Genomic DNA, 144,179 nt, shown 5'->3' with positions numbered 1-144,179 from the left:
TTTTTTATATCATTGATTACTTTATTATAGTCAGTTTACAATGTGTCAATTTCTGGTGTACAGCATGTTTCAGTCATACACATACATACATATATTCATTTTCATATTCTTTTTCATTATAGGTTACTAAAAGATATTGAATATAGTTCCCTGTGCTATACAGAAGAAACTTACTGCTTATTTGTTATATATATATCACAATTAGTATTGGAGCAAATTTCAAACTCCCAATTTATCCCTTCACATCCGTTTTTCCCCCAGTAACCGTAAGTTTGTTTTCTATGTCTGTGATTCTGTGAGAAACAGAATTTTAAAGATACCACACTTTCAAATCAAGCTCTTCTTGCTTTTTAGTTTTTACTTTATTTTATTTCACACTTACCATTCTATAACTCAATAACCTAATTCTAACAATTAATAATTAGACATGAGAATTATGGTGCCCATGTGAAGAATTATGGCAATGAAAAATATCTTTGAGTTGTTTAAAAAAATGGAAGGAAGAAATGAAGAAAGGAAGAAAGAGAGAGAGAAAGAAAAATGGGAATTTTTCTAGGCATAAGGGGAAGGAATGTTTTCTGGTCGTTATATCATATTTTGCATAAAGACCATATCAGATGGCCAAATAACATAATAAATAATGCTTCATTAGCAAATAACAAGTCATAAATAATACTTACCTAAAACTATAATTACTTACTTTTTCTCCCAAAAGAATTGTAATCCTACAGCCATTTTATCAGAGTACACTGTTTCTTAGAAAGTGCTGGAGATACACTGACAAACCCCAGTTCTTTAAGATCCTCTCTTTGCAGCTTCCATTGAAAAGCATCGTCTTTCCATTAATCCAGCATTCCTTCAGAAAGCAAGGCTGCCACAAAATTGATTAGGCAAGCATTTTCTTTAGTCACACTGCAGTCGATAAAATCAAGTTGCCCTAATTGGATTTAGGTTTTCAAAAGACCATAGGAAAACGTATACAAACCATTTCTTAAAGTGGTCTTCTGTGTATTATCAATGCCACTCCCTATGTGCTAAATGTTATATTTTCAATATTAAAGAGTGGCTTTCCACTGACACTGTCCCCAGTTTCTCACCTGAGATGTCTGTCTGTAGTCCTTGTAGAGTAAATACTCTAAAAAGTGATGAGTAATATGCCCATTCCTGTGTTTCAAGCCTAACTTCTTAGTATGTGGCAATAAAAAATGGGTTATAAGTTCACTGACTCACACACTTTTTATTTCTTCAGATTTCTGAATACTTGTTGTCTTCCACAAGAGAGAAATTGAAAATTAAAACTAAATGAATTGAAAGACTATGTTCTCTATTATTGTATGCCTCACAATTGTTTCATACATTTCATTCATTGTTTGTATCACATTGTTTTTCACATGTAAAATGACATATTTACTAATTTCTACAGAATATTTTGCTAACAATAGTTGCATTTTAATGTAGTATTTCTTTTTGAAAAGCTTGTAATTAGAACAAAGTCCTTTTATTAAAATAAATTAAATATATTTTATATAGCCATAGACTGTTGGCATATTTTCCTAAAATTTTCCCTTAAAAAGGGAACATTAACACAATTTAAAATAATTAGTGAGTCTCCCCTCTGGATTTAGTAAATTTATTTTTTTAAATTGTAGTATTAATGACAGAGCATGTGTTCTATAATTTTTATAGAAAAGATTAAGAATAATATGTTGTCACAGAAGTAAAGAAGCTATGAGTGCTGAAGACATTTCATTTTCCTACAAAATTATAAATTCTAAATGAAGGAATTTCATCTGTTAACATACAATGAAACTGTACATGTTCACTCAGCAGTTTTCAAGTGGCAAACATGGGAATAAAAATCTATATAAAAGTATTTTGTAATATCGAGTAAATACAAAACTTTAGGAAAGATTAAAGAGCCTGAAAAGCTTGAAAGTCCATCTTACATGATTTCAGTATTTTGTAAGTAAACCCCTAGAGTAAGAGTAAGGAATTGACCCGCCCTGGTAGAAAGAAATCAGTGTACTCAATTTTCCCCACTTATAACTCTCATGCGCACCTTCCAAGAACATACACCATTTTCATTATTTTTTTTCCATAATTCTGACCTTACATGGCAATGACAGTATCCACCTGCTTACACTGAAGTATAAATTTTAGGCTTCTGCTTTTACTGAATTGAGAAAAAAGCTTTATTCTTTCATTTCTATTGAGGTAACTGAGACTAGTCAGTGTGTAGCTGAAACAATCTCCCAAGGGCTTTTCCTGGAGACAATTACTGGTTGGACATTGTTACAGCAGAGATACTTATACATATCCCCATTTTGTTGCCTACAGTATTGAAAGGATGTATTCTCAAAGATGGTATTTAATCAAAGTAATAACATTTCCTGCTTCATCAAGGGCATGCTCAGGTAAATTGACAGTTTATTTTTTTATTTATCTTACAGTAAAGAGAAATGTGGCAGTAATGAATACAGTGACTTCTAGTCATTGGCATAAATTGCTTCATGGTTGTTATGTTAGCCATCTGTAGCCAGAAAATACGTTAAGGTTTTCCTAAGTGTAATAAAGGTATTACCTGGATTCTCATATCTGCTTCTGATTCCATAATTTAGGAATCCAAAATACTGTTTCTTTCAACTAAATAAAATGTTATGGAATTATAAAAATTTTAGGTGCTGCAGAATATACAAATATGATGGCTCAAATGACAGTAGTGTGTTTGTGTATAGTTTATATTTAAAATTTTGAATATTCACCTTTTAAGAATGTAACAATAACTGTAACAGATTGTATATCTTTGGTTGAGATATTCCTTTAAATAACATTGTTTCAAAAAACCCTATTAGAGACCTTATAGAAAGTTAAGTGATTTAACAGTATAACATCCTTGGAAATTAAACAATATGCACTTTACATAATTTATTAAGAAATATTTCAGTAGTCTATAACTTGCTTATTGGTTCTAATTTATTAGATTCTCTATTCTGATACTCTAAAACTAACTCAGATTATGAAGATATTAATGTATTCCCAAGGAATACTTTAAGTAATTTTATTATAAATTAGATGATTTCATATAAAAGATGATAGATTTAATTTCAAATAAAAGTCACCTTAAATCTCACAAATTCTAGATTTTAAATTTCACAAACACATACATTTTAAAAAATGCATAGAAGTATCTGTTTAACCAAGTGTTTCAGTTATCTGTCTCCCTGAGGCTCATAGGTGGACATCAAGATTTAACAATGGATCAACATCAGTTGCTCCAGATGGACTCCTTGGGGATAAGCCTAAACTTCACATATGGTCTTAATTCAGACAGAGGAGGCTTAGGAGTTACAATACATAAGAGACTCTTGGGTTAGAATAAGATAGAAGTGTTCTTAAGTAGTTCAAAGAATTGTAACCAGATGCATATTCGACATATAAATGATTTTGCTTCCAAGTTTAATTTTACCTGCAATTGTAATTGATTCTACAAGTTTTCCCAATCTCCCACTGATGTACTTGCCATCTGGAGATGCCACATATAGTGACATGTTAGCTCTGTGCATAATAAGCAAGTGGAAAATGTGCAGAACTTAGTCTTCTCATTTATTATATACATGTTATTTTCAAATCTAAGAAAGAAATGATCCTCAGTAAAATCTAGTGTTAACAGTACGTAATATTACTTAACAGTAATTTTGTAAACTGCTAATAGTATTTATGAAGCTTAATTGCAATGAATATTTTCCCTAAGCTTAACACTAATACTCTATAATAAATTTTGAGAATATGATATAAAGTATATATTTCTTAAAGTTTTCATTTTTTGAACAATACATTTGTTACACATGTACTTGTATTTATGTATTCTTGACATAAACATAAGGTTAAAATAAGCAGCATATTTAAACTTTAAAGAGGATTTTCAAGGGAAAACAATCACTGTTAGATAAATTACAAGATATTTATTAATAAACCATCCCTGTAGATCATCAGCTTTATCTGTAAGTCTGACAATTTACTACAAATATTAAATTTTAAGTGGGGCGGGATAGCTGTATTTTCAAAAGGCTCCCTTGTTAAAGATTTCTACATTGTAAGAGGTTACTAGAGACTAGTGTTAGAATTCTTTATGAATACTTAATGATCCATGAGGCTGTTAAATTTCATGTATGAAACTGTCATATTCAAAGCACCTATCTTCTGTAGATTAGATATCAGTTTAGATCATTTTTATGAAAATCACTTCCAGGGTAAAGCTCAACAACATTTTTTAAATGCTTTACATGAATTTCCACTAATATAATACATATGAGTTGAAGACCATGTGATGTACATTAATGACGGAATGAAAACTTCTTTGACCTTTCCATTTTCAGTCTGTTTGTTGAAAATGATTGATATTCATTTTAGTCCATCTTGTGTCATTTCATGGAACAACTAAGGTTAACTGATTCAATGCAGTCACTTGTACTTCAAGGGAAATGCTAAATCAAAATGGACACATCATGGTGTAATGAATGGCATGTTTTTGGAGTTTCTAGTAATATTAGCGCTATAACAACAATATACCTTACTATGGCATCTATATGGAAATACATTTAAAACTTTGTCTCAGTAATATAGTCTGGTTTTCTGTTTCTAGTAACCCTGGTTGAATATGAAACGGGAAATGAGTCATATATACTGGACTAGAATAAAAATTATTTTTTGTGTTTTTGCTTATTTGCATACTTTGGAGTTTTTCAATATACTCTCAAACTTTTGCAACCATCACTGCTATTTAATTTTAAAATATTTTCATCACCCCAAAATGAAACTGTACATTAGCAGTCATGCTCCACACTTTCTTTGTCCCAGCCCCTGGCAACCACAGATCTAATTTCTGTCTCTATGGATCTGCCTAATCTCGACATTTCATATAAACACAATTACATCATGCATGGCCTTTGGAGTCTGTTTTTTTTTTTCACTCAGCATACTATTTTCAAGATTCATCCATGCTGTAGCATGCAATAGCATTTAATTATTTTTTGGCATGTTATATTCTATTGTATAGAAATACCGCATTTGTTTGTCCATTCATCAATTGATGGACATTTGGGTTGTTGCCACTTTTTAGTAATTATAATTATGCATAATTCCTCCATGAAGTTTATGTACGAGATTTTGTGTGGACAAATATTTTCATGATCCTATAAATGGAACTGATGGATCCTGTAATAACTCTGCCTTACTTTTTAAGAACCTGACAAACTGTTTTCCAAAGTGGCTATATTAGCTTCCTAGTAATGCTGTAACAAATTACCAAGCACACAGTGACTTTAAATAACAAAATTTATTATTTTATAGTTCTGGATGATGGAAGTCTAAAATCAAGATGTTAGAAGGGACATGTTCCCTTTGAAGTTTATATGGCTGTATCTTGCTTTGCCTTCCTCAGCTTCTGGTGGCTCCCTGCAGATTTTGGCTGTAGCAGCAGAACTCAGTCCTGCCTCCTTTTTCACAAGTCCTTCTTCCCTCTCTGTATCTTTTCTTTTCTCTCTTCTTCTTATAAGGACATCAGTTATCAGATTTAAGGCCCACTTTATCCCATGATGATTTCATATCAAAATCTTTAACTAATTATTACTGCAAACACCGTATTTCAAAATAAGGTAATAATATGATGCTTTGGATGGACATGAATTTTTGAGGGGCACCATTCAACTCACTATACTGGCTGAACAATTTTACATTCCTACCAGCAAGGTCTGAGAGTTTTAATGTCTCTATACTATTATGAACACTTATTTTTTAAAAAAAAATTTATTGAGTTATAGTCATTTTATAATGTCACATTTTCTTTTGCTGTGAGCCACCACAAGATCCTGCATGTATTTCCCTGTGCTACACAGTACAATCTTGTTTATCTGTTCTACATTTTGAAATCCCAGCCTGTCCCTTCCCACCCTCCATCCCCCTGGCAACCACAAGTTTGTATTCTATGTCTATGTGTCTGTTTCTGTTTTGTATTTCTGTTTTGTATTTCTGTTTTTTTTTTTTTTAGATTCCACATTTGAGCGATCGCATATGGTTATGAACACTTATTATTGTCTGAATTTTTTATTATAACCATCCTAGTGAGTGTGAAGTGGAATTTCATTGTGGTTTTTATTTACATTGCCCTGATGTCTAATAATATTATACATCTTTTCATGTGCTTATTGTGTGTTCTCTTCTTACTTTGGGGAGTGTTTTATAGATATCTGGTAGATCTAGTTGGCTTATAGTACTGTTCAGTTGTTTTATTTCTTTTGTCATTATCTGTGTAGTTTTTATATCTGTACTGAAAATGGAGTATTGAGTCTCCAAAAATTTTTATTGAATTGTCTAGTTCTTACTTCAATTCCGGGTTTCTTCATGTATTCTGATTTTCTCTTTTTAGGTATGTGTGTGTGTGTGTGTGTGTGTGTGTGTGTGTGTATATATATATATATATATATATATATATATATATATATATATATATATATATATATATATACATATATAATTGTTATCTGTTCCCAAAGGATTGATGTTTTATAATTATAAAATATCCCTCTTGTTCTTTAATAATAAGTTTTGTCTTAATTGTCTGATATTAGTGTGGCCTATACAGCTTTCTTTTGGTTACTGTTTTCATGACATATACTTTCTCTGTTACTTTAAACTGATTTGTAGCAATCTTATTTGGATTAATACTGATTTAATTTCAGTGGTATATAAAAACTGCTCCTCCATAGCTTAATGACTCTTCACTCCTTTGTGCTATTATTGTCATAAAAATTGTATCTTTATATATTTCAATCATCAAAACAGCTTTATAATTTCATGACAGCTTTATGTAGTGCCTTTTACATCATACAGGAAGTAAAAAGAACTACAAACAAAATGATGTTTATCTTGCTTTTATGTTTTCCTGCAAAAAGTTACATTTACTGGTGCTCTTTATTTTTTCATGTGAATTTCATTAACTGTCTAGAGTCTTTTCATTTATACCTGAAGAATTTCCTTTTATTTTTGTGAATGTCTTTATCTCTCCATTTTTGAAGGATAGTTATGTTGGATATAGAATTTTTGGTTAAGAGAGTTTTCTTGTTTTTGTTTTTCCTTTTCCTTTTTTTTTTTTTTTTTTTTAATTTTTCCCCCTAGCACTCTGAATATGTCATTCCATATTGGCTTGCATGGTTTCTGGTGAGAAACTAGCTGGTAAATTTTTTGAGGATTCTTTTTACACGATGAAACACACTTTCTAGTTACTGTTTGGATTCTTTCTTTGTATTTGGCATTCAATAGTGTGTTTATAATGTTTCTATGTCTGAATTTAGAGATTATCCTATTTGAAATTCATTTCAGGTTCTTGGATGTATAGATTTAGATTTATCATGAAATTTGGGAAGTTTTAGCCATTATTCTTCAAATATTATTTTTGACTCTTTCTCCCACTCTTCTCTTTCTGATACTTCCATTTTATGTATTTCGGTGTGTTTGATAATATCCACAGCTTCTAGGAGTCTCTGTTCATTTGCTTCATTTTTTTCTTTCTGTCCTTCACACTAGGCAATCTAAACTGATCTATCTTCAAGTTTGCTGACTATTTCTTATCCAAGCTCAAAAATACTATTGAGGCCTCAAGTGATGGTTTATAAAATTTTGGTTTTCTATTCCATGATTTGTATTAGGTCCTTTTTAATAATATCTCTATCTTTGCTGTTATATTCTACTTAGTGAGTTCTATCTTCTATTGTTTTCATACATTCTTTTAGTTATTTAGATATGACTTTCTGATGTCATACTTAAATAATTTAATGTTTTTGTCTATTGAACAAATAAGTCTCTGCTTGGACATTTTTTATTGATTTTTTAAAATTTTATGTATGCACCATACCGTCCAGCTTCTTAGCACATTTCATTACTTCCTGTTGAAATCTGGACATTTTAAGTAACATGCAAACTCTTGAAACCATTCTTTTAACTCTTCCCCAGGAATTGTTGTTGTTGCTGTTGTTGTTGTTGTTTTTAAGTGATTTACTTTTATTATTCTGTAAAGTGTGTTTTCTTTGTTATGTGCAATCTCTGAGTTTCTGCTCATTTAGCTTAATAGTCAGTTAATGATTGAAGAGATTTCCTTGATTCCTGGAACCAATAAGTTTCCTCGCTTTTGCTGAGGTGTTCTTTCTGTGGTGAAGTGTGCTGTCAATTAACAGATAGAAATGTAGTTACAATTCTGTCTTAGCATTCACTTCCTGTTTGTGTAGATCCTCAAAGTGAAACAAAGCTGAGAGTTTAGAGCCCTCAAGTTCTTTCCTGAACATACAAATAGCCCTTCCCATGTGCATGGATTTCCTCATCCCCAGGAATATGCCTTCTTTTCAAAGTCCTCTATGGACAGCTTGCTTACCAGCTTTAGTTTTGAAGTTTTTTTTGTTAAGTTTGTTGTTTGCCCCAACTGTTATCACCACCTCAGAAAGTTCTGTATTAAACAATTTCTGTAGATTGTTTTTGACAAGCACCATAGAGAATAGACTGTTCACACTGGAGGAGCTCTAATGTAGATGAAACAAAGACTACCCTCGTGAGCGGAGTTTAAGAGCTAGGAAATTGTCAGAAAGAAGTAACAACAATTCTCAGGGAGTGGGGCTTTGGGGAGATTCAATTCATTTCTGCTCCTTTCAGTGGCTGTTAGCCTGCTGGTTTTCACCAGGCTACAAATTAGGATATTTTCAAGGTTACTGTGGAACTGATGAAAGGAAGATGGGAACAGGTCTCATTAAATGCCACAAAACTCACTTTTCTTAGAGCTATTTTTCTTCAAAAAATGCTCCCTGTAATTTTGCAAGCCATGGATTAATTTTCAGATTTCTGAAAAGGTTTTAACAATTTTTGTTATTTTTTATAGCTTCTACAGGGGGGAGAATTTCTGGACCTCATACTCCATTATTCCTTCTGATATTCCCATAAATGTATTTATTATTTCCTCCATATCAGCATTATCAAGAAATTTTGTGTTGCTTAATATCAAGTCTGCAATTTAACTTAGCTTCATCAATAATATAGATTGAGAGACAGTTAAGAATCCTTCCCCCAAAACATGATGTAACAAAATGTAGATTGTGGTAAAACAGTTATTTATCATCTTGATATGCAAATAATTTGGGGAAGTCAAGAAAATTGTCTTATTGAGTCACAATTTTGACCACTAGAAGTCTGTAAAGTTGTGATATCCTGAGATAATTATGGAAGCATTTAATTACAAATATTGGGATAATGATTGGTAGAAACTTGCACACAGTGTTACATGGCAAAAACCAACCAAATAAGCCAAATCAAACTAAAACTGGGACATGCAGTATCAGAACCTCAATAGCAGTGGGTGGGTGGTAGTATAGTAGAAAAGTTGAGAATCAGGATCCCTTTGTAAAAGTAACAAACCAAGGAAAAGGGAAAGAAAAGATAGAAAAATCTATCACCCGAGCCATATTTAGTGACCAAGGATAGGACTTGACGGAATTAGAGACAGTTTTTTTTTAATAAGATATATATTTATTGACATATAGTCAGTTCACAATATTGTGTCAATTTCTGGTTTAGAGCATAATGCTTCAGTCATACATGAACATACATATGTTCATTACCATACTCTTTTCCACCAATTCCATTCAATACTATAAAATATTGAATATAGTTCCTCATGCTATGCAGTAGAAACTTGTTGTTTATCTATTTTATATATATTACTTAGTATCTGAAAATCTCAAATTCCCAATTTATCACTTCCCACCTCCTTCCCCATTGTAACCATAAGTTTGTTTTCTATGTCTATGAGTCTGTTTCTGTTTTATAAATGAATTTGTTTGTTTGTTTGTTTTAGATTCCACATATAAATGATATCATATGGTATTTTTCTTTCTCTTTCTGGCTTATTTCACTTAGAATGACAAACTACTGTTTCATCCATGTTGATGCAAATGGTATTATTTTATTATTTTTATGGCTGAGTAGCATTCCATGGTATAAATAAACCACAGCTTCTTTATCCAATCATCTGTTGATGAACATTTATGTTGTTTCTATGTCTTGGCTATTGTAAACAGAGCTATTGAGACAGTTTTGTTAACCAATAATTGTAGAATTAGTTTACCCTTATTCAGCTATCTTATGTATTTTTACCTAAGCTTGATGTTAACCAAAATTCTTGAGCTATATGTCCTTTAAAAAGCCTTTGTTCAGCAGCTGACATCAATATGTTTATATGTTTTACCTTGATCACTTTAAATTTAGGCTAAACTTTGCAGAGGTAAGTGAAACAGGTTAACTCATAGTGGTCCATCAGCATAGCACAGAGGAAACAGTATACTCCTCCATCTAATGACAATATTAGGAGCAGATTACATGCACTGAGCATTATTATATGGCAGGCTATACATTAAATGCTTATCTAAGTAAATAATCATAGCAAACTAGTGGGGAAGTTTCTATTATTTTTGTTATTTTACAGAAATAGAAATTAGGATTTAGAGATATTAAATAACTTTAAGACTTGTAATAAGTGGAACTAGCATTCAAAATTCACTTCTGCCTGATCCAGACCCCAAACTATTATTCACTAATACTTATGGCTTCTAAAATCAACAACTACAAAGTACGTATTTAAATCTGAATTTAATATATTTTTATGTTCCCTCTCTCTCTCTCTTTTAACTTGTCCTAGCTAAGGATTTATCAATTTTATTGGTCTTAAAAAAAAATCAACTTAGCTCATTTTCTTTTTTCTATTCTCTATTTTGTTTATTTCTGATCTTATCTTTATTATTTCTGTCTTTATGCTAATTTGGTTCAGTTTGTTCTTCTTTTTCCAATTCTAAGAGGTGTAAAGCTAGACTGTTGATCTGAGATTTTTCTAATTTTCTAATGTAGGTGTTTATCAATATAAACTTTTCTCTTAGCACTGCTTTTGTTGCATCCCATAAATTCTGGTATGTTGTGTTTTCATTTTCACTTGTCTCAAGATTTTCTCTAACTTCTCTTATGATTTCTTCTTTGGCCCATTGTTTGCTCTTTGATCTATAGCATTGTTCAAGTCCTCTGTTTATTGTTCTTCTCTCTGGTTGCTTATCCATTATTGAAAGTTAGGTATTGGTATCCCCTATTATTATTCTGTTACTGTCTGTTTCTCCTATCAATTCTGATATTTGTTTCATATATTTGTGTGTTCTGTTGTTATGTCCATGTGTTTTATAATTATTTTATCGTCCTGGAGACTTGACCTTTTTATCACTATATAATGTTCCTCTTTGTCTCTTGGGACAGGTTTTGATTGACAGCCTATTTTGTCTGATTTAAGTATGGCCATCCATGCTCTCCTTTGAGTGCCATCTTCACAGACTAGCTTTTTCTATCTTTTTCACTGTCAGACTTTGTATTTCCTTATGTCTAAAGTTAGGCTTTTGTAGACAGCAAGTGGTTGGATCTGATTCTTTGTTTGTGTGTTTGTTTTTAATCCATTCAACTGCTCTGTGTCTTTTGTTTGGGGAGCTTAATGCATTAATCAAAAAAATTACTGATAGGTAAGAGATTACTTTTGCCATTTTGTTAATTAACTTCCATTTTGTAGTTATGTCATTCCTTTTTCCTCTTCATGTTGCTTTATTTTGTGTTTCATGATTGTTTTTGTAGTGACATGTTTTGATTCCTTGATCACTTTCCTTTGTATGTCTTCCACAAGCATTTTCATTGTCATTACCATGGGAATTACATGAAACAAGAAATTTTAATTTCAAGCATCATATAGAATTAAAACTTAATATATAATCCTAAGTGTACAAAGTATAGATATGTGTATTACATGTATTTCAAGATTGCAAATTTATACATATACCATTTTATTTAGAAGCCTTTCCTCACTATAAGAAAACCAACATTGTTTGGTGTTGAAGTCTTAGATTTTGGACCAAATTCATACAAACCAAATTTAAGTGTTAATTTCATGCTTTACTAGCTGTTGCACTGGACGTTGATTTAAATATTCTGAGCCTGTTTTTTTTCCTGAAAAATTAGTGAGAATCTCTTCTTTAAAAGAGGATTCTAAAGATCATGGAATAATATATTTCATGGTGAAGAACAATGAAAAAATACATTGGTGATTGTATTTTCTATTTTATTATGGATATATATGTCCTAGATACTATATGTGAAGATCAAGGTGATTTTAATTCATAATGTACATATTTATAGATAAATTACAATAAATTTATATTTAAAAAGGCATTTAAAAAGTTCTTATTGAATGATCACCCTTCAGAAAATAGTTATGCAGGAAAATAAAATTAGAGATATCTACTTATTCTTACATAATCAATTGAACCATTAAAATTTAAATTTATAATTATTGTGTATATATACCACAGAACTTTTCAAATGTTTGTGACACATAGTGATTTTAATATTTATTAGTTTAGTGCAATGATTAAGTAAACATCAGGAAGTTATATAAATTTAAAATCAGCTAAAACTGATCACAGAGATAACACAGTAGACAAAAATACAGACAGAATTCAACATATATTTTTTAGTAAATTCATGTATGTATGTATGTACATATAAATTAATATAGCCATTGTATTACATGTATAAGAAAATCCTGAGTAAAATAAAACATGATTTCCTCCATTCATTCTTGGAAGCTCTTATACTGAGAAAAAATTAGGCATCTTGCTAATCTCCTAGGCCACATAAATGAAGATAGTTATATTATTTTTGGTATCACTTATGTTCTATATTTTTCATATTATATGAATTATTCATACATTAAAAAACATAATGAAAATTTTATTGATATAATAAAAATGTTTCTAGATTAACCAAATAGAAACATATTTTTCAGAATAGTGAATTACAAAATATACATTTTTATTTTAAGCACTTTTAACAGCAGGCATAAAAGTTCGGTAAAAATTTCCTTAATATTATATTACTGGTTATGTTTTTTTATTGTTCAAGAGAGTTATATAGTTTTTGCTATAGAACATAGGATTATTAAACCTATATCTAAGTCCTATAAGGTCTTTTCTACATTATTATATTCTCTGGTGATTGGCTAGAAATGAAGACAAAGTTAATAAATTATATTAAGCAACTTTATTGGTTTTATCATTGTCTTGATATAGTTATGTCACTTTCTTAAAAATTGTCAGGTTAAAAACAATCATATACTTGTTCAGAAATACAATACAAGTGGAACAGCAAAATATTAAGTGCATATTTACCAAATTCCATTAGTTAAAAATAGCATTGCCTTGATTATTGAACTATATAATCACATTTCTATATCTACATCTCTATTTCTATGTATCCATAAATACATCTATATCTATATAGGTGTCTCAGTCTGAACAAAGCAAGGGATAAAATCAGTAATCCAGAATACTGTGAATGAAACATGAAAAGTACTCATAAGAAAGAAAATACATATACGAATTGATAGGCAAACATTTAAAACTAGCAGATGATTATAGGATAATGGATAACATTTCTCTCACCCTATTTTTTATCCATAAAACCACAGTTTTCATGGATGCCAATGAAGTGTCAGCTGACCTCCATATTTTCATACTTACCATCCCCCAAAGTTCTTCCTCATAAGTTAAAAAAATTATAAAGTTCAAGGTTTAATTTTGTGAGAGAAGTAACATTACACTTGGACTATTATCCCTATTAGTTTTATATCTTATAAAAAAGCCTTTTTAAACTATGAATGAAATTGTTCCTCTAAGGATAAGACTGGAGGAAAGAATTTTCCAGAATGAATAGAGTTTTTCTTTGAAAATTTATGCCCAAAGACTATATTTCTCATTCTTAAAACTGTATTTAAAGGTACGATATGATGAAGACTTAGTAATTGGATTGGAGATGGAAGTTACATATATTACTTCCAAGCCTGCTTCATAAAAATCTTTGGTGCCATCCTCCATACTTGATTTCCCCATTTTCTAGCTGGTTGTAGGCACTCAGTGTTACTTTAAAAATTATGTGTTGCAATGCTGGAGAATTTATCAGCCTGGGTTCCTTACAGACTGACTGAAATAGAGTACCCCTTCTCCTCAACTGAGTGCTTTGTGTTGGGCTACAGGTGAGTTGAAAGAAAACACTTATTATGTTAAAATACTCATGTCTTGAGTTTACTCAAGTACAATAGTAGTGTCATTGAACTAACATAGAACTTAATGCATGTTTGATATTTTAACAGTTTTAAGAATAAAGAATATTAGCAGAGTTATATACAGTAGTCAGATTAGCTGGCTTCAATGCCTAACTCTGCCAATTACTAGTTCTGTAACCCAATACAAATTATGTATCAGCTTCTCATTTATAAAATAGCAATAACAATAATAATATCACAAGCCTGAAAGTAAAATCTTCACAGAAACTTGGTACTAGCAAAGAAAGATGTCACTTGCTATTTCTCTTCTGAGCTTCATAACCATATTTTAAATTCTGGGTAGACATATCTGGAGATGTAATTTTTGTCTAGTATGTCTCCCTATTGCTCAATTTCTTTGCCTGGAAAACTTTATAAAATATCCAGCTCCATCTTACTTTTTCTGTGCCTCTTCTCACTCCTGTAGCTAGAGGTAGCAGGAGGAGCTCCTGGTTGTAAGGAACATAGAATTATTCAAGTTATCCCAGCAGATGAGTAAGAATTGCAGAATAATTGTGTCTGTGCTGGTTTCCATTTTCTCCTAGAATCTAGAAATAACAGAAAATATTTCACTCATCTTTATACTCCCCCAGTGGAATATTATATGGCCCAAAACAAGTTCTTAATGAAGGATCAATTAATCAGTTGATATATTATTTAAACATACTTTTTTATGGCATACTTATTTTAGTTTGGTAAGATTGTTAATATCTCCTAGAGGCTGATCTAAATCCTCAAAAAAAAAAAAAAAAAAAGAAGAAATTCAATCTCTGAAATCGTTAAGCCTGACAAATTTTTTAATTTGGTCACATACAAACTTTATTGTTTGTTAATTTTTTCTTCTTTTTAAATTTTGAATTTGTAATGAGATTTTTTAATTCTTAAAGGTAGAAAACATGTTACGTGGCACTCTTTGCCTCTAGGTCCAGCATAACACTTACATTGACTTTTCAATTATAGAAAATAAAAAGAAAAGAGGGAGAGAAAAAAAAAGAAAACTGTTGGTGTAAAAGCAAAAGATAGAAAAATGCCAATGTACTGCTTACTTTGATGACCTTGACGTTACTGCAAAATGATACCCCAAATGTTTCTGAATTCATTGGTTGTTGCAGAGACTGTAAAGCATTTGAATAAATATATATCAAAAATATACTATTTATGCATACATATAGAGTTATATTTTGTTGTATGTGGTCAAATATGATTATATAAGGATCTCACTTCAGAAGCTATTTCAATGTAGTTATGAAAAGCTCTTATTTTAAAAGATAGCATGATATATGTATCAATATCTATTTTATTTACTTCTTCTTGCTTCCCTATTGGTGTGACCCCAGAAATAAAATAATTTTTATGGAAGAAATAAATTGATTAGAAAATAAGAAATTAAGACAAGAATTTAGCAAAATGTGGCTGAGCCAGGATTCAAACTCAGGCTTGCTTCATCAGTGTTCATGATATTTCTTCTGTCCAGTCTACTGCTTCATATAAAGAGAAAAATATTTGTGTCAACTTATAAAACAGAGTAAATATTCTCTGTGTGATCCTCTGAAACCAATTTCAATTGTAAGCTCAATATGCTACATCTCTATCCAGTCTGATAACTTTATTTTATATGAATAAAGTAGTATTTCTTATTTTCCAGACTCTAAAATTGCTTTTATAAAATCAGTTTCAAGGATACTGGAATTATTAAAAAAACACAAGATCATTTACATAAATAATTTATTGTTGTACCTGGCCTGTAATTAGCACTCAATAAATGCAAACTATTACTATGGTAGTTTTCATCTTTAATATTATTTTTATCATTGCAGCTATCATGACTATCATTTCTTATTTTTAGATTTAATAGTCAATAATTTAAAGAACAAACAAAAATATTCCAAACACAAAGAATGGTTTATTTTGTTCCTTTTGACACACTACCAACTACATGTTAAGAAGCTTTTGCCTTACAGAGGTACATGGTGCCACATTTGACCTGCCTGCTTCTTAAATATGTTTTCAACCATTTACTAGTGAATAGATTAAAAATTAAATATTGACCATATAGTTTTAAACATTTCTTTTCCTGATAAATAAGGTTGTTTTACATTTGGATTTGGAATTATTTTGCTATAATTCAAATTTTGAAACTATTTTAAAAAGGAAAAAAGCATTGAAGCCAACATGATTCACTCATAATACATTTTGATCCAGGAAACAGAAACAAAGATTATTTTTTTAATTTGAATTCTGACATTAAAGGTAGTGAGTGCTTTTATTTGTGATTTCATACGGTTTCACTGAAAGATAAAAAATGAGTACTACTCCATCATTTTGGCAGACACTTTAATGCCAGCCATTTAACTATCTTTCTGAAATGGAATGCTGCCTGACCTTTACTCCTTCCACCAAAAAGAAATTGTAAAAGCCCAACAAAAATGCAATTTTCTGGCTTTACAATAGGTGAGGAGAGAGAAGAAAAGACTAAGAGTAGAATCTGAAAATACAGTAGGAAAAAGTAGTATGAGGTGGAAGGTGTTTTTAGCTATATCTGAGAGAAAAATATATTTATGATTGATAACACATCTTGTGGTCCAAGCTCAGGGTTTCAGATTTTATATAGCAAGTAACAGTGCTTAAAAGAAAAGTAGAACTAGATGCTGAAAATCCTCATTTTATCAAAGGTATCCACATAATAAAGCAATTAATCAATTATCCCAGGTCAGTTCAGTGCCATCTTTTATTAATTAAATGATTTGGTATTTAGAAAATCTTTTCACTTTGGAGGTCATGTGTCAAGTTATAATAGATTATTTTAGATTCTAATTTATTAAAACAATGATAGAGTGCTGCTGCTTCAAAATGCTACTAAATGTCACCATGAATCCTATATCATCACCTATGAAAATTTAAAGCTGTGACTGGGTAAACCATGACCTATTATAGACAATTTGAGTTATTATTAAAACAAAAACTTTTTTTTTTTTGTCACTGTGATTTACTTTACTCATTATACACCGATTTTTCAATTTAAACCAGGACACTTGAGGGAAAGTATCTTTGTTCTTGAGAAAAAATATGCTGCAATTTAAATCATTACATTTTTTATTAGGTCAAAGTTACTTAACTACCAATAAGGTAATTCTTCTCTAAAAGTATATCAGTCATTCCTGGGAAATAAGAATAAAACAGGATTAGTGTGTTAATTTCCAAATAAACAAAAGATCAAATCAGATAGTTTTTAAATTGGGCAAACAATTTCCTTATATATAGTCTGGGTTTATTTTTGAAATCCATACTATGGCTGTAACAGCTGAAAGTGGACTTTTAAGTTCTTAATATGTCTTTCAATTTGTATAAATGATGTTAGTAGTTTAAGCATGTTTAACTGTATCTTCACATTCTTAGAGAAAGGTGAGCAATTCTTTTATAAAATTGAAGAGTTGGAGAGGAGAGAGTTCAAAACTGAATAACAATGCGGCTTTCATTTATGATTCAAATTTGTTCTAAATATCTTGAAGTATAATTCCTTAAGTTTTCTCAGTTTACTTCACAATAGCCCAAGTAAAAGAGTTGCCAGCCATTGCCAACATCTCACAGGATGGGAAGTCTGAAACAAAGTTCAGTCATGATTAGTTTGGCTTTAAAAAATAAATTAGACTTCCTTTAATAGATTTGCTTTTACTGGACAAATGACCCTACTGATAACAATAGTAAACTCGAAAAAAAAAAAAAAAAAGAAAGAAAGAAAGAAAATTGAAGGCACTTAATAAGCAGGTCAAAAGCAAGCAGAAAGGTTAGTAAATGTAACCCTTCCAAGAAAGGAACACATTGGATAAGATCCATACTTATATGACTGTTTCCATGAGATCCCTGCTAAGTTCAAAATGGGGAACAATAAATAGATTTCAAGTGGAGAGTCAGGGTTGTATCGGTCTGAGAAGTCAGAGGATAGAGACTGAAGTCACCAGAGTTACTGGAAATTAAAATAGAACTGCCAGAAAGGAAGCCACAGTAAAAAGAAGGACCAAAATCTTATAAAACTCCCCTTCATCATTCTCTCATCACTGATCCGGAAATGCAAGGGCCCAGGGAGGAATCAACCAAAAGATTGTAAGAGCAGATGTCCAAGTAGCTGTCCACCATAAAGACATGACACTTGGAAGTTAGTGCTCCATCAAATCAGAAGACTTGGTAACTCAGGCTTTTTACAGAAACATTGAAAAAGTCACAATTTGGAAGTAAGGAACCACATGGTACAACCACCATAAACAAAAATGAATCTAAGCTTACACAAGACAAAGCTGAAATACCAATGAACTACCTTCCAGAATAAACAGGAGTTGCAGCCAAGATGGGGGAGTACAGAGAATCAGCTCACCTTCTCCCACAAATACACCAAGAATTACATCTGCAAGCTCATTGAATAGTGCAGAATACCTACTGGACTCTGGCCATGTCTTTCACTTCAAAATACAGGATGACTCTCACAAAATCCAGTAAGAGAAAAAAGAAAAAACATAGAAAAAACTCAGTGCAGGACCAGTCTTCAGGGAGGGAGTGGAATAGGAAGAAAGTCACCCTCATGCTAGGATATCCCGTCTCTAGTAGGTAGGTCAGCAGGGACAGAAATGGAGCTTCCAAGGCTTGGAGGAGAAAGTGGAAGCCTCTTGGTAGACAGAACTAAAGGAAATGGAGGATCCCTGCAATCTCCAGCCCTAGATATGAGCTGGCAGGGATAAGCCAGGACTAGCTACTGAAGATCAGTAGGAGCCCAGGCAGAGGGCTAGGGCCATTGCAGAGAGGCAGCCTCAGAGGACTGGAGGGTGGTGTGAACTCTGGCTGGGGTTATGTACAGAACAGAACAGCCTGTGGCCCCCATAAAAAAAGCACCACTGCTGTTGTGAGAGTGGGAGGAAAACACAATGCAGCCACACTTTCTCCACATGGCAACATTTTTGTTGTGGTCTTGGAAAAGGGAGATAGGGCTTGGTCATAGCCATCACTGCTGCATGGAGACAGGGCTGAAAGCTGAATCCATTCCTAGTAGCCCTGCAACCTCATAGGCGGGACTGAAATTTGTTTACAGCCTCAAGCAGGGAGAGTGGATTTGATCTCTCTAGACCCATTGTGGACCCACATCTCTGGGACAAACAGGTTGAGAGTGGAGTTCTGGCTCATGGTGGGGGTTGCGGTACAAGTATGGATATTTACAATAGGACAGCATACTTTACCATACAGGGAGGCAGGGCTGAGGGCTGCACTGACCCTGTGATGCATGAAAGATTCAGGTGTGTGACTGCACACTAGCTATAGTGGTTCAAAGGGCTTAACATTGGCAGATCTTCACTGGTGGATCCTGGGACACAGATCCTGGGAGACACCAGAGCAGGTGGGGAACATTTGCACAGCTAAGGTGGGGACAAGAGCGGTGTCAACAAAGAGTACCTTGTAAGCCCACATAACAAGTGACAGACAACGACACAGATGGCACTTCCCAGTGGATATCTCCTGATGAACCTTCTTCCCAGCAGAAGAGCTCCAACACTCCCTACTACACATGACAGGTCAGAAAATGGTCTAGAATCCTCTATTCCAGCAACAGGGGAGCAGACCTGGCCCCTGTCAAGGCTGTGACAACCACAGAACAAAAAAAGGAGGCCCCACTCAACAACAACAATCATGGCAGTCGCTGATCACCACAACATCAACTACACCCCCAATCAAAGGGATAGCAACAAACACACACAAAAGAAAGATGTGGCAACCATCCATACTAAGAATAGCCCTGTCAGCAAATCTATTAGAAGCACACAGTCTACATAGAAATGCTCCCACTTTAAATACACACACACACACACACCAAAAAAACAACCCTTCAGGACCACAGTAGAAAACTAATACTCCTAAATCCATAGAGACAGAGAAATATAAGAAAAGTGAAGAATCAGAGGAACTACTCCCAATTAAAAGAAAAAGAGAAGTTCCCCATAAGAACAAACAATGTGATAGACCTTGACAGTCTACTAGATCACAACTTAAAAAAGGGGGTGATAAAATCAATGAAGTAAATAAGAGACAGTATGAATAGAGACAGAGAATACTATGAAAAGAAAATAGAAACTATAAAAAGGAACCAATTAAAACAGAAAATGTAATGGCTGAGATAAGAGCCAAGCTAAAGGCAGTCAAAAGCAGACTAGATAATGCAGAGGGATGAATAAGTGACTTAGAAGACAGGATAAAAGAAGTCATCCAACCAGAAATGCAGACAGAAAAGCAAGTAAAAACCAGTGAAAGTAATAAAGGGACCTAAGGGATAATATAGAGTGTGCCAGCTAATTTCTCTACGCAAACACTGCTGGCCAGAAGGAAGTGGCAAAATATGTTCAAAGTCTTGAATGAGAAAAAGCTGCAACCTAGGATATACTAACTGGTATGACTGTCTTTTAGAGGAAAATGAAAGATAAAGAATTTCACAGTAAAGTAAAAGCTAAAAGAATACAGTAATACTAAACCTATCCTAAAAGAAATATTGAAATGTCTACTATATTAGAAAATAAATAGATATTGAAAAGAGAAAAACATGATTGGGAGTACAATAACTACAAAGAATTCCAAGAAAATAAACATGAAGATGCAAAACAAAAAAACAAAAACAAAAAACAAAAAAGGACATTAAAATAATGAAATATGGGAGAAGGGAGAAAGAAAATATAGATTTGTTTCTGTCTCTGTTTTTCTTTTTTCTTTTTTTCATTCCTTTTAGAATGTGTTTGAGTCTACATGACTATTAGTCTAAAGCAAAGAGACAGAGTAAAGGGTTAACATAATTGAAAAACAAGGTAACCACAAATTAAAAGCATACAGTGGAGTCAATAACAAACAAAAACCCCAAAAAACAAAACAAAACCCAAGCTAATACAAAAGGAAATTATCAAACAACAAAAAGGAAAGGAAAGGAATGAAGGAGATATACCAAATCAACTGGAAACCAAAGTTCAAAATATTAATAAACACACTTCTGTCAATAATTACTATAAATGTCAAGGAATAAATGCTCCAATCAAAAGACATAAAGTGGCACATTTGGATACAAAAGCTAAAGCCTATCATATGCTGCTTATCAGAGACCCACTTTAGAGTGAAGGACACACACAAATTGAAAATGAGAGGATGGAAAAAGATATTTCATGCAAACGGGAATGACAAGAAAGTGGGAGTACCAATAGTGATTCAGATAAAATAGACTTTAAAACACTGGCCATAAAGACAGTTAAAGATGGACACTACCCAATGATCAAAAGAGCAATACAAGATGAAGATATTACACTCATTAATGTATATGCCCCAATAAAGGAGCACCTAAATACATAAAACAAATACTAACAGACATAAAAGGAGAAATTGATGGGAATACAATACTAGTATGAGACTTTAGCAGCCCACTAACATAATTGGACAGGTCTTCCAGACAGAAAATCAATAAGGCAATGAAGATACTAAATGACACAATCAAACAGTTGGACTTGATTGATATTTTTAGGACATTATATCTCCAAAAAACAGAATATAAATTCTTTTCAAGTACTCATGTGACATTCTCTAGTATAGATGACATACTTGGGCACAAAAAAACCTCAACAAGTTTAAGAGGATTGGAATTATTCCAAGCATCCTCTCTGAAACAATGACATGAAACTAGAAATCAACCACAGAAAAATAGATGAGAAAAAAAGGGCAGCATGGAGACTAAACAACATGCTACTAAAAAGCTAAAGGTCCAACAATAAAATCAAAGACGTTAAAAAAATACAAAACAATTGACAATAAAAACACAAACACACAAAATCTATGAAATCCAGCAAAGCAGTCCTAAAAGGGAAGTTCATAGTGATAAAGGCCTTCCTCAGAAACAAACAAACAAACAAAAACAAATATACCACCTAAAAGAATTAGAAAAAAGAAGAGTAAAGAAAATCTAAAGTTGAAAGAAGGAAAGAAATAATAAAGATCAGGGAGGAAACAAATAAGATAGAGATTAAAAACAATAGAAAAAAAATCAATGAAACAAAGAACTAGGTTTTGAAAGAGTAAACAAAACAGACAAACCTCTAGCTAGGCTCACCAAGAAGAAAAGAGAGAGTACACAAATAAACAAGATAAGAAATGAAAATGGAGAGATCACAACCAACATGACAGAAATATAAAAACTCATAAGAGAATAGTATGAACAATTATACAGCAATAAATTGGACAACTTATCTAGAAACATACAGTCCACTAAAACTGAATCAAGAAGAAATAGATCATTTGAATAGACTTATCATTAAAAGTGAAATAGAATTAGCAATAAAAAAAAAAAAAAACTCCCTGCAAACTATAGTCCAGGAACAGATGGTTTCCCTGAGGAATTCTATCAAATATACAAAGAAGAGCTCATAACAATCTTCTGAAAGATTGAAGAGGAGGGAAGACTCCCAAACCCATTCTATGAAGCCACCATCACCCTGATACCAAAACCAAAGACACTACCAAAAAAGAAAATTACAGGCCAATATCACTGATGAATATAGATGAAAAAATCCTCAACAAAATATTAGCAAGCAGAATCCAACAGTGCAAAAAAAAAAAAATCATACAACATGATCAAGTTGGATTAATTTCAGGGACACAAGGATGGTTCAACATATGCAAATCAATCAATGTGATAGACCACATCAACAAGAGAAATGACAAAAATCACATGATCATATCAATAGGTGCAGAAACACATTTGTTAAAATTCAACACCTATTAATGATAAAAACTCTGACCACAGTGGGTATAGAAGGGACCTATCTCAACATAAAATATATTTATGACATACCTACATCCAACATAATACTCATGTTGAAAAGCTGAAAGCCTTCCCCATAAAATTTGTAACAAGACAGGGCTATCCACTCTCACTACTCCTATTCAATATAGCATTGGAAGTCCTAGCCATAACAATTAGACAAGAAGAAGAAACCAAAGTGATTCCAAATTGGAAAAGAAGAGGTAAAATTTTCATTATATGTGGATGACATGATACTATATATAGAAATCCCTGAAGTCTCCACACAAAAGTAACTAGAGCTAATAAAATAATTCAGTAAGGTAGCATAACAAAAGATTAACATACAGAAATCACTTGAATCTTTACACTAACAATGAAACATCAGAAACAGAAAGTAAAGTTACAATCCATTTTCAAGTTGCATCCAAAAAAAAAAAAATACTTAGGAATAAATCTGACCAAGGAAGTGAAAGACCTATATGAGAACTACAAAACATTGACTAAGGAAATTAAAGATGACTTAAAGCAATGGAAAGATATCCCAAATTCTCTTACTGGTAGAATTAATATTGTTAAAATGGCCATTCTACCTAAAGCAATCTACAGATTTAATGCAATTGCTATCATATTACCCAGGACATTTTTAACAGAACTAGAATGAAGAATACCAAAATTTATATGGAATCACGAAAGATCCAGAATTGCCAGAGCAATACTGAAGAAAAAGAATGAAGTTGGAAGATTAATCCTCCCAGACTTCAGACAATACTACAGACCTATAGTAATCAAAACAACATGATATTGATACAAAAACAGACATATGGATCAGTGGAACAGAATAGAGAACACAGAAATAAACTCACAAACTTTTGGTCAATTAATCTTTGATAAAGGAAACAAGGACATATAATGGAGTAAAGACAGTCTTTTCAGCAAATGATGGAAAAACTGGACAGCTGCATGTAAATCAATGATGTTAGAATACTCCCTCACACCATACACAAAAATAAACTCAAAACGGCTTAAAGACTTAAACATAAGACGGGACATTATAAACCTCTTAGAAGAACACATAGGCAAAACATTATCTAACATAAATCTCAGCAATGTTCTCTTAGGATAGTCTATCCAGGCAATAGAAATAAAAGCAAAAATAAACAGGTGGGATCTAATAAAGCTTATAACCGTTTGCATAGCAAAGGATAGCATAAGCAAAACCAAAAGACCTATGGAAAGGGAGAAAATATTTGCAAAAGATGAGACTTACAAGGCCTCAATTTCCAGGATATATAAACAACTCATATAACTTAAAAAGAAAAAAAAAATCCAAAAATGGACAAAAGACTTAATCAAGCCATTCTCCAATGAAGACATTCAAATGGCCGATAGGCACATGAAAAATTGCTTAATACTGCTAATTATCATAGAAATTCAAATCAAAACTTCAGTGAGGTATCACTTCACACCAGTCAGAATGACCATCATTAAAAAGTCCACAAACAATAAATGCTGGAGAGGGTGTGGAGAAAAGGGAGCCCTCCTACACTGTTGCTGGGTATGCAGTTTGGTGCAGCTGACATGGAAAACAGCATGGAGATTCCTCAAAGGACTAAAAATAGAGTTAGCCTATGATCCAGCACTCCCACTTCTGGGCATATATCCGGAGGGAACCTTACTTCAGAAAGAGACATATACCCTAATATTCATAGCAGCACTATTTACAATAGCCAAGACATGGTAACAACCTAATGTCCATTGACAGATGACTGGATAAGGAAGCTATGGTATACTTATACAATGGAATACAACTCATCCATAAAAAGATAATAAAATAATGCCATTTGAAGCAACATAAAGGGACCTGGAGATTGTCATTACAAGTGAAGTAAGCCAGAAAGAGAAAGAAAAATACCATATGATATCACTTATATGCAGAATCTAAAAAAGAAGAAAAAAGTGAACTTATTTGCAAAACAAAAACAGACTCACAGACATTGGAAACAAATTTATGGTTACCAGGGAGCAAGAGAGTGGGATGGGATAAGTTGGGAGTTAGAGATCTGCAGACACTAACCAATATATATAACATAGATAAACAAGTTTATATTGTTCTATAGCACAGGGATCTATATTCAATATCTATAGTAACTTACAGTGAAAAAGAATATGAAAATGAATATATGTATGTTCATGTATGATGGAAGCATTATGCTGTGCACCAGAAATTGATACAACATTGTAAACTGACTATACTGCAATTATATACATATATACTAATATATATATAAAAATATATATATATATAGAGAGAGAGAGAGAGAGAGAGAGAGAGAGAGAGAACAAACAGAACACTTTGCAGAAGATAACAAAACCCAGGATTCCTATGAATTATCTATTCATAAATGTCAATGGAAAATAACTGTAGAATAAGTCAATAAAAATAGAACCAAAGACAATCCAAATGTTGAAATTTTCAGAAAATGTTTTCTAATAGTTTGAATAGATATTTTTAAATCTATAGAAGGGTATTAAATGGGAAATTCATAAACTGAAAAAATAGAATTGCAGGAAAATCCTCAAAACTGAAAAACTATAAAAAATATTGATTCACTCACTGAGTAGACTGAAAACAACAGAAGAGAGGATCAGTGAATTTGAGCAGGTCAACAGAAGTCATCCAAACTGAAGTGCAAAAAAAGAGAAAAGAACTATTAATGCATTATATAAGTCAATCTCAGAAACATTATTCTGAACAAAATAAGCAAGATAAAAAAGAATAAAATTACCTCAGTGTTCCAGTTATTTGAATTTCTAGAACTAACCAATGATGTGCTGGAAATGAGAAGAGCGATTGCCTTTGTTGGCAGAAGTTGACTAAAAAGTGGCATGAGGAAAATTTCTGGAGTAACAGAAATGTATATCTTTGTGTATGTACAATAGTGTAGTCACTTGTCAAACTCATAACAATACACTTAAATTTTGTGTCCTTTATTGTATGAAATCATTTCACAACTGAATTTAAAAATGAATTATTGAAGAGATAATACTAGATTTCAAGATATCTTGATTCTCAATATATTTCTATTAAATGAACTGCTTTCTGGAAAATAAATGTGGCCAGAAGTATTGCACAGTGATGTTGAACCACTGATCTGGAAGAGAGAAGAAAAGCTTAAAGTTTCAATTTCTATCATTAATATACTTTAGATGAAACACTTGGCACTTCTCAACTTCAGTCTCCTAATCTGTAAAGGATTTATGTATTTTTGTTGTAAACTCTATATATATTCTAATCATTTCATCTGATTATAGCATTTGTAATAAACTATTAATATTTTCCATCATTTGATTGACACATAGGAAAAACTGAGAGATGAAATGTTGGTCCCCAAATTAACTCAATGTGCTTCATGCCACTGGTGGAAAATTTGAAGAGTCAATATCACTAAACTCATGTTAGTCCATCTAGGAGATATAAATGGACATTCAGATAATCTTCTAACCACTGAAGTCTTTATTATTCTGTAACATTTTAGACTAAGGTATAGATAGATTTGATGTGTCTATAGAAAGTAAATTAAATATGTATAGAAGTTAGAATTGACTAACATCTTATATAGAAAATCATTATTCTAATAATATGGATGAAATCTTCCAGAGTGATGACAGAATCAAATTCATAAAGTTGTACAATCATCCTTATTATTCCTGGATTCTGTATTTTCAACTTTGCCTGCTTGGTAATTTCTTTTTTTTTTTTTTTTTTTTTTTTGGCTCCAAAATCAATACTCAAGAGCTTTTGTGGTCATGCAGGGACACGTGCAGAGCAATAAAAATTGTGAGTCCCTATACTGGCATATTCCCAGCTCAAGTCTAACAAGGTGCTAGTAGACCTTCAGCTTTCATACAGAGATGATCAGAGGATGGAGTGACAGAGGGGAGTGCAATGGAGTGCAAGAAGCTCTGGCTCTGGGGTCCAGTTGGATAGGGTTTGAATCCTAACTAACTTTGGCTCCAGTTAATGGAATGGCTTCAGGCAAGTCACTTCTGTACTTAATTTTCTCTTTTGTAAAATAAAGAAAATAGAATATACCAGGATGAGTTGATTCCAGGATTTAAGATTATAGATTATAACCTAATAGGAATATATATTTTCCCCCAGGAGCAACAGTTTAGTATTTGCTCATTCAGTATTAGCAGTGATTTTATAGGATATAGTGGCTGTAAATAACAAAAACCCACTGTATTTTAAAAATTCAGTCCATTATTGTCACTCTAGTTTTGAAATGTAGATTTTTCTAATGCTCAATACATGTAAATCTACATAATCATGTGTATGGTAAGACCACTGAAGATGGCTGTTCTCTTGTTCTCTGTATATCCCCTGTTGGACCAGTGCCAACAAGTGCCTGCTTCAACTACACCTTACTCACCTGACTCACCTTCCTACATACTTGCCACAAGCCCACAAGTTAGAATGATTGTTCTAACTTGAAATCAGAACATCTCCTCTATAATTGCTTATCAAAGGGGTGGTGAGGGATGTGCCCCTCTGCTGGTTCCCTCGTAACCTGTGAGCTGACCTGAAGTCAATCCCCACATAACTGGTTACAGACCCCTTCCCGTGGAGTAAAAATGGCCACCATGTCTGGCCCACTATCTGCCACACACATTGGGGTGTTGCTCCAGGACCTTGTTTCAGACATAAAAGATGTCCCTAATCATTAAACTATTGATGTCTCTGTTGCTGACTCTGGGCTCTTTTTTAAATTTTTTAAGCTGGGCAAATACAAGCTTTATAAGCCTCTGGGATGCAGCCAAACAATATGTCTACTTGAGATCCCAAATTTATCGAAAATAAAATTTTCATGTTCTTTCACTTATTTTGCATAAAATAAAACACAGCATGACACAGTAGATACTTAATGAATGTAATTTGTAGGCTATAACAGATATGAAGAAGAGTGTGAATTACCGTGAAAGCACTGAAATAAGTAAAAATGTAATAATATGTGAAAAATAGGCTTCACTTGGGATGATGCATCAGGCATACAAACTGGCCTTCAGATGTTGGTGTAATTGTTCCCAAAGCTACCAAGTATTTGAGTGTACACACTTCCACTTCCTGGAACACAAGTTTACTTTCAGCTAAAAGACTAATATCTATAATCACACCACAAAAAAATAAAATCATTCATTCCATTTAGCTCTCCCTAGGGGACTTTTAATATTGCTTTTACAGGTAGCAGAGTTCATCCTCTACCAAAAATATAGACAGCCATAATTTATCCCAACCAACTTCGTAAAAAGGTTTCCATGGATGCCAAAATTTATTTCTATGAATTTTTTTCAATCATACAAAAACTAAGGCTAGAGAATTAGAACTTTAGGAAGAAAACTTAGAAGGTAATTACAAATTTCAGTTGTATCCCTTTTCTTACATTCTATCCATGGATGAGTAAAGTAAGACACTTTAGAAAGTCCTTGGATTTTCTGCTTCCTCTTACATCTGAAACTTTGATTTGGGTCATGATCTTGAAATTTTATCTCAATACACTTCTCATTTAGTTATTGTCCAATTTTCAGATATTTACAGCTCAAAATTCCAACATACAGAAAGTTCTTGAGAAAATGATAAATTCAAAATGCCTTTCTTCAGTGATTCCAAGTGGTTATAATTCACTGTGTAAAATCTATAATGCTGTTAATCCATATCCTTCAATTATTAGTTTATATAACTACCATAATTTCCAACTACTCATCGTTCACTTCCATTTAGTTCTTCTTTTACTTAAGCCCATATTCACTTACCTTCTGACCCCTGTCTCTTTTTATTTGGATACACTCAGTATCTTTATAATATGGCTATCTCTGTGCTAATATGGGTTCAGATAGATAAGCAATGCAAGCCATTGCCTAGACTTGTGGTGTGCTAGCCTGTGATTCTTTGTGTCAGTTAGTCTAGTGATAGTCATCGAAAGTTTTCTAATTGCCAATTCTATGTTGCTGAAGATAAGGAGATGAGAACAAAAGCTTGTTCTCTGAGTTTACAATTTAGTGGACACCTTCATTAATCAACGAGTTATATCAGTATATGGTGAGAACATTTTCTTATGAGGTGAAGTTGAAGTTATTCCTCTGAGGAAGTAAAGATTGGTGTGAGAGCTGAAGAAAGAGTAGGAATTAACTAGGTAAGAAGGGATTTTAAAAACTTCCTCATAGATGTAGCAACATATATAAATGCCCTGGGGTTGAGGAGATAATTTGAGATTAGTTTAGGCTAGAGAGTTGGGCCAAATCCCATTATTCAGAGAATTTTTCTCCATGTCAAGAATTTATTATGTTTCTCTCAAGTAAAATGGAATGTTAATAAAACATTTTTAGCAGTTTCATATTAGATATATTGAAACTGCTTTGAAATATTTTTATATCTGAGAAAATAAGGCCAAACATACTTTAAAAAGTAGTCTATCCATAAAGGAATTAAAACTTTTATTTCATTTTTAAAATCTACCATGCCAAACACTTTTACTTATCCTTTACTTGCATAAGGCTTAGAGATTGTTAAGAGGAATAGGGCTTTGCTAGTACTTTCCAGACCCTTTTGTGAAGGGATACAGCAGTACATTGTAATTTCTGGTGACTTACTGCCAGGGGATTTGCTTTTCCTAATGTGTGGGGAAAAGAAACAAATTATTGCATCTGAGTAGCTAACAGGCTCAGAATTCTTTATGAAAGTGAAAATGATGCTCCTTATAGTATAAAAGGATCTTGTGGATGCCTAAGTGGGTAAAAGAGAGTACATTAACTTAAAAATGTTTTTATCTGAAAAAGATCTAATGGATTAAAGGGCGATGTGTACATTTTATTTTCTTTAAACCATTTTATTTCAGTTATTATTTATGACTAAACAAATTCTCATTCACAACTGAGCTTGACTTCCAGCAGTGAGGATGTTGCCAATGAAATAATGTCAACACAAGTACTATAGGTAAGAGTAGGATATATACTAAATTGGGGTTGAGGTCAAGATTGCCGCATAAGAGAGAAGAAGAAACCTGATTCCATGTTGGATCTATTTCTTTATCTCTAATCTCTGTGCTCTGTTGCCTGAGCTGAGCCATGCTGACTCTGCATCTTTGTAAAAGAATCTTGCCTATAGCTTGAAGTATACATGGTAACCCATTCTTTAGGCTCTGCTTTCCAGACTTGACTTTTAAAAGTATAAAACTTTTCACTCCTATAGAGATAAAAAACTGCAGAACAGAAAATAACACTTATCTTGGAGGTTTACAGGAACATCTTGACTAGACTTAAATGGACAGCTTCAAGAAAAAAGGATTATCACCTCCTATGCGGGGTCTGGCTGGCACCAAGAAGTTTGCAACAACCAGTCACATCCTGCCCCCTGTTAGTATAAAAGAAGTCTGAATTCTAACTTGGGTAGGATGTTTCTTTGGGACACTAGTCCACCATCCTATCTACTGACTTTCCAAATAAAGTCCCTATTCATTGTCCCAAGACATCATATCTCAATTTACTAGCCTGCTGTGCAGTGAGAACTAAAGGCTTGAACTCAAAGACAGTAGTGTGGAACTTGAGGAAATGGAATTGGGCTAAATTAAATAAGTTAAAAAAAGATAAAAGTATCTAAAACAAGCTTAACCATAAAAATGATGGGAAAAATCTAAGCAAAGGAAAAAAGCAAGAAAAAGCTCAAAAGAAAAAAAGCATGTACATGGTTCCTGGTGGAAAATTAAAAATAGAAATACTGTATGATCCAGTGATTCCACTCCTGGGTCTCTATCTGAAAAACAAACAACCCCCCATTAACTTGAAAAGATCCATGCACCCCAATGTTCATAGCAACATTTACAATTTGCAATTGCCAAGGTATGGAAGCAGCTTGTGTCCATCAATAGATGAATGGATAAAGAAAATGTGGCATATATATATACAATAAAATATTACTCATAAAAAAGAATAAAAATTTTCCACTTGTAACAACATGGATGAACTTGGAGGGTATTACGCTTAGTGAAGTAAGTCAGACAAAGACAAATACTGTTCGTTTTCACTTATGTGTGGCATCTAAAAAATAAAATGAATAAACATAATAAACAGAAACAGACTCATAGATATAGAGAACAAATTATCAGTTATCAGTCAGGAGATGAGGAGGGGGAGAGCCAGGAAAGGGAAAGGGGACATACACACTACTATGCATAAAATAAATAAGATACAAGGATGTTATGTACAGCACAGGGAATACAATCAGTATTTTATAATCCCTTTAAATTTAGTATAGTCTATAAAATATTAAATCACTATGTTGTACACCTGAAACCAATATAGCCTTGTAAACAAACTATACTTCAATACAAAAGTAAAAGAAAAAGGAAAGAAAAAAAAACTTCAAACACTATAACTCCCTTGACCCTTCTCATTTAAAGCAAAAACAAACTAAAAAACAAACTCTAGTGAGATATAATTTGTCTACAATGGAATGCATATTTTAAGGGCAGAATTATACCTATGTAACTCCCACCACAAACAAGATAAAGAACATTTCCATCAACTCAAAACAATTCTTCATGCCCTATTCCAGTGAGCCTTCATCATACTCCAGACCCAGTCAACATCTGATTTTCTTTCTATTATTATAAATTAGACATTTTATGTTCAAAATGTTATACAATTGAATAATACAGTTTATACTCTTTTAAATTAGACTTCTTGCATTCAGCATGCTTCTGAAATTCAGACACATTGTGTGTATCAGTAACTTATAACTTTTTTTACTGTTTAATACTTTCTAATTATGTGAATACAGCACAATTTGTCTATCCATCTACCGACTGACAGATATTTAGGTTCTTTTTAGTTCAGGGCTACTGTGAATAAAACTACTATAAATATTTGTATACAAATATTTTTATGGACATTTTCATTTTTTGGTGTGTGGGGAGGGTCATAAAACAAAATTTGAATGGCTGAACCCTTTCCTTACATCCGCTTACTTTTGTAAAACTCTAATCTTGGTTATGTTTTTAAAATAAAATTTGACCACATCATTCAAATTCTGTAATTTACAAAATGACTTCATTTTTCACTTAAAATAAAATCAAGCCTTTCCTTCACTTTTTAAATTCTTACACGTTTTGATTCCAACTACGTGTTCAATTTCAGCCCCATCACTATGCCCTCTGTGCATTATGATTCAATGTCATTGCCCCTTTTTATGTTCCTCTAATAAAAGTTATTTCTCATTCATGTCTTTGTGCCAAATGGTCCACTTCCAGGAAAGCTCTGCTATCCTATTGTTGCATGACTGGCATCTTTTTCTTTTTTTTTTCTTTTTTCTATCAAATCTCACTTTAAGTACCATCTCAGCAAAGGGACTTCCCTCTCTTACAGTTTAATTCCTTTTATTGTACTTTTTATGTTCTGATATATTTGTTGTTTGTTTGACTGTGTATTGGTTTACAGCATGTTTTACCTACTAGAATTAAAGCTCCATGAAATAAAATATTATATGAATTGTTTATTGTACCATCTTTAGTGCTCATAATATCCCCTGGTCTATAGTTTCTCTTCAATAAATTATTAAGAGAGCAGCTGAAGAACATAACATAAAATGACTTAATTACAATGATCATGCTCAAAAGGACCCACAGTATGGCTTTATATACCTAATGTTTTCCTTAATATGCTTTTTCTCCACATCCTTTCTAGCATGGATAACTAACTCTCACTGCATGAATTCTTACCATCTTCACTTTTAATATTAGAAACCCCCGTCCTAGAGTTTTAAGTGAAGACAGAGCAGCTTAGCTTCAGATTGTGTTTCTCAGACATCCTTGTGCTAGAAGTAGCCACATTTCAAATTTAAACAGTGAAATATGTGTTACCAAAGGCAAATTTCTGTGCCCAATGTGTAATGTGGACAAACAAACTGAAAGAGAAACAATAGAGCTTGGAGCAGAGAAAGGTTTATTGCAGGGCCGAGGAAGGAGGACAAAGAGACTCACGTCCAAGAAAATCCCATACTCCCCAGAGGGTTTCAGCAAAGCATATTTAAAGGCCAGGTAAGGGAGAGGGTTACAGGGTACATGATCAGCTTGTGCACAATTCTCTGATTGGTTGCTGTTGAGGTAACTAGGTGGTTGGTACTATCAATCCTTAGGTGCCAGGAGGTCTAGATCAAGTAATTAAATAGATCTAGGTCAAGTAATTAATTTCTAGATCGAGTAATTAATTTCTTCCTTTGGTTTTTAGCATCTGAAAGTTTTTAGCATCTGAAAATCTCAAGAAATACACATGAGATACTGTTATCTGGGTACTTCAGAGAGGAACTACTACAGAGGATATGGGGGAGGGTTCTTTCCTGGGAAGTCCCCACAGGGTCCTGCACAGTTACATGAGCACATCCTCAGAGTCGTGTTATCTACTTTAGACTTTTACTCTAGCCCTTCTGACAGGCTGGAAATTAGTAATGACTGAAAATAATGATTGAAATAATAGCAGAAGCTATGCATTGTCAGTGGTGGAACCACACTTCTAGCCCATGCTCTGAATGACTGCAGGCGTAAGGATCCACCCACTTGCCCAGATATATTACATAGGTTAAAACACATGCACACACATGCACACACACACACACTCACAATTCTATCTTGTGCAAGTCATTGTGTTTTAGGATTTTTGGCACAGCAGCTTAGCCAATATCTGGAGTCATATATTCCAAGAGGACTATTTAATACTGTCTTCCCTCAAACTTCTAGACCCTAGCCACTTTTGCCTAATGACCTATTTTTATTAAAAGTGAGCCCCTTTATCTTCCCCAGCTCAATTCTGTCTATTTACTTCCAACTCTTCCTTCCTATCTGTAGCAAATGAAGAAGAGTTCTGGCTGCAATTAAAGGAATTAAATCATTTCTGATATTCTAGATGCCATCCTATCATGAATTCTTGAGGACATCACTTTTGTACTCATTCTGTTTTATTGTTTCTTTTCCTTCTATCTACTGTATCATCCTAATTAGCATTTACATGTGTCCAATATTTGCCTTGAACCAAAACTCCATTTTTGTTGCAGACCCATTTCTCTGCTTCCCTCTACATGTAAATTTCATGAGAGAATAATGTATATACTCTGTCTATATTCCTTTCCTCTCTGCTGTTTCTTTAACACATATCAATCAGGCTTCTTTCCACTCCATTCTAAATACTATAGTTGAGCCAATAACAAACATCCTTGTGATAAATCTAGTGATCTGTTCTCTGTTCTCCTCTCTCTTAACCCTAAAAATAAGTATTGTTTCTTTAAAAAAAATGACTACACACACATAGGCACACACACACAGGTACACACAGAGACACATAAATGTACATGTGTGTGTGTAAATACATGTATAATTTTTAAACACAATGCACATATGCAGATTTTGTTTTGTGACAGCACACTTCATGAATTCTCAAAACACACTTAATTTTGTCTTCATCTCCTTGCTTCAATTTTTATGCTAAACCTATGAATTTTGGGAGTGATTTGAGGCTGATTTTTCAGCCTTTTTTCTATCCTTTTTATCTAAAATCTGAATAAACTTAACAAAGGAGGTGAAAAATGTGTACATTGAAAACATGTGACATTGAAGAAATAAATTAGATATGACAAAATAAATGTGAAGATAGTCTGTGCCCATTAATCAGAAGCATTAATATTGTCAAAATGTCTATTCTAACCAAAGTAATCTACAGATTTAGTGCAATTCCTTTCAAGAATTCAATGACATTTTTCACTGAAATAGAATGAATAATCCTAAAATTTGTATGAAACCACACACACATAAAAGACTCCCAATAACTAAAGCATACTTGAGAAAAAAATGTGACACTGGAGGCACCACACATCTTGATTTCATAGTACAAAGCTGTAGTAATCAAAACAGTATGGTACTGGCATAAAAACAGACATATAGATCAGTGGAACAGAAGAGAGAGCATAAGCTGATGCATATTTAGAAAAAAGGAGCCAAGAATACCCAGGGGGGAAAGGATAGTCTTTTCAATAAAGAGTGTGAAAAATATCCTTATGGAGTAGATATCCTTATGAATGAAATGACGTTGAACCCTTATATTATACCACTCATAAAAATGATCTTGAAATAGACTAAAAACTTAAATATAACACTTCAAACCATAAACTCCTAGAAAAAAAGTGAAGAAAATTTCCTTGACTTTGGTTTTGGCAATGATTATTTTGGATATGACACCAAAAGTACAAGCAACAAAAGCAAAATAAACAAGTGAAGCTACATCAAACTAAAAGGCTTATGTACAGCAAAAGGAATAATCAACAAAATGAAAAGGCAACCTACATAATGGAGGAAAATATTTGCAAACTATGTATCAGATAAGAGGCTAAAATCCAAAATATGTAAGGAATTCAAACAACTCAATAACAATGAGACTCTAGAAAGCCTGAATAGACAATTTTTTCAAAGAAAGTATTCAAATGATCAACAAGTATATGGAAAGGTGCTCAGCAACACTTATCATCTGGGAAATGCAAATCAAAATGACACCTGTTAGAATGACTATTATAAAAAATGACAAGAGATAGCAGGTGTTGGTGAGGATGTGGAGAAAAGGGAACACGTGCACTGTTGATGGGAATGTACGTTGGTGCAGCCATGATGAAAAACATCATGGAAGTTTCTCAAGAAATTAAAAATAAAACTACCATATGATCTAGCAACCTCACTTCTGGATATTTATCCAAAGGAAATGAAATCAGGATATCAAAAAGATATCTACACTCCTACATTTACTGCAACATTAATCACAATAGCCAAGACATGGAAACAACCTAAGTGTCCATCTGTGAATGACACACCCACACACAAAAACACACATTCAAAGGAATACATATTATTCAGCTATAAAAATGAAAGCAATCTTGCCATTTGTGACAAAATGAATAGACATTAAGAGTCATAAGTGAAGTAAGTCTGACAGACAGAATGACAAATGCTCTATGATCTCACTGATGTATAAACTCTGAAGAAAGTTGAACTCAAAGAGACAGAGAGTAGAATGGTTGTTGCCAGCAGCTGGGGTGGGGAAATGGCAAAATATTGGTCAAAGGATACAAACTCCTAGTTTTAAGATGAGCAAGTTAACAGTATTGTATATATACTTGAAAGATGCTGAAAGTGTTGCCAACTAAAAATTGTCACTTGCCATCTGGAATGAAGTCACTAGCTCCTGCAGTCACTGATCTTCAACACACCCCATACTGATCAGGAAATTAGACACTCTGTGCTCTGGGAAAAACTGGCAGGACAGACCTTCAGGTAGATTTTTTTCAGAAGAAAGTTTTTTGAACCCAATTTCTTGCATCTCACATATAGTAAAGCACTAAAATCATTAATGAAGACATCTTCTCCTCATGACTAGCAGCAACATTCTTGTCACTAGCAGCAAGCCTCTGCCAAAATGTGTGCTTACTTGCATGTATCCCCCTTCACCCAAAATCACATATAAACTGACCTCTCCCCTCACTTACCTCTTCAGAGCAATTCTTCAGAGCTATCTGAGAGACTGTAGCCAGGGCGATAGTCCTCATTTTGATCCCAATAAAACTTAACTCACAAATCTCATGTTGTGCTTTATTTTTTTTAGTCAACAAAGTAGATCTTAAATGTTCTTACTGCAACAAAAATAATAGTTATGTGAGGCAATGGATGTGTTAACTAACCTTTTATTGTGGTAATCATTTTGAAATATATACATGTGTCAAATCATCAAGTTGTAAGCCTTATTTCACAATGTTATATATCAATTATATCTCAGTAAAGTTGAAGAAAAAATGACATTATACATAAGATTCCTTAGCTTGTAGATGCTAAATCCCAGAAGTGTTTATAGGGTCAACTTAATTGTAGTTTAGATGCACCATGATTTCTGTCATTTATTTTATTACTGATTATCCCAAATTTTTATTCATCAGAGATTTTTTTGAAGATTGCTTATAATATTTGCTCTGCCATGTAGAATACCTCATTTTACAAAGTGAATTTTAAATAAAATAAAAATAAAATTTAAACATCTAAATATTATTGACTTATTTTATTTTAAATGGCTTTATTGGGAATGGCTTTAAAAGAAAGCAAAAAGAGAAAGTTATAATCGTACAGTAGAACATTTAGTAGAGATTCAGAAAAGTCTTTGTATCAAGGAGTGAGCAGGGACTTCTAGGCTGCAGTAAGGGCAGTTCTTTAAAGAAAATGAAGTAAAGAAAATTTAGAAGTTGTCAAAGTGCATTTTGAAGATATCCCCAAATATTGAGAGCATAGATTATGGATAAGGGCTGTGAACCAGTAGTTAGCTTCTTAAAAAATATGGGTCTTAACCTAAGGTCAATTAATGTCAATAAGTAAGTAAAACAATGAGGTGTTAAAGGTAGAAGAGTCATTGCTTAGACTTCAGTGGAACAGTAAAATAGGATGTCTTAAAGGAAGTTTGAAGTAAATATGAAAGGTATGTAGGGGGGTTCTTCAAAGGAAGTTAGCATCAAGAGTGAGCAAGATTTCAGTTAAAGACAGAGAGGCACAGGAAGCTTGTAGAAAAGAGCTTGGAGATAAGGGAAACTTGATTTCTTATGTGGTAATAGTCCTTGAGGACAAAGCCAATGGATTTGAGTTTCGGAAAGAAAGAGGAGGTTGATCAAGGCTAAGGAAGCACACATTAATGCACAGGAGAAGTCAAGTAGCTCAAGGGTTCACCTTTCAACTTTGACTGATGAAAACAGATTCGAGAGGCACAAAATATTTAGTCTCAATATTTGTTCTTGGCTGTGGTACCAAATATTGCCTGAATATTATCTGAATTGGCTGGATAATGTCATATCCTGAAAACACTACGTAAACTGATAATGGACCCAGAAACTGCAGGTGCTGCTTACTGCATGGGTTGAGTGATACTTGAGAAACTTTTCAACCATGGGATGTATTTAAGTCAGCGATGTATATTTGCTAGGAGTGACTTTAAATCTGAACGTATGAATTATGAATGGATAGGTGCTGCTGTGTGTGCTCTCAGTGTAAGGTTGTCTGTAGATTATATTTGTGAATTTGTCAGGAGCAGCTCAGCTAATTGAAGTAACATACTTCGGAAGCCAAGTCTACAGGTTCATTTCCTGTGGGGCCTTTTAACATCTGCACAGTACACAACACATAATAGGGCCTTAATAAATGTTTGTTCATTAAATGAATAGTGAATAAATAATCCACAGGGTGAAGGGGAGTGTGTCTTTAAAATCATCACCACTGTCTAAGCCTTTATGCACAGCCAGCATGTCCAATAATCCACGCTTGAGTCAGTATGGGAAATTTTGTATGAAAGTGGGACAGGTAAGCAAAATTATCACTGCTCAGACAAACGACCAAAGGATACATTTTTCTAAGAGTGTGAGTAATAACACTTAGTACAGTGAAAAAAGATAATGCTTATGTTTTAAAATTCTCAATCCTCTTGTCAAAAATATGAAGGTTTTCATATGAATGTAAAATAAATATATAAAAATAAAATGAGGCAAACACTTTATTCTTTTCAAATATTTGACTAAAAGGTATGAATTAAATTTGAATAATGATATTCAATTAATTTAATAAATTAAGACAGTTACTTTGATAGCATTTTCTTACTTCCTTACTGTCATGTACTTTGTGACATTCTTGAATACATTTACATGTTTTCTGATAGGATGTGGATTTTATGTAAGCTATACAAAATACAATGAGAGCGTTTTGCTTAAGAGTTACATATTTTTATGTAAACTCTAAAATATTTTTCCTTGGTGGTTTCCTTGAATAGACTAAATATCTCCTTAGGTTGAAAAATATGTATATATAATTTAACATATGTTCTTCACAGAAATGCAAAATTTAAGAAACAATGAAGAAGAAAGAAAAAAATACTATTCTTAATTACCTCAAAGAGAAAACAGTTTTAACTTTCAGGTTTTTTCCTTTCTTACTTTCTGTAAAATATTTTTATCAAGGAATATATAATATATACACTTTTGTATTCCAGACTTCTTTACATTATAACATAAGCAGATTTATATTAATACCTTTTGAATGGTTATCATTTCCATATATTCTTTTAAACAAAAAGTATGCTTAAACACTAATCTCAGTACAGAGATTATAGAGGTAAATAAAACAGACTGTTAAGGAGGGAGGAACTTCCCCCTTACTTTTCTTGAGTTCTTTTGGCTGGTGTAATAATTGAATTGACGTAAGACAGACTAACAGGAGGAAAAAAATACATTTAATCCATACACACAAAAAGGTTTCATAGAAATGGGGACCTAAGAAGTGGTCAAAGCAAAGCAGGTAGCTTTTATACTTTTTAGACAAAGGAAAAATAAATTTTTGAGTAACTGACAGGACAATGAAACTAAGGCTTAGGGGTTGATTAGTGAAGGATCGAAACAGAGTTTGAACTTGGGTAGTAAATTAGTAAAAAGTATCAAGGTTTGTTTATATAGGTTTCAGGGCCTGAATAACCTCTCTGTGATGGTAAGGATGTCTTTTTAACTCCAGATGTGGGTGAGGAGAGCACATTTCACATGGGATATTTATTTCCTGATCTCAGGGAGACAGAGAAGGGGATCAAAGTGTCCCTGTTGAATGGGCTATTACTAAAGTCATTTTAATTCAAAATAATCAATATGCCACTTCAGCATATTTTGGGCTGGCCTGCCCTCAGCCCCAACAGGACTAAATCTCCAACATTATTTTTTATTAACCAGTCCTCTCTTTTTGGAAAATATTTTGGATGATAATTAATCAAAAGAAACTCAAACCTATGAAAGCATTATGTTTGCATTTGAAGACCTGAAGAAAAAAATGTATTTGTCTTATCACTCATATTACAGCTTTTCACTAAGTTTAATGTAACTAATTTAATTATTAGTTTACTTTAAATTTGTTATATTTGGAAGACAAAATTGTATTTTTAAAGAAGCCTATTTCTTAAATCTACAATTAAACAAGTAAAACTAAAATCATAACAGATCCGAAGCAGAGACTTGATTCATAAATATCACTAACAATTTTAAGTTCTAACTTATTTTAAATAAATAATGAGAAAAAGTAGTGCCCTGTGGCTTCCTGTCTAAAATGTTTTTATGTTCATATATCAACCAGACTGTCATTGTCCTACATCTGTTGTATGGCAGCAGTGTAATTTATTGTAATTTCTTTTTTGTTCAACCAAAAGGAACTTTGGGTTTGGTTTTACCCCGTATTTTATCAGATGAACTGTGCTATCTCTGCACAGAAGTTATTTTTACACTTTACTTGTGAAACTTAACTGCTGGCATGTGCAAAAGCAAACAAACTTTTGCATGCTGCCTCAGTGCCGCAAAAAACCAGAACCATCTGCAGCTCATCACTTTCCTGGTCAATTATAGATGAACAAAGACCTGAAATACTGAACAGGTAATCCAAAATTACAACCGTGGGTATGAGGGTGTTCTTAAAGCCATTTCCCAATCAAGATAGTAACTGCTATTGTCTGATCATGCTCCCTGTTTTATTTTCTTGGACATGAAATGGCATGTGGAAAAGACATTAGCCTCCTGAGGGACTCAGTATGGTCATTTCCATTTCTTAATTAGAAGAAGCTGAGAGTTAACTTTTTTTTTTTTTACATTTTTTATTGATTTATAATCATTTTACAATGTTGTGTCAAATTCCAGTGTTCAGCACAATTTTTCAGTTATTCATGGACATATACACACTCATTGTCACATTTTTTTCTTTGTGAGTTATCATAACATTTTGTGTATATTTCCCTGTGCTATACAGTGTAGTCTATTCTACAATTTTGAAATCCCAGTCTATCCCTTCCCACCCTCCACTCCCCTGGTAACCACAAGTCTGTATTCTCTGTGAGTCTATTTCTGTCCTGTATTTATGCTTTGTTTTTGTTTGTTTGTTTGTTTTTGTTTTTGTTTTTTAGATTCCACATATGAGCGATCTCATATGGCATTTTTCTTTCTCTTTCTGGCTTACTTCACTTAGAATGACATTCTCCAGGAGCATCCATGTTCCTGCAAATGGCATTATGCTGTCGGTTTTTATGGCTGAGTAGTATTCCATTGCATAAATATACCACCTCTTCTTTATCCAGTCACCTGTTGATGGACATTTAGGCTGTTTCCATGTCTTGGCTATTGTAAATAGTGCTGCTATGAACATTGGGGTGCAGGTGTCATCCTGAAGTAGATTTCCTTCTGCATACAAGCCCAGGAGTGGGACTCCCGGGTCATATGGTAAGTCTATTCCTAGTCTTTGGAGGAATCTCCACACTGTTTTCCATAGTGGCTGCACCAAACTGCATTCCCACCAGCAGTGTAGGAGGGTTCCCCTTTCTCCACAGCCTCTCCAGCATTTGTCATTTGTGGATTTTTGAATGACGGCCATTCTGACTGGTGTGAGGTGATACCTCATTGTAGTTTTGATTTGCATTTCTCTGATAATTAGTGATATTGAGCATTTTTTCATGTGCTTTTTGATCATTTGTATGTCTTCTTTGGAGAATTGCTTGTTTAGGTCTTCTGCCCATTTTTGGATTGGGTTGTTTATTTTTTTCTTGAGTCGTATGAGCTGCTTATATATTCTGGAGATCAAGCCTTTGTCGGTTTCACTTGCAAAAATTTTCTCCCATTCCGTAGGTTTTCTTCTTGTTTTACTTCTGGTTTCCTTTGCTGTGCAGAAGCTTGTAAGTTTCATTAGGTCCCATTTGTTTATTCTTGCTTTTATTTCTTCTAGGAGAAAATTTTTGAGATGTATGTCAGATAATGTTTGCCTATGTTTTCCTCTAGGAGGTTTATTGTATCTTGTCTTATGTTTAAGTCTTTAATCCATTTTGAGTTGATTTTTGTATATGGTGTAAGGGAGTGTTCTAGCTTCATTGTTTTACATGCTGCTGTCCAGTTTTCCCAACACCATTTGCTGAAGAGACTGTCTTTATTCCAATGTATATTCTTGCCTCCTTTGTCAAAGATGAGTTGACGAAAAGTTTGTGGGTTCATTTCTGGGCTCTCTATTCTGTTCCATTGGTCTATATGTCTGTTTTGGTACCAATACCATGCTGTCTTGATGACTGTAGCTCTCTAGTATTGTCTGAAGTCTGGGAGAGTTATTCCTCCAGCCTCTTTCTTTCTCTTCAGTAATGCTTTGGCAATTATAGGTCTTCGATGGTTCCATACGAATTTTATTATGATTTGAGAGTTAACTTTTTTAAAATGCCATGATACACAGTAAAGGTTTTATGATTTCTAATAGAGGGTTTCTTCAGATACTCTGTGATTTCACTTAAAGAAACCTCAACATTGAAAAATTACATTTCATTGATCATTATAAAAACTAAGTAGAACAAATTGGCTTATAAATATAATTGGTTTTACATTATTATTAATATATAGTCTATTGAATTTTTACCAAACTTTTATATATACTATACCATAATAATTTATCACTTATATATATAATATGTATTATATATATATATTTTATATATATATATATAATTGGATTATAATCAGTTACAATGTGTCATTTCTGGTGTACAGCTCAATGTCCCAGTTATGTGTAAACATACATATATTCATTTTCATATTTTTTCATTAAAGTTTATTACAAGATAGTGAATATAGTTCCCTGTGCTATACTAGAAGAAACTCGTTTTTTCTTTTGATCTATTTTTACATATAGTCGCTAACATTTGCAAACATCAAACTCCCAAATTCATCCTTTGCCACCCTCTTTCCCCAGTAACCATAAGATTGTTTACTATGTGTGAGGGTCTGTTTCTGCTTTATAGATGAGTTCATAGTGTCCTTTTTTTTTAGATTCCACATATTAGTGATATCATATGGTATTTTTCTTTCTCTTTCTGGCTTACTTCACTTAGAATGACAATCTCTAGGTCCACCCATGGTGCTGCAAATGGCATTACTGTATTCTTTTTATGGCTGAGTCATATTCCATTGTATAAATATACCACATCTTCTTTATCCAGTCACTTGTTGATGGACATTTACGTTTCTTCTGCGTCTTGGGTATTGTATATACTGCTGCTATGAACATTGAGGTGTATGCAACTTTTCAAATTACAGTTCCCTCCAGATATATACCCAGGAGATTGGGATTGCTGGATCATATGTTAATTCTATTTTTAGTTTTTGGAGCAGTCTCCATACTGTTTTCACAAAAGTTGCACCAAATTAATTCCCACCAGAAGTGTAGGAGTGTTCCCTTTTCTCCACACCCTCTCCAGCAGTTATCATTTGTGGACTTTTGAATGATGGCCATTCTAACTGGTGTGAGGTGATACCTTACTATTGTTTTGATTTGCATTTCTCTGATAATTAGTGATACTGAACATTTTTTCAGGTGCTTATTGGCAATTTGTATGTCTTCATTGGAGAACTGCTTGCTTAGGTTTTCTGCCCATTTTTGGGTTGGATTGTTTGGGTTTTTTTGTTAGTAAGTTGTATGAGCTGTTTATATATTCTAAAAGTTAAGTCTTTGTCAGTGGCATCATTTGCAAATATTTTCTCCCGTTCTGTAAGTTGACTTTTTGTTTTGCTTATGGTTTCCTTTGCTATGCAAAAGCTTATAAGTTTAATTAGTTCTCATTTCTTAATTTTGACTATTATTTCTATTGCCTATGTAGACTGCCCTAGGAGAATATTGCTAAGATTTATGTCAGAGAATGTTTTGCCTAGGTTTTCTTGTAGGAGGCTTATAGTATTGTGACTTAATGTTTAGTCTTTGATCCATTTTGAGTTTATTTTTGTGAATGGTGTAGGGAGTGTTCTAACTTCATTGATTCACATGTAGCTGTCAAGTTTCCCCAACACCAGTTACTGCAGAGACTGTCTTTTCTCCATTGAATATTCTTGCCTCCTTTATTGAAGATTAATTAACCAAAAATTTGTGGGTTTATTCCTGGGCTCTCTGTTCTGTTCCATTGATCCATATTTCTTTTTTTATACCAATACCATGCTGTTTTGATTACCATAGCTCTGTAGTATTGTCTGAAGTCTGGCAGAGTTATTCCTCCAGCTTTATTTTTTTTTTCTTCAATATTGCTTTGGCAATTCTGGGTCTTTTGTGATTCTATGTAAATTTTAGGATATTTGTTCTAGTTCTGTGAACAATGTCCTGGGTAGTCCAAATGCATTAAATCTATAGATTACGTTGGGCAGAATGACCATTTTAACAATATTGATTCTTCCAGTCCAAGAGCATGGGATATCTTTCCATTTCTTTAAGTCACTATTAATTTCCTTAAACACTATTTTGTACTTCTCCATGTATAAGTCTTTCACCTCCTTGGTCAGATCTATTCCTAAGCTTTTATTGTTTTGGAAACAATTTTAAACAGACTGTTTCTTTACTTTCTTTTCCTGCTAATTCATTTTAGTGTAAAGAAATGCAACTTTTTATTGTAGTTTAATCTTGTATCCTGCTACCTTGCCAAATTCTTTTATCTGCTCTAGTAGGTTTTTGTTTTGTTTTGTTTTTTGGTGGAGCTTTTAGGTTTTTCTATACATAGTATTATGCTATCTTCATATAGTGACAATTTTACCTCTTCTCTTCCAATTTGGATCACTTTTATTTCTTTTTCTTACCTAATTGCTGTGCCTAGACTTCCAAGACTATGTTGAATAGAAGTGGTAAGAGTGGGCATCCTTGTCTTGTTCCAGATTTTAGTGGGAAGGCTTTCAGTTAGTCACTATTAAGTATTATGCTGGCTGTGGGTTTTTCATGAATAGCTTTTATTATGTAGAGATATGTTCCCTCTATACCCACTAGGTAAAAATTTTTATCATAAATGGGTGTTGAATTTTATCAAGTGTTTTTTTTTTTTTTGCATCTATTGAGATGATCATGTGATTTTTGTTATTTCTCTTGTTGATGTGGTGTATCACATTGATTGATTTGAATATATTGAAACATCTTTGTGTCCCTGGGGTGAATCCAATTTAATCACGGTGTATGATCTTTTTATGTATGTTGGATTCTCTTTGCTAATATTTTGTTGAGAATTTTTGCATCTATGTTTATCAGTGATATTGGCCTGTAATTTTGTTACTTGGTAGTGTCATTGTCTGGTTTTGGTATCAGGGTGATGGTGGCTTTATAGAATGAGTTTGGGAGTCCTCCCTCTTTTCATTCTTTTAGAAGAGTTTGAGAAGGGCCAGTATGAGTTCTTCTTGGTTGTCTGTTAGAATTCCCAAGTGAAGTCATCTGGTCCTGGACCTTTGTTTGCAGGGAGGTTTTTGCATTGCTAATTCAATTTCATGTCCAGTGATTGGTCTGTTCATGTGGCCTATTTCTTCTTGATTCCATCTTGGTGGACTTTAAGTTTACAGAAGCTTGTCCATTTCTTCTAGGTTGATCAGTTTGTTTCCATATACTGGTTCATAGAAGTCTCTTCTTGGTTTTTGTATTTCTGTGATATTGGTTGTAATTTCTCCATTTTCCTTTCTTATTTTTTTATTTGTGTTCTCTCACTTCTCTTCTTGTTGAGCCTGGCCAGAGGTTTGTCAATTTTGTTTACTCTTTTTAAAAACCAGCTCTTGGTTTTATTGATTTTTTTTTCTATTGTTTTATTTTCTCTCTATTTTATTCATTTTGTCAAAGATCTTTATTATTTTGTTCTTTCTACTAACTTTAGATTTTGTTTTGTCTTCTTTTTCTAATTATATTAAGTGATAGTTTAGGCTATTTACTTGAGATTGTTCTTCTTTTTTGAGGAAGGACTATATTGCTGTGAATTTCTATCTTAGTACTGCTTTTGGTGAATCCCATAGATTTTTGTGTGGTTGTGTTTTCATTGCCATTTGTCTTGAGCTATTTTTTTTTTAATTTCTTCTATGATTTTATCATTGATCCATTTGTTTTTTAGTAGCATATTGTTTATTCTCCATGCTGTCCTTTTTTCTCATTTGTTTTTCTGTGGTTAATTTCTAATTTCATGGCATTGTGGTCAGAGAAGATGCCTGAAATAATTTCTATCCTCTTAATTTTTTTTGAGGCTACTGTTGTGCCCAAGTACACGATCTATCATAGAGAATATTCCATGTGCACTTGAAAAGAATGTATATTCTGTTTTGTGGGGATGTAATGCCCTAAAAATATCAACCAAGTCCAACTGTTCTATTGTGTCATTTAGTTTCTATGTTTCCTCATTGAGTTGCTGTCTGGAAGCTCTGTCCAATGATATTAGTGGGTTATTAAAGTCTCCTACCATTATTATATTCCCATCAATTTCTCCCTTTATTTTTATTAATATTAGTTTTATATATTTAGATGCTCCTATATAGGACACATATATGTTAACAAGTGTAATATCCTCATCTTTTATTGCTCCTTAATCATTACATAGTGTCCTTCCTTATCTGTCTTTATTATCTTTGTTTTAAAGTTTATTTTGTTTGAAATCAGTACTGGCACTCCTGCTTTCTTGTCATTTCCATTTGCATGAAATATATTTTTCCATCCTCTCATTTTCAATCCATGCATGTCCTTCTCCTTAAAGTGAGTCTTTTTAGGCAGCACATTGCAGACTTTTGTTTTATTATCCAATCTGCCACTCTATATTTTTTGATTGGAGCATTTAGTCCATTGACATTTATGGTAATTATTAATAGATATGTGTTTTTTGCCATTTTGAACTTAGTTTTGCAGTTGATTTGGTATGTTCTCTTTGTTCCATCTTTTTCTTTTTGTGTTTTGATAATTTTCTCTTGTATTATCTTGGTTCTTTTTTGGTTTTTATGATCTATTTTATGCTTTTGATTTGTGGTTTCTCCATTTTTCAAGTATTTTAACCCATTACTATATCTGTTTGCTTTAAGCTGATAGTCATATAGGCTCATACACATCCTGAAAAGGATGAAAAAATGAAAAAAAAGTTACATTTTCTTGCTCCCCTCTCCCACCTTTTATGATTTTGATGTCCTCTTTTACATCTTCATATTTATTTTCTCATTGCATTTATGGCCATTCCAATTATGGTTTATTCCTTTCTACAACATCCTACTTCTTTTCTATTTAGAGTAGACCTTTCAACATTTCTTTTAGCATAGTTTTATTATTGCTGAATTCTTTTAGTTTTTGTTTGTCTGTGAAATTATTTACCTGTCCTTCTATTCTAAAGGATAACTTTGCTGGATAGACTATCCTATGTTGCAGCTTTTTCTCATTCAGGACTTTGAATATATCTTACTACTCCCTTCTGGTCAGCAATGTTTGTGCTGAAAAATCAGCTGAAAGCCTTATGGGGTTTCCCTTGTAACTAAATCTTTGTTTTTCTCTTCCTGCTTTTAGAATTATTTCTTTATCTTTAAACTTGACCATCTTAGTTATAATATGTCTTGGTATAGGTTTATTTGGGTTCTTCTTGTTGGGACCCTCTGTGCTTCCTATATTTAGGTATCTGATTTCTTCTTTAGGTTTGGGAACTTCTCAGTCATGATTTATTCAAATACCTTTTCAATCTTCTTTTCTCTTTCTTCTCCTTCTGGGAACCCCTACTATGCATAGCTTGGAAGGCTTTATATTATCCCATAGGTGCCTTATATTTCTTTCATTAGTTTCTACCTGGTTTTTTGTCTGCTGTTCTGTTTGGGTGAGTTCTGTTATCCTATCTTCTAAGTCACTTATTCATTCCTCTGCATTATCTAGGCTGCTTTTGACTACCTTTAGATCTGATCTTGTCTCAGCCACTGAATTTTCTGTTTTTATTTGATTCCTCTTTATAGTTTCAAGTTCTTTTTCATAGTATTCTCTGTCTCTATTCATAATCTCTCTTATTTCCTTCAGTGTTTTTATCATTCCCTTTTTGATGTCATGATATAATAGACTATCAAGATTTATTTCACTGATTATTCTTTCAAGGGATTTCTCCTGTTCTTTTAATTGGTAGTTGTTTCTCTCTCTGGCACTATGGACTATGGAGTATCAGTTTTCTACTATGGTTTTGAAAGGGATTTTTTTTTTAATTTGTTTTGTTTTGTTTTTTAAAGAGGATGCATTCCCATGTGAACTGTGTACCTCTAATTTATTTTCAGGCTGGAGGTGGCTTTATTGACATTCCTGCCTCAGGTCTGCAAATTCTGTCTGTCTGTGATCTGCATGGGATGAGGAGGTGCAGATCTGCAGAGCAGAGGGACCCGGAGTGCTAGGGAGCAGGAGAGGGGTAGCTGAGGAGGGGCCAGCATCAGTTGTGGCCCAAGGCCTTGCACTGAACATGTCCTGGCTAGTTAATCAGAGGACAGGACAGGGTGGCCTCCCCTTTCCTCGGCCAGGGTCCTCCTGCACTTCTGCCACCCCAGCAAGTATACAGCACTGTCCATGCTGCCCTGATGAGGACACTGAGGCTCCTGGAGGGGTCATGAGCCTCATGGGCTGGGGCACAGCTGTCTCCCTATACTTTTTGTTATGAGGTCTGTTTTTAGCATGGATGCTTGCCACATCTTTCTTCCATGTGTGCTTTGGCTGTTATTCCATGATCGAGGGTAGTGTTGTGTTGATCAGAGCCTGTCCTGGTTGTTGAGTGGGGACTCCTTTTTGTTCTCTGATTGTCACAGCCCTGACAGGGGACTGGTCTGTTCCCCTTTTGTTGGAATGGAGGCTACCAGATCTGTGTCTAAGTTGCATTGTGTGGTAGGCATGGTTGAAGTGCTTTAAGTACTCTTTGTTGAGTCTGCCTTTGTTCCTGCTTTAGCTGTGGGAATGGCAGTACTGTGCTCTGGTGTCCCTCAGGTTCTCTGCCTTCAGAGCTACCAGTGTAGTTCCGCTGATTTCGGGTTCCCACACCTAGATCTTGTGCACTATCGGGTCAGCACCATCCTTAGCATCAAATGCTGCTCTTGCACTTGCCCTGCTGAATGAACTCTGCTCTTTTGTCTTAGAGGCCTTCACTGGTAGAGTCCCCAGACCTGCAGTGATTGTGCTGTCACACTACTGGGTCAGCACGGTCCCCAGTGCCATGTCTGTATACAGTAGGCCAGCCCAGGGGAAATGGCTGCAAGAGCCCTTGTCCCCACTGTGTGCCTGAACTCTGCTTCTTGCTCATTTGTCTTGGAGGTGCAGGTCCATGAAGGCACAGGTGGAGCAAATCTGTCCCCTTTGCCTGTGGCTGTAAACAAATTTCAGTCCCACCTATGAAGCTGCAGAGTACCTGGGTACAGATTCATATTTCAACCCCACCTCTACCTGGGAGTTGTGTACCAGCAGATATGGTGGCTATGGCTGAGCCCCAGCTCTATTCTGAGAATGTACCAGTGATGGCACTGTGGGCTTGCGGAAACAGAAGCTAAGGACCAGCTGCATTGCCTCCCTCCCTACAATGTGTACCAGCAGTTTTACTTTCTTTCTTTCCTTTTTTTTATGGAGGACCGAGGCTATTCTGCTCTGTACATACTCCCAGCCATGGCAAACAGCACATTCTACTCCCCTGAGTCTACCTTTGCACAGTTGACCCCAGCCCTCCACCCTGCTCAGGCAACTAGTCCAGGCCCACCCCTGCTGGCTCACGTCTAAGGCTGGGGATCACAGGCACCGTTTGTGCCTGCTTCTCTTAGTTCTGTTGGCCAAGAGCTCTACTGCACTCCTTGGAGCCTCAGAAATTCCCCCTTCATCTCCACCGACTTCATTGGAGAGGGTGTTGTCCCAGCATAAGAGCACTATTCCTCCTTTATCACTCCTTCCCTGTGACACAGGTCCCACACTAATTTCCTTTTTCTTCTTCTTTTTTTTTTTTCTCCTACCAGATTTGTGAGGAATTTTGTCTTTTGAAGAAGGTGATGTTCTTTCAAAGTTCAACAGATATTCTGAGTGAATGAGTGGGTCCATGGATGTCTCTCTTGGTGTGTTCATGGGAGAGGGTGATCTAAGAGTGTCCTTTTACTCCACCATCTTGGCTGCACGCCTCCATATTATATTTTTACTGCTCTAGTTCAACAGAGAAAATATGTGGTTGTGCCTTGTTGAATTTGTAAAATATGTTTAGTGTGAGGATATGTTTTGGAAATTTGCTTGGAAAGGAATCTTCTTGAGATCAAATATGATAGAGAATGAAGATGATTTAAAAAGAATAAAAGGGATTTCTATGTTTCCAAGCCTTTTTCAAAGATAATTCCTGAATGTGGGCCATTTCTGACTCTTTTCATTCTATGCTCCTCAAAACAACCCAGTTGTCTAATCTTTAAGCTTATTTTAGTTTAGTGTTTTTATTTTATTTTTTTCTTGTTCTTTGTACTTTTCCCTCTTTCTGTAATTCTTTGCCCTAGGTATTCTCATTGCTGGTTACTTGTGACACTTAAGACCAAACTTAAAATTAGTTCTTCCCATCACCAGCAAATCAATATTACTCTTTCAACTGCCTCTTCTCAACTGTGGTTTTAAACCACATCAACATGATGGGGAGTCTTCCTTCTTTCCTTTCTTCCTCCTTTCCTCTATTTCTTCTTTTCCTCCCTTTCTTCCCTTCCTTCTTTCAGAATGTGTCACTACTGAACTATCTTATTTATTTGTTTCTATTTGCAGGCCAGTCTTCCTCCAACTCCCACCATGTATACACTCTGCATTTTTTATCACTTTATTCCCAATATATGGAATGGCATTTGGTAAATAAATATTTGTTGAAAAAAAAAGAGGAAAAATGAACAAATAGATTCATGCAGTTTCTTATGCATCTTAAAGTTCCAGTACAAATAATTTATTCAGTTTTTTCATTTTATTAACTTATTTTCTATTAAAACAATATTTGAAAGGGATGAGTAAAAACATACACTAATACTGAATTTCTTTTGGTTTCTTTGTACATTTTCTGCAGGTTTTTTATGATGTATTTTCATACTATGTTATTTGGCTTTTAAACAGTCATGAAATCAAAGTATAATTGTGGACTGTATTTTTGTGCCCTCCTGTGTCTCATTTAACACTTGTCTTGAATTTAAACTTGCCTGATATTTATATGAAAAACCCTAACTTCTTTTTTTAATATTATCCAGGTCTCTTCATTCATTCTTATAATTTTAAACTTCCAAGTCACTATTTTATATCATATATTGCCAATATAGTTCTTTTTTATTGATCCGATAGGTAAGTTTATTCCATCTGCATTTTTACATAAACGTCTTTGTTTAAATTTTGCTTATTTATTTTATTTTTGTGTGAACTCTTGTTTTTAATGCTTTTGTATTTGCTATCTTCTGATATATCATCTGGGTTTTATTGTTTCCCTCTTGTTTTTCATTTGCTTTGTTTTCAGTGCTTTATCATTCAACTTCCTTTGGTAGTTATTTTTCTGCCTTTATAAAATATACTTATAAAACACATTTATTTACTTGTTAATTTTAAGATTATCATTAAAATTGTTATGAATGATGGGAGAATTTTTTTTCTTTTTCTACATTACTTTATCCTTTATACTTTCTATATTATTATTATCTTTATAATTATTGTAAATTTAAGGCTGTATTCTTTCATTATGTTCTACAATCATAATTTTCATAACTAAATGTATATGCATTGGATTATTCAATTATATCAATATTTACTGCCAGTACTGTTCCTATTATATTATATAAACCCTTAGGGAAAATCCCAAATTTAGCATCAGATCTCATTAAGCAGGGTATAATAATGTTTATTTATTAATTAAACAGATAAGCTTAATTGACTAGGTTACAGTTTTTAAGCAAGCCATGACAAAGTCATTGTTCATGGAAAGGTCATTGAGAACCCATTTCTAGACAGACCATGCCATTCAGTTTTCCTGAGACTCTTCTCATTTTATCACTGAAAGTCTCACCTTTGAGGGACATCTTCAGTCTCAAGAAAAACTAGCATCGCTAGTCATCTTACTTTTGCCTCTGTGTTGCTATTACACATTTTGGTGGCGAGCCTGAGGCAGCTGTTGATCATCAGAAATAGCAAACTGGTGAAAGAGTGAACGAGGACAAGTTATCTATCTGTCCATCAGCATTATCTGATGGTAATAATCTTCTGCAAGTAAGATCTATGGCTTCACATCTGTCTTCCAAACCCCACTCAAGTTTCTCCTGATGTCAACTCTACACTAATTCCATACAAGGAAGGAGAAATGGGAAGTGTAGTCCCCAAGTTGACCACATCGACATTGGACAATCCAGCACACCTAGGGAAAAAGACATAGAAAAATGAGATTAAATTAGTATTAGGGAAACAAGGAGAGAGATTTATAATTCTAGAGTTTATTACTTCATAATTTCAGAAGTACAGTGATTAGGACAATAAAAAAAGTCAGCACATGACAGGGAAATTGGGAAGATAATATGTAGTTGAGCTAAAGTTTAGGGGATTGAGAAGTTCAGGGAAGTGGCAGGTAGAAGTGACTCACATGATTACTAATTTCAACTTGAAACAAAAATATTATGACCAATTAAAGAAAACTTTAATGGAAGTGAAGTCCTAGGCCTACTAGATTTGAATCTGAAAGGGTAGAAAAGCCTTTATCTTGGGTAGAGTGACTGTTGAGGTTGTGTGGTAACCTGGTGAAAATAAAAATGATTCCCAAAACGGATGACTTAGGTCAATTTTTTTTTTTTTTTTACAATATGTGTTGGTATAAAACATAGGTCAGATACAAAGACCATAAGACTGAAGCTAAATAAAGAAAACAGGAACGTATCTGTCACCAAGATTTACATATAAAGCAGTATCAGCAACTCAGAAGACTTCTTTGTGCTTTCTCTCAGTCATTAGTATTTAAAGTAACCAGTCTCCTGACTCTAAAGCAACATCCCTCATAAACATAGGCATAAATATGTTCAATCAAAAATAGTAAATCAAATTCAGCAATATATAAAGAAAATATTTTATGACCAAGCAGGTAAAATATGCAGAAATCCAAAACTTGTTAAATATATGAGTATAAATGTTTATGAAATCATCAACACACTAAGGAAAACAAAATCTGGTTGCGTCAATAGATGCAGAAAAATTTTTCAACAAATTTAAGACTGATTTATGATAACAGACTTTTAACAAATTAAGGATTAAAGGAGAACTTGATAAAAGTTATTTATGAAACCAATTTCATATGATTAAAGCTTAAAATCGCATGCTATATATCAGGAATAAGGCAAAGATATCTTCTTTCACTCTATTTGATAATGTAGTGGAGTTCCTAGCCAATGAAGTAAGGCAGGAAAACACAAGAACACAAAGATTTAAAAGAAATAATAAAAATGTCTAATAACCATAGAAGGTAAGATTTTTCATGTATAAGACCAAAGAATCAACACAAAAGTTAACAGGACTACTAAGTGAGTTAGCAAGGCTAGAGAATATTGATTAATATTCAATAATTAATTGCATTTTTAAATACTGTCAAGGAATAATAAGAAATCATTATATATACATATATATTTCTAATATATAAAAACTGCTTTTATAATAACACTACTAAATATGAAATACTTATTTATAAATCTAATTAAATATTTGCAAGGTATATGTACTATAAACATAAACATTGTTTATTATTAAAGACCTAAAAAAAGTGAAGCCATATACTGTGTTCACAGATTAGAAGACAAAATATTATCATCATGTCAATTTGCTCTAATTTGATGTATAAATTCTTTGCAAACTCAAAGTCACAGCAGGATTTCTATTGTAGGAATCAACAGTCTGATTTGAATTGTACATAGAAAATCAAAGGACAAGAATATGCAAAACAATTTTGTAAACAAAGAATCAAGTTGGAGGACTCTTTTATTCAAACCATTACTATTTGCACTTACTAAAAAGTCACTATCAAGTCAGTTTGGAATTTGTTATATATATATATGAATGAACATATGGATTAGAAATTTCTGGCAAACTTTTTCTGTAAAAGATCAAATAGAAAATATTTTAGATTTTACAAACTCAACTCTGACATGGTAGCTGAAAAGCAGTCATAGATGTTATATAAACAAATAAGCATAGCTTTAATCTAAAAAACTTTACTGACAAAAACCAGTGGCAGGATATAAGTGGCCCATAGGTCATAGTTTTACTAAACTCTAGGATAGATAGTCCAAAAATACATCCACAGGTGTGTGGTCAATTGGTTTTCAACAAAGATGCCAATGTATTTCAATGGGAAATAAACAGCCTTCAACAAATAGTACTTATAAAGTTGGACATCATGTGCAAAAGAGCCCTATAATTTTAACCATAATTTGCACCATATGTATATGTTAACTCAGAATGGATCATAGGTAATTCTTTCTCAAAAAGCTGGTACAGATTGGTCAGACTTTAACGGAAAACTGAAAGTATAATATTTCTAGAAGAAAATACAAGAGGAAATATTTGTGATCTGAATAAGCACATACTTGGATAGGAAGTGACACTGTAAAATAAGCCATACAAGAAAATAACTAATTGATTGTATTTTGCAAAAGTAAAATACTTCTGCCCTTTGAAAGACTTTAGTAAGAAATTGTTTACAGGGTCAAAATTGGAAGAAAATATTTGTTGACATATATCTTATCAGTGACTAGTATTAAGAATATATATATTTTTAAATAAAGCAAGATAACTCTTGAAACCCAATTATTAAGAAAACCACCTAAAAAAATTGGCCAAACAACATGAATAGACATTTCAGCAAATAAGATGTATGGGTGGAAAACAAGCACATAAGATTCACCATCATCATTCATCATTAGGGAAATGCAAATTTAAAGCAATATGAAATACCACTATACATCTATTACAGTGGGTAATATTTTTTAAAGACATAAATTATAACACAAAGTATTGGTGGAGATGTGAAGGAACTGAATACTCACACATCGCTAATGAGAATGTAAAAGTGGTGTAGTTTCATAAAATTAGACATACAATTAACAGATATGTAAGCATGAAATTGCCTTGCAAATAGTTTGGGGCAGCTCTATGCTTATCCCCAGGAATATATGGAATCTGGAACTGACCCTAAGCCAAAATAAGCATAAGGGGTAGCTAGTGTTTTTAATGCAATAAAACTCACAGTAGGGGGCCGATGGCCATTTGCATGGGTATGGATAAAATGGACTGAGTATTGTGAAGAAAATTCTTACGGTCTGTTGAATGCTAGTGCTGATCAGCCTAACAAAAGTAGGTGCTAGCAAAAATGGTAAACTCTTTACATAACTTCAGTTGGAGTTAATAGAAACACCCTTTCAACCACAAAAAAACATATTGTCTCTGACAGCTCCAAAGTTACTGAGATGTTTGTTTACTGGAGAAATCACATATCACATCTGGGAATTCTATTAACAGAGGTTCACAACCTTAACAGGAAAATAATTGAATTGAAGGAGGCACTGAACAACAGAAGGCTCTGTTGAAATTTCAAAGAGACATTGCACAACCAATTTCTTTGGTACCTATGGTCCCTTCCTGATCCAATAGTATTGGAAATTTCTGCTATGTTCAGTCATGCTGATGTGAGCCTATGGCAGAAGCCTATTTGACTCACAGTGGAGTATATATTCTCTAATCCTTGTTTTTTTTCATTCTGTTGATTTTCCTTTATAAAATTATATTATTGGGAATATCTCAATTTATAATTATTTTATCTGATTGATGATTTAATAATGTGAAATGTTCTCTTTATAATGGTATGCGTCTTGTCATTTTCTTCATTTATAATGAGATGGGTACATCAATTTTCCTCTGGTCCATTTTTGCATGCTACATAATTTTTCATACTCTAACTTATATCATCTGCTGTTAAGAAATATAGACTTTATTTTATTTTCATGCTAACAATTACTTTTCTATAATACTTAGAATTTTTGGTCTGTTTACACTTCATATAATTATTGCTATATTTAGTTTAAAACTGTCAATTTCCTTTTGGTTTGTATTTGTTGCAGCTTGTCTTCATTGTTTCTATAATATTTCAAAAAATTTATTCTGGATTAAGCAGGATTTTCTTTTAAAGAATTTCACTTTTCCCACTAGTTTGTTAGACACATGCTAATTTATAATTTTCTAGTATACTGTATAATAGAAGTAGACTTATTAGTGGCTGCTTGAAATTTTTATTCTGAATGTTTTATGAAAAATGGAAAGATAATAAGATGTTTTAGCTTTATTTTCACCCTGAATTTTGTGCTATTATTAATAGATATTTTAATTTCATATATAGTTATAAATATATATTGGACTATTGTTATTAATGTTATGATTAATATTATAGTTTTCAACAGTGATATGTTTTTATAATTATTAACATATCTATATTTTTTGGTCACCATTCCTTTTATTAAAGTCTATCTGAAATCATTTTTCTTTCACCTTGAAAGAATTCTCTTTAGTGTTTCTTTTAGTACAGTTTACTGACAATAAATTCTATCAACTTTTGTTTGTACTAAAACAAAATAGTTTGGTGCTTAATTTATTTTTGAATGGTGAAAGATTCTATGTTGACAAAATTTTCTTCTCTCATTTTAAAGGTTTTTCATTTTTTTCTTGTGTCTTCTATAATTTTTTTTTTTAGTTAACTGTCAGTCTTAATTTTGCTCTTAAAGTAATAATGATATTTTATTCTTTATGATTGCTTTCAGTGTCAAGAACTCTTTAAATATAATGTTCCTCCTTTATCATTGTACATTATATTTAATTATAATCTTACAATTAATAATTTAATTAAATATAAACTATATTTGATTGTTTTTTACCTTGCTTGAATTTTGCTGCAGGGCTCATAACCTCAATCCAATCATGAATTGAATTAGGTGAGGCTTGGTTGATGTTGGAATCACACACATTGCACATCTAGCTTATTTTTTGCTCCTCATGCAGTCCCCTCAGGTTTTTAAATTAGAATCTAACATATTCTAATCTTTAGTTCTCAAATATGTCCTTTTTCTCTCTAGAATATTGGTTAATCTATTTATTTTCCTTGCTTCCACAGATCTCTGGAGTGTTTAAACATACATAAAATATACACACATTTATTAAATATATACATAGAAATATATGTCTTATCATTTATAATTTTAATTAAGAGTGTATTTTCTATAATTTTATATACACATGTAATTTATCCATCTTTTTTCTGGTTTTTGCAGTAAAAGTGTTGGTCTATTATACTCAAATATATCGTTCTTATAAGCAGACCACACAATTCTGGGCTAATATTTTGAAAACAACAATATTAACAAACTGACCCTAAATTTTGTGTATAAATACACAGTGGGGTATATTTTGAGTAGCATCTAGTTATTTGCAGCAATTTTACTTTTCTTATTTTTTTGCTTGCTGTTTTTCATGTGCTACTCCTGTTTCACCACTCTTTATACCCTTAATTCCACATTTTTTTTCTCATTTGGCTAGAGTCATCTTGCTGCTAGATAAACTAGACCCACTGTTAGAATACCAGAATTTATTTAAAAGTAATACCATTTTGGAAGTATTATTTTGGTTCATTGCCCAGAATTATATGTGAAATAAAATTATTTAATATATCAAGGAAAATATTTTATAATAATAAGCTTATTTTAAAGTACCATAATTTAATCAGAAATACTAAGAAGCTCTTGAATAATACTAAATTTGTTTCTCTGGAGAGGCAATATGTAAAATAATACAGTATACTATAGTAAAATTGGCATTGCTCAATATTGAAGATGTGATTCTGGGAGAAAAAATCAAGTTGAGTCTATGAGTTTTTAAAATCTGGAGAAATTACCACATGAGACTTTATCATTGGCCTCAGAGAGAAAACTAATGAAAGCCCTATTATCCAGTTTTGCCTTTCCTTACACTAATAAAAGGTAAAATGCTAAAGAAACAGTATGTCAACAGTTGATGTCAAGTAAATTAATATAATCTCCCTCAAGTTATCAACTGTTAGATTTTCTGAAAACTTGAGATAATAGGATCATTTTTAGCTATTCATTCTAATAAAGATAACAATGTGGCTTTAAAAATGTGAAAAGTGAAACTATTGGATCAAACAATAATTCTTATGATTAAAATAGACTGCAGAAGGAAAAAAAGCTTAATCGATGTTACATATGAGAAAATGTGACTGTCAAACATAAATGTTCAAAGATGTCTAATAAAAACATATTTATAGAGAAGCTTTATTAAACTAGAATAAAAACACATGACCCTACAGAAGTTGCTATAGATATGAATTATTAAACTCAAAGAAGCCTCACATACCTTTCAGTTATTTAAAAATTAGTAGTGGTTCAGGGTCATGTAAGGTTGATGTCCTTGTTGTTCAAATTGTTTTCCTTTTTCATATTGACAAATTTCTTTTTTTTTTTACTATTACCTGTCAATGTATCCTAAAGAGAAAGCACCTTTAGTTGAAAATTAATATTAATTATCACTTTTGCTATCTTTCTATTATTACCACATTAATTAATTATATATTTATGTTAAATTCAACATAATACTAATTTTATGAATAGTTTCTCAACAATCAATATTTATTTATATTTACACTCACATTTACCTTTTATCTTGCTTTTTAATTCCTTCTTCCATGCAATATTTTGTTCTGGCATTATTTTCTTTCTTCCTAAAGGACTCTCTTTAGACTGTCTTTTAGTGCAGGTCTACAAGTGTTGTAGGCTTCCAGCTTTTGTTTGGCTAAACATGTCTTTGATCTCATTTTTAAAGGATTTTTTTTTTCTGGGTATACAATTTAAGGATGCCATTCATAGACTTCAGATTTTCAACATTTCTGAAATTTAGTGTTCAATTTTATTTTTGTTCCTTTGAAGGTAACATGATATTTTTTCTTTGATTGCTTGGGAAATATTTCTCTTTGTGTCTGGTTTTCCTTGTTTTTATTCTGATTGATATTTGCACAGCTTCTTGAATCTCTGACTTGAGTCCATTTGTGAATTTTGGAATACTGTCAGCTACTACCTTCTTAAATACTGCTTTGGTCTCATTCTCTCTCTCTTTTTTCCTACTTCTGTGACTTTGTTACTGAACACAAGTTCCTATGCCTGATGCCAAACGATATCGGAATGTCAGAGTTTGGAGCAGAGAAAGGTTTATTGTAGTGCCAAGCAAGGATGTGTGTCTCAGCTTTAGCTTAATTCTCTGATTGGTTGAGGCAACACAGCTGTTAACATTATTAATCCTAATGCACCAGAAGGTCTGGGGGCTATGTGCTCATGATCCTCCAGTAGTTAATTTCTTCTATTAGGTGGTAGTTTTTAGTATCTGAAAAACTTGGGAAATATGCATGAGATATTATCTGGGTACTTCATTGAGGAGCTATTACAGCAGAGGATCTGGGGAGAGATCTGCTCCTGGAAGACCCGATAGGGTCCTGCTTGGTTGCAACTTGATTTAATGATATGAAAGATTTTTTTCACTGTGTCCCTTATACCTCTAACCCACACATCAAAAAAAAATTTCTTCTTATTTGCATCCTTTCCTTATCTGTGCTTCTATCCAGATATTTTTCTGACCTGTCTTTCATTTACTTATATTCTGTTCTGCTACAACTAATTTGCTTTTAAGTCTGTCTATTGAACACTTTATTTTGATTATTGTATTTTCTGATTCTACAATGTACATTTGGATTTGTTTCTGCATATTTTAATTATCTGATGCTATAGTTAATCTTCATGTCTATTTTAACACATTATTCTCTGTTTTTGTTAACAGGTCAACCTTATCCACTTTAAAGATGTCTGAAGTCTAGGTCATCAGGGTAGTTTTTCTGTTTATTTTCTTTTGCCTTTAGGTGAGTTGATATTCTCTCTTGCAATAAGTAGGATGTTTTCATTGAAGGATAAGACTTATGTATAAAATTCTTTGTAGTCTGTGAGTTATTTTTTTTTCTTTTGACATAGACAATTAACCTTTCCCTTTGTTAGGAAGATGGAGTGACTAATTAATCACCTTAATTCAATCCAGACCAAAATAATGAAAAGTTGTATTACACTTTGGATCAGTCTCTAAGCCTTGGTTCATGTCTGGTTCTCAAGCATTGCCATCTAGTAGTTCCATCTGACCCTGGGAAGTTATGCAATTCTGATATGTACCCATACTGCACTGTTACTCAGATCCCTCAAGTATCTGTTACCTTTTGTGTCTGAAAAGTTGCTAAAGATCTTTTTTTCCTCTGTTTCTAAGAATCAGACCATTCCCAGAGACACTTTGCTGAGATCCTTAGCCTTTTGCTCTGTTTTCAGAAATGGAAAATGCCCTGAGGGAAATAGCTGTTGTAGACTATCATACCAAATTTCAGCACAACTCCCATTTTCCTAGAATTCTGTTCTCTCAAGTCCTTGTCACCTTAGAATATCGCTGATGCATTTAAGTAAATTTAATCTGTTTGTTTATTAATTTTTCTTATCAATGGATTTCTCTTACTCTCTTTAAGAGAGTTGATATACTGCAAGATAATCCACCCTTTCCAAAAACAGAATTAAAATATTCTTTTAAGTTGTTCAAACCATTTAAATTATAATTTAAGTAATCTTTTACAAACAAAATTTAATTGTCAACTTTGAGGACAAGATGTTTGGATGTATGTCTGCCATCAGAAGTATATATATCAACTATTCTCACTTGTAAGTGACCAGGTAAGAGGTTTCCACCAAATTTCAGGAAATAAAATAATTATGCAAATTTCTCATGAGATGATTTGCTATGCTGAAAGAAAAGTTCATCACATATTCCTGAATAATTTGTCTTTCTAAATAATAAGTATTCTTTGTAAAGAATAAATGCACACATATATTTAAATAATCTGATAAATAGTAAAAGTAGTCATCATCTAAAGAACCACAAATTTTAAAGAATTATAAAATCTATTTGTAAAAAATAATTTGTGTTAGATCTCTCTGCCTCATATCATATAGAAAAATAAACTTGAGCTATGTGTAATATCTGAAAGTAACAAAAATTAAGTGAAAATAGAGAGGGTTTCAGATAATAGTTTAAGACGTACTGTGTGGAAGTATTCCTGAGTAAGAAAGGAAATCCAGAAACCATCACATACAAAAGTGATAGATGTAAATATACAAATTACCAATATGTTTAACTTTTCCAACACTTGGTGCTATAATTGCTTGATTTCTGAATTTTCAAGAATATTTTTCTCCTCTTTATTACTGACACTCCCAAAGTCACATAATCAAATTGTCAGCACCAAAAGAATAAGTTCCAAAATCTCAAATCCTCTAGTAATCACTGGAAATACAGCTGAAATAATTCCTCAAATTCATTGTGACAGTAAACCTATTCTTAATCAAAATTATTTTTACCATTTGTATAACTTTAACTTTCTTGATATTTCAAGAAAAAAGTATCTGGTCTATCCTGTTTAGATTCTTCTTTGTAAATAATTTCAATACACTTGTGCCACATTACTCTATAATAATCAACTGATTAAATGAATTTACCTGCTTTATGCTATCATTCTTCAGTTTCTCCAAAGTTCAGAAATCTCCAAAGGGAAAAACAGCAACAACAACAACAACAACTGAAACTTAAAAGAGTAGCTCAGTTCTTCGGGCTTTTATTATTAAAAAAATCAGCTGACAAATAGAATTATGAATGTTTTCTCTGTGACTGCACTGATTATCATTAATGGATAAAACTGCATATTCTATATGTAGAATTCATGTTAACTTAGTAAACCCACACCTCAAATGAGTTCTCAATATTGTCTAGTCCTAAAAATGTATAGTCTTACAATAAGTGTGGCTTTCTATGCTTAAAATTATATGTCTGTATCAGTGAAGATTCTCCAGAGAAGCAGAACAATAGGAGATATTCATATATCTGTACTATGTCATCTTATATAAGGGACTTGACCATCTGCAGATTTTGGTATCCTCAGGATCCTAAAATTAATCACCCACAGATACATAAGAATGACTAGAGATAGAGAGAGAAAGAGGACTTATTTTTATTTTTAGAAATTGGCTGATGCAATTGTAAGGGTTGGTAAATTTGAGATTTGTTAAGGCTGGACAACAGGCTAGAAATTCATTATGTTGCAGTCTTGAATATGAAATCTACAGGGAAGACCATCAAGCTGGAAACTCAAGCATGATATTTATGTTTTAGGCTTAAGTCACAATTCCCTCTTTCAGAAACTTCACTTTTTGCTCTAAAAATCATCAACTGATTGAACGAGACCCACCCACTTTATGAAGGATATCCCATTTTACTTGAAGTTGACTGGTTATAAATATTAATCAATTCTACTTACCTTCACAGCAACCTCCAACCTAGTATTTGACCAAAAAACGGCACCACAGCCTAGCCTAGTTGAAATATAAAATTAATCGTCACAATATGTCTTCTCTCTCTCTCTCTGTCTCTTATTTACCCACACACTCACACATGTGCACTTATAATTTATAATTATGTCATGCCTTCTCCTATCACGTACATATGATATATATGATATAAGTATAAATCTGGAAGAATATATTAAATTGTATTTGGTGTGTTTTAATGAGAGAGAGAGATGGGCATATGCATGAAACCAAAGATTACCTGGTAACTGTACATATTCCTAAATTGGGAGAAAAATATATAATGTATGACATATAATCTATAACATAGTAAATATATATAAATATTTGTAATATGATACTCTATAACATATTTCATATAATTGTATACAGTTGTCCTTCAGTATCCACAGGGGATTGGTTCCAGGACCCCATGGATACCAAAATCTGTGAATGTTCAAGTGCCTCATAGAAAATTACAGTATCCACAGGTTCTGCTTCTGGGGTTCTGTGGGTATGGAGGACCAACTACTATATATCAATTTCTTATCCCAAACAGAAATGACGAGTTTTACATTTTCATAAAAATTGCAGATAGATGTTTTTGAGAACTAGATAAATAATGACTCAAAATTTTCTCTTGAAAAATTTTCTGACAAATATCTAAGGGCATTATAAATAAACAAGTGTTATCAATGATTAATTTTCCTGTTAAATATTTAGATGCATTCTAGAATAATCATCATAAAAAAGATGATGTTGATGTAATGGAATATAAGTGTTTTGAAGATTAAAAAATTACTAAGCCCAGTGTTGAAATTATAATTACATTGCATTTGAAAAGCACAGAAATATGGTATTTTTAATGACCTCCTAATTATTCTTTTTCTTAATTTTACCACTTAATTAGCTTCAAAGGGGAAATTAAAAAATATTGTAAAGTAGGTTAAATATAGAATATTTTAGTTGAGTGAGGGTGTGGATCTCTGGTTTCTTGTTAAGCCAATCTAGAGAGTTATATATATTGGAAAATTTAATTGACACATTGCAACCAAATAACATTTAACTATTTGGCAAAGATTTGTATTTAGAATATTTTTGTGTTTACTTCTAATAATAATCTTTGATCAATAAATTAACTAAAACTACACTAGTAAAATCATGTACACCTTAAAAAATCACTGCTGAAATGAGCCACTATTACTTTGGCTGTGTGTTTGGTTGAAAATCTTCTAGAGCTCACTCACTTATTGGCACAGAGATGCCTATGAAACACAAATTCATGAGTAAAAGAAGGGAATCTAAAATGGAAGTGGGTCAGCAAACAATCAACAGAAGAAATATATACATTTCACTTAGTTTTATATTCTTACATCACTATTCAATCACATTCAGGAGTATATCTAATTCTACATTTTACTACAATAGTGCTACACATTATTTCTATGTTCGTACTGGTATGGAATTTTTGTCATACAATTATGAAGTGAGGGCAATATAAAAACCTTTAAAAAGTATGCCCAGTGATTTTTCCTTAAAGAAAACCTTTCCATGTTTGAAGAAGATAGAAAATGCTAAAATGAGATTTAACTATCATTTTGAAGGGGATGATTATAGAAGCATAATATTGAACTAGAAGGAGGGAAATCAGACAGATTAATCACATTACTAAAAAGTCCACAGGAAAGAATAAATTACATAAACAAAACATCTGGATTATTGAAGAGAAACTAATTAACATAGTAAGAAAAAAGTGCCTGCCGTCTGAATTAGAAAGGAACATTATAAAGGGTATAATCACAACACTGACAATGATTGCCGGCACCTCTAGTAGCAGACACATGTTCTCCCTAAGGGGACATATAATTACAACAAATTGTATCCTAAATATGTGTCTGTAATTTGGTAGGCATGAGATTTCTTGTGAATTCAAGCATTTTTAAGTCACAGAAACATGCCTTTTAAATAAGCCTAACTTATTTTGGAAACGATAGCTTAACATTTTAATCATTGAACAAATCACCAAATAATTATTAAAATAAGTAGTTTAACATTGTTCTTGGTAAGATATATGAAGCACTATTTTACATTATAAAAATATATGTATTAAATTTGGAAGAGTAAAAAACAGTCACATCCTTACATAACCTATTCACACAGTAACCTGAGATGTCTAAATACCCCCTCACATTTTCCTCTTTGGTTGTTAAAGCCAAGAAGTGAAGACCACCAGGAACACTATGTTTAAATAAAATTAGGTTTTATTTTTGCTGTAGAGAGGAGAATATACCCCAGGGGGAATAAGGATGTCTCAAGAGAGTTGGAGTAGGGAAACTTCTAAGATTTAGGATTGCAGTAGAGGGTTTAAGGAGGGATTAAATGAAAGAGAGACAGTTGTGTGTTAAATGTTGTCAAGAAATGAGGGCAGCTCAGTGATTGGACTTCTTCATAAATTTTATTTCCAAGACAGTGGTCTATAAGTGGGCCTCTTGTATTGGTTAGTCAGAAAAGGGAGATTTTCATCATTTTTGTAGTTGCTGCAGCCTTCTATTATACGTGAATGTGATTCTGATGTAGACTTTTCCGAGCTTCACAGTTTGGCTCCCAGCAATGCTATTGCTTTTTATCTTAGATAAAACCCAAGTTGCCAAAAATCTTCATATCTCTTTGGCTAACTTTTTTGGCAAGATAAATTAAATAGTAAAGTTGCACTATAATTACTACACATTTAAGCACAACAAAAGCATCTACCCTTCTACATTGGATACTAAATTATTTTTCTTTTCAATGTGTATGTAATATCTACTTAAAAATTATGTTAGTGAAGATTATTTTTATGAATGGTGTGATGTAGGCATCAGTTTTCCCACATGGCTGTACAATTTTTATAAGACTGTTTATTGAAGGCACTTTTCTACTTTGCCACTTTTTCTTATAGATAAAATGTCTATGTATGCTTGGGTCCATCTCTGGGCTCTCTAGCCCATTGATCTTTTTGTTTATTCTTGTACCAACACCACACTCTCACAATTAATGTAGCTTTAATATAATTATTGCTGATCACCTTGTATTTCTGTAAATGTGTCCTGGCTATTTTGACATTTACATAAATATTATAACCAGTTTTTTTCAATTTCTAATAATTTTAATTAAAGGTATATTGATTCTATAGATTAATATGAACTGACATCTCTACGCTACTAATTAACTTGGTTAATAACTGATACCTATCAATAAAGGTTAAAAGCATTCTGTACAGGTAAAAGTCAGTAATGGTTAATAATCTATTTTGCACATTTTTACCAGGTTTATTTCTAGATAGTTGATATTTTGATGCCACTACTAGTGATATAGTAAAGTAAGACATCTAAGTAAGCACAACCAAGATGAAGAAGTAATATAGTACTAGGAACTACTAAAGTGTTCTTTTCATTCATTATCTCATATTTTGTACCCAGACTACGCAATGTATTCACTTTTATTCATAATTATTTGATGTTCTTTATACTTTTACCAAATAGGCACACATTCCTAAATACTACAGCTTATTTGGTCTTGTATTTTGCAATTTCTATAAATAGAATTATTCAATGTGAAATATGTTCAGTATTATGTTGAGTCCTATCTATGCTATTGTGTGTTTGCATAGTTTATTTTATTTTCACTGCTGTTTAGTTTCTGGTACACAATTAATTTATTCGTTTTATTCTTGAGTTATATGTGCATTGTTTTTAGTTTGGAGGTAATATAAATAATGCTGCTGTTGTACTTTATGCGTATTTATTTGGATACACATGTGCATGCTTACCTGTTGAGTATATACATAGGAGTGGAATTCCTCTGACTTCTCATATGCTTATCTGCATGTAAATTAGATAATGCCAGTTAGCTCTCCTCACTGGTAGTGCAACTTTATACTCCTCTTTTAATGATGAGATTTCCAGTTTCTCCTCAGTGTCACCATTTCTAGGTCCTGCAATTATGGATGAAGGCATTGATTTGGGTTTCCCTGTTGACTTATTAAGATGGAGAATATTGTTATATGCTTATTGATCATTTGACCATATTCTTTAGTAGTGTGTCTATCCAAGCACTTGTTCAGGGTTTTATTTGATTGCGCATTCTATTATCTTACTGATTTTTAGCATTTTAAACACATATCTTCAGTATACCAGATTTTACAATTTGTTTTTGTTGCAAATATTTTTTCCCACTGCTGTTTTTTCTTTCTAATCACTTAATAGTGAATTTTGGTGGCATGCAATTCTGTTTAATTTAGCTAGTCTATTAAGGTTTTCATTTATAGATAGCATTTTTATTTTTAAAAACTCATCTTCTAAAAGACAACAAAAATATTCAGCTATACCATACACGAAAAGCTTTATTATTTTGCCTTTTCACATTCAGGTTTACAAATCTGACAAGATTAGGTTTTTCTGTATGGTATGAGGTAAAAACCAAATTTCTTTATTTTCCATGTGGCTATCCAATTCACATACCCAGTGTTATTAACCATTCTTCTCCAATGCATATTATGTTTATTTTTTTCATAAATCAGATATGCAATTATTTGCTTTTGGACTGTACTGTAGCCAAGGCCCTTCTTCCTATCCTTGCAAAATAACCTATACTTTCTTAATAGCAAAAACATAAGAATTTGTGATATTTGGTTAGATTAATTGTTTCATCATTTTGCACAATTATCTTGACTATTCTTTATCCTTTGCATTTACGCATAATTCATATAATCAGATGTCCATTTTAACTGACACAAGCTCATAGAAAAACTTCAATAAATATTGCTCTTCCTTGGTTTTGTAAATTTGTCTAGAACAAGTTGAAATCTTGTAAGTTGAGTGCTCCAAACCATGGATGCTGTATTTTTTTCTATGATTTAGAATGTAGAATTTTTAATAATATTTTATCAAATTCTATGAAAGATTATACACATTTTAAGTTACATTTATTCTTACAGAGTTGATATTTTAATATCAATATAGTATTTTAATGTTATTTTAAATGGAACATTTTTAGTTTTTTGAGAAACCTCCAAACTGTTTTCCACAGTGGCTGCACCAATTTACGTTAACACCAACAGGGTACAAGGGCTCCCTTTTCTCCACATCCTCATCATTGTTTGTTATTTGTGTTCTTTTTGATGATAGCCATTCTGACAGCTGTGAGGTGACATCTCATTGTGGTTTTGATTTGCATTTCCCTGATGATTAGCAATGTTGAGCATCTTTTCATGTACTTGTTGGCCATCTTCATTTCTTCTTTGATAAATGTCTATTCAATTGTGACTATTTTTAATCAGTTCTTTTTTTTGATATTGTGCTGTATGAACTGTTTATATATGCTGGATATATTTTCTCCCATTCAGTAGGTTGTCCTTTTGTCTGGTTGACAATTTCCTTTGTTGTGCAAAGCCTTCATTTTAACCAGGTGACATTTGTTTATTTTGCTTTTATTTCCTTTGTTTTAGGGGATGGATCCAAAAAAATATTGCTATGATTTATGTCAAAAAGTGTTTTGCCTATGTTTTCCCTTAGGAGTCTTATGGTTTCTGGTCTTACAATTAAGTCTTTAATCTATTTTGAATTTATTTTTGTATATACTGTTATAGAATGTTCTAAGTTCATTCTTTTGCATGTAGCTGTCTAGGTTTCCTAGCACCAGGTATTAAAGAAACTGTCTTTTCTCCATTGTGTATTCTTGCCTCCTTTTTTCTAGAGTAATTGTTCCAGCCTAGTTCACTTCTGGGCATATATCCAAAAACACTAATTCAGGAAGATGGATGCACCCCAATATTTATAGCAGCATTATTTACAATTGCCTAGATATGAAAGCAACATAAGTATCCATCAACAGAAGAATGGACAAAAAAGATGTATTATAGATATACAAAGGTATACTACTCATCCATAAAAAAATGAAATTCTGTCATTTACAAGAACATAGATAGGCTTGAAAGGTATTATGCTAAGTGAAATAAGTCAGAGAAAAGTAAATACTGTATGAGATCACCTATGTATGGAATCTAAAAAAAAAAAAAAACACAAACCAGTGAATATAACAAAACAAATAATAAAAATGAATCAGACTCACAGATGTAGAGAACAAACTAATGGTTACCAGTGGGTATAAGGAAGGAAAATAGATTAAGAGGTACCTCATCATATAGGGTTGAGCAATTAAGAGGTACAAACTATTGTGTATCCATAAGCTACAAGGATATATTGTACAACATGGGAATTATAGCCAGTATTTTTTAATGGCTATAAATGGAGAATAACCTTTAAAAATTGTGAATTATTATATTGTGCACCTGTAACTTATATAATATTGCATATCAACTATAATTAAATAAAAATGTTTTTAAAAATTAACTGGTATGTTTTAAATTTTAGTTTTCTAAATCTTTACTGCTATTATTTAAAGTAAAATTTAGGACCAAAGTTTTAACTCTTTTCCACATGTCTATTATATGACTGCAATCAGTCATCTTGGACATTTTCTCATGGTTATCAGTGAAATGAGTTTTGCACCATAGCAAGTGTCTTTTAGATCTCTGATTATGCTACCATTGACAAGTTCTGACTGGGCAAAGCAAATCACACAGAAGAGCCCTCCCACATTCTGAGCCAAACACTTTTCAATGTGTCAGTGAAATGAATTTATCTCAGTCTACCTTCTGGCCAAAATTACTTATCCTTCCCATATGTAATACACGTTAACAACTATCCAAGAACCACAAAAATCTCATCGAATTATAACACTGAACTTGAAGTCCAAGGTCTTGTGATTTACACTTGGTCCAGGTGTAGCACCATGTGTGTTACTTTTCTTGATGTGGACGCTTTTGGATTTCAAAGACCAGTTATCTGCTCTTCACACACCCAAAATGCAATGAGGACTAAGGGAGAGGATAACTTATAAGCACTCCCATTGAGTAGGGGGAAATGGAAGAAAACTACTGTCACTGGTTTGGAGTCATTTTGCAACGCAATAGGAACATTTGGCAGGTACACTAGGTATGGGGCATGGAATGTTCTTTCATTTGGCTTAGCCTCTTAAAGTGGGGCCTCCAGTCCATTTTTCTCTGCAACTTTTGATGCTGTCCTCTAGGAAGCCCTTACTTTTACCCTTCTTGGATACTTCTAAATAAGGTAGTGGGTTATATGCTCTTTAAGCCACATTCTTAGCCTTTTTTCACCCTAGAGAAATTTGGGCCCTAAGATGTATTTCTATCATCAAAATTTTAGCCCCTTTAATCAAGAGTGGAAGCGCATTTGCTAATACAGTCCCATTGAAAACATGTTTCCTATAAATTTGAATGTATTCCATTTCATGTGTCAAAAGCTATTCTAACAAACTTTTTAAAGTCATGATTTTCCTTTTCTATCTACCTTAATCTAAGCTTTTGTGCTGCTGCTGAGAAACAATGCCCTTAAGTCTCCTAGAAGCCATTTTACCTCAGAGGGCATATTTCTTTAACTTTTCCAATGGTATTACCAAAGAGATTACAGTCATGCCTTTGCCCCCAGAATGTATTTTACTTTGAGAAGGCTTTTTGTCTAAAAGGGACTGAGGATAAGAAAAATAACTTCCCCCCACCTCCAGCCAAGAGAATTTTGAGCTGCTTCTATTTTTATCTAAGTTTTGTTTGCAATTTCTTCTATTCTCCCCTTAGTTTTTTCTCTTTCTTCTGGTATCCTATCATATGCACCCAGTAAAATTCATATATGTCAAGATTCTTCTCAGAAATCTCACTGCTCATATTTTAAAGTTCATTAGATACATTTTTTTCTATCCTCTGAAATACCAGAAATATCATTTATGTCACAACTGCATCACGTGGGTTACCATTTTTCCAGGCTTCCCATAATATTTTTATTCACCATATTTTGGCTCCTGCAAATAGTCTCTTCAGTAATTTGCCAGATTCTGTTATTGACCTTGTCTCAGGATCCAAAACTCAAAGTTGCGTGTGTGTTTTTCTTTTTCCAACAGCAGCACAATCCCATAACAAATTTGTCTTATATAGCTACTGTGGCATAAGGAAATACCTCTGTAGTGATTATGTGTCAGCAGTTCTCAGAGTATGTTTTAAGAAGTTTTGTGATTTCCAAGTTTCTCTAGGGTCTGTAATTGTCAAGGTTATTTTTACCATGATTCTAAACTACTATTTTCCTTTTTTAGTCAAAATTGTACAGTAGTGTTTTCCAGATGTCATATGAAATGTTGTGACAAATTTCTAAATGTTAATGGGACGTATAATTGTGTATTTGTGTTTTTGACATAACTTTCTAAGTTAGTATGTTTAGGGTATGAAATATATGCATTTTCTAACTCATTTGTCTTTAGTATCTCTACTGTGTTCTTACTAACTGTTTGGTCATACTTGCTATAAACTTTGTAACCTTATTTTGGTCCAAAACTTTGGTATTTTTAAATCTCCAAATTTTGCCATGGAATACAACAAGAAGTAAGTGTGCTTTTTTTTTTTTTTTTTTTTTGCCTTGATTTGTTATAGTATCTTAAACTTTTAAATATATTTACAATTTATCTAAAACAAATATTATCTTAGAATTTAATGACCTAATATTCTACTTTCTTGATAATCTCAGCCTCTTTCATAGCTTCAGTCCACTCCCTGTTTCTGTATTATCCCTGTCTAAAGACAACAGGCCCATGGAGATATATATCATGTTTCCGAATTCTGCAGATTCTAAGGGAAAATAACAAAAAACATGCAAAAGCAGCTTAATACCCCTTTACCTTAGTTTACCTTTTAAATATGAGACTATGAAGTGTTTTGTATCGATAATGGATATATTGATGAAATTATTTTTGGCTCTTTTTTCTTAGGAAAGAGATAGAAGCACTTAAAATTTTTATTAATTGATGAGGCTTTTATGGTTAAAACTTTAAATATTGTTGTGCATTTTCTTTAAATTTTACCTGCTTTTGCATCTCTGTGGATTCTGTATATTAGAGCAAGAGATAAGATGACAGGAAACAGAAATATAAAAGCTGAAATATATTTGTCTCCACGTGTATAAAATGTTTGGTTGATTCCATCCATTCAATTTCATCATAGTATATTTGAAAATGGACAAGACGTTGTTTGCTTTATGTTTACTTTATAGTTTCAACACAAAAATCTCAAAATACCTTGCAACTTTAAATACAGCAGAAAAATGACATTGAAGATAAAATTATATATTTTATGAGATTTGTGACATGAAAATTACCTGAAAATGATTAGTACTTTTAAGAAAATTAGTATGTGTTTAGGTGTCAACATTTGTTCATAAAGAACTGGCTTATAGCTGGAAGGATGTTCATGTAAAATTTCTCTTCAACTCATTCTTAAATCTAATCTATTTTCTCTCTCCATCCACTGATATCTTCAGCCCAAGTAACTGTGACTTCTCATTTAACCATTGTAGTGACTTAGTAACCAGTTTTCAGGAATCTATTCCTACTCTCTTCTACTCTTTTTCCACATATAAGAGTGACATTTACAAACTGTAATTATGTTAATCTCATTGCACCCACATCTCAGATTTCACTTTAAGTCATTTATGTATTGATCAAAATTAGGTTTGGCCAAATATAACCATATTCATAAGTATAGCAGTGTCCAGAGTATCAATTTTCTGTCATAAAATACACTTTGGTAAGGTGTCTGAAATGGCAGAGCAAGCAGCCCTGAGCTTAAACAGACACACCAAAATTACAACTATTTAGAGAGCAACTATCTGTGTAAATGACCTCAAGGCTGGCAAAAACTGACTTTCTATGACTAAAATTTAAAGAAGGAATTACAACTAGATATGTAAGATGGGCAGACACATGGTATAGTCAAGACCCATATGCCTGGGTAGGTGACCTACAAAGAGGAGGATAATCACAATTTCAGAAGTTATCCCCAAGAATGAAGGGCCTGAGCCCTACATTGGACTAAGCCATGAGGTCCTATAACAGGAAGTTGAACCCCAAGAACATCTGACTTTGAATGTCCATGGGGCTTTCATACAGAAGGCTGTAAGGTGTGTGCAGAATCTCACAGGCTCCAAGTACCAGTAAATTAAAAGAAACCTGGGTCAGACCCACTTGCTGACCTTGGAGAACCTCCCAATGGGCATGAGGCAACTGAGACTCCCATAGGGACTTAGATTCTGGCAGCAACCATTTTTGTGAACTTACTCAACTATGAGGACACTGATACTGGCAAGCACTTTATTAGAGTACTTCTAGCCTATTAGCACCAATGGCTTACTTGCCCACTAGTGGGCTGGTACAGATCCAGGGCCACTAAAGCTGTGCAGCCATCTATGCAGGAATTCGACCTGCCCACCAGCAGTTTGACACGAGCCCCAGGCCCTCCAGACTTCACAGTCAGCTGCACTGGGACATGGTCCTACCCACCAGTGAACTAGCACCAGCTCCAGTACTCACTGAACCATTTATCCATCTGCACCATGATATGACCCCACCCACAGCAGGCCCACAATCACCACATGATGCAAGGCCTGGCAGCCAACCAGGCAAGAGCCCAGCCTTGCCTACCAGCATAACCACAATAGTTGGCCTCACCAAAACAGAAGGACCCACAAAGACCAAATACCAGAAACTCCAGAGCATATAGCTTTGGTTACCAGAGGGAAGTGTGCTATTGGGCCCCAAAGAACATCTGCTACATAAGGTCTCTTCTCCAAGATCAGAAAATGTAAACCATCTAAAACATAGAAAAAACAAACAACAAACAAACACAGAGACTTAGGCAAAATAAGGAGACAGAAGAATGTGTACCAATTGAAGGAACAAGATAAAAATCTCAAGTTAAAAAAAAAAAAAAACTAAATGAGATGGAGATAAGCCAATATACAGATACCCAATGTACAGTTCAATATATACCATAATGATGATCAATGATTTCAGGAGAAGAATAGATAAACACAATGAGAAGTTTTCAACAAAGAATTAGAATATATAAAAAACTACCAAACAGAGTTGAAGAGTATAATAAGTGAAATAAAAAAAAAAAAGACGCTAAAAGAAAACAATAGTAGATTAGATGATACAAAGGAACACATCAGCAATTGGAAGACAAAGTAGTGAAAATCACTCAAGCTGAACAGAAAAAAGAAAATGAACCATAAAAAATGTGAACAATTTAAGAGAACTCTGAGACAATTTCAAACATACTAACATTTACATTATAGGCTTCCCAGAAGGAAAAGAGAAAGAAAAACTTGTTTGAAGAATTTGTTTGAAGAAATAGTAGCTGAAACCTTTCATAATCTGAGGAAAGAAAGAGACAGGTCCAGAAACACAAGGAGTCCAAAAGATGAAACCAAACTGGTTCACACCAAGATACATTATAATTAAAATGGAAAAATAAAAATAGAGAATTTTAGAAGCAGTAAGAAAAAAGGTACTTTGGTAGAGGGGAACTCCCATTAGACTATCTGCTGATTTTCAACAGAAACTTTGCAAGCCAGGTGAGCTGGCAGGATAATTCAAAATGATTAAAGAAAAACACACCTACAACCAAGAATACTCTACCCAGCAAGGCTATCATTTGTATTTGAAGGTGAGATCAAAAGTCTTACAGGTAAGCAAAAGCTAAAAATTCAGCATCATTAAGCTGACTTTACAAGAAATGTTAGAGGCTTCTCTAAGTGAAAAAGAAAAGGCCACAACTAGAAATATGAAAATTATAAAATGAAAAGCCTCAATGGTGAAAGCAAGCATACAATAATGATAGCTTATCAACCACTTATAAAATCTAGTAGTAGGATAAAAGCCAAAAGTAGTAAAATCATCTATACCCACAAAAAGCAGTTAAGGAATACACACACATAACAGAAAGATGGAAAATATATCAGAAACAATAAACATGGGGGAAGGAGTAAAAAATGCAAGATTGTTAGAATGTTCTGGGAATTAAGAGATTATCAGCTTAAAATAATCATATGTATGTAGACTTACACATGTATGTATATATATGATGTTCTATATGAATCTCATGGTAACCACAAATACAAAACTTACAGTGGATACATACAGAAAAAAGAAAAAAAAAAGGAATTTAAACATATTACTAAAGATAGTTATCAAATCATCAAGGAAGAGAACAAAATAAGAAAAATCAATTAAAAATTATAAAATAACCAGAAAACAATTAACAAAATGGCAAGAAGTTCATACTTATCAATAATCACTTTAAGTGTAAATGGACTAATGTGCCAATCAAAAGAAATAGAGTGTCTGAATGGATACAAAAATAAGACCAATATATATACTGCCTACAATAAATTCACTTCATATCTAAAGACATATCCAGGCTGAAAAAAAGAAAAGATAGTCCATGTGAATAGAAAAAAAAAAAAAAAAAAAAGGAAGAAGAAGTCTGGTGCAGCAATATTTATGGAAGACAAAATTTACTTTAAAACAAGGACTGTAACAAGAGACAAATAAGGACATTGCATAGTGATCAAGTGATCAACCTAATAAGAAAGTAAAATAATTGTAAATATATATGAACCCAACATAAAAGGATCTTAATACATGAAGCAAATGCTGACAAACATAAAGGGTGGAAGTGATAGTAACAATAAAAGTTCAGGTTTTAACACCTTACTTATATCAATGGACAGATTATCCAGTCAAAAAATAAGGGAAAACTCATCCTAAATGACTCTCTAGACCAAATGCTAGATATGCATACATATATATGTTAAGAGAGAGAGAGAATATTTTCACCCAAAAGCAGCAAAATATTTATCCTTTTCAATGGCACTAGAATATTCTTCAGGATTGATGACATGCTAGGCCATAGAAAAAAAGTCTCAATAAACTTAAGAAGACTAAAATCATATCAGTTATCTATTCAAGCATCTATTCAATGTTATGAGGCTAGAAATCAACTACAAAAAAAAAAAACTAAAAAAAAAATATAAACATTTGGAGACTAAACAATATGCTTCTAAACTACCAATGGGCCACTGAAGAAATCAAAGAGGAAATTTTAAAATACCCAGAGACAAATGAAAATGAAAATGGAAATACAATAATCCAAAATCTTTGGGACACAGCAAAAGCAATTGTAAGAGGGAAGTTTATACTGTTATAAGCTTACTTCAAGAAATGAGAAAAAACTCAAATAAACAAACTAACCTTACAAATAATGTAACAAAAAAAAAAAAAAAAAGAAAAAGAAAACCCAAAGTTAGCAGAAGGAAGTATATGATAAATATCAAAGAGAAAAGAAATTAAATGGATACTAAAAACAATAGAAAAGAGTAATGAAAATCAAGGAAGATTATTTTAAAAGATACATAAAATTAATAAACTTTTAGCCAAACTTACTAAGAAAAATTAGAGGGCTCAAACAAAATAATATTGTAAATAAAAGAAGAGAAGTCACAACTAACACCAGAGAAACAAAAAGGATCATAGAAATTACTATGTAGTATTATAAGCCAATAAAATGGACTAGAAGAACAAGTAAATTATCAGAAACATACAATCTATCATGACTGAATCAGGAAGAAATAGAAAATATGAACATATCAATTACCAGTAATGAAATTAAATCAGTAATAAAAAACTTCCAATATTCAAAAAAGTCCAGGATCAGATGACTTCACAGGTGAATTCTCCCAAACATTTAAAGAACAGTTAACATTTATCCTTCTCAAACATTCTCAAAAATTGAAAAGCAAGGAACACTTTCAAACTAATTCTACAAGGCCAGCATCACCATGGCAACAAAACCAGACAAAGACACCACACACAAACACAAATTACAAGCCAATATCTTTGATGAACATAAATGCAGAAATCCTCAATAAAATATTAGCAAAACAAATTCAAAAATTCACTAAAAGGATTATCATCATGATCAGGAGGGATTTATTCCAACAATACAAGCCTGATCCAATATCCTCAAATCAATGTTATTGCCCATATTAACAAATTAAAGAATAAAAATCATATGATAATCTCAATAGATGCAGAAACAGCTTTTGACAAAATTCAACATCCATTTATGCTAAGAAATCCCAACAAAGTGTGTATAGGGGGAACATACTTCAATATAATTAAAGCCATACATGACAAACCCACAGTCAATATCATGCTCAATTGTGAAAAGCTGAAAACTTTTTTTTAATATCTAGAACAAGACAAAGATATTCACTCTTGCCATTTTTATTCAACATAGTAGTAGAAATCCTACTCACATCAGTCAGAAAAGAAAAATAAATAAATAAAAGGAATCCAAACTAGAAAGGAAGAGGCAAAATTGTCATGGTTTGTAGATGACATAATACTATATATAATTTTAAAGAAATCACCAAAACTCTATTATTCAGCATGAATTCAGCAAAGTTGCAGCATACAAATCTAATATACATAAATTTGTTGGGTTTTTATACACTAACAACATATCATCAGAATAAATTTAAGAAAACAATCCCACTTATGATTTTATTAAGGTGAATAGAATATCTAGCAATAAATCTAACTAAGTAGGTAAAAGATTTGTATTTGGTAAGCAGTAAGACATTGATGAAATAAATTGAAGATTATATAAACAAATGGAAATATATACAGTGCTCATAGATTGCAAGAGTCAAAATTGTGAATATGACCATATTGCCTAAGGAGATATACAGATTCAAAGAAATTTTTGTCAAAATACCAATTGTCATTTTTCACAGAATTAGAACAAATAATTCTAAAATTTGAGTGAAAACACAATAGACACCAAATAGCTCAAAAAAATCTTGAGAAAGAAGTAAAATGCTGGAGATACCACACACTCTGATTTCAAACTATACTACAAAGCTATACAAATCAAAGCAATATGGTACTGGTACAAAAACTGACACTTGCATCAATGGAATAAAATATAGAGCTTGGAAATGAAACCAAAGTTATATGGTCAATTAATCTATGACAAAGAAGGCAAGAATATACAATGGGGAATAGATGGCCTTTTCAATAAATGGTGTTTGGAAAACTGGATAGCTACATGCAAACTAATCCAACTGGATTACCTTCTAATACAATATACAAAAATCAACACAAAGTTCAATTAATGTCTTACATGTAAGAATTGAAATAATAAAACTCCTAGAAGAAAACATGGGCAGTACACCCTTTGACATCAGTCTTAGCAATATGTTTTTGGATCTGTATCCTCAAGGCAACAAAAGCAAAAATAAACAAACCACACTACATCAAACTAAAAAATTTTTGCATAGTGACACTATCAAAATGAAAAGTCCACCAACAGAATGAGAGTAGATATTTGCAAATAATATATCTCATAAAAGATTTTATCTGAAATATACAAAGAACTCATACAACCTAACATTTTTAAAAAGTATTACCAAAGAGCAGAGGACCTGAGCAGATATTTTTCCAAAGAAGACAAAGAGAAGAACAACAGAAAAATGAAAAGATGCTCAACATCACTAATCATCAGGGAAATGCAAGTGAAAACTCTAAGGAAATATTACCTATCATAGCTTATCATAATGGCTATCATCAAAAAGGCAACAGATAAAAAGTGTTGGTGGAAAATAGTACGAATGTTACTCTGAAAAATTAAAAGTGGAACTTCCATATAATCCAGCAATTCCTCTTATAGGTATTTACCCAGAGAATACAAAAACATTAATTTCAAAAGACATATGCATTCCAGTGTTCACTGCAGTATTGTTTACAATGGCCAAGATATGGAAGTACCCTAAGTATTTATTGATAATTAATGGATAAAGATGTTTCATATGTATATACAACACAATATTTATTACTCTGCCATTAAAAATTAAAACTTGCCATTTGTTATGACATTAATAGATCTAGAATGTATTATGGTAAGTAAATTAGACAGACATAGACAAATACCACATAACCTCACTTAATATGTGAAATCTAAAATTTTAAATCAAACAAGTAAACAAACAGAGTGGAAATGATCAGTACTGAATTAATAATTCTGTAGTGTCTTTAAGAAACAAGGTTCTTGAGAAGGAGTTATCAAGATGGCAGAGTAAAGAGACTTAGAGTTCACCGTCCCCCACAGATACACAATCAGTTATATCTACAAACCCACTGAATCAAACAGAAAACCTACTGAACTCTGGCAGAATGTCTCTGGCTTCAAAATATAGGAGGATTTTCACAAAATCCACTAAGAGGAAAAAAATAAAAAGAAAATTGTGTGGGACAGATATTGCAGGCAGGGAGCAGCAAAGGAAGAAAGACATCCTCATGCTGGGAACCATCCTCTCCAGCTAGAAGATCACCAGGGACAGAAGTGGAGCTTCTGAGGCTCAGAGAAGAAAGTGGCAGCTGTTTGGCAGACAGAACTAAGAGAAACTGGCACAGAGAGTCCCTATGATCCCCAGTCCTAGACTCAAGCCAACAGAGACAAGCTAGAACTGGCTACCAGAGATCGGTGATGAGCCCAGGGAGAGGGCTGGGGCCCATTGCACAGAGGCAGCCTCAGGGAACTGGAGGGCAGTGTAAGCTCTGGCTGAGAGTGTGTGTGGAACAGAACAGCCTAGGACCCCCATAAAAAAGCGTGACTGCTGCTGTGCATAGAGGGTTGCAATGCAACCTCACCATAGCTGCTGTTTCCACTTGGCTCCATTGTTGGTGTGTTCTCATGAGAAGATAGGTGGGTCTCAGTCACAGCCATTGCTACTGCACATTGGTGGGATTGAAAGCTTAGTGTACCCAGGCACTATGAAAGCTGTGATAACCACAGAACAAAAAAGGAGGCACCACTCAACTAAGACAATCTGGGCAGGTACTGTTCACCACAACACCAACTACACTCCCAATCAAAGGGATAACAGCCAACACACATGGAAGAAAGAAGTGCAATCATTGATACTAAGAAGAGCCCTGACAACAAACCTATTAGACACACACATTTGACACAGAAATGCTCCCACTTCAAATAAAAACAAACAAAAAACAACCCTTCAAGACCACAGTCTATACTTCTAAATCCATAAAGACAGAGAAATATAAATAAAATGAAGAAGCATAGGAACCACTCCCAATTAAAAGAACAACAGAAGTCCCTGAAAGAAGAAACAATGAGAGACCTCAACAGTCTTCAAAAAGGGAGTGATAAGAGCACTGAGAAAAATAAGAGAGATGATGAATAGAGACAGAGAATACTACAAAAAAGAAATAGAAACTATAAAAGGAGCCACTTAAAAATGGAAAACTTAATGGCTAAGAGCCGAGATAAAGGCAGTCAAAAGCAGACTAGATAATGCAGAGGGATGAATAAGTGACTTAAAAGACAGGATGACAGAAGTCATTCAGTCAGAACAGCAGACAGAAAAGCAGTTGAAAATCAGTGAAAGACATATAAGGGATAATATAAACTGTGCCAATTTACACATAATATGAGTGCCAGAAGGAGAACAAAGAGAAAAAAGGATTGAAAAGGTATTTGAAGGAATCGTGACTGAAAACTTCCAAAACCTAAAAAGTAAACAGATATCCAAGTTCAGGAAGCACAGAAGGTCCCCAAAAGAAGAAACCAAACAGACCTACACCAAGACATATTAAAATCAAGATGGCCAAAGTTAAAGATAAATAAATTATTCTAAAGGCATCAAGAGAAAAACAAAGAGTTAGTTATAAGGGAAAACCCATAAAGCTTCCAGCTGATTTCTCTACACAAAGACCACTGACCAGAAGGAAGTGGCAAGATATATTTAGTCTTGAATTAGAAAAAGCTGCAACTTAGGATACTCTACCTGGCAAGACTATCCATTAGAGTAGAAGGAGAGATAAAGCATTTCACAGACAAGCAAAAACTAAAATAATTCAGCAATATTAAACCTATCCCAAGGAAATACTGAAAAGTCTACTCTAAATAGATAAGAAGCAGGAAGCTATTGAAATGAAAATAACATAGTCAAAAATGTGGTAAATACAATGAGTTGCAAGAAAATAAACATGAAGATGTCAAAAAAAAAGTAAATCAAAATTATAAAAGGTGGGGGAGGGGAGCAGAATATATAGATTAATACTCTCTCTCTCTTTTTTTTTTTTTTCCAGTTTTCCTTTTTTTCATTCCTTTTAAGATGTGTTTGAGCCTACATTACTACAAGTCTAAAGCAAACAAATATAGTAATGGGTTAATATACTTGAAAAGCAGGATAACTACAAATCAAAAGCCTACACTAGAGTCATAAAACCAAAAAGAAACCAAGATAATACAAAAGAAAATTATCAAACCACAAAAAGAGAAACACAATAAAAAGAAAGGGACAAGCAAGAAATACCAAATAAACTATAAAACAAAGTACAAAAATGTCAATAAAACACACCTATCAATAATTACTATAATGCCAATGGACTAAATGCTCCAATCAAAAGGCATACAGTGATAGGCTGGATAACAAAACAAGAACCTACAATATGCTGCCTACAAGAGACCCACTTTAGGGAGAAGGACACACATAGATTGAGATTGAGAGGATGGAAAAAGATATTTCATGCAAATTGAAATGATAAGAAAGCATGAGTAGCAATACTGATTTCAGACAAAATTAGACTTTAAAACAAGGATCATAAAGAAGGATAAAGAGGGACACTATATAATGATTAAAGGAGCAATAAAAGATGAGGATATTACACATATTAACATATATGCACCAAAGTTGAGTGTACTTAAATACATAAAAGAAATACCAACAGACATAAAAGGAGAAACTGATGGGAATACAATAATAGTTGGAGACATTAACACCCCACTAACATCATTGGAGAGATCTTCCAGACAGAAAATCAATAAGGCAATGGAGATACTAAATAACACAACAGAGTAGTTGAACTTGGTTGATATGTTTAGGACCTTTCATCTCCAAAAAAGAGAATATGCATTCTTTTCAAGTACTCAGGAAACATTCTCTAGGGTAGATGATATGCTCAGGCACAAAAGAAGCCTCAACAAATTTAAGAGGGTAGAAATTATTTCAAGCATCTTCTCTGACCACAATGATATGAAACTAGAAATCAACCACACAAAAAAAAATATGATAAAAAAAAGGCTGCATTGAGACTAAACAATATGTTACTTAAAAACAAACCAATAGGTCAATGATGAATTCAAAGAAATTAAAAAGTATTTTGAGACAAGGGAAATGAAAACACAACCACACAAAATCTATGGGAAGCAGCAAAAGCAGTCCTAAGAGGGAAGTTCATAATGACACAAGCCTTCCTTAAAAACAAGAATAATCTCAAATAAACAACCTAACTTATCACCTAAAAGAATTAGAAAAAGATGGACAAACAAAATCTAAAGTCAGCAGAAGGAAAGAAATAATAAAGGTCAAGGAGGAACTAGAGATTAAAAAACAATAGAAAAAATAAATCAAACCATGAGCTGGTTTTTTGAAAGAGTAAACAAAATTGACAAACCTCTGGCCAGGCTCACAAAGAAGAAAAAAGAGAGGACATAAAGAAAGAAAATAAGAAATGAAGATGGAGAAATAAAAACCGACACCACAGAAATACAAAAAAAAATCATCAGAGAATACTATGAAAAACTATATGGCTATAAGTTGGACAACATTCAAGAAATAGACAAGAAAAAGAAATAAAAGGGATCCAAATTAGAAGAGGTAAACTTTTCACTCTATGTGGATGATATAATACTATATATAGAAAACCCTAAAGGCTTGACACAAAAACTACTAGAGTTGATAAAATAATTTGGCAAGGTAGCAGGATACAAGATTAACACACAGAAATAAGTGACATTTCTTTACACTAACAATAAAACATTAGAAAAGGAAATAAAGAAACAATCTCTTTTAAAATTGAACACAAAACAACGAAATACTTAGGAATAAATCTGAACAGGGAAGTCAAAGACTTTATATGAAGAGAACTATAAAATATTGATTAAGGAAATTAAAAATGACTTAAAGAAATGGAAAGATATCCCATATTCTTGGATTGTAAAAATTAATATCATTAAAATGGCCATACTACACAAAGCAATCTACAGATTTAATGTGATACCGACCAAAATACCCAGGGCATTTTTCACAAAATGAGAACAAAAAAATCCTAAAATTTATATGGAGTTACAAAGACCCAGAATTGCCAAAGCAATATTGAAGAAAATGAATGAAACTGGAGGAGTAACCTTCCCACACTTCAGACAATAATACAAGGCTATGGTAATCAAAACAGCATGATATTGTCACAAAAACAGACTTATGGATCAGTGGAACAGAATAAACCCAGAAACTTTTGGTCAATCAATTTTTGACAAAGAAGGCAAGAACATACAATGGAGTAAAGAAAGTCTTTTCAGTAAATGGTGTTGGGAAAACTGGACAGTTGCATGTAAATCAATGAAGTTAAAATGCTCCTTCACAACATACACAAAAATAAACTCAAAATGGCTTAAAGACTTAAACATAAGAAAAAACAATATAAATCTCTTAGAGAAAAACATAGGCAAAATATTAGCTGACTTAAATCTCACCAATATTCTCCTAGGGCAGTCTACCCAGGCAATAGAAATAAAAGCAAAAGTAAACAAATGGGATCTAATTAAACTTATATGCTTTTGCACAGCAAAAGAATCTATAAGCAAAACAAAATAAAACAAAAATGCAACTTACAGAATGGTGGAAAATATTTGCAAATGATGCAGCTGACAAAGGCTTGATTACCAGAATACAGAAACAGCTTGTATAACTTAATATTTTTTTTTAAAAAAAGAACATTTCAAAAATGGACAGAAAACCTAAACAAGCAATTCTCCAATGAAGACATACAAATGGCCAATAGGCACATTGCTCAATATTGTTAATTATCAGAGAAATGTAAATCAAAATTTCAATTAGGTATCACCACACACCAGTCAGAATGGCCATCATTCAAAAGTCCACAAACGATTAATGTAGGAGAGGCTATGGAGAAAAGGGAAACTTCCTACACTGTTGGTGGGAATGTAGTTTGGTGCAGTCATTATGGAGAACAGTATGGAGATTCCTCAAAAGACTAAAAATAGACTTACCATATGATCCAGCAATCCTACTTCTGAGTTTATATTCAGATAGAACCTTAATTCAAAAAGATACATTCACCTCAATGTTAATAGCAGCACTATTTACAATAGCCAAGACAAGGAAACAACCTAACTGTCCATCAACAGATGACTGGATGAAGAAGCTGTGGTATATTTACACAATGGAATACTACTTAGCCATAAAAAATAATAAAATAATGTCATTTACAGCAACCTGGGTGGACCTGGAAATTGTCACCCTGAGTGAGGAAAGCCAGAAAGAGAAAGAAAAATACCATATGATATCACTTGTATATGGAATCTAATAACAAAAGACAAGTAAACTTATTTACAAAAGAGAAACAGACTCACAGACATAGAAAACAACCTTATGGTTGCCAGGGCAAAAAGGGAGTGGGAAGGGATAAAATGGGTGTTTGATATTTGCAGATACTAACTAATACATATATATATATAAAATAGGTAAATGACAAGTTCATACTGTATGGCACAGGGAACTATATTCAATATCTTGTAGTAATTTATGATGAAAATAATTATGAAAATAAATATCTGTATATTCATGTATGACTGAAGCATTATGTTGCACACCAGAAACTGACACATTGTAAACTGACTATACTTCAATAAATAAATAAATAAAAAAGAAACAATATTCTTATTTTCTATTCTACCATTTTCAGTACTTTGTGCCTTCCACAAAACCATGATGCAAAATGCCTGATGTAGCACCAGCAATTACATATATTCCAGGGAGTTGATGGAAGAAAATGTGTCCCTCACAGCTAAGTCAGTTTTCAATAAGTTTCTATATTTTGCACATGTACTTTGTCTTACTGTCATTAGCTAGTACTTAGTTCCATGATCAATTCATCCTACAAGAAAAACTGGACAAAGTCTTTACTCTGTTTTGTTATTACAACATAGCCGTAGAATGGATAACTGGCAATCAATGATGGCTGCCACAGTTTCCATTTTTTTCTAAAATGGTTTATGAATCCCTGTATGTCTAGATCTCACCTTATCTCACACATCATACCTTCAGTAGATCCGTGTGTTTTAGCTATGTCTACCTTCCTCCAGCTGTCAAGGATGGCACATTCCCTCCTAACACATTTTCCCACCTATCCATTTAAAATGCACACAGTTTAAAAAGATTTTCTATTCTCCTTTAGATATCATAGGGATTGATTTTCATGAGAACAAAATTCATTCTTTGCTCATCATTGTATTTCCAGGATCAATTAGATTGCCTTGTACTTAAGAAATTTGGTAATAATTACATTGAATGAAGGGCTGAGAAAACAAATGAACAGAGCTTGATTCAGAACTGATAGAGTAAACTGCTTATTTTTGGGCAGAGTGTATATTTTTAATGCTAAACAGGCCTATTTTCTAAATGATGAACAAAGATGATAGTTATTTGACTCTACTCAATTACTAGTGGATTCACCAAAAAAATAATAATGATAAGGCTAAACTTTTTACACACTATGAAGGCCACTTGACAAATAGATTAAAGTCTTAATCAAAATGGGGGAAAATGCTGAAAGTAGAGATAATATTTTCCCTTGAACACTGAATAAGTTATAGATATCAGAATAATAAGTATCCAGATATTTTATAAAATGAGAAATTACCATAAATAAGACAACCACAATTTTATATAATAAATTTTAAATTCATAAATGCATACTGATGAAAACAATTTTGAAATATGAATTATAAAAAATAAAAACACAAATTTCAGACAAATACTTCATGATATTTGAAAATTATAGATACACATATCTTTCAAAAATACCTTAAAAATGAGATAAATATGCCAATTAACACTTAATATCAACAAAAGTAACAATAACAAAATAAATACAAACAAGCAAAAATCAGTAAAATAAACAGAAGACAAAAATTAAAATGCTCCAGAAATTAAAAACATGTTAAAGTCCTGCAACATAAACATTTACCTCAAAAGAAAAAAGTCAGGAAATGTTTAGAAATCTTGGCAAATATTATAAAATGAAAAAAAGGCAAATATAATGTTTTGAAGAATATGAATGATAGAAGATTCAGACTTGAAAAATCTAACTTACAAAAAAAAGAAGATAAGAAAGAAAATTTAAGTATTAAAACACAGACACATATGCACACACACACACACACACACACACACACAAGAAAAAAAAATAACTGATGAAAGCGAGAATAACTAGAACATATAATTAGAAAAAATTAGTATTATAGAATATCTCTTAAAAAAAGACAGACTTTAATCTTGTGATGAAAAGAGCAAGGACACTTGAATAAATTTTACACTGAAAAATTCAAAAAACACACTTTCTGTGTTAAAGAACCTCAAGCACATAAGGTGATTTGATAATATTCCTGTTGTTTTATTCTACCAGCTGTAACTCATCTAATGAAAAGCTCTCAGAGGATGAAAAGCTGCTTGTGTGGGAATATTGTCAGTGAGAATGTTCTTGTCTCATCCCAGAAAGAATTCAGAAATGAGACATGGAGGTCAAGAAAGCACAGCAAGAGTTCAGTAAGGGATAGATAGTATGTCGTCAAGGAAAGAGCAAGCAGACCCAGTTGGGTAGCTGCCCCAAGTGTTACATGGATGTAAAATGAAAGGGCAGAATATTCACTGGCAGGGAGGTGTTTGGGGTCATTTTTTCTGATCTCCATCTCAGCTCCACCTCCCTAGGTAGGGAGGAGGGATTTTTTTGTCCTTATATAGTCTTGATGAGGAGGTTGGATAAGGCCATAATAAACAAAAGGTTACATTTGGATGGAGGTCATAATGAGTGAAAGATTACATTTGGATGGTGGAGATTCCTGTCTGGTCTCAGTTTTTTTCACCTCCTTGGACACTCATCAACCCAAAATGTATGGTTATTTATTAATCCAAAGGTTCCTGTTTTTCTTGGTCTGTCCAAGGTCTCCCATTGTTCAAAAGATGTATGGTTTTCTGCTATTTGGCCCATGTCTCCCTTTGTCTGCTCATATCTAACTACCTGCCTGTTAGCTAGGAAGTCAGGACCCAAATATTTTAACTACACTATTTCTAGTTCTCCTTCTGCTGGCATACCATGAAGGTTACATATGTGTCAAAAAAACAAATCTTCAGGTGTTGGGGAAAGTAGACAGAGTCTAGGGCATCTAAGAATATTTATCTTTAGTCATCCTTTTTCCACATTGTGCCATCATTATTCTGCACTAAAAATTTATAAGTGCATAGAAGGATAGTTTCTTCCTCTTGGATAGATGTTATGGGCTTGTAGAAAACAACTCTAAAGTAAAGGTCAGACCCAAGGGAATGTTGAAGGGACAACTTGGGCACATGATATTGTAGTAAGGATGAGTAAGTCTGACTCCATATTAGATTTATTCCTTTGGCTCTAACCCTGTGCTTTGTTTCCTGTGCTTAGTCATGCTGGTTCTGCACCTTTTGTAAAAGAATGTTGCCTAGAGTCTAAAATATACAGGGTAGCCTATTCTCAAGGCTCTGACTTTAGGGTATAACACTTTCCCTTCATATAAAGATAAAAAAGTTGCAGAGTAGAAAATAATATTTGTTTTATTGGAGGTTTACAGGGACACTGTGATCTGACCTATGTGGACAGCTGCAAGAACAAAAGATTCTGTTACTAAGAAGTTTGCAACAACCAGTCACACCCCTCCCCTTTTTAGTATAAAAGGAGCTTGAATTCTGACTTGGAGAAGATGGTTCTCCAGGACATTAGTCTGCCATCCTCTCAGTCTGCTGGCTTTTCAAATAAAGTTATTATTCCATGCCCCAACACCTTATCTCCTGATTTATTGACCTGCTGTGCAGTGAGCAGAACAAGTTTGGACTCAGTAACAATATGCATTGTGCTCCCAGAAGCATGATGGAGTCCCAATCCCATATAATAAATGGGGTACCTGCTGGTCTATACTCAATCTTTTAGTTGTAAGGGTAACTGAAAATATACTATCATGTTTACCCAGGAGTGTAATATATAGGTTTATAAAGATGAAAAGACATCTACTTCATACCTAAACAGACTTGATGTTTTGAAGAATAATATGCAAAAGCCCATAAACAAAAAGAAAAAAAGAACAAATGAAAGAAAGAAGGAGATGAAAAAGGAGAAAGAAAGAAGGAAAAAAAAAAAAGAAGGAAAGAAGGGGGAAAGAAAGAGAGGGAGGATAGAAAAAAAAAGGAAGAAAGAAAGAAAAGAAAATCTGAGCATAAAATTACCCCCAATTAAATTTGAGGAAAGCAACAAGGAAATAATAATTTGAGTAAGATGCACAGTATTGTTGTAAAAAAAAAAAAAAAACTGACCACTGTACTCTGATATCTGAATTGAGATTTGTAAGCAGAGTTTTGGGAAAATTAAAAAAGAATAGCTTTGTTGCTTTGCAAGGCAAAGGGAGTCACAGTAGGCTAATGCCTTAGAGACTATGACTTCATCTTGCGGTTGGGGTCCTGAGGTTTTATAAAAAAGATAGATGGAACAGAAAGGTGACAACAAGCAGGGTATTTTCCAGAGTGATGTATTTTTCTTAATCTTTGTGAATCCACCTGGTGTCATGGAGAAACTAGATGGTCTTGTTGCCAGTGGATGTAACTGGTGTTCCAGGCTCTTGTCCCATCCCAGAAATAATTCAGAGACAAGACATAGTGGTTAAAAAAGTAAAATGAGAATTTATTAAAAGATGGATAGTACACTCTCAAGGGGAGAGCAGACAGGCTCAGGTGAGTGGCTGCCTTGTGTTTCTTGGCAAGGTAGTTACACAGGGTGTAAAAATGAATAGGCAGAATATTCAGTGGGGAAAGAAGGGTTTGGCATCATATTCCCTGATTATCACCCCAAATCCTCCTTCCCAAAGGGAGGAGGTATTTTTGTCCTTATTTAGTCTGGATCAAAAGTGTTGTGACATCAGTGCATGATGGGTACTTCTAATCTGCAAGGCTAATTTTATTGAAATGAGGACATAATGAGCAAAAGGTTACATTAGGACACTGGAAATTCCTGCCTCTTCTCACTTATCTTTATCAGTCTCCAGGCCGCTCATCACCCCAAAAGGTGTGAACACTTATCAGCCCAAAATGTCCTGCTTTTCTTTCTCTGTCCAGGGATCCCTGGTGCTTACAAGATGTATGGTTCCCTGCATTTGGCCTGTGTCCCTCCCTTCTCTGCTTACATCTAGCTATCTGACTGCTCTAACAGTCTGTTCATTCTTCTGAGGCTATCATCCAATGACCACCTTTCTGGAGCACAGCTTCTGGGTTAAAGGATAAGCTATTCTGTGTAAAGAATGCATAGTGAGTGGAGAGTGTATTGGAAAGTTTGGGGCTGCTCAGCACAAAAGCAGCTGAGCAAGTGAAGGAGAGATGGGAATTTGTCAGAGAAAAGACAAAAAGGAATTTCAAAAATTTTAAGTCAGAATGAATTAGCAAACAGCTTTAGCATCAGAGAAGCCATTTTGTTAGTTTCCTACTCTTTCAGTATCTTGCATGGTATCTTAGTTTTATGTAGGATTAGTGAAGTTTTTTGGTTTATGACTATCAATGTAAGGGGTAAACAGTAAAAGGTATAACCATACAAGAATTTACAAATTAGCATGGGTAAATAGGATGAGTAATAAATTAATCAAAATGACAAAATAAGGAATTTGAATAAAATTTGACCAAACTAGCAAAAAATAAAGGGAAAACATGAAGTAAAATTAATAGTGAAGCAAATTATATTGGAAACAAAAACAATTCATAACTAGAATTAGAAGAAATTTGAGAGGGATAGGTTATCTCATTAAAAGCAATGACAGGTTGTGCTAACATGCAAAACTTGATTATATGATTTTTACAAAAAACTCAGAAAGATGGATACGTAAAAAATAAACAAAGAGTTACTAGAAAGTATAACTAAAAAGAAAGGAGAAAATAAATACAGCAATATTAAATAAATGATATATGTTTTCAAGATAGAATTTGATTACAAAAAATAAACATAATGAGGAGGCATGTAATATAAAAGGTGTATCATATGAAGAAGATATATCAAATATAAAACTATATATACACTAGTGCACATAGAAAGTAATTGAAATAAAATTCCTTAGAAATTAAAGAACTTTCATTTAAGAAAAATAATAAAATTATAAGAGAATATTCAATCAAATTAATTATCAGAGTGATATGGAAGAATGAATAATTAAGTAAAATACTTAAGGTTCTGATTGATATAGAGATTTAATTCAAAGAGTGTATTATATTGCAGACTGTATACACATTTCATATGTACATAGGACACTTATAAAAATTGAGTTTATATACTGACATAAAGGAAAAACACATCTAAAGAAAAGCTATTTTATAAGATAAACCATCTAATCCAACCCAAGTATATAACACTATTACAGAGCAGACACTATTCTAGTCATTGAAAAGATTAAATGCATATATTTGCAACAATTCTATGAAATAAGCATTATTATCACCCCCTATAATGGATTACGAACCTTAGAGAGGTCATGTGACTTGCCCTGATTCACTCAGTCTGCAAATGGTGAAACTGGAGTTCCAACCCAGGTAGTCATACTCCAGACACTTGGCTCCAAATCATAATGAAAACTGAATAATAAGAGGCTACGTCTGCATGGTATTTTTTTGCACAGTTATGTGACAAATCACCTCTTGTGAGAGAGCATGTTGTTCCTCAATAAAATTCATGTTCTACCTTTCCTCCTCAATGCACAACTAGAAGGCATCTTTTCAGCCACTTTTGCATGAGCTGTGTTGCTGTGATCAAACTCTGGCTAATGGAATGTGAGTAAAAGTAGTTTTGTCAATTTTAGGCCAGGCTTGTAAACACCTCCCACTTTGCCATTCACCTGCTGAGTTAGAGAGGATCCTAAAACTTGACAAGAGATTGCAGCTACAGATTGAAGGATTCTGGTCCCAGAACTGTTGTATGAAGCAAAGCCTCAAAAGGTGCCTTTGGCTTCTTCTAAGTAAAAAGTAAATTTTTATTGTGTTAAGGCATTGAAATTTGGAGGTACTGCTAATTGTAGTAGCAATTAACTTATCATAAATAAAATACTTTTTCCCCCATGGTATTTTATTCTTATGAAATTCCTCTGTATGAAAGGAAATTTCAGTAGTAGAATGGAATATTCCCCTAAAACATTCCATGGCTTTTTCTAGTCCAAGCCTATTGACTTAATCATTTTAGACATTATCAATCAGCAATGCAGCCATCTTCATCAGTGGACTCCCACAGCTTATTAGACATATGTTCACTATATTATCCACCGCTCCTTTACTTTTTCTCCTGAGACCACTGGTAAACAGTGGAAATAGTTCTGAAAATAGGTCAGAATAATATGTTAACTAGCTTTTTCTTCAAAGTCAGTATACATCCAAAGCCAAAATTATACATGTTACAATTTCCCACCACAAACTTTTCAAACTGCATTGCTCAGTATAGTCTATCAAAGGAGCTGCAAGGCACCAAATTATAATGTTAAGATATTCCAACAGCAAAATGTCAACCATCAGGTGTCCTCTTATTTTAATTAAAAATCCCTAACCAAATTCCTGGGGAAAAGGAGTCTAAAATGCAATTATCTTGCAGTTCAAAATATAATAATGTCAAACATGAAGGAATTAAAATCTGAAATCAATGTTTAACCATATTTGAGTTAAAAAGGTAAAGAAATTTAAGTATATTATAATTTCACCTTCTGCTCAGTCTTATACTGAGATGTTCTTGTTGGTTAGGGGGACTCAAACTCCTGAAAGTTGCTTCTTCAGCTATTTCCCCTGGAAATTAGTGTGGTTCCCTCAAAAATCTTAAAAGTTTAATCAGTTTAGTAAAAAGTGTCCATTAAGTCTTATGTTTTAAAGAGTTCAAAGAGTTAAAAAGAGACACTTGAATTTTCACCTTCGGCACCACCCCCTTTCAAAGGTTGAAAATAGGTCAGTTTCCAAACCCGAGTGCAGTTATCTCAAGTAGAATTTTTCACTCCCCCCAAAATGTTAACCCAGTATTGCAAAATAACATCAATCCTGCAGATTCCAATGACCACAATAGAGACTCAGAATTTGAAAAAAAACTGTAGATTCAGAGAAAACAAGATGAGATATGTCAATATGAACACAAACTCGACTGGCAGAAATCTCTAAGAGAGTGGTTAATTTTGACTTTACACATTTTTATTTATTTTTATTTTTTTAACATTTTTTTTATTGATTTATAATCATTTTACAATGTGTCAAATTCCAGTGTTCAGCACAATTTTTCAGTCATTCATGGAAATATACACATTGTCACACTTTTTTCTCTGTGAGTTATCATAATATTTTGTGTATATTTCCCTGTGCTATACAGTGTAATCTTTATCTATTCTACAATTTTGAAATCCGAGTCTATCCCTTCCCACCCTCCACCCCCCGGTAACCACAAGTCTGTATTCTCTGTCTGTGAGTCTATTTCTGTCCTGTATTTATGCTTTGTTTTTGTTTGTTTGTTTTTGTTTTTGTTTTTTAGATTCCACATATGAGCAAATCTCATATGGTATTTTTCTTTCTCTTTCTGGCTTACTTCACTTAGAATGACATTCTCCAGGAGCATCCATGTTGCTGCAAATGGCATTATGTTGTTGGTTTTTATGGCTGAGTAGTATTCCATTGTATAAATATACCACCTCTTCTTTATCCAGTCACCTGTTGATGGACATTTAGGCTGTTTCCATGTTTTGGCTATTGTAAATAGTGCTGCTATGAACATTGGGGTGCAGGTGTCATCCTGAAGTAGATTTCCTTCTGCATACAAGCCCAGGAGTGGGATTCCTGGGTCATATGGTAAGTCTATTCCTAGTCTTTTGAGGAATCTCCACACTGTTTTCCATAGTGGCTGCACCAAACTTCATTCCCACCAGCAGTGTAGGAGGGTTCCCCTTTCTCCACAGCCTCTCCAGCATTTGTCATTTATGGATTTTTGAATGACGGCCATTCTGACTGGTGTGAGGTGATACCTCATTGTAGTTTTGATTTGCATTTCTCTGATAATTAGTGATATTGAGCATTTTTTCATGTGCCTTTTGATCATTTGTATGTCTTCTTTGGAGAATTGCTTGTTTAGGTCTTCTGCCCATTTTTGGATTGGGTTGTTTATTTTTTTCTTATTGAGTCGTATGAGCTGCTTATATATTCTGGAGATCAAGCCTTTGTCGGTTTCACTTGCAAAAATTTTCTCCCATTCCGTAGGTTTTCTTCTTGTTTTACTTCTGGTCTCCTTTGCTGTGCAGAAGCTTGTAAGTTTCATTAGGTCCCATTTCCTTATACTTCATTTTATTTCTTCTAGGAAAAAATTCTTGAAATGTATGTCAGATAATGTTTTGCCTATGTTTTCCTCTAGGAGGTTTATTGTATCTTGTCTTATGTTTAAGTCTTTAATCCATTTTGAGTTGATTTTTGTATATGGTGTAAGGGAGTGTTCTAGCTTCATTGTTTTACATGCTGCTGTCCAGTTTTCCCAACACCATTTGCTGAAGAGACTGTCTTTATTCCAATGTATATTCTTGCCTCCTTTGTCAAAGATGAGTTGACCAAAAGTTTGTGGGTTCATTTCTGTGCTCTCTATTCTGTTCCATTGGTCTATATGTCTGTTTTGGTACCAATACCATGCTGTCTTGATGACTGTAGCTCTCTAGAATTGTCTGAAGTCTGGGAGAGTTATTCCTCCAGCCTCTTTCTTTCTCTTCAGTAATGCTTTGGCAATTCTAGGTCTTTGATGGTTTCATGTAAAATTTATTATGATTTGTTCTAGTTCTGTGAAATATGTCCTGGGTAATTGGATAGGGATTGCATTCAATCTGTAGATTGCCTTGGGCAGTGTGACCATTTTAACAATATTGATTCTTCCAATCCAAGAGCATGGGATATCTTTCCATTTTTTAAAGTCTTCTTTAATTTCCTTCATCAATGGTTTATAGTTTTCTGTGTATAATTCTTTCACCTCCTTGGTTAGATTTATTCCCAGATATTTTATTACTTTGGGTGCTATTTTAAAGGGGATTGTTTCTTTATTTTCTTCTTCTGTTGATTTATCGTTAGTGTAAAGAAATGCAACTGATTTTTGAACGTTAATTTTGTAACCTGCTACCTTGCTGAATTCTTCAATCAGTTCTAGTAGCTTTTGTGTGGACCTTTTAGGGTTTTCTATATATAGTAACATGTCATCAGCATATAATGACACTTTTACCTCTTCTTTTCCAATTTGGATCCCTTTTATTTCTTTCTCTTGCCTGACTGCTGTGGCTAGGACTTCCAGGACTATGTTGAATAGGAGTGGTGATAGTGGGCATCCTTGTCTTGTCCCAGATTTTAGTGGGAAGCTTTTGAGTTTTTCACCATTGAGTACTATGCTGGCTGTAGGTTTGTCATATATAGCTTTTATTATGTTGAGATATGTTCCCTCTATATCCACTTTGGCGAGACTTTTTATCATAAATGGGTGTTGAATTTTATCAAATGCTTTTCCTGCATCGATTGAGATGATCATGTGGTTTTTGTCCTTTTTCTTGTTGATGTGATGTATTACATTGATTGATTTGCGTATGTTGAACCAGCCTTGTGTCCCTGGGATGAACCCCACTTGGTCATGATGTATAATCTTTTTTATGTGTTGTTGGATTCTATTTGCTAAACTTTTGGTGAGGATTTTGGCGTCTATGTTCATCAGTGATATTGGCCTATAATTCTCTTTTTTTGTAGTGTCTTTGCCTGGTTTTGGTATCAGGGTGATGGTGGCTTCATAGAATGAGTTTGGGAGTATTCCCTCCTTTTCAATCATCTGGAAGACTTTGAGAAGGACTGGTATGAGTTCTTATTTGTATGTTTGGTAGAATTCCCTGGTGAAGCCGTCCGGTCCTGGACTTTTATTTATAGGGAGGTTTTTAATTGCTATTTCTATTTCCTTTCTAGTGATCGGATTGGTCAAGTGTTCAGATTCTTCTTGATTCAGTTTTGGTGGACAGTATGTTTCCAGAAACTTGTCCATCTCCTCTAGGTTATCCAGTTTGGTTCTATATAGTTTTTCATAATATTCTCGTATGATATTCTGTATTTCTATTTTGTTTGTTGTAATTTCTCCATGTTCCTTTCTTATTTTGCTAATTTGTGCTCTCTCTTTTTTCTTCTTTGTGAGTTTTGCCAGAGGTTTGTCGATTTTATTTACTTTTTCAATAAAACAGCTTTTGGTTTGGTTGATTTTTTCTATGGTCTTGTTAATCTCTATTGTATTTAATTCCTCTCTGATCTTTATTATTTCCTTCCTTCTGCTGCTTTTTGGGGCTTTTTGTTCTTCTTTTTCTAATTCATTCAGGTGGTGGGTTAAATTGTTTATTTGAGATTGTTCTTCTTTTTTGAGGAAGGCCTGTATCGCTATAAACTTCCCACTTAGCACTGCCTTTACTGTGTCCCATAGGTTTTGAGTGGTTGTGCTTTCATTATCATTTGTCTCAAGGTATTTTTTAATTTCAGCTTTGATTTCCTCATTGATCCATTGTTTTTTCAATAACATATTGTTTAATCTCCATGCTTTCCTTTTTTTCTCCTTTGTTTCTCTGTTGTTGATTTCCAGTTTCATGGCATTGTGGTCAGTAAAGATGCTTGAGGTAATTTCTATCTTCTTAAAATTGTTGAGGTTTCTTTTGTGCCCGAGTACATGATCGATCCTGGAAAATGTTCCATGTGCACTTGAAAAGAATGTATATCCTATTTTGGGGGGGTGTAATGCTCTGAAAATATCCACCAAATCTAGTTTTTCTATTGTAGCATTTAATTTCTCTGTTGCCTTGTTTATTTTCTGTCTGGAAGATCTGTCTAGTGATGTTAATGCAGTGTTAAAATCTCCAACTATGATTGTATTCCCATCAATATCCCCCTTTATCTCTGTTAGTAATTCTTGTATGTACTTAGGTGCTCCTATATTGGGTGCATATATATTAACGAGTGTAATATCCTCATCATGTATCACTCCTTTAATCATTATAAAATGTCCTTCTTTATCTTTCTTTATGGCCTTTGTTTTAAAGTCTATTTTGTCTGAAATCAGTACTGCAACACCTGCTTTTTTGGCTTTTCCATTTGCATGGAATATCCTTTTCCATCCTTTCACTCTCAATCTATATGTGTCCTTCTCCCTAAAGTGGGTCTCTTGTATGCAGCATATTGAAGGTTCTTGCTTTATTATCCAGTCTGCCACTCTATGTCTTTTGACTGGAGCATTTAGTCCATTAACATTTACAGTAATTAATGATAGATGTGTGTTTATTGCCATTTTGAACTTATCTTTGCAGTTGAATTGGTATATCCTCTTTGTTCCTTTCTTCTTCCTTTTGTGGTTTGGTAATTTTCCTTTGTATTTTCATGGATTTTATTTAATTTTTGTGACTCCTTTGTAAGTTTTTGGCTTGTGGTTACCCTTTTTTTAAATCTATTAACCCATTACTATAACTGTTTTTATTAAACTGATAGTAACATGATCTCAAACCCATCCTACTGTTAAAAAAATTTAAAAAAGAAAGGAAAAGATATTCTATATTTCCCTGCCTCCCTCTCCCACTCTCAGTGATTTGTATGTCTTCTTTTATAATTTCATGTTTACTTTATTTGTAATTCATGAGTTATCACCTTTCCTGTTGTGAGTTTCTCATTTCTGTAGCATCCTGCTGCTTTTCTATTTAGAATAGCCCTTTCAATATTTCTTTTAGCATGGGTTTAGTGTTGCTAAACTCCTGCAGCTTTTTTTTTGTCTGTGAAACTCTTTATTTCTCCTTCTATCCTAAAGGATAGCCTTGCTGGATAAAGGATCCTAGGCTGCATCTTTTTTTCATTCAGGTCTTTGAATATATCTTGCCACTCCCTTCTGGCCTGTAGTGTTTGTGTAGAGAAGTCAGCTGAGAGCCTTATGGGGGTTCCCTTGTAACTTACTCTTTGCTTTTCTTTTGGTGCCTTTAGAATCCTTTCTTTATGCTTGACTCTGGCCATCTTGATTATGATATGTCTTGGTGTGGGTCTATTTGGGTTCTTCCTGTTTGGGACCCTCTGAGCTTCCTGTACTTGGATATCTGATTCCTTCTTTAAGTTTGGGAAGTTTTCAGTCATGATTTCTTCAAAAACCTTTTCAATCCTCTTTGATCTTTCTTCTCCTTCTGGGACCCCTATTATGCGAAAATTGGGACGCTTTATGTTATCCCATAAGTCCCTTATGCTATTTTCATTATTTTTTATTTGCTTCTCTTGTAGTTCTTCTGAATGGGTGCTTTCTATTGCCCTGTCTTCTAGATCACTAATTCGTTCCTCTGCATTATCTAGTCGGCTTTGCACAGCTATTAGATCATTCCTCATCCCTGTCAATGAGTTTACCCATTCTACTTGGCTCTTCTTTATAGCTTCAATTTCATTTTTGACATATTTTATATCTATAAACGCTATCTTTTTTATTTCCTTCAGCAATTTGATCACTCCTTTTTTGAAATCTTAAGCTAGTAGGCTATCGATGTCTTTTTGTTGATCTTTCTTTCAGGGGATTTCTCTTGTTGTTTTAATTGGGAAAGGTTTTTCTGCTTCTTCATCTTGCTCATACCTCTCTGGCACTGTGGTTTATGAAATATCAGATGTTTATTTTGGCTCTTAAGGATTTTATCTATCTAATGCTTATTTAGGAATAGAACTCAGGAAAAAAAGAGAGGAAAAATAAGAGAGAGAGGTAAAGAATTTTAAAAGGAGGGAGAAAGAGGGTTTGAAAACAGTATATAATGAATAATAGAAGAATGAATTGAAGCAAAGTATTAATCGGGTTAAGACGTCCTTTTAAAACATTTACCTAAAAAAAGGGGGGAGATGAATAGATGTATTTGAAACCTGTGTCTAATCAATAACAGGACATCAAAACCCAAGAGAAATAGAAATGAATTAAGAAGTAAAAATTAAGAGAGTAAAAAAAATAGAACAGGTAAAAACAGATTTAAAAAAAAAAGGGGGGGGAAGATGAATAGATGTATTTAAAACCTGTGTCTAATCAATAACAGGACATCAAAACCCAAGAGAAATAGAAATTAATTAAGAAGTAAAAATTAAGAGAGTAATAGAAAATAGAACAGGTAAAAAAAGATTTAAAAAAAAAAAAAAAGGAGGGGGGTGGGTTTGTCGGTGTTCTCCTGGAGTCTGTGTGCTTTTAATGTGAAGTATTTCTGTCTTCGTCCTGTTTTGGAAGCTCAGCTTGCTGTTTTCAGAGGCCCTCCATTGGCGCCCTCTTCTGTGCTGCTCCCAGCACCTGTCGGCAAGCAGATCGCGCCTCCTCCTAACACTGGGTCTGGTGCAGCTCTCCTCTGCTGCGGGCGGGCGGGTCGCTGCCCCTCCAGATGCCGCAGTCAGATGTTGCAGACTGGCCGGGTAGGAGGGCGGGCCTTGCCCCCTCCCAGCACCTTGGTCAGGGGCTGTGTTCCTGCCCGAAAGGCGGGGGCCGCTCTCTACCTGCGCCGCGGGTAGCTCCGCTGCTCTGTGCGGCTGCGCGCTCCGCCCTGGTCCGCCCTCTGCCCTGGTCGGGGCTCCGCAGGTGGGCTTGGGGAAGACCAAGGGACAGCCTTGTCCCTGCTCCCAGCCAGAACCCAGCTCCTTGTTTGTCTTTGTGGAGCAAGTTCTCTGAGGGACCAGGATGGAAGGATCCTATCTGACCCGGGCTGCAGGCCAGTCTCAGTCTGGCCTTTGAGGCTGCTAAGCCCTTCCGCGCCGATGCAGGTTTCGCCCCCGCCCCCGCCTGGGTGCTCAGCGCCGGAGGATATGGCGGCTGTGCCTGAGCCCCGCCTCTCTTCCCCCGAAAACTTTCCGCGGGTTTTCAGAGATGGGGGTGTGCACCCTTCCTCGGAGAGCACATCAACCTTGCTGTTTTACGGAGGGCCCAGGTTGTTCTGCCCTGTGCACCCACAGCCACGGCGCGCAGCCCCTTGCGTTCTCCAGGGGCTGCCTCTGTGCAGCCGCCCCCGTCCTCCGCCCGGCTTGTGCAGCCTGGCCCTGCCAGCCGCTGCTGGCCGCGTCTCAGGCTGCCTGTCGGGGGGACGCTCTGTGCCCATTTAACTTAGTTCTGTTAGTCAAGGTCTGCTGTGTACAGATCCGAGCCTCGGAGGCTCCCCCTCCGTCCTGCTGGCCTCTCAGTTGGAGAGGGGAGACCCAGCGAGCGAGCGCCAGTCCTCCTTTGCCGCTCCCTCCCCGCGGGACCGTCCGGCGCTGCTTTGCCTTTTGTTCTTTCTTTTTTCCTTTTCTCCTACCAGATTTTTGGCGTCTATCTTTTGGAGAGGGCGATGTTCTGTCGGAGTTCCACAGGTGCTCTGGTTGGCTGAGTGGGTCTGTAGATGTGGGTCTTGGTGTATTTGTGGGAGAGGGTGACCTGCGAGCGTCCTTCTACTCCGCCATCTACTACACATTTTTAAATAACAGTATTAGGAGAATTCCCCTATGCATGTTCTCTCTTCCCTCAGAGAGCAACATTAGATACTTTGCCTCTTTCTCTCAAGTTTTACAAATGAACAGTAGTGATAGCTCCAGTCAATACTTTATATAAGTTCTTTTTATTCCCATCCAGTATATTCAGATTCTTTTTATTTTTATATCCTCTTTATGCTCCCTGTTTTTCCAAGCCCCCATTGTAAATTATAAATGGACATAACTTCCACACTTCATGTGAATATCCATGTTTATTCCTGTGCTATAGTGGCTTTACTCTCTTTGTTTATGAGTTTAACATTAAGAAGATTATCTTTATGCTGTAAAGGATAAGCAATACAGATAAAAATTGAGAATATAGGAAAGGGCATTTAAACATGTGAATCCAGTTAGCTCCATCCAAAGTTCCCTTCTCAGCCCAAACAAAATGGAATTTGAGCAGTAAAAGACGCTTATTTAAGCTAACAATAAAAATTTTCAAGAAGGATTTCCTAATCTTCTTTCCTATGGAAGATTCAGGTATGTTGAGGTTTAAAGGTAAAGATTATGTTCTATCAACCAATATCTAAAGTGATCTAGGTAAGTCTCAGCCTCATCTATAAGGTTAAACCAAATGTTATTCCTGTAGTTCAAGGTCAGCAGCCTGGGAGCTGGACAGGCTATGTCTGCTCAAAATCCATGCTTGTTAAAAATAATTGTCTGCACTGAAATCAATGTCATTGACTTTTGCCTCTTAGGTTTTTGCAACCCAAGCTTCTGCAGTTTGTTTGCTGACTCTGATCAGCCAGCATTCCTGAGAACATCATCTGGCCAACTTTTGGGTAGCCTTCTGTGATCCTTCCTTGGCTGTCTTCCTCAGTTCTTGCAGTGTTACCCAGAAGCAAACAATGTTGTTAGACCCGAAGTCTGTGCTATACCTGAGGCATCCAGCATTTGTTCTAAGTCTGATTGCCACTATAAAAGTCAGCCCCTAACCTTCAGTCAAAATTATAAAAATCTGCACCAAAACACCAAAGACTTTCATATGATCAGAATCTCAGTTATATTGTCAAAGCTTATTGTTACCCATACTTATGTCACCATCTTTAATCAAATCAGGTTAGTGTGTCCCTCAAATTCCACTTTGTCTATTTGCCAACATTTCCTATTCCACACAACAGAATTTAGAGACCTTACTCTGTACCATTACAGTTCCCTACTATGCAAATCAGTACTGAATTAATTAAAAAAAACAATAAATCAAAGTTTATACAGATGAAACACTTTTAGAAGAGGGCTAGTTTCCATGCAGTGTTTTTTTTTTTTTTGTCACATTGTTATTTAATGTACAAAAACTCATTCTTATTTTTAGATAGTGGAGTTTATGGTAAGAATGTGAATGTAAGAGGGGGCTGCCAAGATGGCAGAGTAGAAGGATGCATATCTCACTCACTCCCATGAATACACCAAGAATTACATCTACAGACCCATCCATTCACACAGGATGCCTATTGAACTTTGGAAGAATATCTCTTATTCTAAATACAAGAGGATTCCCCACAAAAAAAAAGGGGGGGGGAAGAAAAGGAAATTGGTGTGGGACTTGTTCTGCAGGGAGAGAGCAGCAAAGGAGGGAAACCACCTTTATTCTGGGATACCCCATCTCCAGTGGGGAAGTCAGAGGGAACAGAAAGGGGGCTTAAAAGACTTGGAGGAGAAAACAACAGCTGATTGGCACACAGAACTGAGAGAAACTGGTACAAAGTGTCCCTGTGATCTGCAGCCCAAGATGCAAGCTGGCAGGGGTGGTCTGGGACTGACTGCTGGAGCTTGGTGATGAGCTTGGTGACTTATGGAGCCTGGGAAGAGGGCTGTGACTGGCTGCATAGAGGCAGCCTAAAGGGGTTGGAGTGTGGTATGGGCTGTGGCTGGGAATGTATGCAAAACAGAACAGCTTGGGACCCCCCCATAAAAAAGCAACACTGCTGGCGCTTAAGGTAGGGAGGTGCACAATGGAGCTGAGCCATAACTGCTGTCTATCCTAGCCCAGAGGGCTTGCTCAGCACCATTGTTAGTGCATTTTCATGAGAAAAGAAGTGAGGATCAGTCACAGTCATCACAATTCCTGATGTGTGGCTCCCAGTGGAGGCAGGGCTGAAACATGAATTCATACCTAAAAGTCCTACAAATTCATAGGCAAGACTTACTGAGATTTGTTTACAGACCTAGGCAAAGGGGGTGGATTTGCTCAGCTGGTGACTTTGTGGACCTACTCTTCTAAGATGTAGTGGATTCCTAGCACACAATGTGGGCAGGTTTAGAATTTACAGCAGGCCTACATAGCTTATCTGGACATGGAGAAGGGGTCTGTGCTGACCCTGTAGCACAACTTAGATCCAGGTGCCATGCATGACTGTACACTTAGTATGGCAGGTTCTGGTGCCTGACATCAGCAGATCTGCACTGGTGACTCAGTGGGCACAGAACATGGGGGACATCAGGCCAGTTGCTGACACTCCCATGGCTGAGAAAGGGACAAGGGCAGTGTGAGCAAACAGTAATGTGTAAGCCCAAAAAACTAGTGACAGAACAACACCACAGAGGGCACCTCCCAGTTGACATCTTCAGCAGAGGAATACTCAGTAGCTCTTCTTCCAGCTGAAGCACTCCAACCATGCCTATCACATAACATACTTCAGAAATAGGTGTGTAAGCCTGTATTCCAACAGTTAGAAAGCAGACCCAGCCTCTGCCAGGGCTAAAACAACTACATTAAAAAATGAAGCCCTGTTCAACAACCAGGGCAGTTTCTGGTCACCACAACACCAACCACACTCCTAATCAAAGGGATAACCACCAACACACTTGAAGAAAGATGTGGCAACAATCCATAATTAAAACAGCCCTCATGACATAATTATTAGATGTGCAATGTCTACAAAGGAATGCTCCCACTTTGAAAATAAAAAAGCCCTCAAGACCACAGTAGATAACTGATATTCCTAAATCCATACAGCCAGAGAAATATAAGTAAAATGAAGAACCTGAGGAATCATTCCCAGTTAAATGAACAAGAGAAGTCCCCAGAAATAACAAACAATAAGATAGACCTCAACAATCTCCTAGATCATGATTTCAAAAAAAGGGTGATAAAAACACTGAAGGAAATGAAAAAGACTATGAATAGAGACAGAGAATACTATAAAAATACTATAAAAACAAACTATAAAGAAGAGCCAATTAAGAACAGAAAACTCGATGGCTGAGATAAGGGCTGAGCTAAAGGCAGTCAAAAGCAGACTAGATAATGCAGAGGGATGAATAAGTGGCTTAGAAGACAGGATAACATAAATCATCCAGCCAGAACAGCAGACAGAAAAGCAGTTGAAAATCAGTGAAAGCAATATAAGGGACCTATAGGATAATATAAAGCATACCAAACTATGCATAATAGGGGTCCCAGAAGGAGAAGAAAGAGAAAAAGGGATTGAAAAAGTATTTGAATAAATCATGACTGAAAACCTCCTGAACCTAAAAAGGAAACAGATATCCAAGTACATCAAGCATAGAAAGTCCCAAACAAGAAGAACTCAAACAGACCTACACAGACATATTATAATTAAGATGGCAATGTTAAAGAAAAATAAATTATTCTAAAGGTAGCCAAAAATTTTTAAAAAGGTTAGTTATAAGGGAACCCCATAAAGCTTTTAGCTGACTTCTCTACACAAACACTGGTGGCCAGAAGGGTGCTGCAAGATATATCCAAAGTCCTGAAGAAAGCTACAACCTAGGATGCTCTATCTTGCAAGACTATCCTATAGAGTAGAAGGAAAGGTAAAGAATTTCACAGACAAGCAAAACCTAAAAGAATTCAGCAATACTAAACTTACACTCAAAGAAATATTGAAAGGTCTACTTTAAATAGAAAAGAGCAGGAAACTACAGAAAGGAGAAAACGTAATTGGAAATGTAACTATGATGAGTTGCAACAGAACAAACATGAAGATTTAAAAGAGGACATCAAAATCGTAAAAGGGAGGAGAGAAGAGAAAGAAAAAACAGATTTTTTTTCTTTTTTTCATTCTTTTTAGGATGTGTTTGAGCTTATATTACTACCATTCTAAAGCAAAACAGATATAGTAATCGATTAATATACTTGAAAAACAGGGTAACCACAAGTCAATAGCATACAACAAAAACAAAAAAGAGTAACAAAACCCAAAGAGAAACCAAGCTAATACAAAAGAAATTTATCAAACTACAAAAAGAAACAATAAGAAAAAGAAAGAAACAATGAAGAAATACCAAATCAAATGGAAAACAAATTTCAAAATGGCAATAAACACATATCTATCAATAATTACCATAAATGTCAATGGACTAAATGCTCCTATCAAAAGACATAGAGTGGCAGATTGGATAATAAAATAAGAATGTACTATATGCCCCCTACAAAAGACTCACTTTAGAGTGAAGGACGCACATATATTGAAAGTGAGAGGATGGAAAATATATTTCATGAAAATGGAAATGACAAGAAAGTATGAGTTGCAACACTGATTTCAGACAAAATAAACTTTAAAACAAAGGTCATAAAGAAAGATAAAGAAGGGTATTATTTAACAATCAAAAGAGCTAAACAAGAAGAGACTATTACACTTGTTAACATATATACACCCAATATGGGAACACCTAAATATATAAAACAAATAGTAACAGACATAAAGTGAGAAATAGATGGGAACACAATAATAGTAGAAGTTAACAATCCATTGACATAATTGGAAGATCCTCCAGACAGAAAATCATAAGGCAACAGAGATACTAAATGACAAAATAGAACAGTTAGAATTTGTTGATATATTTAGGACATTACATACCCCCTAAAACAGAATATATGTTCTTTTCAAGGGAGCAAGAAACTTTCTGTAGGATAGACCATATACATGGGAACAAAAGAAGCCCCAACAAATTGAAGAGGATAAAAATTATTTTCAGCATCTTTTCTGACTAAAATGCCATGAAACTAGAAATTAAGCACAGAAAAACAAATAAGAAAAGAATGACAGCATGGAGACTAAACAATATGCTACAAAAATAAAAAAAGGGCCAATGATGAAATCAAAGCTGAAATTAAAAAATACTTTGAGACAAGGGACAATGAAAACACAATTGCACAAAATCAATGGATTGAGCAAAAGAAGTCCTAAGAGGGAAGTTCATAGCAATACAAGCCTACCTCAAAAAACAAGAACAATCTCAAATAAACATCCTAACCTACCACTGAAAAGAATTAGAAGAAGAATAGCAAACAAAAACTAAAGTCAACAGAATGAAAGAAATTATACACATCAGAGAGGAGATAAATAAAATAAAGATTAAAAAAATAGAAAAAAAAATCAAGCAAATCAAGAGCTTATTTTTTGAAAGAATAAACAAAATTGACAAATCTCTGACCAGGCTCACCAAGAAGAAAAGAAAGAGAACACAAATAAACAAAAGAAGAAATGAAATGGAGAAATTAGAACCAATGCCAGAGAATACGAAAAACCATGAGAATACCATGAAATCTATGGCAACAAACTGAGGCAACCTAGAAGAAATGGACAAATTTCTAGAAGCATACAGTCCACCAAGACTGAATCAAGAAGAAATAAATCATTTGAACAGTAAGATCACTACCTGGAAAATAGAATCAGCCACAAAAAAACCTCCCTATGAACAAAAGTCCAGGACCAGTTGGCTTCACTGGGGAATTCTACTAGACATATAATGAAGAACTCATACCAATCCTTCTCAATCTCTTCCAAAGATTGAAGAGGAGAGAAGACTCCCAAACTCATTTAAGGAAGCCAGCATCACCCTGATACCAAAGCCAGACAAAGATACAAAAAAGAAAACTATAGGTCAACATCCTTGATGAACATAGATACAAAATCCTCAACAAAATATAAGCAAACAGAATCCAACAACATGTAAAAAAGACCATACACTGGGATTAAGTTAGATTCATCCCAGAGACACAAGGATGATTCAACATAGGTAAATCAATCAATGGGATACACCACATCAATAAAAGAAAGGACAGAAATCACATGATCATCTCAATAGATGCAGAAAAAGCATTCAATAAAATTCAACACGCATTTATGATAAATACTCTTACCAAGGTGGGTATAGAGGAAACATATCTTGACATAATAAAAGCTATTTATGACAAAGCCACAGTCAGCTTAATACTCAAAGGTGAAAAGTTGAAAGCCTTCCCACTGAAATCTGGAACAAGACAAGGATGCCCACTTTCACCACTTCTATTCAACACAGTCTTGGGAATGCTAGCCACAGCTTTCAGAAAAGAAAATATAATTAAAAAGGATCCAAATTGGAAGAGAAGAGACAAAATTGTCACTATATGAGGATGACATGATCCTATATATAGAAAATCCTAAAAACTCCACATAAAAACTACTAGAAGTAATAAAAGAATTTGGCAAGGAAGAAGGATACAAGATTAACATACAAAAATCACTGCATTTATTTATCCTAACAATAAACTATCATCCAAAAAATAAAATATTATGAATAAACCTGACCAGGGAGGTGAAAGATTTTATATGAAGAGAAAAACAAAACATTGATTAAGAAAATTAAAGATGACTTAAAGAAATGGAAAGATACACAATGCTCTTGGATTGGAAGAATCAATATTGTTAAAGTGGCCATGCTGACCAAAGAAATCTACAGATTTAATGTAATCTCTATCAAATTACACAGGACATTTTCCATAGGACTACAACAAATAATCCTAAAATTTATATGGAGTCAAATAGACCCAGAATTGCCAAGTCAATACTGAAGAAAAAGAATGAAACTGGAAGAATAACTCTCCCAGACTTCAGACAATACTACAGACCTACAGTAATCAAAACAACATAGTATTGACACAAAAACAGACATATGGATTGACAGAACAGAATACAGATCCCAGAAATAAACCCACAGACTTAAAACAAATTAATATTCAACAAAGGAGCTAAGAATAATCAATGGAGAAAAGAAAGTATCTTCAGCAAATGGTGTTGGAGAAACTGAACAGCTGCTTGTAAATCAATGAGGTTAGAACACACCCTCACATCATACACAAAAAATAAATTCAAAATGGCTTAAAAACTTAAACATAAGACAAGACACTATAAACTTCTTAGAAGAAAACATAGGCAAAACTTTGTCTGATATAAATCTTAGCAATGTTCTCTTAGGACAGTCTACCCAGGCAATAGAAACAAAAGCAAAAATAAATAAATGGGGCCTAATTAAACTTATAAGTTTTTGTACAGCAAAGGAAATCATAAGCAAAACAAAATGACAGCCTATGGAGTGGGAGAAAATATTTGCAAATGATGTGACTGACAAAGGTTTAATATTCAGAATATGCAAACAGTTCATACAACTTAATAACAAAAACAAACAAACAAACAACCCAATCCAAAAATGGGTAGAAGACCTAAATAAGCAATTCGCAAATGGAGACATACAAATAGCCAATAGGCACATGAAAAGATGCTTAATATCATTAATTATCAGAGAAATGCAAATCAAAACTACAATGAGGCATCACCTCCCACCCACAAAATGGCCATCATTAAAAAGTCCATGAATGATAAATACTGGAGAGGCTGTGGAGAAAAGAGAACCCTCTTACACTGCTGGTGGGGATGTAGTTTGGTGCAGCCATTATGGAAATCAGTATGGAATTTCCTCAAAAAACTAAAAATAGACTTACTATATGATCCAGCAAATCCACTCCTGAGCATATATCCAGAAGGAAGTCTCATTCAAAAAGATACATACATTCCAATGTTCATAGCAGAACTAATGTTTAATAGCCAAGACATGGAAGAAACCTAAATGTCCATCAACAGATGACTGGATAAAGAAGGTGTGGTATATTTATACAGTGGAATTCTACTCAGCTATAAAAAAAGAATAAAATAATGCCATTTGCAGCAACATGGATGGACCTGGAAATTATCATTCTAAGTAAAGTAAACTAAAAAGAGAAAGAAACACCACATAATATCACTCATATATGGAATCTAAAAAAAGAAGGAAAATAGACATTAATGAACTCATGTACAAAACAGAAGCAGATTCACAGACATAGTAAACACTCTTATGGTTACTGGAAAAAATTGAGTGGGATGTGGTAAGTTGGGAGTTCAAGGTTTGCAAGTATGAACTAGTATATATAAAAATAGGTAAAACCAAATTTATTCTCTATTGCACAGGGAACTATATTCAATATCTTGTAGTAACCTTTAATAAAAAGAATATGAAAATCAATATATGTGTGTATATTTATGACTGAAACGTTACGCTGTACACAAGAAATTGACACATTGTAACCAACTATACTTCAATAAAGGGAAAATAACATGAATATAGAAAAAAGAAAGTAATGCTTACATTTATTTTTACTGTTATCATCATAAGACAGAATTCAGGAGCACTCATGCTATTAGTTTTGCTGTGACAAATCATGGTAGCAAATTCTTAGTTTTGCTTTGAACCTTGGACATTAGCCCTTATCTTGAGTATCCTTGACTTCAGGTGTCAATACTTTCAGGAGATGTCTAAGAATATGTGGTCATGTCTTTTTTCAGGTAACTAGAGTTTCCAAAATTATAAGTTTTATTAAAATTATAGAAGCAGTATTTTATAACCATCACCTTGGCCATATTTTACTCTCAGTTTAGCATGTCACTTGATGTAAAAATTGATTTGGTTATTTCTGCTTAGTATGCTCTACCTAAGGAATGGTACCTTATACATATGTAAACCATATTACTTATTTAACTTTTATAGACAATAAAAATATTCCACCTTGGGAATTAAGGTGTTCCACAAAAATATTATTTTAAAGTCACTATACTGAGTCCTGTGAAAAGCAAAATAATTTACATCTTCTCTAACATTCAAAAATGCTTATTTGATTAAAGTTGTTTGTTTTGATATTTTAAGCCAAAATACTTAGCATAAGTTCTGTATTAATTGCCAAACCACATTCTGAGATTTTCTGTTGAACTCCACTGAAGTTTAAAGATTTCACTTTTCCTAATTTAATTTGTTATCATATCATTAATGGTCTCTTTTTGCTCTTCTTTCTTTCAATAGGTACAGAATCGTTTCCTCTTAACAATACAGAATGTATAAATTAAAAAAAAAGCTAATTAATATCTTCAGTTTTTATATTAACTTAATCTTATATTTTCTACATAGCTTTACCCATCAAATAGAAATTTAGCTTCTGTATTCTTGTTTTTTTTTTTTTAATAGACTTTATTCTTTTAGAGTAGTTTCAGGTTCACAACAGAATTGAGCAGAAAATACAGAGTTCATACATAGCCCTCCCCACCCACACATATATACTCAGCATCCTCATCATCCCTCATCAGTGTGGCATATTTGGTACAATTGATGAACCAACATGGGCACACTATTGTTAACCAAAGCTTATAGTTTACACTAAGGCTCATTCTTGATGTTGTACATTCTATGGGCTTTGACAAATGCGTAATAACATGTAGCCACCACTATAGTATTATGTATTCTTGCTAAGCCACTCTTCTAATGAGAACACAATGTGCATATGACAGAAACTTTGGGGAAGTAAAAAAATTATATCTCAGTATCCTCTTCATGGGATTATCTACATCATATGGTTGTTGTGAGAATTAACTTTTGCTCATAAATGTTAGCTTTATTATTATTACTGTAATTATATTTATTACTCTATGTTCCAAAATGCTAAACTGAAGGTCAATAAAATTAAAATTTTTCTCAAGCCAACATTTAAATTAAACATTTTATTTCAAGTATTTATCATTTTCATCTCTTTTGAGAGATGAAAAATTGTCATTACTACAATTTATAAAATAAAATATTTAGTTATCTTCACATTACTGACTGAACAGAGATTTTTCTGAACTCTGTCATGGGAGAAATAGCAGATTTAATCTCATAAAGACATAAGAGAAGGGTACGATATTTAAAGACTTTTCTCTGGTTAGAGAGATTGTTGCACTCCAGTCTTCTTACCATAGTTTCTAATATCTGAAAGCTCACTATCTACAAATTTATAGGTGTCTTTCTGAGATCCTCCTTGCTTACACTCTGCTTTGTACTTTCCTGTTTCCTGGTGATCCCTTGTCTGGTCCTTCTAAAGGAAAACAGGGGTCTTCATTATTCTTCTCTTCTGTATCTTTATCTCCACAGTGCCTATTTCATGGGCAAGTGATGAGAAGAAAGAGAGAAGGAAAAATAACAATAGGCATTTACCTCATCCTCTTGTGATCACATGTCCTCTGAAGGGGAGAGAGGTTCCTCTTCTGTAGTTTTTTTTTTTTTTTTTGCCTTTTTCTCTTCATAGGATTAAGTGGTGGAGTTGATAAAATAAAGGAAATCTTTAAAGTGAAGAAGAAATATGAAAGATTTGCATACTTTCTTTGTGGCTTCTTTCTCATTTCTTAGGTAAACTATTGGGATTCTCCTGTATTCCTTTCTGTCTATGCTAATGTCATCTCTGAATTTTGTGGATGTGATGAGTTCAACATAAGGAATACCAGAGGGGAAAATTTGGAAACTCAAAAATTATTCAGAGGTACTTTTGGAGTAGGCAGATAGCTAGATATGAGCAGATAAAGGGGGACGCAGGCCAAATGACAGGAATTGGGCAGAAAGGAGGGGCACAGGCAAAATACAGGAAACCATACATCATGTAAGCACCAGGGGTCCCTGGGCAGAGAAGGAAAAGCGAGACCTCTGGGCTGATAAGTAGCCAAACATTTTGGGGTGATGAGTGGCCTAGAGGCTGACAAAGAAAGGTGGTAAAAGACAAGAAACCCCAGTGTCTGAATATAGCCTTTTGCTCATTATGCCCTCATTTCAATAAAATTAGCCTTGCAGATTAGAAATATCCATCATGCACGGACTCTATGACACTTCCGATCCAGACTAAATAAGGACAAAAATTTCTCCTCCTTTTGGGAAGGTGGAGTTTGGATGAAAGTCTAGGGAACATGACTCCAAACCCTTCCCTCCCCAATGAATATTCTGTCCATTCCTTTTTACACTGAATGTAACCAACTTCCAAAGAAACACAAGGCAGCCACTCACCTAAGCCTGCCCGCTCTCTGCTTGAGAGTGTACTATATATCTCTTAATAAATCCTCATTTTACTTTCTTAACTTCCTTGACTTATCTCTGAATTCTTTCTAGGATGAGACAAGAACCTAGACATTGGCTAGATCTACCATGAACAGTTCTTTGAATGATTGTCCTTTTTCCCATTTTCTTACTTTTTAGTCCTCAGTTGATATTCCATATATTCTATTCAGGATTAAGTATGAGAAACAAGGTACAGTGTGATGACTCCATCTTATTTGGACCTGGAGCATCATTGTCACACTTTCTTTCTAGCTAGAAGATTTTATTTATTTATTTATTTTAGAACAGTTTCAGGTTCACAACAAAATTTAGAGGAAAGTATAGAGATTTGCTGTATATCCTCTACCCTGATACGTGCATAGCCTCTCCCAACATCCATATCACTCACCAGAATGGTGCATTTGCTACAATTGATGAACCTACACGGACACATCATAGTCACCCAAGTCCATAGTTCACTTTAGAGTTCACATTTGGTGTTTTACATTCTACAGGTCTGGACAAATGTCTGAGGACATACACCCATCATTATATCATACAGAGTATTTCCACTGCTTTAAAAATTCTCTGTGCTTCACCTACTCACATCTTTCCCTAATATCACCACTGGAAATCACTAATTTTCTGTTGTTGTTGTCTCACAGTTTGCCTTTTAAAGTATATCATATAGTTGGAATTATACAGTATGAATTTTTTTTTCAGATTGGCTCTAACTTCACAGTATGCATTTAAGTTTTTTCCATGTCTTGTCATTGCTTGATAGATCATTTCTTTTTAGTGCCCAATAATATTTCATTGTCTGTATGTGCCACTGTTTATTTATGCATTCACCTACTGAAGGACATCTTGGTTCCTTCCAAGTTTTGGAAATTATGAATAACGCTGCTATAAACATGTGTGTGCAGGTTTTGATGTGGACATATGTTTCCAACTCCTATGCATTCATATCAAGGAACATAATTGCTGGAACACATGGTAAAAGTATGTTCAGTGGTTTAGGCATTGCCAAACTGTCTTCCAATGTGGCTACATCATTTTGCATCCCCACCATGAATGAATGAGAGTTAATGTTGCTCCACATCCTCACTAGCATTTGATGTTGTTGGTGTTCTAGATTTTGCTCATACTAGTAGATGTGCAGTGGCTATCATACTTTTAAAAATGAAAAAAAAATCACGTTGTTGAAAATTAATCCAGGTGACAGATGTAACACAGAATTCCCTCTAATAAATATTCATATATGAACATTCACTATGAAAAGTCTTCCTTTAAAACGGTTTTTTAATGTTTCTCATTATTTTGTTTTGATTCTCATTTACACATCAACTTCTTGAAATATTACTTATACCCATTTGACTCCATTGGGACATTCATGAAAATAATTATTTAACTTTGAACAACATATTACGTGACTAACCATTTATTTCTTGACCCACTATCTTTCTTTTACATCAGGGCATGACAAGTCAACAGTCATTCACCTGATTTTTTGGTGTGATTTTTCAGATACCCAGGAGAATCTTCTTCCTCTCCCCCACCCTTCAGTAGGGGTCATGTTCTATTTCTCATTCTACTTAATATTTCTGCATTGATAGTATCCTTTCCAATAGTTTCAATTGATATTTGATTCTTAATGACTCAATTATCATTATCTCCCATTTTAACTTACTACAATCATATTGAAATATAAGAATATTTAATATGCAACTCAAAATTGACAAACTTGAAATATCCCAAATGAAACTCATAATGATTGCCCCAGAATTTTCTTTCCCTGTTGTTTCTGGATTAACAAAAAGTACTACTACCACTTACCAGATGCCTAAATTATAAACTGAGGTATATTCTGAGAACTTTTTTCTGGCTTCAACCAGAAAAAATATTTGTCTTTTGGATACTAACTCATAAATATATTTCATTTCCCCCACTTTTGTAAAAGACTAGTAAGGCTCTTCTGATGTAAGAACCATATTCTCTTCTTGAATAGTTGTGAGAACAGTTTAAGTTTTGTGCCTGATTACAGTTTTGATTTCTTCCAGTTATTTCTCACACTAAAGCCAGAATAATCTTCTTAAAATGCAAATGTGATCATTTGTTTAAAATTTTTATTGGTCACCCATTATTCTTATGATAAAACACAACATTTTTTAACAGGGATTACACGTCTTCTATCCTATGGTTCCAGCTTATCTGTCTAGCCATATCTCTTAATACTTCCTTCAAACCTAAATTCTGATCCATTTTAAGCTTATACCTGTGCTTGTTAATATTCCTCAAGGATACCATGTATAATGTTACTTTTTATTGTTTACATATAGTTTCATTTAATTTCACAGCTGGGCAATATTTTTCAAAATTTAGCTTCAATATCAATTTCTCTATAAATTTTCCATCATGCCTACTAATCTATTTTAGGGATATTGTCTATATTATATATTATTCTGTATTTCCCCTACTCTAGCACTTTTCATATCATTTTGAAATAATTTGGTTATTACTTTTTAGTTCTTAAAATAATATAAACTCTATAAGAATAAGATTCATGTTTACCTTGTTCATTGTTAACATCTTTATCATCAAGTGCACTGCTTGGCACTTATTATTTCAATGGACAAATTAACAGAATAACAAAGAAAAATAATCAAAACTACTGAAAATAAGGCAAAAGGATGTCATCATTTTGATAGCAAGCTAGTTCTCATTTGGGAAATCAAAAAATGTCATGGTTTACTCTGGTTTCTTTTCCATAAAGCAAGAATTTACAAGCCTGGAGGTATATCACTTAACAGAAAAATCAAGAATATACAGTCCATAAAACCAGTGCTGTCTACTGAAACTTGTAGAAATCATGAAATATTCCTAATCATGAAAATTAAGGTTTGTTGATTATTAGAAACAAATTTCAGAGGGCATTATATTCCTTTACCCTCATGTTCTGTATGTGTTTTAGTTGTTGAGTGCAAAGAAACATAATGAGGGAAAAAGAAACCTATATTTCAATGAGAAATATATATATACCCAAGTAGAGAGATAGAGGTATAGATATCTATAGCTATCATGTGATCATTGTATTTGTTAGATAACAAGGGCTAGATGGTAAGATGATTCAGAACATAATTGGAGCCAGACTGTTCTGATTAAATCCAGACATCATAATCATAATAAAAAAACCTGTGTAACCTGTGTCAAGTTACTGACTTTCTCTGCCTAAGTTTCCTCATTTACAAAATAAGCATAGCAATAGTAAATACCTCATAGGTTTGTTTTGAGAACTAAATAAGTTAATATATTCAAAATGCTTAGAATAGTGCCTTCTTTAGTTACATTTTTTAGTACTCTACATTTAGAAAATTATACACACATAAACACACACAAATACATAGCTATTATTGTATTTTTAATTTCCAGATAACATTTTAAAATTGCTAGATGTCCACCAAGTTCTTAATATCACAGAACTGGAGAAGCCCAGGCTTAAATCTATGTCTCTTTGATTTCAAAAATCATAATCTTTCCACTCTCCAACTTTTGATTTAAACAAGCAAACCCAGCAATAGGCATGTGTGTTCTTATGTATTAGAAAAATGATAAACAAGATGTATTTAAAAGAAAAGGTCTGGCTTACTATAACAAATCCATATTTAACCATTATCATCTTTACAAATTTTCAACATATTTTTTAGCATTGATTATTTTGCCATTTAACTCAATCCTCTGATCTACATTATTTAAAGCAAATCTAAGAAGTCATACTACTTCTATACTGTTTATTTTTCAGGTATTCCTAAAAAAACTAGTCTTTAATATAATCACGACAATATTATTAAAGTAAAAAATAATTAAGAGTAATCTCAATATTTAGCTAGTGATCAAATTTTCTTAATTATTACAAAACTACTTCTTAGCATATTATTTGTCAATAATTCCCTTGTTAACTTCATTTTGGATGTCTGCTCTATCATCTCTCTTTGAGTGTCCACTCATTCCTGTAACTTCAATAGCCATACTAAACTAGATTTATTTTATTATTTTCACATTAATGAAGAAAAATACAAAGATATAGAATCATTAGTTTTATTTTTTATTCACTATTCTATTTCATAATGATCCATTATTTATAACAATGCCAACTGAAAGTTGGCACTTAGCATCTGCTTCTACAAGGACTGAATCACATTGACACTTTCATCTACCCCTGCTTATATGAAATCATGAGCCACTGCAGCCACTAACCTTCAACATTTCCTGAAAGGAGTTCATGGTGGAGATCAGGAATGAGGCACTCAGTACTCTGAGAAAAACTGTCAGAACAGGCCTTCAGATAGATGTTCTCAGAAGATTTTATGAACTCAAATTCTTGCATCTCCTTATATCTAGAAAATCACTAAAACCATTAATAGTGACATCTGCTTCTCATGACTAGCAACAATCTTCTGCCAAAATTTGTGCTTGACTGCGTGCTGCATGAAACCCCTCTTCACTAAAATATATATATACACACACATACATACATAGATTTTTCCCTCAACTTCTTTGGAGTAGTTCTGCAAAGATATCAGATGCTGTCTCCCAGGTCATAGTTCTTATTTTGCCCCAGATAAAACTTAGCTCACAATTCTTACATTGTACATTTTTTTCAGTCCACAAAAGATTATTTCTAAACATAATATGAATAATGCAGCTTTATGTAGTCATTGGTTCTCAATCTGTTGTGATTATATCTGTTTTCACACTGAATTATTGGAATAATATGAGAATAGATTCAACATCTTACTGATTGAAATGGAAAAACAGCAAAAACACTTACTGAAAAATGGTCTGAGAGACTTTACCTTGGTAATGTTTAGTATTGCAACTAAAATGTCAATAGATTCTCATAGTTACATTTGAAATTACTCTACTACTGTAAACATGTTTTAAATAGTTACAGAGTTGCTAGAAATGTTAGAGTACAGAAAACATTAGTCAACTTCCATGTAATATTTTAGGAATAAGAAAGAATGAAATAAAATGGAAATACAGATTAAAATCACAAGTGTTAAAGATAACTAAATTTATCTATGTGACTAGATGAAAATACCAACTTGAGACATACAGCTAGATAAGAAAGATAAAAAATAAATCCCAGATGCACTGTAACCAGCAAGACTGAATAGTATATTCTACCTTATAATTGAGTCTCAGTGGTACAATTTTTATATCATTCACTATGACTGTTCCAATAAGCCCATGTTAAACTTAACAGACTTGAACTGAACTGAAAATTCATCACCTAAAGGTGAGCATTATCTTAGTACAATGAAAGAATATGATTTTTTTTGGTAGAAAGAGAATACTCAAATCTAAAAATTGCACTTAATCAGTATTTTAATGTCAACATGTGGCCTTTAATGTGTTCTAAAGAAAATGAGTGTACCAGTAAAATTAAAAAAAGCCAGAAATCATTTTGTATCCTATATTTATAATACATAAATCACACAACAGAAGTCTATATAAAAGATCATAGTGAAACAAATAATATATATAATTCATTATCCAGTAGGTCATACATTTTGAAACATTTATATTAATGTAAATAAATTCATATTTATATAATAATATTTTAACCTAATGTTCTCTCAGATAAAGATATTACTCAAAATTAAAGAAAACTAAGAATGAGAATAAAATCTTCTGGAGACTGAAAATTTAATAATCCCAAACATTGCAAAAAAATCCTTTCTGTATTGATTACATTTGATTGAAGATAAGGAAATTATGGAAAATGTTACTAGGAAATATAATTTAAATGAGGACTACCTCACTTAAGAAAATGAAAAGAACAGCAGAGATGAAAGGGAAATTTTTTTTTTAAGGGAATAGATAAAAGGTGACTCTGAGTGTTTCTTCCTGAGAATGACTGAAAATAATTTAAAAATCTTTCAGTAAAACTAAAGTTTCTTCCTTTCCTACCTTTCCTAATCTGTAGTAGTATAAGTGACCTGCATTTGTTAATAGCTATGCAGTCATGGAATTCAGCAGGTAGTTATGGAATTCAGCAGGTAGTTGTGGAATAGCCAGCTTTGTGAGCCAAAAACTCAGTTTTAATAGCCTATCCAGAAATAACCATTCTTTAGATGCTAAGCAAACTAACAGGGAATAATGTATTGGGAATCCAATATATTCCTTAGAAATGAAAATGGGTACACACAAGCTGAAAAAAATAGATCCAAATAAAATTAATAAAACAGCATAAAATGAAGGAGTTCTTCCCTTTGTGAGTGAAAAATACAAAGAAAAAATGAAAAATATAAAAATACATTAACTTATATGAATCATTCTACTTAATTGTCAGACAATTATATACGATAATGACAAATTTAGAGGGAAAATAGATATAAAGAAATTACACAGAATGCAGCAAGAGGGAGAAAAAGAGATAAAAATATAAACATTGACTAAGACATATAGGAGAAGTTATTTTTAATTGGAATCACAGTAGGAGGAAAGAGAGAGAGGGGGAGGGAGAGAGAGAGAGAGAGAGAAAGAGTGAGGGGAGGCAACAAACATAATTGAAAACATATCAAGGAACTGCATGAAATGCATCAACCCACAAATTCTTGAAGCTCAACCAATTCAGAGGGGAGAAATATAAAGATATTCACAGTAAGTCTCATGATTGCATGTTTGACAAGATGATGCTAATGCTGCTGGTCTGGGATTGACACTTTGAGAACTATTACCATAGAGTCAGTATAGCATGTAAAAGACAAGCTTTAGAGGCGATCTAAAAGACAGCTAGACGAAAGAGTTCTTGTAATAAAGTAACAATTAGAGCTAATGCTGAGTCTCCATTAGCAAAAATGGAAGGCTGAACACAGTTAAATTATTTTTGAACATGCTAAATATAAAGTCAACCTATAATTTTGTACACAAAGAAATGATATTTTGTGAATGAGAATAGTAATAGTAATTTATTGAGAAATTTAAAATTAAACAAAATTAAAGAACACGGTGTCAGTGTACATGTTAGAAAAATGTTGAACTCAAATCTGCCCTTTCACTGTTCATGAAGAAGATGAAGATAATTATTAAATTTGTAGTGTAATAAGTTTATTATACTTGTTACAATTACTGAGCTATTTACTAAATAAATTGAAATAGAAAACATAAAGTTCAATAATGGGAAAAACTGCATCCTTAAAAATTATCAATATGAATGTAAGAAAGAGAAAAATATATAACACAAGAAGAAAAATAGATACTATAAAATAAATTAAATTAAACAAATGTGTTAGTCATTATAAGCATAATTTGATATACTAGATACTCCAGTAGTGAACAAATTTAATAAAATATGTTAAAAATCAAACTATTCACAAGTAATGCAAATAAAATATAATTAATTGTACAGAGAATTTGAATTCAAAGCAATGGATCAAATGGCACCAAGAAAACTGTAACTGAAAGAAAACTGGTATAAATATATTAATCTAAAACAAACACCTAGAAATGTATAAAATATTGTTAGAGAAAAGATAATAATATAAGAAAATACTCAATTTATGAAACATAATCATTTTAGGTTATATTAAATAATTTCAAAATATGAAAGTCTTCATAGAATTACTGGAAGAAAAACAAAAATCTATCTTCAGAGTAAGAGAGCTCTGAATCAGCTCTTTCTCAATAGTTGATAGAAAAAGGACATAAAATGTGTCAGCAAGACTAAAAATAATCTGAGTAACAAGCATAAAAGACTAACACATTTGTTTTAATTGGCTATACAGAGAACATTGCACTCCCCAATAGCAGAAAAAACAGTTTTCAATAATGCATAAAACATTTACCAAAATTTACCAATTATTTGAACATAAATTTTGAGCAAACAAATGTCAACAATTTCAAATAAAAAAAACATATTTTGACAAGAATAAAAGAGAATAAAAGTCTCTAGAAATTAATTTCAGAATGTTAACTAGAAATCTCATGTTTGCAAATTGGTTCATCAAAGAAGAAATCATAATGTAATTAGAAAATGTTTTGAATTTAACAATAACAAGAATACCAAAATCAAAAACCTGTGAGATGCAACAAAAAATATATTTAGAGAAAAAGCTAGTCTTTGTGCAGAGATGAGGATCTCTTTGGCTTCAACAAAGAACATGTTTCTCAATGACCTTCAGCCCTTTCCCTGTGGATTATCTGCCTCAGCACTGCTGTTCAACTGTGATCATTGGATAAATAAGTTTTCTGAAGTTTCTTAACCTAGGCAGCAATCAAGGCTGCCTTAAATTTCCCGTCATCTCATCTAAACTTTCTAAAGACTTCTTCTTGACTATGAGTCCTGACCTCCCCCTTTTTTTTTTTTAACATTTACTTTAGAAAACTTGTAATTGAAAATTCTTCCTCTACCCATTGGAGATGTAAATCTTCTACACTTTGGAATATTTTTGTCAGGACCAGGGTCCTATCCCTTTGAAACTGAATCAATATGAAAGATAACACCCCATCTCCCAGTTTCTATAGGCAGGTAGGAACCTAACTCTGAAAAGGGACAATTAGCAAACATAGATGGCCTTATCACATTGACCAACTGTCCTTCTAATGTTCTCTAGTGTTTTTCCATTTGCTTATCCCAGCATTGAGAAATCCTCCATCCTTTTGTTTTAGTGAATTTGAGTTGAATATCTTGACCCTATTACAATAGCACTGAATGAGGTCTTGTTTGCCTGTTTAACTTGTGTTGGCTGATCAATGGCTGCACATACTCATTTAAAACTTTTGGGAGAACATCCCTTATTAGGGAGACAATAAAAATTATCAGCCCATGGTTTGGAGCGTGCTCCTGAGCCAAGTTCCCTATGACCCAAACTGGTTAGAATCAAATAAGTAAAGACATTATTTCACATAGTGGGATAATTCTTTCAGCCAATTGGCCTGCTTATGTATTTCATTTAACTATGTCTTCACTTCCCCAGAAGTGTATATTCAGAAAGCTTATTTCAGAGAAACTGAAGCTTTGGAAATTATGGAGAAGTTCGTAATAGGCAGAACTACAGGATCATTAGCATCATAGCAAATCAAACAGTTGGTTGAATATTAGATTACCCTCCTTTGAAATTGCCTGAGATATTGAACAATGACATTATCGTTCCAAGACAAAATGTAAACAAAATAATTATAAAGTCCTTCATGGTGTTAGAATAAGGAAAAGGATGGCCAGTGAGAGAAGAAGGAATGAGAATAAATGTTTGTGATCCAATGTTTTAGAATGAAGTGATCTCCCTCAATGTCAGCTATCTCTCTTCTTATAGTCCCTTTGATTTTTAGGTCTCTGGCATTTATACATAACCAGATGTTAGGTGGGGCCTTATACAGTTGTGAAATATGCACACAAGTTTTGATAATTTAATTTGGCAGCAGTGTCGGGGTCAAGGGTACCTGGTAGGATTCTTTCCACGAATCTCACTTTTGCAAAAGCATCACAGTAAAACAATGACTGTTTATAAATGACAAGACTTAAAATGATTAAAGGGCTGAAGAGTGTTCATTATAATGACATTGACAAAAAATTTGATTAGTTCTGTGGCACACAATATTTTGAGATAATAACTGGAATTATGACTGATAATATTGTACCAGGACATACCAGACTGTTAGAAATTTTGTATAATTTCTGAAACGTTTGTATTAATAACATATACTTTTACAAATATGCATTGCTTTTTACTTGACAATGCTTCCTGTGTAACTCAGTCTAATCTCTTTATAATAAAGAGAGAAAACAAACTTTTGAGATGTTCCAGAGGTTCTTTGGAAAATACTGAGGTAAAAAGACTTTATTTAGAATTTGATTTGGGGAAAATTTGTTAAAAATGCCCATTTAACCAATCTGACAGGAACTTTGAAGGTAAATACAGAAAGTTATGAAGCTGTAAAAAACTTAGTTCTTTTAATATTGAGAAGACAGGTTTTCTTAAGTAATCAAAGGTATGATAAGACAAAATGAAGCACAGCAAATTATTTTCATAAGATATAAAATCTTTACTTTCTGGGCAAATTATTCAAAAGATAAAGACAAACCTCTGTTTATAATTTATTATTAAGAGCAGATCAATAATGTAAGAAAACTGTTCTTTCAACACAGAGAAAACCAAATTCTAATTTTGTACCAGTGTTACTACTGACATTAAAACTCACTAAATTTAAAAACTCTAAATGAATTCCTTCCAATCACCACATACAAAATCCTTTCCCAAGATTCCTTTTCACAAAACTTGTATGACTTTTTAATATCCATTTAGATTTTTCCTGTTTTTTCCTTTTCCTCTCTTTCTTTTTATTCTGGAACAACCAATTGTTTTGTTTTAGGACAATATTATTCTACATTTTCCTTAACCAAAACTACATCTGCCTACCTCATACCTTTTCTTACCAAAAACACATCTTATTTTCCTTGCATAGAGTTGTTTCCTTTATTAGTTCTACCAGATTTTATTGCATATATAATTAATCTTTAGAATACTTAATTCCTAACCCAAACTAAGAAGTAATTGTGGACTGTTATACTACCACTCTGTGGGTTAACAAATTTTTAAATACATTTCATTATTTACAGAAATATATTCTCCCTGACAGTAAATTTTTCAATGTGTCACAAGATTACTAACAAATCACATATCTTTAGTTTTTCTGTAATAGGAGGTAAAAAGTGTATAAACTCACATTCAGTAATTAATGTTCCAGTTTTTGTTTTATTTAGAAATGATCTAGTTTTCAACAAATATTCATCATTTAACTTACTTCAGTATAATTTTAACGTTTCAAGTTATCAAAAAGATTTTGGAAACTATTTTAAGTAGACATATCATAAGCATAATTATTGAAAAGTTCATTTAGAAACTTTTACTTTAGCTATATATAATTAATTTATTCATTCTTAACACTTATGCTTAGATTATATGTGAACATTTCACAAGACATTAAAAAACTAAGCATTACCTTATTTTTCTTGCTGACAAATTCTGTAACAGAGATAACATGAGCTTATTTGAATTTTAGTAAACATAAGTAAATTCAAAGTTGAATGTCTGCATTATATTTAACAATGATAGTTCTCAAGACATGCCTTTTTATTGAAGTATAGTCATTTTTAATGTGTTAGTTTTTGTTGTGCAACTTAGTGATTCCATTTTATATAATATATATATTCATTTTCATTTTTTTATTATAGGTTATTACAAGGTATTGAATGTAGTTCCCTGTATTATACACTAAGGCCTTGTTTTGTTTTGTTTTGTTTTGAAATCTATTTTGTATATAGTAGCTTGTATCTGCTAATCTCAAACTCCTAATTTATCCCTCCCCTTTCCTTTCCCCTTTGGTAACCATAAGCTTATTTTCTATGTCTGTGAGTCTCTTTCTGTTTTATAAATATGTTCATTGATATCATTTTTCTTATTCCTAATACAAGTGATATCATCTGATTTTTGTCTTTCTCTGTCTGACTTTCTTCACTTAATAGGATAATCTTTAGGTCTATCCATGTTAGTGCAAATGGTATTATTTCTTTCTTTTTTAATGGCTGAGTAGTATTCCATCATATACATATACCACATTTTTATCCAATCATCTGTTGATGGACATTTAGGTTGCTTCTATGTCTTGGCTATTGTAAATAGTGCTGCAATGAACATTGGGGTGCATGTATATTTTTGAATTAGTGTTTTCTCCAGATATATGCCCAGGAATGGGATTGCTGGATCACATGAAACTTCTATTTTTAGTTTAGTTTTGTTTTTTTTTTTAAGGAATCCCCATACTGTTTTCCATAATGGCTGCACCAAATTACATTCTCATTGACAGTGTAAGTGGGCTTCATTCTCTCCACATTCTCTCCAATTTTATTATATGTGTACTTTTTAATGATGGCCACTTTTACTGGTATAATGTGATACCTCACTGTAGTTTTAATTTGCATTTATGTATTTGATAATTAGCAATATTTAGCACCTTTCATGTCCCTATTGATCATTTGTATGTCTTTGGAGAAATATTTATTTAGGTCTTCTATTTTTTTATTGGATTGTTTGTTTTTGTTATTAAGTTGTATGATTTCTTTGTATATTCTGAAAGTTAAGCCCTTGTCAGTTGCATTTTGTAGGTTGTCTTTTTGTTTTGTTTATGGTTTCCTTTGCTGTGCAAAAGCTTATAAGTTTGATTAGGTCTCATTTGTTTATTTTTGCTTTTATTTCTTTTGCCTTGGGAGACAGACCTAGGAAAACAGTGATACAATTTATATCAAAGACTGCTTTGCCTATTTTTCTCTCGTAGAAGATCTATGGTGTTCTGTTTTATGTTTAAGTCTTTAAGCCATTTTGAGTTTATTTTTAAGAATAATGTGATGGAATGTTCTAATTTCATTGATTTAAAGGCAGCTGCCCAGCTTTCCGAATGCCACTTGCCAAAGATACTCTTTCCTCCACTGTATATTCTTGTTTCCTTTGTTGAAGATTGATTGACTATAGGTGTGTGGGTTTATTTCTGGGCTCTATGTTATTTTCCATGTATTCAAATGTCTGTTTTTGTGCCAATGCCACACTGTTTTGATTACTGTAGCTTTGTAGTATTGTCTTAAGTCTGGGAAGGTTATTTCTCTAGCTTCATTCCTTTTCTTCAGTATTGCTTTGGCACTAGTTATTGGGTGTAGAGGGAACATATCTCAACCTAAAAACTATTTATGACAGAAGTACAGCAAACAAATACTCAATAGTAAAAAGCTGAAAGCTTTCTCATTAAAATCTGGAACAAGACAAAGATGCCTACTTTCCTGTCTTCTATTCAAGACATGCCTCTTTAAATTAAATCAATAAACTTAAACTTTATTTATTGAAAATTATTGTAGATCATATAAACATGAAAAACATTTGGGTTAGTTTTTATATTTCTGAGAGTATACTTGGTTTATAATATTCTTATTTATCTTTAATTAAATACAACTGTTTACAAATTAATTTTGGCAACACAATCTGAAGGTACAAAAATATTACACATGTATGACACAGACATATATAAACTTACAGACAGATGCAAACAAAGATCTTACAGTTTTCATTTAAAAATTTTAGTCATGAGAAAGTTACAACAATACAAAACTCATTCATTTATAAAGAATAATTGGATAAAAATCATGTTTCTAGCAAATGGGGTAAGTTAAGGTTTTCTTCTCAGATGGCTTAAACTTTTCACTGATATTTGTGCCAAAGATTTTGAAGTTTTATCATAGTCCCAGTCTTCAAATACCCCTTCCATTTTTTTTTTAATTTTCCATCTGATAATATCTACCTCTGTGTTTGCTAGAGAAGATCAGGTAGCATATTTACATATCAAAAGGAAAAAAGAAAAAATATAAGTTCCACTAAGTTTTATTCCCTAAGTTCATATCTTTGACAATACCTACAAGTCTTTTAAAAAATAAGGTAGATCTGGAGACTTGTTAAAAGGATAGTTGGGCTTTTTCTCTTCCTGTACAGACTCAATTTATAAGACAAAAACAGTTGTTTTTAATTTCTCAAATAGTTGGGTGGCATATTACCCAGCAATTCCACTCCTGTGTATATACCCAAAATGAAAACACTAATTTGAAAAGATACATGCACCTCAATGTTCATAGCAGCACTATTTACAGTTGTCAAGATTTGGAATCAAACTAAGTGTCCATCAATAGATGAATGGATAAATTATGTGTATATAGATATAGATATAGATATATATAGATATATAGATACACACACACACACACAATAAAATATTACTCAGCCAAAAAAATGAAAATTTGCAGCAACTTAGACAGACTGGAGGGCATTATGCTAAGCGAAATAATTCAGACAGAGAAAGACAAATACTTTACAATATCACTTATATGTAGAATCTAAAAAATAAAACAAATAAGTGAATTAAACAAAAAAGAAGCGGACACAGAGATATAGAGAACAAACCATTGGTTACTAGTGGGGAGAGGAAACAGGGAGGGGCAATATAAGCATAAGCATAGAAAATTTTTTACAAAGGGTAATTATGGGATTATATGAAGCCATGTGTGATCTGAAAGTTATAAAGTGCTATAGAATTTAAAGAGTCTTCCAATTTTTTTCAATTCAGTGGCAACCTGAATGATATCAAGGGGCTGACCCATCTATCTAATTACATTCCCTTGAATTTGCTTCTTTAAATCACGGAGAACTTTCACTAAGATAGAAATTTAAAGTTCCTATATTCTAGACTTAGAGCTATTTGTCTTTGGAATGTTTTTCTTTCCCTCTTGGTGTGTAGTTTCAATTAGCTTAGGGAAGAGGCCTAAAATTTTTTTTCTAGGGGGGAGGGTATATCTCAGTGGTAGAGCATGTACTTAGCAAGCATGAGGTCCTGGGTTCAATCCCCAATACTGCCATTAAAATTAATAAGTAAATAAATAAATCTAATTACCTCCCCTCCCAAAAATCAATCAATCAATCAATCAATATTTTAAAAAATTCTATCAGACTCTGAGTATCACCCTCCAATTTGGCCAACTTCTGATCACAGAACTACTTCAAAGAAAAATCTTTGAAATGTCTAGTTATGTTTCATCCAGAACAGTTAATATTCCTGACAGTACTGAAAACCCTCATGGACACAAGCGGCATCCCCAAGGAGTGTGCAAAAGATACCACTCTCCCTAGATCCATAGCCATTCCCAAGGTTACCTGAAGGAAAGATTTTATAATTCCCTTGAGAGCTGACAATATCCAGTAGGACCCTTGCCACAAATATACCACAACCCACATTTACGTCAGGCCATATTTTTGGGCCCCCATCCTAATCATTGAGCTGTATTCATATGCAAGTATCAACAACCTACATGCTCCAGGCAGGAAGAAACTCAAGCTCAGTTCTCAGGATATTAAATGAGATGAACAAGAAGACAAAGCTGTCCCTGGAACAAAAAAGGATCAATAACCAATGGATACATCAAAAACAAATTCACAAGAGTCTGGATTTGGAAGGGAAGGAACAACTTAAAAATTTACCTTCTTTTCCTGGTCATTGCAGAAATCCAGGAGAGCTAACTTTGGTAAGAATTTTCACCCTTCACTGGTTTCTGCCAGTTTCCCCATGATTCTATCTTCAGGCTCCTGAGAAAGTGGCATTAAAAGTAGACTGTAGTTCTGTTTCTACCACAATATGGCAAAGTTTTCCATTAACTTTAATCTTACGTTCCCCTCAGTTGTTTGAATGAATAACTAGTTGCAGTTTACCAGAACATAACTTGGAGTCCTGTCAACCCTGGGAGGGGACAAAATGGGATCCACTTTTGAGGGTAGTTGTAGGGAGATTCAAGTTGGTGTCAAAGCATTTGCACAAAACTGTCAAGGATAGTATTTTTTCCAGTGTTGCAGTTGATTGCAAATGAAACACCAATTTTTGGGTCAATGTTTAATGATGAACCCCTAAGAGGGTGTAACCAGGTGTTATTTTAGATTTGTGACCTTGGAGCCATTCCAGTTGCAAGGCCATAAACTTGGTAGACTTGTTTACAGTCTTGTGGTCTTTTCAGAGAGGCAATTTGGTTAGATAATTAATAGACTGAGAACTCAAGCAGAAGATGATAGGAATAGTAGGAGTAATGCCAGTCTTACAATCTTCTGTTTTTGTTAATTTTTGTGCCTTAATTGATCATTAATCTTTTCCAATGAACATTTCACTGACATTATTTTGGAATCTTGAAGCCTTTTGGAGCCTTCTGCATGCCAATTAAAACAGAAATTTCATCCTGTCTGTTTAATTTAGAAGACTTGCTTTCAATTGTACTTCTTAAATGAATGATCTTGTCTATTTTGAACATTCCCATAATGGCTACTTTAATTCTAGGCTGTATTACTAAGATTTTGCCATTTTGGTAAATATCTGCAGTTTCTGAGACCACAGTTTTTAAACATAAATTAAGCACGTGTGCCAGAAGGTGGTGTGCTTAATTCTTTGAAACTTGAGGATCCTATTTCTTTAACTAAGCCTTGGGTCTCATGAAGCCAAATTAACACCTAAGAGGGATGTGCAACTGGGATGGGAATTTTGCGTTATTTTACAGTGTACCTTGTTGCATGGAAAAGTTCCTTGAGGTTGGAGTGGGATAGTATATATCTAACTCATTCTATGAATAACTTATCCTAGTAAGGGAGTCTTAAGAGTTAGATGGGAATCACTCTAGTAGCTTTTAACTGCTTGAACCCATGCCCACCAATTTTGCAATTTTGGCTCCTAAGATTCTCACTAGCAATAAATCTATTACTCTTTTCCACAAAAATATATATTTAAAGTGACATACTCCCTAATGGCTAACAGTCCAACTTTTGTGTCTACTTAGATTTTGTTGTGTCACTGGTTAAATAGTCCAAATTTCTTGTCTTGTCAAGACCTTCCAAGGTTTATGCTTTGGACTTACCTTGAGACTATATGAGTTCTTTAATGGCCGCCACCGAGTGCTGACCTCCAATATAACTACCCTGGAAATGTCCAAGGCCTCAGAACCTTTCTGGAAACTTTAAGAAACCCCAGAAGATTTACAAATTCTATCTTTTTGTTTGTTTGTTTGTTTTGAATAAAGTTTGTTTACATTGGAGAGCTGCACACAAGGGAGCAGAATTCAAATATGAGTGAGTTATCCCCATAGCCCTTGGTAACAGTAACCAGAAACAGTGAACTCAAAGAGTTCCTGTACAACTCATTGTCCTTAGGCTGTTAGCAGTAAGTTTCACAGCCCAGTCCTGTAGCCAAAAACTGTTAAAATCTATTTAAAAGGACAAGTTAGGTGATACAAACAAACTTTATTTAACACTTCATTAAGTGGATAGGCTTCATTTGGAGAACTGCAAAGTAAGGGTGGGGGAATGACAGTAAACTCTTATGGGATAAAGATGAAATAACAGAAAGTATAAAGCACAGAGTTGGCTTGGCATTTGGGGACTGACTGACTGGATGGAATGTGTTTCTGTTCAAGCACAGCAATTCCAAGTACAGCAATGACAAGTTTCAGTTTGATGATGTGGCATCCCAGGCAGAAGTGGCTCTGTCTTGGACCTAGAAATTTATTTTAACACTAGTCCAATGTAAATTTTCTTTGACAGCAGCAGCAGCAACACCCAAATATTCTGAAGCACAGTTGCAATGATATCCTTTCTTATTTTTTATTCCATCAGCCCATCAGATAATTTTGTAAATATCTAATTCCCTATGTTAAATCTACTCATTTTTGAAATATCTGGAATATTATTTCTTATTTGAACCACAACTGAATCAATTAAATCAATAATCAAAAAGTGTACAAGATCTTTCTGGATAATACTATAATATTTTATGGAAAGATTAAATAATATCTGAATGGAAATAAATGTTCAATATTTTATCAGTAATCAGTAATACACATAAAAAAATCCATTCAATTGGTAAAAAGTAAAATTCTGAAAATACTAAGTAAAGCAACAGGAAATCTACACTCTTGGTAAGAGTATAAGTTGGTACTATTTTAGAAAATAAGATACTATAACCTATGCTCATTCTTTGAATGCCTTAGCAATTCTACTGCTCGACATTTATAACAGAGAAAAATTGTACTCAAGTGTGCCAGGAGACAAGCAATAAATGTCAAAAATGACTTATCCATAATAGCTAAATATGGAAATAACATAAATTACCATGAACAGAGAGACAATTGGTAAATTGTGACAGATTCATGATATTTGTTCACTATTCGTGATTTTTTTTTCCTATAACAATAATTGTTTGATTAAAAACTCAGTTGGGTGGCCTGAAGTAGTCAAAACAGAGTTTACAACCAAGTAACATGAAGTAAGATGCAATTTGTAATTTGAAAGATATTGATGGGTGTGATTAGAATAGGTGGACACGACAGGAGTAGGGAGGAGACCCATCATTTCAAGGAAGTTAGGGTAGAATATTATCATTTTATAGTTATTGCATCAAGACATTGATGAAACAATAAAAATTATGTTAAAATATGTTTAATTATGAAAAAATTTTATTAAGTATATATTTTCTTTATATAAGTTGTCTATTTGTCTAACCGTCAGTCAAACAGTTTAATATAAGTGTTGGAGATCAGAAGCTGGCATATGTATACTTTGTACTATAGAAACTATAGTTTCTATAGAACTGTGACTCACCCATGATTAACAAAGAAACATTTGTTGAATTTAAACAAAAAGGAGGAAGTCTAGATTTTCCAGAGAGGAGTCAACTTAGATTTTTAAAATAAGAACAAATTAAGAATTAAAATAATCTTATAAAATTTCTCTTTCATCCTTACTAGGAAAAGTGTGTAGAGACTAGCATGAGCATTACTTAATGTGGCCTAAAGTTCTTGAAGGAGTGAAGCATTGAGAGACTGAATGATATATTTCCTACTTTCATTTTCACATGTCCCAGTAAAAATCAGCTTAAATAAAATTTAAAAAAATCAGTTGTGTAAAACCAATCATTCTTCAACCAAAGCATAGGAGTCTCAATATTTTAGTCTTTTTTTAGTCAAAGAAAACATGGATAAAAACATTTCCATTAAGAAAGAAGAATATAATTCAAAAGAGAATTCTTAGTAAGAATGGTTGAGTGTTACCTCTCTTACTTAAAATAGAAATTTGCTATTAAATATACTTTCCTAAGTCTTTATGTTAACATCTAAGGGATTATTTCACATTTTTTTCTATCATACTAAATATTTAAAGAATAACTTTTTCCTGTGAAATGTTTACTTTATCCATTTTCTCTCAATAAAACCTGAGTACATCAACATTAGAAAGAGTGCAGTAAATTTATAAAATAAAACAAGACACATATGACCAGTAGTCAAATGTAAGGCCACTATTTTAAAAAATAAATGGCCAAAACTAAAAATTTCATCTTCTTTATCCTGATTTAATATTCTTAAATTTGTTTCGGGCCTAGAATGATTAATTTACAGGATTAACTTACAGATCCTTCCTTACATAGTGTGTTAATCTACACAATTTAAATGTCAGCTATTATTTCTTTTGTTTTTTGTTTTAAACTTCTCATTAAATGCAAATTTCCATAAGCAAACACCAAGAAATCCTTTATTCAATAAACAATTGTCTATTAACATCCTCATGCACGCGCCATCTTACTAATTACTTACAAGATGCACAAAGATGTAAAACTAAAAGGGAATACTAGTTTTATGTCCATTTACTTGAGTCCAGCCTGTTAGAAAGCAATTTCTGATTGTTAAAAGGAGATTATATAGGATAAGCAGAAGTAGAATAAATAGAAGATAGTTTAAAAGAATAATCATTTTTATTTTAGCACAACAAATTGAAACAGTAAATGATATGTTAAAAATAAGTTTTCTGATTAATAAAAAGGCCTGAATGAAAACTTGTTGACAATAAAATCAAATTAAAGCTATTAACAAGTATATATTATATGTCAGACAGTCTGCCAGATACTTTTGATTAGAGATTGGAAAAGGTGTCTCACCTCATAGAAGTGCATTCTAATGAAAGAGAGACACTCATAAAAACTAAAATATAGAGTGACATTTATCATAATGGAGTTATTTATAATGAAGAATACAATTCAACCTTGGATTTTCAAAAATGTTATAAGAAATTGATATTTAAACTGAGATTTAGGTATGAATATATGAATGAAAGGAATTCAACATATGGTGTAAAACTGTGGAAATAAAGGTAGTGGAATTTTTTAAATGCATAGTAAATAAAATTGAAAAATACTTGATACATCTGCTACTGTAGTAGTTGAGACAGGTGCAACATAACTTACGTGATTATCTTATATATGGGTATAGCTGTATGATTTAATTCTAAAACTCTTATCATCCCTGGTGTATTTACGGGTAATATTTTTGTAATCAAGTCATTAATTCTTTTCCTATGATTTAACAATAAAGCAACACATACAGAATTCATTGGCTTACTAGTCAATACTTAGCACCTCCTTTCTTGTGTAAAAACTATAACTATCTTGGTTTGAGGGAGAGGATAAAAGTTTCAGCAGAATTTCAAATGAGGAAAGACATTTAGTTTGGATGAATAGATAAATAAGACCTTTTCATTTAGCAGGAATAACTTTGCAGTTTAAGACAAGATAGATGGTCAGAGTCAAAGGGCAAGAATGGAATCTCTTATGCAGACACAATCCAACTAATCCCAGAAACAGAAAAAGAAGAATGTGAGGACAAGTTAAGAAATGTGCATCTTGTAGCAAAAAGAAACTGCACATATCCATGGCTTCTATTTTCATAGCCAATCTCCAGTGAAATTATAAAACAAATTTGGAGCTCTTATGTTTCATTTCTTCTATTCTTTGAGATAGCAATTTTTCTATTTCCAAATATTTGCCATTCCCATTATGCTTCATCCATTCAATATTTTTTATCTTATTCTTCAATTTGTTTCCCTTCACATATTTCCCAGATCATTAAATAAACAGCTACCCTCATTTAGAGCTAAGTCTGGACCTGCTTGTCTCTATAGACTGTATCTAAGTTCTCAGTCTGAATATTTTTAGTTTTAAATAAAAAATTCTTTGAAGTGAGGCATGATAAATATTTTTGACATCCTTTTGAGAAAATGAGCTACTTTTCTGTATCGGTAACTTTCATCAAGTCGAATTAGTGCTATATTGCATTAGTTCTCTTTCTCACTAGTATAACATGTGAGTTCTTAATAAGATAATTTTGTACTGTATTAGACAAATTTAATATTCATGCATTATGAAGAAACATTGCTAATATGACAGAAAAATGCTAGGAGGAGCAAATAATTTCATTAAAACTTAAATAAAGCTCATTTTGCATTTTTCCCTTCCTTGAATACCTGTCTATACTAATCAGGTGGTAGGAAAGGCAGATTGGACCCTAGAGAACAGGTAGTTCCTAATCCATATTCTTACCACAATCTGATGTCACCTTTCAGGCTCAAAATGTTTCTACTAGATTGTAGTTGAAATTTTTAGTACAGAAATATTTAGAATGTTTTAATTTAAAATGATCATGACTTGCTCTACTTTGTCCTGGCCTTGCTAATTTGTGTCTATTATAAGTGCAGAAAGAAGACATTTGTGAGCAGTACAATAACTAGCTGAATCTTCATGAGCTCTGAGTCAATAAAATGATGACATGGATTTCACATTCCCTTAATGCAACATCTGCTTCATCAGTTGAAAGAATTATAACCCTTGCTTTGAAGGAGTCTTAATGACACAGACCAAATCTTAATAGATAAATAACTAAGATGAAAACAGTCTTACCTCCCATGCAAAAACAGAACACTGTTTGAATTGGAACTGAATTAGAATGTATGCTGGATTTTGTGGAGAGGCAAATATTTAATTTGGGTTTAATAAGATCACACATAATTCTAAAAATGAAAAAAAAAATAAGGCAAATTATTGGAAAACCAAAATGAGTAAGTATATGAATTTGTTCCAGATTTTACTGTGGAATATCAAAGATTAAATTATCTTTCTATTTATATTTTTGAAGGCTATGTAGCCCATGTGATTCAGCTATGGCAAAGTCAAAACGCAGGAAAATATATCAAAAATAAGTTCTAGATACTATTTATCACACAGACAGATATTAAGACAAAAACAGAATTGAGAGTAGTCCAAAGGGCAATTGTTCACTTATCTTTTGGAGTATAGAAATTTTTCAGTAGAGAATAAATTAAAAAGTAGTAGGCGTGTGCTAATTCTGGGAACAGTTCTTAATAGATAGACTTTGTGGAAAGTTGCTTTTTAGTATGTATGTATATTTTACAAAAGCATCAATGCATGGAGTTTTTCCAAAATTTAGAGTTACTTAAATTTATTTCTCAACTACAATTTTATGTCAACATATAACCACACTGCTGAAGTTACCAATCAGTAAAGAACAGAGGAAAAGCTAGACTATGCTGCACTCACAATGGTTGTGACCATTTTTAGGGTCTTGGGAACACATTCAAGATGGGCCTTACATTTTTTTCAGATTCAGACTCTCAAAATGTTTTACCTTAAAAAAGAAAAAAGAAAAAAAAAAAGAAAAACAAAGAAAGTACATTATTAGCACAACCTAAGGCTTAGAAATACCAATACAAAAGACATTGCTTATTAAGTACTGGGTGCCAAATTTTCACCAATTACACATTTAAAACATCCTCACACTTGGCCAAGCATTAAAATGTAAAAAATAAATTTACTGATATTGGAAATTTTAAAAATAACTCACAAACATTTTTATTACTATATTATTGCTACTTGGACTTTTCTTCAATATATGGTATCTAAGCTATTCATGTATTCTAGCCAAGGGTAAAATTAAATTGATTATAAAGAGAAACAGAATATTATTACATAACTGTATTTTTAAAAACTCATATAATATTTGAACAACTTCGATTTTATGTTATTTTTTCAAAAGATTCTCTTGAATTTAAACAGATGAGATATTTTCTACACCCTAAATATTCCTGCACACTATGTTTTTCTCACACACAAAGAATTTATTCATCATTGATGCATGATATCCAAACTGCTTACTCTCTTACTCTAAATGCCCCTATACTTTAAAAGAAACTGACAAAGTTATATAAGTCAGAAAATGCACACAAGTACTAATTTTAAACTCTAGAAGACTTTACCAAACAAATTATAGAATTTATTTGATTTACCTGCTGTAGTGTTCAGCTCAAGAAAATAAAATCTGATTAAATTTTAGGAGCATAATATCAAATAGAAATGTTGTAGAAACAGAAGACAATGCCATAAAGAGGAATGTATCTAACATCCATTCAAAATAGAAAAAATGGCAAATCATTAAATTATCATGAAGTTAAATTATAAATTACTCAGCTGACAATAATTTTTAAAACATTGCTACATTTCAGATCTTTTGTAATTTCATTGTTGTGATAAACTCAGTTGCAGTTATATGGTTTGGAAAAATAATGAGGTCAAGGAAAAGTATTTAGTCTATTTTCCTATTTCTTAACAAATAGATGTGATAGGCATCATCTTATCGATTTAGGTAATAATCTTATAATTCTTTTTCAATCCAACCTTTAAAACATGCATATAGTTTATGCATATATTGCTATTTTGATTATTTATTTATGGCAAGCTGCTCCAATTATAGCAAATTGTAGCATCTGTGGTTTCATGGTGCCGAAGGAAAGTGATTACTGTATTATGAGGCAGCCATACTCTAGAGTATAACAAAAATGAAATACAGCTAGGTTGAGCAAGTTCTTATTTGGTAGCGATGTGGCTTTCTCTGAGGAGCCACATCTTGTAGTTACCAGATGTTCCACAATAACTGTAACTCTGGAGTTGCTTAGTTGTTATAACAAGACAATTTTACTACTTAGGAAAAGATTGGCATTTTCTCTGCTGGAAGAAAATGAAATTAGCAATTTGAAATGCAGTTTGAACCGAGCTATGTGGTTTACATTGATTAATCTATCTCATCAGAACCCATTCCTACTCATTTTCTAATCTATGCCATATGTCTAGGTCATAAAAAAGCATTTTCTTTAATTCTGGCTACAGTGGAATCTGCATTAGAAAAGAAGCTGACCTTTTCTCTTAGACTCCAAAAGCTTGGAAAATGAGTTTTATTATTTTATGAAAAGTTTTTGTTCTGATTTGAGGCACTTAGGAAGACAAGAATAAAGATAATTGTGATAAATAATTTGATTCTTCTATCTTGTTTCCACTACTACCTCTTCTTATTCCTTGGTGGCAATTTGAAATGACGTAAGCTGTTCATCGACATCTACGGCCTGTCTTACTCATCACAGAAATTTGAATGCATGTCACATACCAAACTATGAGTAAGAGAAACTACAAATAGATTTATATGGATAAAAATGTATTATGTAACTTATATAGTGGACAAATATCATAGACATGAAAAGGAAGAGTTCTCACATTTTATTCTTGTAAATAGTTTCCTTTAATGACATTGCGGTATGACAAAAGTAGGATTCTTATTACCTTGGGAAAAAATAGACTAGAAAAGGCCAGGAAAGACTTTTCTTGGAGATTTTCAGAGAAGGTTCTTCTACCAGTGGGTATATGTCATGTCCCAGTTGTTTTATGAAGGATACAGGTAATATCTATTTAAACCACAAAGACATATACAGGTTGATCCATGAAAAACCTTTGTGGATAGATCTCATAAAAATAAGCAAAAGCATGAATACCTATAGTTCATTAAAAATGTTTGATACACTAATTTTCTCTTATTCACAAAAGCTGAAAGTAAGTGCCTGCCAGCAGGGAAATGATGGACATTTTTTCATACTATGGAATATTACACATTCATTAAAATGAATAGGTTGGAATTATGCAATTTAAGCTAGAAAGATTTTTTTCCAAGGCATTTTAAAACAAGAGCCTGATAAGTGAAATAATATAATCATTTTTAAAAGTTATGACATGTATATATCTGTATTGATTACCATATTTAAAATTGTCTTTTCCATTAGTGTCTTTCACAGCATCCAGATATTTTCCATTACAACTCTCTTCACAATGTTTAAATTTTATTGTTATCTACCCTTCTCCCTCACTACACTTTCAGTTCAGAAAGGGCAGTGACAGTTTTGTTTAATTCAGCACCTGGTGCAGCTTATAAATACTTGTTTCATGAATATTGTATGATTGAATGAAGGGAAATATAGTCATTATGTATTATGAATGGTAGATAAATAGTTAATAATATTAATGCATGTCATGAGGTAACTCAAAAATTGGAGATCAAGAAAAAGAGAATCTACTGACACACCTTATGAGGAAACCTAGAAGAGTGTGGTGTAATAACAGCTTAGAAGGCAGACAACCTCAAGACAGAGTAGATAGCCAATGTGTCAAACACTGTTGAAAGGACAGGTTAGAGTGGGAAAGAAAACAACCCATAAATTTGGCATCATGGACACAGCTGGTGACATGGATATAAGCCAAAATAACATCCTACATAATTAACACCAGATTAGCAGTATTAGCAATCAATCAGAACAGACAGTATCCTGGTCCCTGAACAGGGTCATGGAGACCTTCTATTATGCCAAGTATTAACCCTTTAAGTGCTAGATTTAGAAGAGGTCTGGTACCTTGAGAGGAGGGCTGGGACAACCCACAGAGTGGTAGGGGACTCAGGAGCTCATGGCAGCAAATATTTACCAGAATGGAAGTCTTTTAATATTTTAGCAAACTGTAGGGACATAATGATGCAAGCAGATGAATAACAGTCTGGTATTAAGCAAGCATAACAGAGTGAAAAATGTAAAAGGATGCAGAAGCCAGACTGAAGTCAGTTATAAAGTAAACATGGGACTTTCTCTTCTGATAATATAGCAGATGAATAGCATAAAGATTAATAATAAAATGGATAACATAGAACCATCTCCCAAATTAAGAAATAGAACTTTAGAACCTTGCCAATAGTTTCAAAACTATCTTGTGTAGCCCCAAATATCTCATATTCCCTTCCCTTTCCACTACCTTTTCTTGATTTTTGTGGGTTTTTTCTTTTTATTTCTTTAAAGATTTGCTTAATTTGTAAGTATCATTAAATAGTAGTTTTTTGTGGGGGGTAGAAGAAGTAGGGATTTTTAAACTTAATACAAATAGAATCATAATGTATAACTATTTTTAAATATATTATTAAAAATAATTTTATTCTTTCTTTCTCAAGAAGTTCCTGAATTTATTGCACTACAATAGAGTAGATAACACATTCTCAGTATAAAAAAAATCATTCCCAAGTGGGTGAAAAATAGTTCACATGGGGTAGGAAAAAAATCACTCTTTTTATAATTAAAATACACTATATCTATAGTATTAATACTATAGTATAGTATAGTATAGTATTATAGTTCCATGTGTTGGGGGAAGATTAGGGGAAAATGTTTAAAACATGCTTCTTAGGTGAGCAAATAATGAAAACAATATTACAAGACACTTATGTGGATATATAACAGTGGGTAGATTGAGAATTAAAAAGAAATAGGTGAGCAAATAATGAAAACAATGTTACAAGACACTTATGTGGATATGTAACAGTGGGTAGATTGAGAATTAAAAAAGAAACTTCTCTTGTTTGTCTCTTCAAAAAGAAAGAAAAAGAGAAAGAAAATAAGGAAGACCAAGGAATAACAGACTTGTAGCAGGCCTTTAGGCCAGACAATTCAGACTAGAGTTGGGCTTGGAGGGGGTAGGGAGCTCAGAATTCACACTGCCAAAAAAAAATACCACCTGTTGCCAAGAAAAATAAAAACAAACAATTACTTGATGACAGAACACATTGAGAGACAAGAGTTGGGAAAAGCTAATGTATATAGAAAAATATGCACGTTAAAATATAATGCCAAACTAAGACAAATGGAAGCAAATTAAGTGTTGAGGAATTATAGCATTTAGGAAACTTTCTTGGAAGAAAACGAAACAAAACAAAATGCAATACAATTCTATGACAACTATCTGGAAAGGATCCAAGAAATTTGTAATCATAATATGCATAATATGCCAGCACCATTAAAAGGATTAGTAGTGATCTTTGCATTTATTTAAACATACAACTGAGGCAAACAGAATTATGGAGAAAAATCAGAATGTGTAGGTTATAAAGCTCAAACAAATACACAAAATTATTCTTAACAAAAATCCAGTGTTCAAAAAGCTAGATGGTAATTTGCTATCCTAAATTTCCAATCAAGAAGACAATTGAAATGCTTTTTTAAAATTACATATTTATAGCAAAAAAGGAAACACTTATCTCTCTATCTCTCTATCATGTTGCAGGTTGTGCTGGAAGGTTTGGACTTTGACATCTGAGATCTGGCAGGTATCATATGGCCTAACTGTAAGCTTTCTCTCCCACTGAATGCTCATAGATAAGGACCCTTAGCCAAATAACCCTCTTTATAGTAGGCACCAGCATGGTGCCTTGTTTATTGCTGAATAGAGAGTTCATTCAGTTCCCTGCCAGCCTGCTGAATTATTCAAAGAAGTCAACCACAATTTCCCACGGGAACCCAAAATCATCCCACTTCTTGTTACTATAAAGCATGTTCCCACAGCTCCTGCTCATTCTGTCTGTTCCAGAATGCAACTCCCATGTGGCCCTGAATGGTGTACGGTGTCTTCCACCCAGGGCTCTGTGTACATGTGACTGTAAACTGTCATCCATCTCATCTGTCTGGTGCTGAGTGTCATGTGTTTGGCCTGTGGGTGTAGAATGTCACCTGCCATTCAGTAAACACAGGACATTGAGGCCATCAAGCCATCAGCCACTGCAAACACCCCCAACTGTGTACCTTGAGGGGATTCAGAATAGGAAAAAAAAAAAGTAGAATACTGGCCCTAAAGAGTTTACATGTCAAAGAAATGATTTCAGTGAGCCCAGACCTTTACATCTTCCCATACATAGAAAAGCACTAAATTCATGACCTTGGGATATCTGTCTTTCTTTAATTAGTAGTAATATTTTGATGTTCCAACTATCTGGTTTTTGTTGCAAAACTTCTATATATCTTGGCTCCTCCCTCACCTCTGGGAAACAGTCCCTCAGAACTATTTGAGAGGCTGCCTCCCAGGCTTCAGTTCTCAGAAAGTCTGAGAAATTAAAACATAATTCTCAACTTTTAGGTTATGCATTTTTTTCAGTCCACAGGCCATCCCCTAACCCTAGGGCAGAAATCCCTCTGTCATCAGCAGAGTGAAGAGCTAATCAAAATTCAAGTTATGATCAGTAAAACTATCATGCTCAGTCTATGAGCTTGAGAGAAACACCTGTTTTCTTTATTTGCCAAATTTAAAGTGTATGTCGTACAGCTTTTTCCAAGAATTTGGTTCTCCATGAGGAAAAAAAGATATTTTGCTCTTTCCATTTAAGCTGAATATGAATAACTGAGTAACTAAACATATGATCTCATAATAGCCATGAAAGACTTTTAAACTGAAGAATTTTAAAGGGTACAAAGAAGTTCTTCATTAAATTTTTATTAATTTAGATTTCAATATGTGTACTAACCAGACAATTCCAAAAACAATTATTTTGGAAGTTTGCCTGTATAAATTGAGTGAATACACAAAATTGATTTCCCACTGCTTATATTTTTAAATTATCACAAAATTGTATTTTCTCCCAAATTATTGAAAAAATCAATAGTCTTGATTTGAAATGGAAGAAGAGAAATGGTTTGCTAATAATTGTATTCATATATTTTCCATTTTATTGAAAGAGGAAAGTAGATTCCTCATTTTATCCTTTAGAGACAGAGAAAGGAGGGGACAGGAAGGGAGGAGGGAAGGGAGAGGGAAGAGAGAGATTGAGAGAGATAGGGGGCAGAGAAAATAAGATTCTACTTATTGCAATTTTATTCATGAATTTCAAAAATTAAAACTAATGAGAAGGCCACAGTGTTTTTTTTTTTTTTAGTAATAAAACTTTCAGTTTGTGAGAGTCACTTAAAAATATTTTCAGTCTCAAGTAAGGGCATTTCACAAAGACTACAGAATTGATTTACAATTTCCTATTGATCTTGCTGTCAGTCAATCCCTGCACTAAACACAGAAGAAACAGGCCTTATGAGATGGGCCAATGGCAACTAAATTTATAATTGAAGTGTGGTTGTACACGTTTGACCAGAAAATATAAGCAGAGTCACCAAGGGAACACTAGCAGGTGATTGATACGGTTTACATTAGCATGCAATTTGGAAATAAGAGGTTTGAATAGGGCATGCCCACAAGGAAATGAATAGACAGATGGATGTTACAAATAAGACACAAATCTCACAGAGCCCAAGTATTCAAGAATTAAGATGAAGAACAAATTCATAATATTGATGTAGAAACCACATTCTACAGGAAGAAATAAAATACTGTAGAAATCTAATCTGAACATATCAGAAGACTGACATTACACTTCATATCCAAAACCACAGAAATCTCTTTACAACAATCAGTGAGTGAGTCAAGATTTGTCAATGAGCCACTTATTCTGGGATACTTCCAGGTACTTACCATAGATTTTATGGGAAAGCAAGCACTTGTTTTGCCTATGTGGTAAGAGTGACACCCCAGTCACACAACATAGGACACTGGGACATCTCAGAATGTGTAATACCCCAGATAAGAACATTTGAAGGCTGTCAGGAGAGCAGATGCTGCTAATAATAAAAGCACTCCATTAATTTGTATTTAGGTAGCCATACAGGAACTATTTTGTTTATAATGTTATCAACTATTTTGTTTATAATGTTATCAACTCACATTTACCACTGTGAAGGAAATGACAGATCTTTGATGACCACATTATAATTAAAAGTTAATGTTATTGCTTGAAAAGTCCCAGAAAGTTTTATAATTTATGACTATAGCTTATTATAAATCTCTTGCTGAGCTAACCAAGAAAAAAGGATAGACCAAAATTGTCAATATTAGTAATGAAAGAGAAGATACCACATCAATACTACCAATAGAAGAAAACAGAAGTACTTCTTAACTCATGCTCTGAGGCCAGCTTTATCCTGGTACCATAACCACACACATCTCACTCCCTCTATCTCTCTCTCTCTCTCTCTCACACACACACACACACACACACACACACACACACATGCACACAAACACACAAGTTGATTCCTCTACTAAGCATTTGAAAAAGGGCTGATGCAGTTGAGGTGGATGACTTGTGTCTGGGTTACCTGCCCATGTAGCTCACATGTAATGTTTGCTGCTCATGCCTGATCCTGACAGATCATTTCTCTTTTCCTATAGATGGTTGCTGGGTTAGTCCAACTTTATGATTCTAGTGTCTAAATGATCCCAGTTCATCATGTCCAGTTTTGGATGCATGAAGGCTTCACATCCCCCATTCAAGTTCCCCTTGTCTGCCAGAACCTAGTATCAGGTCAACCAATGTTTTTTAAAGGTTGTTAATTCTCCACCTCAGATAACAAGCCTTGGAGTTTACACTGTGATTTTTCTGTTGGAACTTGACATAAATTCTTCAAGTTATCTTAATATATACACTAGAAGTTTATCTTCTAGAACCTTAAAATGTGCCAGGTAATATTGCCCAGGTGGAGTGGTTTCTTGTCTCACGATTTGGTCATGCTCAGGTGCCTTTTCACATAATAAGTAAAATTCAAAATTGGCAGCTTTGCTTGTCACTTTGTAGATAAGTAAGAAGAATTTTCTCTTGTGTCGTGCATGCTGCCTCAAAAAGTCAAAGATGTCCAGGTTTGTGCTAAACTCTTCACAGTTGGAGGGAGAAGTTCAATATTTTTTAAATTAAAATAAAAATATTTTAGATGATTAAATTAATATTTTTGTTGCATATGCCTATGGGTTTTAGTATTTGTGTAATGAACATCAAAGTCAGGTTACAGAAAAATTCCATCACTTGCTCCAAAACCTTCACTACACTCTCTCATGATCCATAATCCCTAGCAGTCACTGACCTGTTCTTCAGTACTGTAATTTTGTCTTCTTGAGAATGTCATGTAATTGGAATCATATAGCATGTAACCTTTTGAGATTGGCTTCTTTCACTCATGCCTTTGAGACTAATCCAAATTCTCACGTATATTAATAATTCATTCCACTTAACTGCCAAGAAAATTCCACTGTATGGTTACATTACAGTTTATTTATTCATCACCAATTGGGGGACACTTGGGCAATTTCCAGTAAATTTGTTACAGCTAATAGAGCTGCTATAAATATTTTTTACAGGTTTTGTGTGAATATATGTTTTCATTTCTCTAGAGTAAATGCCCAGGAGTGGGATTTCTAGGTCAAGTAAGAAGTATATTTATAAGAAATGTGATCCATTTTTCAGGGTTTTGTACCAACTCACAATCCCACCAGCAAAATCTATCTAGTTCTTCAATCTTGCCAGCAGTGAATGTTTGACATGGCCTACACCACTAACTTCTAAAAACTTCACTGATATGACATTGTCTTAAATCATTTATAGTTTTATTTCCCATCCCATATGTTTTCAATAGGGCTTCCAAGCCTAATTTTCACTCTTGCTCTTGGCTAATTAACATGGTGCCATCAGAATATGCAAATGTTTCACATCTCTTTGGATAATAATTTGCAGAGGATGAAAGATAATATAGCCCTAGGGTAAGACTATTAATACTACTATCTGTCTTTTGTTAATAAAAACTGTTTTTTGTCCTTCTTCATTATGAAATATTATAGGACACATTTGTTTAATAAAGACCTCTTATCTGTACCTGTTATCAAGTTGGTCAACTGGACCCAGGCCAGGGTCCTAGACTGGACTGAGACCCCTTGTCTTGGCCAGGGAGGTTCTTTCTCCAATTAGATTCATGTAGCCAATAACAAAACTGATACTAACTTTATTCAATGGCCAAAGTATGAAGAAGAGGGAACCTAGTTCTTAAACCAACTTCTTAACCCAATTTGGGCAGAGATGCCAAATATATAGGAGGGTTGAAGTAAAAGGGAGGGAGTTGGAAAGAGTGAGAAGAATATTCATGAGTTATCTGAGAACAGGGGTGTGGTTTGGACCCAGGACTGACTCAACACTTCTTTTCAGTCCTTGTATGGTTTTTCCCAGCTGTCGCCATGGCAATTGTCAACTGTCATGGTGTTGGTAGGTATATGATTGTGCATGCTAATGTATTACAATGAGTGTATAATGAGGCTCAAGGTGTACTGTAAGTCAAATCCTCTACCATCTTGGGCTTAATTGTCTCTAACTAGATCTCATTTTTTCCTCTTTGCAGCTACCTCCTGAAACTTAAATAAGAGTAATTGGTTTCCATTCAAGGGAGGGGCAGAGGAGTGATTCTGGGGCAATAGCTTTGGTAACACACCTGAGGCCATGTTATTCTGTTCTAACAAAGATAATGTATTTATCATTGCAGCAGTAATTAGGATTACTACTTAGTTGAGTTTCCAGAAGTCAACTGTTGTCTTTCAGTATCCATCTTGCTTTTTGGGGGGACAGACAATCATGAAATGTGGTTATGATAGGAAACATGGAGCCTGCATCTTATAGATATTCAAAGATGGCAGTAATCAGTGTCATTCATCCTGAGATATTATTTTTGATTCAAGATCCTGACCAGGATGAGAGAAGTACCGTAGGCTTCCATGTTGCCACCTCTGTTGTAGGAATTCTTACTCCATAGGCCAAGTAATCAATGTGGGAATTCTTCCAACCCTCAAGTATTTCCATTGCATTTATACATTTAGGAACTATGGAAATGAATACTAGATGTGTCAGTGACCCAGAGAATCTACTGTGTGTTATAACTTAGCCATGTCATGCCCTTACCCTAACAGGGAAATTTAATAACATTATAAAATTAAATAGTGAGGGAAACACAGTAAGTGCTTAATACATGTGTATTATTTCAGTGGCATTTGTCACAAGGTATCCCATACACATCTCACATTCTAATTCAAGAGCTATAATGGCAGAATGAAAACAAAGATGACTCCAGATGTGTATAAAACCAATTATCACTGTGTAATTTAAGTTAGTTGATAAATGCTTCTAATTGCAGTCTTCAGTTTACTTTTAGTCACTGTTGCTATTTTGCGCTTAAATTTTAGGTTTATGTTTCTGTTAGTTGTTTTTACTCTCTATATTTCCTATTTAGTTTCACTTTATATTCTTCACTTTAAATTTTAAGTGTATTTCAAAACCATGAGTAATCAAAATTTAAAGGATGTCACTGCTAGTGGTATAATTATGAGAGTACACAGATGGCTTATTAAGAGAGTGGGGGAAAAAAGCCTGAGCAAAGCTGCAAATGCTAACTTTCAACCTGGGAATCTTTCATTCTATAACATAAATTCACTGCCAGCAAGCTGCGCATACAGAAACCACACTAACAGTTGTAAATGAGAATCAGCAGATTTTAATCTGAGACTAGTATCCAAAATGTATTGATCCTCAAGTATAGTTACATATTTCTTTTCCACTGAGATAATTTCAAAGTTTTAATTTGACTTTAAAGTCTATTTTATAGAAATCAATGTACTAAATAGCAAGAGCCAAAACAAACAATCCTGATATTAACAGATGTTCTTAAGAAATATTTGAGAAAATATAACACAAAAATATTTTATTCTTAATTCTGAAATAAAGATGATAGTGAAATAAGGATGGAATCTCATGTTTATTATTTATGTACATAATCCTTAAATAGGTATTAGTCTGATTTTAATAAATGTTCACTGTCTACAAAGGCAATCATGGGACTTAAATTCTGTTTTGTTTCTTTTTTAATCAAACTTGACCAAGTTGATACAAAAAAAGTCAGTCAATTTGGCTCTCATTTGCCTTCTTTTCTAATAACACAATCATGTACCAAAACAGTAAACAATCTTTGCAGGGGTAAATGTTATTTCAAAGAGTAAATAATTACTCTTTAAAATTTAAGCAATTATCTTTTTCTCTTTGGTATTATTAATTAAATAGAAAGAAGAATCGAGGTGCGTTTTCAAGTGATATGAAAAGCAAGAAGTTTTGACATATTTGGAAGTAAGGGAATAAATATACACAAGAATATGATTGTTGAGCATTATACTTTACAGAATTAAACTGATAAAACACTTTAATAAAGTGTTCTAATTATTTTTACTTATATATCCCCTAAGTGCATTTAATTCTGTCTTCTCTCTTTAATGATAATCCAAATATATACATATTCATATATGAAATTCATCAGATTGCTGCTTCATAACTGAAGTGTGCCATGAAATTTCACCATTCAAATCTACATTTCTATTATCATAGCTTGGCTTCTTATACACTACCTTAATTGTGAAGATAATTATAAGGACAATAAAATCATTCTAAATAGGCTACTCAGAAATAACATGATAATACTTTATCAATGCTTTGTCCGTGACATTTCCACA

At 33.3% G+C, this 144,179-nt stretch overlaps 3 long non-coding RNA genes across 3 annotated transcripts; 1 reads left to right on the top strand and 2 right to left on the bottom strand.

Moving 5' to 3' along the window:
• Positions 1–13,123: 13,123 nt before the first annotated feature.
• Positions 13,124–33,287, top strand: LOC116668732. The gene is made up of 4 exons (XR_004325974.1): positions 13,124–13,134; positions 15,110–15,116; positions 20,501–20,505; positions 33,003–33,287. It is a non-coding gene; the product is annotated as an uncharacterized LOC116668732 (long non-coding RNA).
• An 18,444-nt stretch (positions 33,288–51,731) lies between these two features.
• On the bottom strand, positions 51,732–125,519 carry LOC116668730. Its single transcript, XR_004325972.1, has 4 exons — positions 125,252–125,519; positions 125,083–125,157; positions 109,314–109,438; positions 51,732–52,286 (listed from the first exon to the last, which is right to left on the bottom strand). It is a non-coding gene; the product is annotated as an uncharacterized LOC116668730 (long non-coding RNA).
• On the bottom strand, positions 55,712–75,153 carry LOC116668731. The gene is made up of 3 exons (XR_004325973.1): positions 74,619–75,153; positions 62,221–62,226; positions 55,712–55,725 (listed from the first exon to the last, which is right to left on the bottom strand). It is a non-coding gene; the product is annotated as an uncharacterized LOC116668731 (long non-coding RNA).
• Positions 125,520–144,179: the final 18,660 nt, after the last annotated feature.

This window comes from Camelus ferus, chromosome 14, assembly GCF_009834535.1.
Source record: "Camelus ferus isolate YT-003-E chromosome 14, BCGSAC_Cfer_1.0, whole genome shotgun sequence".
In the NCBI taxonomy this organism is placed as follows: domain Eukaryota; kingdom Metazoa; phylum Chordata; class Mammalia; order Artiodactyla; family Camelidae; genus Camelus; species Camelus ferus.
This window is presented reverse-complemented; position numbering and strand designations above follow the sequence as displayed.